At 37.6% G+C, this 144,179-nt stretch overlaps 1 protein-coding gene across 1 annotated transcript; it reads right to left on the bottom strand.

The window, feature by feature from the left end:
* Window positions 1–3,745: 3,745 nt before the first annotated feature.
* Window positions 3,746–72,131, bottom strand: LOC150076563 (eukaryotic translation initiation factor 4E type 3-like). Its single transcript, XM_090387436.1, has 6 exons — window positions 71,909–72,131; window positions 41,708–41,780; window positions 37,121–37,276; window positions 28,565–28,631; window positions 17,186–17,341; window positions 3,746–4,423 (listed from the first exon to the last, which is right to left on the bottom strand). The coding sequence occupies exons 1-6, from the start codon at window positions 72,061–72,063 to the stop codon at window positions 4,374–4,376; spliced, it is 657 nt and encodes a 218-aa protein (XP_090243562.1). The 5' UTR covers window positions 72,064–72,131; the 3' UTR covers window positions 3,746–4,373.
* Between the last annotated feature and the right edge of the window lie 72,048 nt (window positions 72,132–144,179).

Raw genomic sequence — 144,179 nt, forward strand, 5'->3', positions numbered from 1 at the left:
CATACGAAAAAAAAAGTTGATGAATTAATTACTTCAGAAACCTTCAAAAATATAAAATTTGTAGAAAATCTTCGATTTGTCTCGGGCTTCCTCGGGAAAGACTTTTAGAAAACATTGTAACGAATTTGAAAAAAAAAAAAAAAAGACTAATGGATTGTGAACATTTAAAAGCAAGTTGTAGCTAATTTCAAGATAGGAATAAATTATAATTTCTCAATTTTTTGGAGCCAGATTACTGGAATACTGAAGAAGTACTAGTTCCATGGAAAGCAGCTGAAGAACAATTGCTCGTATTTAATGACATTTTTAATTACCAAATTGATATTAATGATTATCAAGATTTCTTGGAAAACGTTTTAAAAAATTCCAAGAATTATGCAATTTCAGAATTATCCTGAAAGTGTTCAAAGAGCTAAAAATATTGTCAGAACAATTGCTGTAAGTTCAGCAGAAGCGGAAAGGGGTTTTTCAAAGATGAACATAATATGGTCAGAGAAGAGAAGTCGCCTAACTGTTTCTAATATATCAAACACAATGACTATTAGTCTAATCGGCCTACCTCTGAAGGAATGGGATCCTACTCCTACAGTGGTTAAGGATAAATCACTCAGCCAATGATGCTCGGATAAAAGCGAAGAAAATTTCAAGCGAGGACACCAATCAAGAAACAATATGGAAATATCTTAAATAACAGTTTTGTTTTTTGTCAGGTATTATTTAATATTTTAAATCTTTCTTATAACATAATCTAGTTTTGTGGACCTCTTTTATTGTTCTTATTTAAGTATTAACTGCATGAAATAATAAACTACCTTTTGGTATATAGTTTTTTTTATACTTAGAACAGTCATTAGGGCAGTGAACCGGTTGTTAAATTATTTGAATCCCATCTCCCATCACTGCCTCCAGGTCTTTTTCACTCTCTACCAGTCAGTGTAGTACCACACAGTTGATACATTACTCCGAGGTTACTGCTTCCCATACGCAGTACTTTACATTTGTCAACGTTAAAGTTCAGTTGCCACCTCTCAGCCCATCTGGTCAACTTTTCTAGATCCTGTTGCAGCAGCGTACTCTCTCACCCTGCCAACCTTCGTATCATCTGCAAACTTGGACATTAAGCCTGATACACCATTGTCAATATCATTAATGAATACAGAAAACAACCATAGACCTAACACTGAACCTTGGGGGACTGCACTAATAACATTAGCCCACAAAGAGCAGTGTCCATCAATTACCACTGTCTTCTCCCCCCTTAACCATCCCTTTATCCATAGCAGCAATTTGCCTCCAATGCCACACTGCTCCAATTTGTGCAGCAGTCTTCAATGTGCAACAGTATCAAAAGCATTTCTAAGATCCAAATATATGATATCAAAATTATTCTTTGTATGCAGTTCCTTTGTGACTACATCATAGTATCCAATCAAATTGGTCAGACAAGACTTCGACTTAACAAACCCATGGTGTGTCCGAGCTATAACTGAAGTTATGTCTAGATAATCCTGCAATGCTTCTTTAACCAGTGCCTCCAATCATTTTCCTGGAACAGAAGTTAAACTAACAGGTCTGTAATTACCTGTCTCCCTTTGATACTCCTTTGTGGATTGGGCTCACATTTCTGCATCTCCAGTCCATGGATAACCTCCCCTGAGTCTGAGTCCAAGGAAGCTCTCATAATTATGGCTAAGGGTTTGCTTACTTCCTTTGCTGCCTTCTTTTAATATAACTGGATAGATTCCATCCACCCCCAGGTGCCTTTACGTTTATCTTCAACAATTTCTCCTCCACTTGTACTCTCAGTTATTACAAGATTATCTCGCATACTGACAGAGTTTAATACACCTCTAGCATTCCCCTCCCAGAATAACTCATGTATGAATGTAGATGCAAAATATTCATTTAGTTTGTTAGCTACCTGAGCAAGATCATCAACAGTTGAACCATCAATATCAAGTGGACCAATCTGATTCATCACATTCCTTCTAGAGTTTAATTTGTGTTTAGCCAGCGGGTGATTAATTGCTGGAACAAACTTCCATCTGTTGTTGTGGAAGCTGATAGGTTAAATAAATTTAAGGAGGAACTGAAAAAGCATTTGGAGGAAATGGTGTGGGTTTTTTTTTTTTTTTGGCTGATGCTGCATAAGATCATAACACTTGCATCACATGCCACTACTACCTCCTTTGCAACTTGGTTACAGAACAGCTTATATCTATCATAGGCATCTGTGTGACCCATTAATTTATATATATCCCATGTATTTTTATTCTCTGCCACATGTCTAATTAGTTCATCTGACATCCATTTAGGCCTAAGTCTTAAACAATATTTCTTATTTGGTATGAAAAGACTAGTAGCTTCCAAGATAAATTTTTCGAATGCTTTCCATTTTGAATTTGCTGTTGGTAACATCATGAGTTGGTCCCACCGTATCGAATTTGAATACTGTCTCAGACCACCGTAGTCACCTTTAAGAAAGCAAAAGCCCTTCCCTTTACCCTTGATGGTAGTTACCTCTTTGAGTAAATCCCACTTCAGCAGAATGTGATTGCTGCCACCTAGTGGTTCCTTTATCTGCAGATTATTAATGAATGAATGAATGAATGATTACTACTGATAATCAGATCAAGAGAATTACTCCCTCTAGTTGCCTCCCGAACATGCTGCTGTAGAAAACAATCATTCAATAAATCCACAAATGCCTTCTAGTGTGAGTGACTAACCCACAAATTCCAGTCAATCTCTGGGAAATTAAAATCCCCCATTATAAGACACTGATTTAAGACACTGGGCCACTCTTTCTGTGCACAATTGCTCATTATACTCATCAGATTCATTAGGCCTATAACACACACCTATCATTTTTCCTTTCCCAGTGTTTATGTCAACACCAAACAGACTCAACATTGCACTGTCCACCAACGTCAATTGGATGCACTTCCTTAGATTGTTTCTTAAATAACAGCATAATCCGTCCTCCCGTCCTGTGGACTTTTTACCACAATGCCATTTTTAATAGTGCTTTCAACATGAGATATAAGTCTCGTTAAAGTAGCATTGTTATAATTTCAGCACCCAAACTCTGCAAAAATTATTAAAAATTTGGGGAAAATCAATTTCTTTCGTGATTTTTGAAGAAACCTGATGTGATGAAAACAAATGGAAGTCATTTTTGAAATCGGCATTAGAAAATTATTCAGAAACACCTTTTCTGAGAAAACATCAACGAATGTTTTTTAAAATGCAGAATAATGTAATTTGTTTATTTCTTTTAATTTATTCAAACAATCCACTTCCACATCAGATAGCAGTTTGTTCCAACAAACTTCCATCTGATGTTGGGTCACAGGCTGAAAGCCAATTTTACACATCTATCCCACCACAACAAATCCTTCAATTTAAATTTATGCCTCATGAAGGGTGTTATCCAAGCAACAAGAAAGATGCCACTAACTCAATTTATTCAAAGCCTCAAGACATCAATCAGAAATCCTCACAGGTACATAGTCTCTCTCTCTCTCTCTCTCTCTCTCAACATATGGAGAGTGTTCTATAGAATACTAAATAAGTGAAATTTGTTCACTTTTATTATAAATGAAAATTCTGTATGATGGTATACACTTAAAATTTTATTTTTAAAAAGTCTATATATATACATACACTACAATACTTTTCAAAGCATGTTTTCTTAATTGGTATATATAATATATCAGTCCATCATAACCAATTGAAATAACTTTTTCTTTTGGTGCTGAAAAGCAATTTAACAGAATGTTGCTTTATGGTAAACAAAATCAACCAATGTTTGATTACATTATTTAATAAGCAAACATTACTTCACAATGATGCGCAATACACTTAAATAAGACAATGAAAGTACTTAGCACTCTTTAAGTGAAATAAAATGAGATGAATTAATACAGATGGATTCAAAAATATGAAGACTACAGACCATATCTAGAATTAGAGTTTAAGTCAACAACTTTGATGTGAGACAGATACTGCTATACACTAATGAATAAGAATGAAATGGTATGATTTGATAAATTTAGATGAATATTTTACATCAAAACTTACAGCCTAACCAGTGTTTACTTTCTTTTAGTGCATATGTTACTCAGAAAATAATTAACCTTTTTGATATCATAAATAACAAATATGCAGGAATAACAGAAACAGTTTCTTTAGAAACTTTTAAAAACTACAAAAATTCAGACTAACATATATTCAAATTCTAAAATAATAAGAAAACATGATCTATAGCTTTCAGAACTACAATACCAGTGTAAAAGTTGTAGTGAGAGATGGCTATAGAAAAATAGGTTTTTCCCCCTAATTTAACTAGATTTACACAATATCCAAAAGATTTACGTAGACAGCTTCCTTTCTCCTTCATATGCCTGATGAGTATAATGAGCTATAATAAAAAGATCAACAAAAGTATTAATACAATGTGCACTTGAGTGAGAAAAATGAATGGAATATGCATTTAATTAACAGCTTTTAAAGTTTCTTAGGAGTGAGTTTGTTTTATTAGAGAACTACAGTATAGTCCTAGAAATCTGCAATTTACTAAACAAAACTGAAATGATTTATTTTATTATTCTGTATTAATACTAGATGTATTTGTGTGCAAATATTTTTCCACTGCCTAAACAAACTAAAGACTGTAGAAGAGAAAAATTAAAGTATCAACATTTTTGGAAATGTGTACTCTTAAAAGACAGTTAATTCCACTAACATGACAGTCTGTAAAACTATTTCTAGCTCTTCATAGCACATGGAGACAAAACACTATGAATCTGCAACTAGGGTACAGTAGGAGTGACTTTACCTATGAGTCAAACTGTTGGGGGGGTTGAGCACAATGTTTTTGCCTGTCTGAGTTTCCACTTGGGGACTGGGTAAACTGATGCATTTATGCAGCTACAATCCATGCAGATAAAGTTCTCTATGCAGCAAAGTGGGTCCCACCTATTGTGACATAACTGAACATAACTGATGTGGACTACAAAAGCATGGTAATAACAGGTAATCTCACTGAGGTCTATAAAGCTGTAAGAGGAGACAAGGTAAAATGAAGATAAAGTTCTGGTTATAAATGATACTAGAACTAAGGACCATAAATTTAAATTATAGGGGAAGGGATACAAGTATTTTTTTTTTTTTTGCCACATGGGCAACTTAGGCCATGAGTGCACCAAACCCAATAATGAAATACAGGCAACCCTCGTATAACACAGTACTTCAATGCTGTTTTGCTCTAACATGGTTAGAGATTTTGGAAAACCTCACATAACGGTATTTTTGAGCTTTTGTGCAGGGAAAAATCCTGCTATTATTTTGGGTGTAATTCTTTTTGAATCCCCACTGTTCACTTGCTAGTCAAAACAAATTGAGAAATCCCTGTATTTTATTGTGTTGGGAAACCCCCATGTTACATTCTGTGCTATTGAACTTGTGCTTGCTGAAAAATCTAGATTTCAAAGTTTTATTACTATTGGATAGAACACCAGGCCATCCAAAAGATTAAAGTCATCCAAATGTTATGTTCCTACCACCACAGTTTTACTAGGTTAATATAACTTGTTTCATTCATGCCATTAGATCAAGGCATTATATCCACCTTTAAAACTCATTCCATCAGAAAATCATTACAACAGATTTTGGAAAAAAAGGATTCTGAATCTATTGAAGTAATGGAGGCATGGAAACATTTCTCAATTGTTGATTGTATCAGAATCAAAGCTTTATCGCTGAAAGAAGTAAAACCATCAACAATAAATGTGTGTGGAAAAATATATGGCCAGAGTCAGTTCATTCAGGAAATATGATCAAAAGAGCAGAAAACTGAATCGGTGCAATAGAACTTGTTACGTTGGTAGGAGGGGAAGGTTTTGATTTGATTTTCCCTCCAGCAAAACAGAAAATAGACCTCAGGACACATGCAATTTGTAGACAATATACACAGAGTAACATGGCCTTAGTTGCTAAATGCTCCTAAAAAAATAAAAAAGATACGATTACTGAAGACATTCAAGAAATACTGATAGAAAAAGAAGCTGGCGTAGCAGATTTAGTGGAAATCACATTGGAGGTAAACTCAAATCAATTCAGATGATGATATCACAGATGAAAATTCTAATCTTACAAATTTTACACTAAAAAGCATAGGGGAAGCAGAGCAATTAGAATCTTATTTTTTGAATAAAGATTTGAATGAAAAGAACCCCAAGTTCAAAGGGAGCTTCAAAAATGATTAGTTCCATACGATGAAATTCAAAGATTTATCAAGCAAAAGCAAACAAACCCAGATTACTGATTTTTTTAAAGAGAGCAGAAGATACGCAAAATCTAGAATATATTTTTTTTGTTCGCTTTTGGAATGTAACCCCCCCCCCTTGTACTTTTTCTTAGTACCATATAACATGGTTTCACACAACATGACATTTTACAGGAACCTAATAAGTGTTATATACAGTTAACAGGATTAACTGTATTTGAAAAACCAACAGAAACCAACAAATGGGTTACCACATCAAAATGTATGAGAACTAAAGACAAGAAAATCTCAAGAGAAATGAAAGTGTATACAATATCTAGTAAAAATTCAATTTCATATATACACAGCAGAATCTCATTAATATAAAGTTTAAAGGACCTAAATTTTCATGGATTGTAATAACAAGGTTCAGCAGATGTGCCAGTTTTTTTTTTTTTTTTTGGGTACTACTGTCTATCTAATAAGAATAAGAAATAAAATAATAAAATATTAAAAATAAATTAAAATAAAACAAAACAAAAAAATAAATAAAAAATATCAAAAGCCTTGTCCAACAACAATAAGAATACTTGTAATAAATATTTTATTTTATTATTTATAAGATAAACTAAGCAAAAAGAAACAAATGAAATAAAAATTATAGTATATATTTAATTTATTAATTATTTTAATCTAATTCTTCAGTACATAATTATTCTGTATATAGAGTAAACCCCCGCTATTTGTGGTATCTATAGTTGCAGTTTCGCATTTGCCGATTTAAAATAAAATGAAACCTAAAACAAAATGTGAATTTTAAAGCACTGAATATTTTCTGCCATAAAAAACATGGGCGTGGCTAAAATTATCTTTCCCGGTCAAAACAGCGTTCAGTGGGTGGGGAAAGAGGGGTGACAAAATCACGAGCATGGATGTTTCTCGCTAATCCTTGTTCAGTATGTGTTATGCGCTTGTCATGGAACGTTTCTTTGTTTGCTTTTAATTTATATGCTTATAAATTGAATAAATTTATAAATTGATATGCATACAAAAGTGATAAATCTACCGTTTTGCAGTGTAAAACAGACTTTTTCAAGTGTGTTAACGGAAGAAAGTGATTTTATTGTGGACAAGTTCTTTCTAACCCGTACAAAAAATATGGCTACGAATAACAAGGGAAATGTGAAAAGATCGAAGAAGGTGATGACATTAGCGAATAAAATTGAGTTATTAGATAAAATTTCTAATGGTGAAAATGTGTCCTCAGTGGCAAAACATAAAATCAATGAGTCAACGGTACAATCAATCAAAAAATCGGAAGAAAAAATCCGCCGTAGTGTCCGTGAAAACGCGCTAATTGCTTAAAAAATTTGCTCTGTAACTATGTTAAATTAGAAAAAATGGAAAAAGCTTTAAATCTGTGGATAGAAGACCGAACTCAAAATAAAATTCCGTTAAGTTCACTCATCATTCGTGAAAAGACAAAACTCCTTTATCAACACTTTAGCGAAACTGGTGATAGCACTGGCAGGATAAGTTTTTTTGCTAGCAAAGGCGCTGGTTTGAAATTTCTAATAAATATTACATTTAATATTAAATTGTTTCTTATTTTCATTTCGATGCCATATGCTTGCATTTCACTATGTACTGTCTATGTACATAGTCATTATGAAGGTATATCTAATACATACATAGACAAAATTTTAGACTAGTTTTTCTTATATATTTCATACTTTGGAACGGAATCCCTTTATTACTACAGGAGCCATAGCTCAGTATTCGCGACATTTCTCAGGAACGTAACCCCCGCGAATAGCGGGGTTTACTGTATAATATATACAGAAGAATTAAATTAATCTAATGTAAAGAGAATAATTTTGTTTGAACAGTTTTTTTGGCTTTTATGTATTCTTAACTACAGCACAGCCATTATCTAGTGCAATAGTTATTTCTTTATCAATGCTACTGCACACTAACATTGTCCATTATGTTCAATAAATTTAGGCACTTTTTTAGAAGGCAGAGTGCTTTTTCACTTTCATCACTGGTAACAAAAACTTCTTTCTTGGTACTCAGCAGCTCTTCTGGTGTTGGTGTAGCAGCAACTTGCTCATTTACTCACCTTAAATACCTTAGAAAATTCACAAAAGGAATCCACATGTTTCTTCAGAGCCATCCCATTCCTTAATGTTGATAATGCATTCGTTTTCTGGATCATATTTTTTGATGATGTTCTCTTTAAAGCCACTCTTCTCTATTATTATACTTGATATGCTGTCTTAAGCATCTTAAAGAAACAGAATATTTTTCCCACACAATGAAACGCTTTCATCTTTTACCTCTAGATCACCTGTTCACAACAGCTTTGAATTGCTGCATACAGACACCCTTTCCTAAAATGCACTAAATGTCGCATCCTCAAGTAGAGGTGTAAGAGGTTGTTTGTTTGTTATTTGGTTTTTAGGAGCATTAGCAACTAAAGCCATATTGCTCCGGGAATATGTGGTGGTCATTCCCTGACCTTTCTGCATCTGGTGGTGATGGAGTCAAACCCCAGTCTAATTAAGAAGACTGTGTTACACCCTGCTGCTCATTCCCACCTGGCTACGGAGGCGCCACGTAATAGAGGGATTAAACTATTGTTCAGAAGCTTTTAATTTTAACCCTTCCACACCATTGTTCACCATATTCCTTAATTGCCCTACCAGCCAGTTGGTGGTTGATTGCTAGAACAAACTTCCACCTGTTGTGGATAGCTTAAATAAATTCAAGGAAGAATAAGACAAACTACTGGAAGGGATGAATTGGTGAAATTAAGTATTTTTTCTTTCTTTCTGATGCTGTGTGCGTGTGTATGTGAGAGAGATCCATTTTTTAAAAGGATCTGAGCTGATAGCTTTTTGGAGCTTGTCTTTGGTTATATTAAGTCTCTTCTAGCAGTTAGTTGTTGGTTTTTTTGGCACAAGGGCTACTATGATCGAATTGCACCTATTCCTGTGGAGAGACTGTACAGATTAGTAAAACAAGTTTACAAGAGCATATATAATTTCTGGTTCAGAAAGCGAAAAAAAATTCAGATAAATTAAGAGTTGTCTCCAATAATGTCTTAGTTGAAGAGACTCATTCAAGTTATGGAGGGATCGGAATGTTGTGGATCTGGCAGACTGATAACGATCACACTCTATAAGAATACGTTTTACAGTTAGTGGTGAATCACAATGCAAGCATAATGGTGGGTTATTTCCTTGCAATAAACAGAGATGCATAAGGTGGGTATGTCCAATATGTACTCTGGTAAGAACAACCTCTTCATGTCTGTTTGAGTGGAAACTAGATTTCCATACCTGCAAATTCTGTTTTATATTTCGTAACTTGTTATTTAACTGATTATACCAAATTTCTCTCCATTTTTCATTGCATGTTCAGTGTATGATTAATTTATATCTGTGTAAGGAATCTGGATATTGTCATTGTCAGTGGGATTTCTTGCTGCTTTATCTGCATGCTCATTTCCTGGTATTCCAGTGTGCCCTGGGATCCAACAAAAAGTGACATTCTGCCTATTTTTATGAAGATCCGATATTTGAGTTATTTGATTTATCAATAGATGTGGAGAGCAAGAATTGACATGGAAGGCTGTCGCTGCACTCAGTCTGTATAGATATAGTCTTCAGAGTGGAGTTATTAGCAATCAAAGTCAAACCCATCTTAATAGCATAGAGTTCTGCACGAAAACATTGCATTTCTGAGGTAACGAGACAGATTGTTGATGTTGGTAGAACCACAGCAGCTCCCACAGCTGTGTCACTTTTGGAGCTGTCAGTATAAATTTGCAGAGTTTGTGCTTTTGCACAGGAGTGGGCTGCATGTAGTTTCTGAAAAGTTTCATTGTTCAGGGATTATTTCCCCAACAGTGGAAGTAATCATCACATGAATGTATGCATGCTTTTGATGGAGGGTGCATGATTTCTGTCTTGTTGAAAATTGGTCAAATGCATAATTGCTGAATTAGGCAGATTCCTGTAGGTTTGTTTTTATGAGGTTTATTTCGGATCATGGTGGTGTGACCAGACAGGATGAGATGGAAAACTATTTATTTTAACTGCATAGTTCAGGAGTAGCATCTTTCTCCAAAAGTGGAGTGGAGGTTCATTGGCTTCTATATATAGGCTTTGGACTGGCAAAGTCCTGAATGCCCCAAGAGCAATCCTGAGCACACTGTTGTACTGTGTTAAGACATGTCAACAGAGTCTTTCGAGCAGAATCATAAACTGCAGCACAATAATCTAATCGAGATCTTATTAAAGCTTGGTATAGATGGAGCAGAGTATAGCAATCAGCTCCCCATGTCATGGATGAGACAACTTAAGTATATTCAGCTTTTTCATACAGAGAGTTTGTGTTTGTAGTATATGCTTCTGGAATGTCAGTTTGGTGTCAAATGTCATGCACAAGAATCAGATATTGCTAGTGATTGGTATTAGTTTATTTCCCAATGTTAATTCGGGTTCTGGATGTAACTGACATTTTTTTACAAAAGTGAATGGCTGCAGTTTTAGTTGCTGATAGACTATAACCATTATGTGAAGTCCATGACACTATTTTGTTTATTGCAAGTTGCAGTTGTCATTCAAGGGAACACATTCTGTGAATGGCAAGATATTGCAAGGTCATCAGCATAAAGATAGATGTCTATTACCTAAGATGTGCACTAAATTGTTTATCCTATGAGCAAAGAGTGTAGCAACCGAGTACTGATCCCTGTGGTACCTTTTTTTGGACAAAAGATTGTGAAAGAGCATTACGGTAGCTCACTTGAAAAAAGTTCTATTTTTAAGGTAACTCTATGATCATTGGGAGTGGACCTCCAAGTCCCATGGCATAGAGGTCTTGTAGAATGCCACAGCACCAGGTGGTGTCAAATGCTTTTGCAATATCTAGGCACACCATGACAAGATGTTCCTTTCGGATAAAGGCATTTCATATGTTACACTTGGCTTTCACCATTAGGTCTAATGTGGATCAGTTTTTGCGGAAGTCGTATGATTACAATTGATGACTGAGTGGGATTCCACGTACCCATGCAACTTTATTGGGTATCATCTTTTCTAATGTCTTGCCCAAGCAGCTGGTAAGGGATTGGTCTATAATTGCATGGATTCGTCGGATCTTTTCCAGGTGTAAGAAAATCTAGCACTGTTGAATGACACCATGAGCGAGGATAGTGGCTTTCAGAGACAGAAATAGGGAATTTAATCCATTTTTGTCTAGGTGTTGCATCACGAGGTAATAAATCCCATCCAGACCTGATGCCCCATTTGAATTTTTTTTTTAGAGCGTCCTGTAGCTCCAAAATTGTAACGGGCTGATTATATGGGAGTGTTAGTCTTGTGCTGAAATTTAATTTGCATTTCTCAGCCCTTGTTTTATGTTGCTGAAAGGATGATTCATATGCAGCAATATCTGAGATTTTGGCAAAATTTTCTGCAAGAGCATTAGCTATTTCAACTGGAGATGAAAAGCCTTGTCCATTCCATCTCAGTATTGTATAGGGTGCTGGTAGGAATGTATCATTCAGTTTTTATTTTATTCCAGATTATTCTGCTATTGGTATCTTTCATTATAGTAGAGGCAAACTGGATCCAAGAATCTTTTTGTTAGCCCTTTTTCTTACAAATCGTGCTTTTGTTTCAAGTTTTAAATTTAAAAAGGTTCTCCATTGTTGGGTGATTTTGAAACAGGTTCCATGCCCTGTTTTTCTCTTTTTTGGCAAGCCGGCATGCATCACTCCACCAAAAATTGCTGTGTTTAGGATTATGGGTATGGCCTTGGTTGCGGCATTTAGAATCTCAGTTGTGATGTGTTGTGTGGCATTATCGATGGATTGATGTCTGATTTCATCGTTGAATGAGATATTAGAAGCAAACAACTTCCAATCTGCCTTGGAAAATTTCCATTTTAAGTGAGTATTATTTGACTGAGGGATTCTAGTTGTTTGGATTTCACAAATTATCAGATAATGGTCGCTGTTATGGGATTGTCCAGAGTTGACCAGCAGATGAGTGGATACAATGTTGGAGAGCAGATTGTTAAATCAATAGCTGTAGTTGTTCTAGTAGCGAAATTAATGCAAGTATTTGCACCAGTATTCAACAGCATTAGATTACGTTTGTCAAGCAGCTATTCCAGAATTTTTCCTCATCTGTCTGTATGTGGGGAGCCCACAGAGTGGATGGTGGGCATTAAAATCCCCTAATAAACAAAAGGGAGGAGGGATCTGCAGCAGAAGTTCTTCTAGCTCATTATAAGTATATTCTTTGTTTGGTGATAGGTAGATAAACTATTGGTAACATGATTTCTAAGGAGACATGTATTGCTGCTTCTAAGGGGGTCTTGGTCTGCAGTGGAATATGTTTAGTAGGGATTCTCGAGTTTACAAGATTGGCCCACATTCTATTTGTGTGTGAGATTTTGACCACCTCCAAGCACAGTGTTATTATTATTTCTGTTATGCTGATATATAGAAGTTCTTGATTTTTGGAATTACTTGTGGTGGTGGTAGATTAGTTCCTTGTAAACATATGCTTGCCGGACTGTACCGTTGGATTAGGTCATAGATATCAATGTTGCTACATGGGTCTCTACAGTTTCATTGTATGATGTGATCCATTATTTGTTTTTAGCAGTTGGGTTTGGCTCAGTTTGCCTTTTATGTCCAGTCTGTTTGTCTCTCTCCAATTTTATTCTTTTTTTTTTCAAGAAGATAGGTTGTCCAGTGTCCATGTCATATGTGAACAGATTTAAGATTGCCTCATCCTGGTTGATGTTTTCCTCTGTATCCAAATTTGTTAAACTTGGCTGAGTTTTCTGCATCAGAGCTGCTGTTTTAGTTTTTATGGTTTCTGAGAAAACTGCAGTGCAGTTCGTGGTACTGTAATTGGTGTGTTGTTGGCATGATCTATCGCATGCTGTTCCTTAGTAGATTGCTGCGAGGTTGAAAGTATTTCCGGGGCCCAATCTGCAATAGACATGGTTGGGGGGGGGGGGGGGGGGACTGACAAGGCAGTTTGAGTGGCTGCTGACTGGAATTTTTTTTTGGTGTTGTAAGCATAATTTGCTTCTTTGCCTCCTGGTAAGTCACTTTCTCCTCTACTTTGTATTTTTGGATCTTTTTCCATTTTCCATAGTTCACAGGTCTGTGAATAAGCAGGGTGTTGGCCTTAACAGTTCGGACACTGTGGTGCTTCAGCATCACATTCCGTTTGTGTGCAAGATTTTGAACCACAGTTTGGGCACACTGCATCCCCTTGACAGATGGTCTGAGAGTGCCCAAACTTTTGGCACTTATAAAACCTGACGGGATTAGGAATATAGGGTCTTATGCAGCAATTGAGATAGCTGGCTTTAACATTCAATGGTAAATTTGGTGTGCTAAATGTTAGGATGATGTTTCTTGTGGGAACAATCTGACCATAATCCACTTAGCTTGTGTGACTTTGTTCTTTTAACTCTTGGACCAGTTCTCCTGTGACATTCATCAAATCCCACTCGGCAATTACCACTTTGGAGGCATTTAGTGTTGCATGTGGGGTAGCTTGCACAGGAATACCACCAAAGGTTGAGAGGTTCAGCAGAGTCCGATTGCTTACGACTCATTATCTATTAGCAAATCTCCAGATCTAAGTCTTTTCACAATTTTAGGTGAACCTGATGAGTTTTCCAAGCATTTCTGTATCAGAAATGGGGAGAGCATACTAGTGCATTTGCTTGACAAGAAGTGGAAGAAGATTAGGAAAGATGGGAATTCCTGTTACTCTTTGTCAGTTCGCAGTCTTTTCAACTGTGATGTGTCATGGTCGGTGCCATTGACTTTGACATTATGAATGTAGAGACCCAATTCGAGGGAAATTATCAAATTTCATGTTTGCTCCTTTTAGCCCTGGGAGAGGGACTTTCTTCTCCCAGATTACCAGCCCTGCCACGTGGAGGTAGGGCAGTGTCACCAGTAATTAAGCAATAAGAGGTTAGCGTGATAGAGAAGTTAATTATATATATAATAGAAAGGGTGTCTTTCCTTTCTTGGAAGAAAGCTTACTTCTTTATTTAGGAAGAAGCCAAAAATAAATAACTTTATAGAAGAAAAGGTTTTAAGAATCTCTCTAATCAGTCACTTGTAAATCGCTATGATCATTCACTTGCCACTTGGGGCCCTAGCAGTTAGTTTTAGTAGTGGAAAATGATGCAAGAAAGAAAGTTTATACAGCATCTTACACACTTTAAAGACAAGCTTCAAAAAACTATCAGCTGAGATCATTTAAAAAAAAAAAAGGCAAAATATACCAAAAGACACTTTGAATATAGTGCAATAATTGTAACTAACCCACAATTGATGTTTTTCACAGTGTATTATTACACTGTGAATATTTATACACGTTAACAAATAGCTACCGTATACTGACTTTGTTTCATAAAATAAATCAAGAAGTCAGTGCAGTCGTTTTGGAAATGTGGAACTGGATGATAACTCACACAAGTGTTGTGATAATATGACAACCAACAATGCACTCTGCATCAAAACCATACAAAATATTTTTTTTCTTGGGACACTGACATCTTCTGATGTCAATGTTGTTGTTATTATTAGTAGTAGCAGCAAATAATGCAACAAGGCAAGCTTATACAACATAAGAGGAAGAAAAAAAAAAAAAAAAAAATTCCTAAATAACACTTTTCCATCCCCTCTGATGGACTGTCGAATTCTCCCTCAAATTTACTCAAACTATGTCCACAACACTGGATGGAAGTTTGTTCCATGCAGTGTTGAGGAAGTGAGTGGGGAGTTGGAGTAAATTCAAGTGGGTAGTTCCAATCAACCACCTGCTGGCTGAAGATTTTTTCTGCACAAAATTTTGAAAAAAAAGTTTATATATGCTTGAAGGAATCACCTTGAGAATCCAATGCTTTAAACAAATTGCATAATAAATCCCCACTTTGCATGGAGAGGTGGAAGCAAGTTTTTCTTAAACTAAGGGATTATTGCACTACACTGAAATGCAATTCTGGTAGACAATTCTTCTATAGTGTTGATCTGAACTGCTGTTCCATAAGCAGAAAAATACAACTTGCAAAACTATAAGGAATCAATCATGAAGTCCCCACAAACACCCCATTTATAGTGGTTTCTTGGTTTTCTCTAGCACATCCTTCACATTTTTGTAGTCTTTAATAAGAAGTACACAATGGAATCAATGGGTATATATATTCCTATTTTAAAGCAGCAAATTTTATTGGCATTAGTCACATTGGCATTGTGATTAATGCCAATTTCCTCAAAGAACAATGAAATCAAAAATAAAAACAATAGCACAGGGTTTCTGCAACAGTGTAAAAATTTGCATAACCAAATCCACCACGAAGCTCCTGATATCCCTCTTAAATGAGATATTAGGACCTCTGCAGTGAATTTGGTTAGATGCAAAGTCCCTCAGTAAGTATCCAATTCTTGCTTATTAGGTTAACGGTTTGCTTCCAATAGGTTCTGAAGTATAATCACAATTATCCTCGTCAGATTCGCATCTAATTCTGAAACTTCTCTGGAAGACGAATTCCATAGAAGTACAAACACATTTCAGACACTACAAACCTTCAGTGTATTGTACCAGAGCAACAGAGAACAGTGGGTTGGCATACACCATAGCTTTTAGATCCACAGACTTCTCAAACTTCATATATCCACCATATAAAAGTATTTTTCATGATCGTTTGTGCACCTACCATATTCAATGTATAGCAAAAGACAAACAATACAAAAAAACCCCTCTAATTTTGACCTGCATCTACCACAACTGAAATGAGGTGCCCACAAGTTGCCTTTATCACCTATAGGCATTTCAAAATAGGCTTCAAACACTGTTGGTGGTACCCAGTTTTTCATAGGTCTGAAGCATTTAAATTAATGCATTCTGAAGTTATTCTTCACCTGCTTTGGACCTATGAAATACCAACAAACATAGCAGAAAGAATCTGGAGGTAACTTAGCCCTTCATTTCATAGTCGTAACTACAGAACACACACACACCCCCCTTTTGATTTTTTCAAAATACTGACACTGAAGAAAAACTAATGACACTGTTTCTTATTAGTAAAATAAGAAGAGTTTACCTCAATATAGTGCATAGAACACTTCCGTATGATACCCTCCAGAAATTAAAACGGAAAAACAAAAAAAACGGCAACTTACAGGTACCGGTAAGTTGTTGATTTTTTCGTTTTTCCGTTTTAATTTCTGGAGGGTATCATACGGAAGTGTTCTACACACTATATTGAGGTAAACTCCTCTTATTATTTTACTAATATTATTATCAACGTAGAACATATTGAGTAGTACAGCTCTGATTCATAGTATCTAATCAACTGTTTCTTATGTATTTTATATATGCAAAATACATATAAGAAACAGTTATACATATGGGATTTGGTGAAGAGATCCCTAGAAATGTTTTAAATAACTGCTGAAGTTTTTGGCACTGGAGTGCTATTCCAAATTTATAGCAACATTGCTAATGGGTGAGGGGTATGGAATCACAAATGGGGGGGGGAATGAAAACAAAAAATTAATATCTAAATGGGTAAGTCGGTAAATGGATTAAATATAATTTCAAAATGTGTTAATTAGAGATAAGAGATGTTACTCATGTAAGTATAAATGGACTGATAAGCTTAAGCTGAAAGATGCTTTATACATTGAAAAAAACATAATTCAATATTAACAAAAATTAGCACAGAGGACACACAAGTGCATCTGGTCAAGAAAATCTGAAATTGCATATGTGCATCCTCCACACTCAACATGTTACAAGTTTATTTCTAACTCCAAAATGCATTCACAATTTTTTTTTTTAAATATAGCATCCTTACGCTTATAGAATTCTGCAGAAAATGTTACATTTGGCAATAGCTCATGAATTTTCTGCAATACAGTAGCCTTTTCAGCCATGGACGATTCCTTATTCCAAATCTGCACCAAGTCATCTTTTTCTCGAACAGTAACGGTGACACCACATATGTCATCACCTTCAAAATATAAATTCATTTAATTTTAAATGAAATAAAATAAATTTAATAAAATAAAACAATATGCTTCAAACAAATTATTTGTACTGCTTATGATATAATATCTTCAATTACAATATAACAAATTATTTGTACTGCTTATGATATAATATCTTCAATTACAATATAACATCTCTTTAAATTTATTACCTCTACCAATAAACTTTACTACACCATCTTCATTGTATGAATTACTCAAAACCTTTAAAGCATTTGAAGTTCTAAATTAAAGTCAGTATTACTTACCTGAGGAGACACAAATGCAAATCAAGGAAGGACAGTTGTAGAATAGATGTGCAGAAATTTGCCTTTGTCCAGTGGGTGGTTGACTGCGGAACAAACTTCCATCTGTTGAAGTTGACAGGTTAAATAAATTCAAGGCAGAACTAGACAAACATTTAGAGTGAATGAATGAGTGAAAAGATGTGTACTTTTTTTTTTTTTTTATGGCTGATGCTGTATGAGCTTGCTTTCTTGCATCATTAGCATGGCATATGATGCAAGAAAGCAAGCTTATATAGCATCAGCCAAAAAAAAAAAAAGTACACATCTTTTCACTCATTCATTCACTCCAAATGTTTGTCTAGTCCTGCCTTAAAGTTGCTGACCTCTGCTATGACAGATGGAAGTTTGTTCCAGCTATCCACCTGCTGGCTAAAGGCAAATTTCTACACATCTATTCTACAATTCTTTCCTCAATTTGAATTTATGCCCCCTCAAGTGAGTAATCTGAGCAAGAGGAAGAATCCCATTAGCACTGAGATCACTCAATCCATTCAAGGTCTTATACATCTCAATTATATCACCTCACAGGTGCTTAGTCAAAAGGAGCTGCAATTTGCAGAACTTAATCTTTCTAGGTAAAACCCACCTTTTGTTCCACTCAATCTCATTGCCCTTCTGTGTACTCATTCAAGCAGCTCTACATCTTTCCAAAAATGTAGCCTCCAGACCTGTATACTGTACTCAAGGTGGGGCCTGACCACTGCTTTATACAAGGGGACAATCACCCCTTTATCCCTGCTAGCAAAATGCCTGTTTATTATTGATGAGACACCATGAGGTACAAAAGTGCAAAAAGTAGCCTTTTTGCACTGTTCAGAAGACTTCATATCTGACTGCACAATTACCTCCAGATCCTTTTCACTCTCCACTATCTGAGTGTAGTACCACCCAGTTAGCATTAGCACAGGCAAGAAATCAAGCTTATATAGCATAAGACAAAAAAAAAAACAACCCTTCTAATTTCACCCATCCACTTCCTCCAAATGTTTGTCCAATTCTGTCTTTAATCTATTCAAGCTATCAACAACTACAAATGGAAGTTTGTTCCAACAATCAACCACCCACTGGCTAAAGGCAAACTCCCGTACATCTATCCTATAACTGTCTTTCCTCAATTTGAATTTATGCCTTCTCATGCAATTATTCTCAGCAAGAGGAAGAATCCCATCAGCACCGAGCATTTTCAAACCATTCAGGGCTTTATACACCTCAATCAGATAACTTCTCAGGTGCCTAGTCTCCAGACACCATAATTTGCAAAACTTAAGCCTTTCTTCATAAGAGCAACCATTTTTTCAATTCACTAATCTTGTTGCCCTTCTCTGTACTTGTTCCAGCAGCTCTACATCCTCCTTAAAATGAGGCCTCAGGACCTGTATACAGTACTCAAGGTGTGGCCTGGCCTTATACAAGGAGATAATAACCTCCTTATCCCTGCTAGAAAGATTCCTATATATCACTGACAAGACACCATGAGCTACTCTTGCAGTCCATCTGCACTGCTCAGAAAACTTCATATCTGACTCCACAATTACCCCCAGGTCCTTTTCATTCTCTAGCACTGTCAGTGTAATACCACACAGCTGATATGTTACTCTGGAGTTATTGCTTCCCATATTACAGTACTTTACATTTGTCAATGTTAAAGTTGAGTTGCCACCTCTCAGCCCATCTCCTCAACTTTTCTAGAACCTGATGCAGCAGTGTACTGTCATTAGTAACCCTGCCAACCTTTGTATCATTTGAAAACTTGGATATTAAGCCTGATATGCCATTAATGTGTATCATTAATGGTATTAATTTTTATTATTAATGAATACAGAAGACAACAATGGACCCAACACTGAACCCTGGGGGACTCAACTAATAACATTAGTCCACAAAGAGCAGTGTCCACTGATAACCACTCTGTGTTCTCCCACTCAACCAACCCTTTATCCATAGCAGCAATTTGCCTCCAATGCCACACTGCTCCAATTTGTGCAGCAGTCTTTCACATGCAACAGTATCAAAAGACTTTCTAAGATCAAAATATATATCAAAATTATTCTTTGCATCCAGTTCCTTTGTAACCATATCATAGTATCCAATCAAATTGATCAGGCAAGACGTCATGCTGTGTTCAAGCTATAATTGAAGTCTTGTCTGCTCCTGCAGTGCTTCTTTAACCAGTGCACTCCATTATTTCCCTGGAACAGAAGTTAAACTAACAGATCTGCAATTACTTGTCACCCTTTAATCCTCCTTTGTGAATTGGGGTCACATTTGCACATCTCTCCAATTAATGGGTGCCTACCCTGAGTCCAAGGAAACTCATAATTATGGCTAAGGGTTACTTACTGCCTTTGCTGTCTCCTTTAATATAACTGGATAGATCCAATCCACCCCAGGTGCCTTATGTTTATCTTCAACAATTTCTCCTCCACTTTGCTCTCAGTTATTTATTACAAAATCATCTAGCTCACTGCCAGAGTTTAATTCACTTCTGGCATTCCCCCTCCAACAATAACTCCTCATGTGTGAATGTATATGCAAAATACTCATTTAGTTTGTTAGCTCCCCAAGCAGGACCATCAACAGTTGATCCATCAACATCAAGTGGACCAATGCAATTCATCCCCTTCCTAGTGTTTACGTAAGTAAAGAACTCTGCTGTTTTTCTTTGCATCCTTTACCAAAGATTTCTCATAAATCTCCCTTTACCAGCCTAACCTCCTTTGTGACTTGGTTACAGACCAACTTATATCTATCATAGGCTTCCATGTCATCTATTAATTTATATATATATCCCATGCAATTTTTATTATTCTCTGCCACATGGCTCATTAGTTCATATGACATCCATCTAGGCTTAAACCTTGAACAATATTTCTTTGTTGGTAGATAAGCCTAGTAGTTTCCAAGATTAATTCTTTGAATGCTTCACATTTTGAATTTGCTGTTTGTTTGTTTGGTATTTGCTTTTTAGGAGCATTAGCAACTAAGGCCATATTGCTCCGGGGATATGCGGTGGTCACTTCCAGACCTTCCTGCATCCTCCGTATTTGGTGGTTACGGGCTCGAACCCCCGGTCTAATCAAGAAGTGTGTGCTACGCACTGCTGCTCCTACCCACTGAGGTGCCGAATTTGCTGTTGGTAACATCAGTTGGTCCCACCATAAAGAATTTAAATACTCTCTCAGACTACTGTAGTCACCTTTGCAAAAGAAAAAACCCTTCCCTTTCACCCCATCTGCTCAACTTTTCCAGATCCTGTTGCAATTTTACTATCATTAGAGTCATTAACAACCCTGCCAATTGTCTGCAAACTTAGACATTAACTCTGTCTGATATATCTTCATCAATATCACTGATAAATACAGAAAACAATTGGCCCAATACCAAACCCTGGGGGACTCTACTAATAACATTATATAACCATTATATCGTCGTATGCCTCTACTAATGCTAATGTTTCTATTAAGCATTTATCCTTAGTTCTCATTCAACCTTACTGGAGTGATAAGTGTACACGTAGGTTTTTCTTGCAAAGTCTCTTTTGGAGACCATTTCTATATTTGCATTTTAAGTTTATTTCAAGTACTGTCTGTCAATGTAAGGACTATATTGCAATTTTCTAGTAAGTTCTGCAACCTCTTCTGCATTCAAAGAACTTATCTTGGAAGCTACTAGGCTTTACATACCAACTAAGAAATATTGTTCAAGGTTTAGGCCAAAATGGATGTCAGATGAACTAATGAGGCATATGGCAGAGAAAAAAAAATGCATGGGATACATACAAATTAACACATGACACAGAAGCCTATGATAGATACAAGTTGATATGCAACCAAGTTACAAAGGAGGTTAGGCAGGCGAAGGCAGATTACGAGAAATCCTTGGCAAGGGATGCAAAGAAAAACAGCAAAGAGTTCTTTACTTATGTAAACTCTAGAAGGAAGGGGATGAATCAGATTGGTCCACTTGATATTGATGGGTCAACTGTTGATGATCCTGCTCAGGTAGCTAACAAACTAAATGAATATTTTGCATCGACATTCACACATGAGGAGTTATTCAGCGAGGGGAATGCCAGAGGTGTATTCAACTCTAGCAGTAAGCTACAGAATCTTGAAATAACTGGGAGTAAAGTGGAGGAGAAACTGTTGAAGATAAACACAAGAAAGGCACCCGGGGTGGATGGGATCTATCCAGTTATATTAAAGGAGGCAGCAAACCCTTAGCCATAATTATGAGAGCTTCCTTGGACTCAGGGGAGGTACCCATAGACTGGAAATGTGCAAATGTGACCCCAATTCACAAAGGAAGATCAAAGGCTGACACAAGTAATTATAGACCTGTGAGCTTAACTTCTGTTCCAGGAAAATTAATGGAGGCACTGGTTAAAGAAGCACTGCAGGATCATTTAGACAAGACTTCAGTTATAGCTCAGACACAGCATGGTTTTGTTAAGGGGAAGTCTTGCCTGACCAACTTGATTGGATACTATGATGCAGTCACAAAAGAACTGGATGCAGGGAATAACTTTGATATTATATACTTGGATCTTAGAAAGGCTTTTGATACTGTTGCACATGGAAGACTGCTACACAAATTGGAGCAGTGTGACATTGGAGGCAAATTGCTGCTATGGATAAAGGGGTGGTTGAGGGGGAGAAGACAGAGTGGTAATCAATGGACACTGCTCATCGTGGACTAATGTTATTAGTGGAGTCCCTCAGGGCTCAGTGTTGGGTCCATTATTGTTTTCTGTATTTATAAATGATATTGATGATGGTATATTGGGCTTAATGTCCAAGTTTGCAGACGATACAAAGGTTGGCAGGGTTGTCAAGGACACTACTGACACTATGCTGCTGCAACAGGATCTGGAAAGGTTGAGCAGATGGGCTGAGAGGTAGCAAATGAAGTTTAACATTGATAAATGTAAAGTACTACACATGGGAAACAGCAACCCCAGAGCAACGTATCAACTCTGTGGTACTACACTGACAGTGGTAGAGAATGAAAGGGACTTGGGGGTGGTTGTGCAGGCAGATATGAAGTTCTCTGAGCAGTGCAGACGGGTGCAAGAGTAGCTCATGGAGTATTGTCAATGATATACAGGAATTTTTCCAGCAGGGATAAGGAGGTGATTATTCCATTGTATAAGGCGATGGTCAGGCCACACCTAGAGTACTGTATACAGGTCTGGAGGCCTCATTTCAAGAAGGATGTAGAGCTGCTGGAACGAGTACAGAGAAGGGCAACAAGATTAGTGAATGGAACAAAGGGGTGCTCTTACGAAGAAAGGCTTAAGTTTTGCAAATTACAGTGTCTGGAGACTAGGCACCAGCGAGGTGATCTGATAGAGGTGTATAAAGCCTTGAATGGTTTGAGCATGCTCAATGCTGATGGGATTCTTCCTCTAGCTCAGAAAAATCACCTGAGAGGGCATAAATTCAAATTGAGGAAAGACAGATGTAGGATAGACGTGCGGAAATTTGCCTTTAGCCAGCGGGTGGTTGGTTGGTGGAACAGACTTCCATCCCTTGTGGTGGAGGTTGATAGCCTAAATAAGTTTAAGGCTCAGCTGGACAGGTATTTTGAACGAACAGAGGGGTGAAGTGGAAGTGGGTTTTTTTTTTGGCTGATGCTGCATAAGCTTGCTTTCTTGCATCAAATGCCTCTACTAATGCTAATGCTCTTATCTATACTTATATTTAATAAAAACAGTATCACAAAAATAAAAAAATATATTTTTTTAATGTCACAGTCTGGCAAGTCACTAGATCAGAGTGGCTATAATTAATTATTTTGACAGAAAACACCATTGATAACAGTACTTAACAGTGACACAGGCCTGAACCACTGTCCATTCAAAATGTGCAACTGCACTCTTAATACTTGACCACACTAAGTTATTTTTGATTTGATTTTTGAGAAGTTTCCTAAACTTCAGCTACTTGTGAAAATAAATTATGCACAACTATATAATATATGTTATTACATAATAGAATATTCACAGTTTATTCTCACAAGTTCTCAAATTGTAGAAGTAAACACCTCTTTAAAGTGATTAATTACCAGTCCATGATAACTAAAAATTGATTTTCTGAAAAGAAAAAAATAAATAAATAAAGCACCACTTACTGGAATATTTTGTCCTTGTACAGGCAACCTATTCTGGAAAACTCTTGTTTATACTCTGGCACTACCACCAGATCAGTAGAATTTACAATTAATCATCAATACAAACATTAATCATATTTAGCAGTCATGGGCTTGAAACCCAGCCCACTCCAAGCATGGACCACTGAACTCTCGCTCCCGACCACTCTGCTACTTCAGGCCTTGATACAGTTACCATGGTCAGGACTTTACTCATGACAGAATTCATGTCACAAAATGTATAGCTCAAGAAGCAACAGAAACAGTAGCTACACAGCCATTCTCTACAAAAAACTAACTACTCGGGGCCTAACACATTCTGAAAGATTAAAGAGAACATTTAAAATTAGTAATGGTTTAAAGTATGTCATTGGGGGGGGGGGGTTTAAACTGCTACCTCGTGATTTAAATTACCATTTGATTCTAGTCAATTTAAATAAAATAAAAATCCGGGTATCTGAGAATGGTCAAAGAGGACAGTCCTACATGAGAATTCTCACATTAGCATTAGTAGAGGCATATGATGCAAGAAAGCAAGCTTATGCAGTATCAGCCAAATAAAAAAAAAAAAAAAAAAGCAGCTCCCATTTCACTCCTCCGTTTGTTCCAAATGCCTGTCCAGCTCAGCCTTAAATTTATTTAGGCTATCAACTTCCACAACAAAGGATGAAAGTCTGTTCCACCAACCAACTACCCACTGGCTAAAGGCAAACTTCCACACATTTATCCTACATCCGTAGGATAAATTCCTCAATTTGAATTTATGCCCTCTCAGGTGATTATTCTGAGCAAGGGAGAGAATCCCATCTGCATTGAGCATGCTCAAACCATTCAAGGCTTTATACACCTCAATCAGATCACCTCGCAGGTGCCTAGTCTCCAGACATCGTAATTTGCAAACCTTTCTTCGTAAGAGCAACCCTTTGTTCCATTCATTAATCTTGTTGCCCTTCTCTGTATCGTTCCAACAGCTCTACATCCTTGTTAAAGCGCCTCCACAGCCAGGTGGGCAGGAGCAGCAGTGCGTAGCATATGCTTCTTGATTAGATAGAGTTTCGAGCCCCTGAGCCACCAAATACGGAGGATGCGGAAATGTCAGGGAATGACCACCACATATCCCCGCAGCAATATGGCCTTAGTTGCTCATGCTCCTGAAAAACAACAATAACCCTTCTTAAAATGAGGCCTCCACACACACACAGACCTGTATACAGTACTCAAGGTGTGGCCTGACCATTGCCTTATACAAGGGGATAATCACTTCCTTATCCGTGTTAGAAAAATTCCTGTATATCATTGACAAGACACCATGATCTACTCTTGCAGACCATCTGCACTGCTCAGAAAACTTCATCTTCCTGCACAATTATCCTCGGGTCCTTTTCGTTCTCTACCACTATCAGTGTAGTACCACAGAGTTGATATGTTAATCTGGGGTTACTGCTTCCCATATGTAGTACTTTACATTTGTCAATGCTAAACTTCATGTGCCACCTCTCAGCCCATTTGCTCAACTTTTCTAGATCCTGTTGCAGCAGCCTACTGCCATTAATGTCCTTAACTCTGCCAAACTTCATATTGTCTGAAAACTTAGACATTAAGCTTGATATACCAACATCAATATCATTTATAAATACAGAAAACAATGGACCCAACACTGAACCCTGAGGAACTCCACTAATAACATTAGTTCACGATGAGCTGTGTCCATTGATTACCACTCTGTCATCTCCCACTCAACCATCCCTTTATCCATAGCAGCAATTTGCCTCCAATGCTACACTACTTCAATTTGTTCAGCAGTCTTCCATGTGCAACAGTATTAAAAGCCTTTCTAAAATCCAAATATATGATATCAAAGTTATTCCCTGCATCCAGTTCCTTTGTGACCACATCATAGTATCCAATCAAATTGGTTAGGCAAGACTCTCCCTTAACAAAACCATGCTGTGTCCAAACTATAACTGAAGTCTTGTCTAGATGATCCTTCAGTGCTTCTTTAACCAGTGCCTCCATTAATTTTCCTGGAACAGAAGTTAAACTAACAGGTCTATAATTACTTGTGTCGCCCTTTGATCCTCCTTTGTGAATTGGGATCACATTTGCACATCTCTAGTCCATGGGTACCTCCCCTGAGTCCAAAGAAGCTCTCATAATTATGGCTAAAGGTTTGCTTACTTCCTTTGTTGCCTCCTTTAATATAACTGGATAGATCCCATCACCCTGGGTGCTTTTTTTTTATGTTTATTTTCAATTTCTCCACTTTCCTCTCAGTTATTACAAAATCATCTAGCTCACTGCCAGAGTTTAACTCACCTCTGGCATTCCCCTCCCCGAATAACTCCTCATGTGTGAATGTAGATGCAGAATACCGATTTAGTTTGTTAGCCAGCATTTAGTTTGTGAGCAGGATCATCAACAGTTGAACCATCAATATCCAGTGGACCAATCCGATTCATCCCTTTCCTTCTAGAGTTTACATAGGTAAAGAACTCTTTGCATCCTTTGCCAAAAAAAAAATTCCCATAATCTGCCTTTGCCTGCATACATTTGAACCTTGCCTACATGTGAACCATACATGCAGAATTTCAACAGAGTTTAGTCATTTGAATGTGGAAACTACATAAATTTCCACCTGTTCCTTAATATATTTAGTTTAAGCTCTTAGAACTTTCATTTACAAGTTGACCTGAAAATAACTAATATCATTTTTAATCAGATAACATCAATAAGTGGCTGCCTCATTTAGCAACCACAGTGGGTGGCATGCTTAAGAAAACTGATTCAAAAATATAAAAAAAACTTTCATTATGTGTATAACATAATACCTATTAATGGGTACTGGCCCCAATACAACAATTAAAGAAGCAAAGTAGTACTATTTCAATTCAGGTTCAGATAGTTTGAAAGATCATTACTCTTGCATTAGTTAGTTCTTAATGAATAAACAATTTACCTCCTTGAGCTTATTTTCCCTGTTTAAGCTAATTCATTAACTCATATCAGTTACTCCACTGATATGAATTAATGAAAAAGTAAAACAATGCAGAAAATAATTCCCCCACCCCTTCAATCAGAGATTCTTACACTCTCAGCAGCATTTCTTTTGAACAGCTATTAACCCAATAAAAATCTTGCTTTCTTTATCTCAATTTATACCTAAGATCAGTCATGTAACCAAAATAATTTACCTTACTGAGCAACCACAATGTAACAGGAGCATATCTGAAAATTTGTAGAGGGGATCAAGTCACTTAAATGAAAGTAATCTTTAAACTGCTTATTATTTCATATTAATAGGAAAATAATTAACAATTTCTTCTTGAATGTGTAAAGTTAAAAGGAAAAGTTTTTCACAACCAGGTTTCAAAATACTAGATTATATAAATTTGCACTAGAAAATTAATTTATTTTAAGTAGTATAATTATGAGGGCTGCTCAATAAAGACTGATCACAATTTTTTTTCACAACATACCTTTATTAATCATCCATATTTTTATGATCCTTTCAAAAAAGTCTGTTTGATGAAAAGCACTTACCAACATTTCTACCATTCTATAAAAATATGGTAGAAACCATTTTTTGACATGCATTTGAGAATCATCTCCAATATCTTCAAAACTTCTGATGACCGGAAACGTTTTCCCTCAGAGCTCCTTTAACTTTGGAAATAAATAAAATAAAAAAAATTAAAAAAAAAAATTACAATGTGCAAAGGTTAAGGCAGTAGAGGAGATGAGGAACATATTTAACATTAATGTTGGCTAAGTACTCAATGACAATAGGAGAAATGAGGTCTCACATTGTCGTTATGCAGCATCTCCTGCCTGCATGTAGTTGTCATTTGGGATGAATGTGATCCTGCAAAGTTTGCAGTACAGCCAGCTCTGTAGTAAGGTCCCATAACAGACATATGTGCCACATGTTGGTAAACCATTCCTTGAATGTCAAAGAAAGAGGTGACCATAGCCTTTCCTGCAGAAGCCACAACTTTTTTTTGTGTTCGCAATCATGTAGACTTTCAAACAGTTTTGTTGCTGTTACTTACTCTCTGGTCAAAATGATGAAGCCATGTCTCATCCACCATTATCTCCTTATGCAGAACCTTGCCATCTTCAGTAACAATCTACTGCAGCTCCTGACAAACCTTTGTGTGAACTTTTTATTACTCAGGTGTGAGCAGTCTTGAAACCCAGCATGCACAAACATGTGTCACATGCAAATGATCATGGTAAATACTGTGTGCTTATTACCAATATTCTCAACATCTCCAGTTGCTTACTGTTATATGATGATCTTTTCTCATTATTACAGAAGCATTGTTTATGGTTTTTTATGGTGACAGCAGTGGATAGAGTTCCAGGACCACCGATTTTTGTGACTGAATCATGTTCATCTTTAAACATTCTAAACCATCCACAAGTGGAAGTGCAGATTCACCATAAGCCTCAATGTTTCATATGCTTCAGCTGATGTTACCTTGAGATGGAAAAAAATTTGAGGGCATCAACACCATTCCTCACATGTCACATCCATTGTTGGGTGAAACTGAATAGGCATAAACTTGACTGATCGCCAAGGTCACACCATGCACACAAGTCAACTATGCAGATGCTAAGTGATACAGCTTGGTTTCGTCTTAAATTCAGTAGCTCAGCTAGAAACAGCAAGTAGTACAGTTTTCATGAAAAATTATGATCATTCTTTACAACAGCCCTTGTACAAAGTTCTAATTAATAATTTTGTACCTTTTGCTATGTGGCCATTGAACTGCTCTCCAATGGCTGCCAATAACAGTTCTTTCCAGACTGCTGACTGAAAAAAAAATAAATAAATAATATTAATAACTAATCAAATAAGATTATATAATGTTCCTCCAGAAAATATACATTTTTCTTTATTAGAGTAAAATAAAACTTAAGTAAATCAAGCAGAATATAAAATTAAATCCAAAATTTAACTTTGGAGTGAAATTTCTGTATTGTGTTATTGGACACAATACAACTACCATAAAATTAAACTTGTTCAATATTGTCAATAAATTGCCTGAAAATGATGCTTCAATGTTCAAAATCTTGCATTATTACAATTTTAAGTTACAGTTGTTGTAAATCTTACATTAACAACTCAAAACAAAAAAAAAAAAAAAAAAACCTGCCATGAAGTAACTTAAAATGCAAAAACATTAACTAGTTATCACAGAAATTAAATTATGAATGACAGAGGACAGTAAGTTCTGAAGACATCTCTATTTGCATCATCTTTAGCTGTCTGAGATCTTGTCTGAAATCAAATAAACATGCAGCAGAAATGCCTAAGATTAGGTTTCACAGCAATGTGATATGCAAATTTTTTACAAAAATAACTGCTGCCACGGAAACATTTTCATATCACATTACACAAAAAAAGATGCGACATATGCTGGATTGAAGAGCTATGTTTGGATTTTCAAATGTTATAACATTTAAAATAAAAAATGTGAATTTCTTGATTCAAATTACAAGAGAAGAATGTGAAGAGACTTCTTGCATCAATAATATACCTAGAGTTAACAGTCTGCTTAGCATTTTTTGAATTTCTTTTGCCGAAGATTGCAATTCAGTTATTTCTTCTTCGGTTTCATTAATTTATCTTCTTTCAACGAGTCAGTGCCACTAACTCTCGCTGTACTTCTCAATGTGGTAACTTCCAAAAGTTTATTCACCACTTGTAACCTCTTTTATTAAAGAAAAATGTCAGAGGTCACTACCAGTCTTGTTAAACATTTAGTCAAAGACTTTTTTTTTCACTTTAGTGGTGTGCATTAATTGAATCTCTTTTTAACTCTTTTCTTTTAGCACTTTTTTTTTTTTATTGAAGAAATTAGCATCATTGGAAAGGATCTTGGCTTTGAAGATGTTGATTCTCCTAATGTCAGAGAATGCCTGGATTCACATTCACAGATATTATACAATTCAAGCAACAGCATGGCTACGAGAAAGAAGAAATTGCGACTGAAGGAGAGGAGTGTGTCTCTAAGGCAGTGGTTTTCAAACAGGTACTGCAACAACATTCCAGAGGTGCCACGTAATTTGGGTTTAAGTTACTTAAATTTATGTTTATTTCATTATAAAAAGGAGTACAGTATCTTTTTAATTTTGTGTTGATCTATAATTGATGTTTACTTAGTACCTCTATAAAAAAAGAATAACATTATTATACAGGGTGTCTCAAAAATATTGGTACAAACGTTTAGGGTAGGTAGGTAACATCTAAAAGGAATTTAATCGCATAGGAACCCATAACGTCACCATAAGTCGGTACACGGCGCTGTTCATCAGTTCGCGAGAGGGAAAATTTCTGGTTTACTCATTTAAGCAGTAGTCGCCGCACGAAGAGCATGCATCGATATACGAACTGTGAGCTGGTAGACATGCACCTAGTGTATGGATTAGCAGAGGGCCCACACACAGTGGGCACCTCCATGCGGCACAACATTGCTTTGCAATAAATGCGTGGGCAGGTATGGTCGGTGACTGCTTAGTCGGCCCATACCTGTTACCATCCCGCATGACCTCCGCTAAATATCAGATCTTTCTTGAACAAGTTCTACCAGAGTTGCTTGACGATGTTCCAGCAAATGTGAGATGCAACATTTGGTTTCAACATGACGGGACACTTGCCCATTATGGAAGGTGTGTTCATGACCATTTGAACAGGAATTTTAGGCGTCAATGGATTGGCAGTGGTGGACCTGTTGCCTGGTCCCCCATGCTCACCTGATTTATCAAGCCTTGATTTCTTTCTGTGGGGGGGCCCTCAAATCTATCGTGTATGAATCTCCTGTGGAGATGGAAATGAATCTTGTGGCAAGACTCTTGCGCTGCTGCTACTGTCAAAGAAACTCCAGGTGTGTTCGACCGTGCCCGCCAATCCATGCTGTGTCAGTGTCATGCACGCATCGCGTCTCATGGTGGAACCTTCGAGCATCTGTTGTAACATCATGAAATGCATCCATCTCATACTCCATTGTTAATATTATGTCAAATAAGTGTTTGCCACTAATTACTGTTTTGTGTCATTTCTGCTTCTTGGGCCTCTGCTACTACTTTCTCATGACGTTTCTGTTCCTATGCGATTCACATTTCTTTCGATATTACCTCCCCTAAACGTTTGTACCTATATTTTTGAGGCACCCTGTATACATATATATAAAAAAAAAAAAAAAAAAAAAATTGTATTATGCAATACAATTTTTATAATTATATTATTGTAATAACTATCATATAACATTTTTTAATATTACATATATATAACCAATAATTAATATAAAAATAAGACCGGTCCAAATTTATGTGAAATATCACCAACAGAGATGTAAACCACTACAATAAAACAAAACAAAAATAGACTGACCATTATGCCCCATCTCAACAGAGGACCACAAGCCCAATAATGGTCAGGGAATTGCTGCATTTTTGAATGCTAGACAAATAACCGCAAAGGAGAATCAATCGAAAGATCAGTCTGCCACCCGATCCCCAGATTGAACCGCCAATGCAGAGGACTTGAACTCTGCTGACAAAAGTAACCTGGTTACTTTTGTCAGCAGTGTGGCTTTGCACTGGAGTGCTCGTATCTGTTCTATTTTTAATTTTCGCTGCATCAGAACCACCACTGTTCAAGTCCTCTGCATTGGCGGTTCAATCTGGGGATCGGGCGGCAGACTGATCTTTCGATCGATTCTCCTTTGCGGCAATTTGTCTAGCATTTGAAAATGCAGCAATTCCCTGACCATTATTGGTCTTGTGGTCCTCTGTTGAGATGGGGCATAATGGTCAGTCTATTTTTGTTTTGTTTTATTGTAGTGGTTTACATCTCTGTTGGTGATATTTCACATAAATTTGGACCTGGTGCACGTCAGAGGTGGCACCGTTAAATCTCTATTTAATTGGCTTTTAAAATTCAGTATTATTATTCTTACATTTAGATTTTCTAAATTATTTTAGAGTTACTGCTGCAATATTTTTACCCTTGTTACCCCTCTCTTCCCTCCCTGTTCGGTTTGATTTAATTTCGATTATTTTTGCTCTTGTCTTGCCATACTGCTGGCATTATTTTATTTTAAATCTCATTTAATTTATTTGCATGATTATATTTCAAGCATCACGTAGAGGAATGCTTTTTGCCACCTCTGAGATGTATGCTGTATCTTTTATTTTTATTATGAAATATTCCGTTTCCAACTATTTTAAACATTCAAATATATATATAGAGAGAACAAACGGATTTATGGTTCAAGGTTTAGGCCTAAATGGATGTCAGATGAACTAATGAGACACATGGCAGAGAAGAAAAATGCATGGGATATATTAAATTAACACGTGACACAGAAGCCTATGATAGATATAAGCTGGTCTGTAACCAAGTCACAAAGGAGGTTAGGCAGGCAAAGGCAGATTATGAGAAATCTTTGGAAAAGGATGCAAAGAAAAACAGCAAAGAGTTCTTTACTTATGTAAACTCCAGAAGGAAGGGAATGAATCATATTGGTCCATTTGATATCGATGGTTCAACTGTTGATGATCCTGTTCAGGTAGCTAACAAACTAAATGAATATTTTGCATCGACATTCACACATGGAGTTATTCAGCGAGGGGAATGCCAGAGGTGTATTCAATTCTGATAATCTTGTAAAACTGAGAGTAAAGTGGAGGAGAAATTATTGAAGATAATTTCTCCTCGAAATTAAAATCCCCTCTTGGGGGATTTTAATTTCCCAGATATTGACTGGAATTTGGAGGCTGGTCACTCACACACTAGCAAGGCTTTTGTAGATTTATTGGATGATTGTTTTCTACATCAGCATGTTCGGGAGGCAACTAGAGGGAGTAATACTCTTGATTTGATTATCAGAAGTGATTCTTCATGCATTAAGAATCTGCAGGTAAATGAACCACTAGGTGGCAGTGATCACAGTGTGCTGACGTGGGATTGACTCAAAGAGGTAACTACCATTAGGGGTAAAGGGAAGGGTTATTGCTTTCGTAAAGGTGACTACGATGGACTGAGACAGTATTTAAATTCTATACAGTGGGACCAACTGATGATGTTACCAACATCAAATTCAAAAATGGAAAGAATTCAAAGAACTTATCTTGGAAGCTACTAGGCTTTACATACCAACTAAGAAATATTGTTCAAGGTTTAGGCCTAAGTACTTGTGTATCTTATACAAGATATTGTAAAAGATTATACAATATCTTGTATTGATATCTTGTACAAGATATTTGCAGATACATAAGTATCTGTACAATATCTTCACATAATTGGAGAGGGTGCTGTGGTCATGGAAGAGAAGTCAATGGATTTTTGGCTGCTGTAAACAGATAAGTATTTTTAATTTTTACAGTATTCTTCGTTAATTAACATACTACATTGTGCTTTATAGAGATATTAAATAGATTTAGTAGTGTCATTAGCTTCTTATTTTAATTTAATTAGAAATTTTTGGAAGTTACAACTCCTAGTGTTGGCACCAATATTGTTGAACTAGCCACCATATTGTAGTTGATAAGAAAGTGTTTCTTATATATATATAACTGATAGTGTAAGGTATAACGTAAAACTATATAGCATAATGCGTAACACTGTATTAGGAATATGTTAGATTATAGCATTATCAATTAATAAAAAATATTAATCTCATTAAATTTCATTGTTAATTAAATTATTTAAATAGAAATCACGACTCAGACTACAGCTGCAAAGCAAAGATCAGACTAGCAAGAGTACTGTGACTCAGAGTACTGGCAATTCTCCAACGCATCAGTCTCAAAAAATGTGCAATGTTTACTGACCTTTCTAAAACAGGACATGATCTACCAAGGAGGATGCCTTTGTGTGTACAAGGTGTCTAGAAATTAGGTGCCAACTCGGCATTCTGATGGGGGCTATCTATGAAAACTTGAGGTGTAGGGTAAATGCCCTTGAAGAAATTAATGAGGGGGCCGGCCCATCAAGCTCTCAGTCAATGACAGAGCTCACTCCTGTGCATCAGGCAACACAGAAAATCTCCAAGGCAGAATGCACTGGTCCCACAGGAACTAATAATTGTTGGTGACTACTGTCAGGGAGATGGGGAATATACTATGAAAGGATAGGCAGAACAGGACCATTGTATGTCTGCCAGTGGCAAAAGTTGTTGTAGAACAGATATCTTTTAAGTGCACAAAAGGTGATATTGTTGTACATGTTGAAACTAAAGAGATCTGCAGATTTATTCAACAAGAACAGGTCAACGTTGAAAAAAGTCAAGTTAAGGTTGAATGTGAAAGCGTCTGCAATTCTGCCCAGAAACGACAGGAGGGAGTATATGACGAGAGCCTTGTCGGTCAATTCAGACCTGGAGAGATTGTGCAAGGCACAAGGGGTAGAATTTTTTTCAGCCTGGCCTGTGCTTGTTGACAGTTCTTCCACAGGGATGGGGGTACACAAAAGGGTGCAATAATATTTGCTGATGCTATCGAGGCAGTGTTAGGTGGGTCTGAAAACTGCTAGCTTGGGATGATACACAGACTAAAAAGGTTAACAGCAGCTGCAGGCAGAGGCAAGTGATTCTTGCACTGCTTCTATTAGAATGAGCAGCAGCCTGAAAAGCAAGGCAATGGAGATTTCCAGAACTGTTGGGAGTCATAGTGGAACAAGTAAATACATGGGCTGTGTTAGGGTAACTTGTTATTGTTTGTTATTTGATCATTAGGCAATACGTTGCCTAATGCTTCACATAAAATAAAGAATGAAGGGCCAAACACTTGTTCTTCATTGTGAAATCAGTAACTATAATTCAAGAGTAAATTCACTATTATTTTCTAATTTCTGTAATTTTCTAACCCAGTTCCATAAGTTAATTACAGAGCACAAACATGCCTTAAATTTAAAGCAATTTATATATTATACATTAATATTTCCCTTCAAAATCCATGAATATGGCAAACTGCATTCAGGCACATCAATATTCAAAAGATGAAGTGTGTTTCAAGAATTTTATTGGTATAAAACTGTGTTCATCTGCCTTTACTAAACACTGTTTCTTCATTCGTAGACCTCAAACTAAATTCTGACAATAGAATGGCAGTATTTTAGTCCTTTCCTCCTCCAAAAGAGTCAGTTCAGTTACTGATTGCAGGTGTGTTGGCCTGACCTGAAGATGACATTGCAGTTCATCCCAAAAGTGTTCAATGAGCTAAGGTAAAGGCTCTGAATAGACCAATGAAGCTTTCGAAGATCAGTCCTGAAATCAAGCAGAAGCACATAAAGGTGGCATTACCTTACACATATTAGCTCGTTTAAGAGCTAATGTGTAAGGTAATGCATTTAGGTGGCATTAATCCCTGAATAACATACCATATAAATTCAACAGTTGGTTAATGAGGAAGAACTAAGGATAACTGCATAGTGTGAAATGAAATTTTCAGAGTAGGAAAAAAGGCCGCTAGAACATCTCATGAGGTTCTGTCAATGATATACAACTGCTAGAAAGGAAAAAGAGGTGATCCTCCCATTATATAATACAGTAGTTATATAATACAATAGTTACACATGTTTGAAACCTCATTTTATGAAGGATATATCAGTTCTGCTGGAAAGGGTGAAGAGAAGAGCAACAAGATCTGTATTAATACTTTTACAGCCAAGATATTAGCAAAATATTTTAGCTGTAAAAGTATTAATACTGATCTCCCCACAAGTAATGACACTATGTTATGCTGACGATATGAAGCTCCTCACGCTGCTGTACCACATGGTCTTGCTATGATAAATGCATCAATTAATAAAACCCACCCAGAATTTGCAAGAAACCTTAACCACTCTGGGCTAAGAATAAATCCTAAATTCCCAATTTATGATAATTCTTAAAAATTTACCAAGAACTAGGATGATATTCTCCCCACTTTTATGTGCTACAGAGGTATGGGCATCTGCTGCACCTAGTGCAATTATACTACTTTTTGCTGCTGAGTTTTGGCTCTTAAAACTGACTATAAAAAAAAAAAAAAAACACCCCTTCCACAGTTAAGGACAATTGCAATGGCCAGTTTGCTATAAATTCAACTCCTTGGGGCTGTGCCGACAGTGAACACATTCTATATGAATGTATAATTTATGTCATCACCAGAACCCTGGGAAGGGGACCAATCTGTGCAAACAGATTGGCCCCCTTCTGTGTAATCTGTGTAAACAGAAGGGGACCAATCTGTGTAAACAGATTGGCCCCTACCCAGGGGAGAACATTTATTCATAATGGAAGAGAAATATAATGCAGTCACAAACTTAAACCAGAAAATATTCAAAATACACAGAACAATCCAAAGAAGAGAAATTCAGCTCCCAGCAGTTAAACAATACTCAATAGCCAAAACTGCCCATGTCTCACAGATAATGACTTAAAAAAAAAAAAAAAAGTGTCTGGAAAGTTGTATTCAGCATCTTGATATGACAAAACTGGAATGATTGGGACCCCCAGGATTACCCTACCATGTTTAGGTAGCTGTAAGAGTCCCACAAATAAAAAGAAAACATGTAGGGGAGGGAGAAGTGCAAGTAGCCAGGGAAGCAGCTAAGCTGAAAAATATTAGTAAGCTAGTCGCAAGGGAATGCAATATAGAATGAAAGAAAAAGAGTATGAAACACTGAATGGATGGGCTGGATGATAGTGAAAAAGGCATTATGGTAAAAGGCTAAAGGAAACAGCAAAATTCCTTAGTCTCTTAATATTTCAGAGGATTTTTAATGTTTTTATGTCTTAATAATATTAGTTTTAAAGTATTAAAGCATACATTCACTATGTATCTATTTGGTCCCATAGCAGTTAAATTGTTTTAAAAATATGGATGTTTTGTATTCTCTCGCTCAAGGTTGGGGTGGTGGTTTGATGTATTTTGGGGGTCAGGCTTGGGATCCATGGGTTCCCTATTCCGTGATGCATTAGATCACTGACCTTGTCTACGAGAGAGAGAGTGGAATACAATTAATTGATTTGTATAGTTATCCAACTATGGAGAGTATCAGCACCGAAGGGTTCTGCATGACACCATAGAGGTAATTCTTCCATTTTTAAACTAATTTACTTATAAAGTAGAACTTATTGAACCATTGCTGCTCTGTTATCCATTAACTATATAATAATAAAATAACACTAATATACCATGTGAAAATTCTTAAAACAGGGTTTATTAAATACTTGCAGGTATTTTGTATCAGCTATATTTTCATCATGCTGCCAGTACTAATATATTTCTTTTTAAGCAAATAGTATAACATACCGATTCCCATTTTGAGACCTTCATGCGCCAAGTGCCCCCGCTAGAATTATATTTGTCTTCCCATAATGGCCTGTGATCTTCTCTCATTAAATGATATGAGAAGCGTTCACTTAAATCTTTAACATCTGGTATGTGATCATATACGCTCCAAAATCCCTAAAATTTGAAAAATATATTTTTATTATAAAACTGTAAAAGCTAAATTAAAGAGAGAGGTTTACTCAAAAATATCAACATTAATGATCTATATATAGAATATATCAATTTGTGGATTACCAAAAAAAATTTTCCAAGATAATCTCTAAATTAAAAGAGTGTGTGTGTGTGTGTGTGTGTGTGTGTGTGTGTGTGTGTGTGTGTGTGTGTGTGTGTGTGTGGAGGGGGGGGGGGGGTATTAAATGTCATAAAACAATTAGGATTCCACATTAGTCTCTTACTGTTTATCAATGATACTGATGTGAGCATATCAAATTTAATGCCCAAGTTTGTTGATGACACAAAGGTGGTCAGTGGTTAATGATTGTAATCAAAATATGCTATTCCAACAAGGAATGGCATATATATATATATATATATATATATATATATATATGGATAAGTTCAACAATAGGCTGAGAAGTAGTAATGGAGGTTTAACTGTGATAAATACAAGGCATTAACTGATTTTAGGTAGCAATAATCCCTGAATAATATAACAATTGGGTGGTAACAAACTCTGGGTAGTGGAGAAGGAAAAAAAAAAAAACCCAAGATCCACATGTCCAATATTCCAACATATCCATTGTTCTCTGAACAATGCAGACAGGCAGCTACTTGAAGGTTTTTGTCAATGATATACAAGGATTTTGGCTGCAAGAACAAATAGGATGCACAAAAAACAGAATCTGAATTGCAATGACTGAAAAATGGGCATCTAAAAAGAAACCTCAGTGATGCATCAAGTTAACTAAATGCTGAGGATATCCTTACTTTTTTTTTTATGGATACAGATGCACTGCACTCAAATTAATAATAAAAAAAAAAGTGGGTGTAGGATAGATGTGCAGAAATATGCTTTCAGCACAAGGGTAATTCATTTGGAAACTCCACATGGTTTTGTGAAAGTGGTAGTTTGAATACTTTTTTGGCATCTTCAACCTTGTTTTGCTTAAACATATTAGCTAATGATTTTTTCAATTTATATTTTCTTAAATTAAAATTTCCTTTTCAGTAATTAATAGCAATGAAAAGTAAACATAATTCTCAATTACTAAGATTATAACCTCATAGAACAGTTTACATTCTCTAAACTCAGCAATTTAATTTGATTACCTGTACAATAATAACTTTTTTAAATCTCCTTTCTCTCTATCTCACTTCAGAAGCAACATACCATTCAAAGTCTTACATAATACATGGATTAAAACTTTTGTCTTCTCATACAATTTGTATGGAAAAAGAATCTCTCTCTTTCTCTCTCTGTGTGTGTGTGTCAAAAACCTCAGGCTTCCTTGCACCATATGGCTAATGACAAATAAATTCAATTACAAAATTTCATGAAAATCCACCCACCCACTGGGAGTCATCTGTTACATGCAGACAAACGGCCATCATTTGTCTGCATGTAACAAAGTGTGTATGTGTGTGTGTGTGTGTGTGTCAATGATGGGATTCAAATAATTTAACAACCGGTTCGCTGCCCTAATGACCGTTCTAAGTATAAAAAACTATATACCAAAAGGTAGTTTATTATTTCATGCAGTTAATACTTAAATAAGAACAATAAAAGGAGGTCCACAAAACTAGATTATGTTATAAGAAAGTTTTAAAATATTAATGAAAAAATATTAAATAATACCTGACAAAAAAAACAATAAAACTGTTATTTAAGATATTTCCATATTGTTTCTTGATTGGCATCCTCACTTGCAATTTTCTTCACTTTTATCCGAGCATCATCGGCTGAGTGATTTATCCTTAACCACTGTAGGAGTAGGATCACATTCCTTTAGAGGTAGACAGATTAGACTAATAGTCATTGTGTTTGATATATTAGAAACAGTTAAGCGACTTCTCTTCTCTGAACATATTATGTTCATCTTTGAAAAACCCCTTTCCACTTCTGCTGAACTTACAGCAATTGTTCTGACAATATTTTTAGCTCTTTGAGCACTTTCAGGATAATTCTGAAATTGCATAATTCTGGGAATTTTTTAAAACATTTTCCAAGAAATCGCGATAATCATTAATATCAATTTGATAATTAAAAATGTCATTAAATACGAGCAATTGTTCTTCAGCTGCTTTCCATGGAACTAGTACTTCTTCAATATTCCAATAATCTGGCTCCAAAAAATTGAGAAATTGTAATTTATTCCTATTTTGAAATTAGCTACAACTTGCTTTTAAATGTTCACAATCCATTAGTCTTTTTTTTTTTCAAATTCGTTACAATGTTTTCTAAAAGTCTTTCCTGAGGAAGCCCGAGACAAATCGATGATTTTCTACAAGTTTTATATTTTTGAAGGTTTCTGAAGTAATTAATTCGTCAATTTTTTTTTCGTATGGACCCTTTTCCTTTCCAGGCATTTGAAATGCTTTAATAGATCTTATCACGAGTTTTTCAGCCTTTATTATGTCTATATTTCTTGCTTGCAGTGCATTTGAAAGAAGAGAAATTCCGTTTAAAATATCAATCATCAATGCCAAATCAGTTATAAAATATATATTTTCAAGACGGGCAGCCATACCTAAGTACTTTTTATTTGAATAAAAATAGTGATGTAGAGCTGGATAAGTGGGCCACACAGCTAGGGTTGACCTTAAACCACAGGCAGCCCATCTTGGTCCCAAAACTCTACTAATCTTTATAATTTCAATTCCAAGTTGTTCGGATATTTTGGAAAGTTCAATTTGGTTCTTATTGGATTGATGAAAAATAGTATATATCTTATCAATAAATATTTTAAAATTATTTACTTGCTTTGTTTCCTTTATCGAATCATCTAAAACAAGATGGATACGATGATTTAAACAGTGCCATATTATTATGTTTGGAAACTCTTGCAATCCTAGTGCTCACTCAAGATTTTCTTCCAAGCATAACGCTGGCACCATCTGAGCAAAATCCTATTAAATTTTTTTCTAGGTAATTCTTAGTGAGCCCAACATTATTTAAACTTTCCATAACTGAAGAAAGTATTGTCTCTGCATCTTGTTTTTCCAATTCAACTAGTTCAACGAAAATTGTTGGTGATGTAACTGAATCCAAGGCCAATTCTAATACAACAAATTCTGATTTTGGTTTCTTATTGAAAAAAATCTGTCAAACTCTGCTTTTTCATCCTTTTAAGGGCTACTGCAAAAAAAAAAAAAAAAAATTTAAAAATGTTTTATTTTAATATATTATAGAGCAGGAGCGGATATGTGCCAATATATTTGAATATTTTTACTGGTTCTGTCCACGTGTGTCATATCAAACTTTTATAAACAAAGCACTATGCTTATACCATTGAGAAACATCAGTCAGAACATACATTTTCTTCATTTTATCGATATTAAACGAGAATTTCTTGCTGAATTAATAAATGGCATAGAATACCAGGCTTCCACCTTAGAGAGAACCCTGATCACAAGTGCCATTTTAACAACCGGTTCGCCGAACTCAACAAAAAATTAGGTATTGGTTCTGCTGAACCGGCTGAATCCCACCACTGGTGGGTGTGTGTGTGTGTGTGTGTGTGTGTGTGTGTGTGTGTGTGTGTGTGTGTGTGTGCGCGCGCACACACACACACACACACACACACTGCCTCTTGTCATCTAAGAGAAATCATTAGAACTTAAAAAACATGGCACACTTCATAGGACTGTCCATGGGATCAGAAGAAAGAGCAAACACTGGAATAGTACTAAGTGGGAGCATTATAACAGGAGTTTAACATTATATATACATATTCTTAGAGAATACACACACACTGCAATAACAACAAATCAAATTATATAAACACTGGTGCGATGATATTACACATCACAAATAAAACAACCACCTATCCTTGATAAATGGGAGACATTTGCACATCTTCAATCAATAGTGGCCTCCTCTGAATCCAAGTGTGCTCTTACAATTATCACCAAAGGTTTGCTTGCCACTTCTGCTGCTTCTTTTAATATAATTGGATAAATCCCATTAGCCTCATGTGCATTATTTACTTTAGTTTCGACAGTTTCTTACATTTTATTCTCAGTTATCGCAATTGGTAGCCAAACGATTGGGAATCATTTGGCTCCCAATTATAAAACTTGGACGTAACTTTAGTTAACTTTTAAATTATACCAGCATATCCACTTTAAAAAAGGACATATTTAGCACATATTACCCAATACATTAATTTTGAAAAATATCAAACTGATTTTTTTTAAAGTGATTGAAAAATTAATTTATATCCCAATAATTTAAAGCATACTGAAGGAAAACAATTTGGAATTTTTTCCATAAAACAAAGTATGTACTAGTGTGTATAAAAAAAGCACATAGCTGAAACTTATCAATAAAAATATCTTTAATGGAAAGAAAAACACTTTTGTTAAAGACATAGGATTTAAACTTACCTGAACTGTATCAACTGTGTATATCTTACGAAGACCAGCTTCATATTGTGCAGCAGTGACTAGCCTTTCAGACCTACATATAATAAATAAAACTGAAGTTTTAATACGAAAATGCATATATAAAATAAGGTATTAATTGATTAAGTGAATATTTAATGATAACTGAAAACTGTTTTGAAAAAGAATAAAACAAATACAATGGGAAGGGAAGCATCCAACTTATTAATTAGTTCGTGAATTTTGATACACAAGGCAAATGAAGTACACAGATGGCAATTTTGTACGTGTAACACTATGGGATTATGCATTTACGGGCTAGCAGTAGCAGGTTTATTTATTTATTTTTATTCATTCTCCCTTAGAATGCCTCCACAAGTGTGAAGATTTCATTCAGAGCCATAAAATTTTTTACAATACTCCAAGCACTTGAACCCTGAGGTTGCATTGCTTGTGTAACTGACATTGCAGGGAAAATAGTTACTGCTAGCAACACACACACACTGGTTGGAAATTGTTACTTTTTTTTTTATTGGTATCTTTCATCATGTATGACTGCTGTTTGGATTAATTTATTGGCCTAAGGCCTAATGCTACGTAGAAGTTTACTGACATAGGTTAGAGCAAATGCATCATTTTAGTACGTAGCAAACTACTAAAGTAGCTAAATTGGCATAGTTTTAGTATATAGCATTGTTGCCATGGTATTGCATTACCTCGAATAAGTAACTCTTCACCAATGGAGAAGACTAGTGCTACTTATTCTCAGTAGATACCACCACCCAGATGAGACAGTTTCAAGCCTGTTTGGCTTCTCTTTAGTGGGTGTGCAGGTACCCCTGGTGTTGCAATGATGGCAACCCAGTTACGAAATAAAACCCCATAATATCAGAGATGCTTGATGGTGTACAAATATACATCAGACTAAAGCATTTTAGGGCTATGGCTTCATACTGCATAGAAGTTTACTGACATACAGGTTAGTGCAAGTGCATCATTTTAGTATGCATGAAACTACTAATAGTATTCACAATATGAGATATACTAAAACATTGCTACTTTAGCTACTTTAGTAGTTTGCTGCATAATAAAATGAAATGATGCACTTGCACTAACCTGTATCAGTTAATTTATATTGTTATTCACTTTGTATAAACTTTGAAAGTCTGAGAGACCTTGCAATATTGTTTACATTACACCATTTAGTCATACAGCAGAATATTTTAATTTGCAAGTTTATATTTCTGTTATTTTCATTTACTTTACTTTTCTTATATTTTCAATAAACAATCATTTTTTTGTCCAAAAATTTGTGGAGTATAGCATTTCTTAATCTGTAATTAGAATTAGTTATCCAACAGAGCCAGAACTAGGCAATCCTGTGCCTGGAGCTAAAGTAATATAAGTGCACCCCCATTATATGCAGGTAGTCAATCTTTATGAATTTATAAAAATTACTATTGTAACGATCTGCATATATTTATTAATAAAATAAATTAAACAATACAATGAACATAACAAAACAAAAATATCAAAGAAAAAAAAAATTTACAAATATTCATTTATATCTATAGAGAATTTAATTCTATATAAATTAAAAGGAATTAAAACTTCAGATATTACAGGTAGCTTATGTTTATATATCTAGTAAAAAATCATAGAAACAATATTGCAAAATATAGTACTTTTAATATTAACATAAAAATATACAATTAAGATGTATTATTTTAATTGAATTTTTCTTGCTTTTTAACCAAAGCAAAATCAATTTTATCATAATTTGTTTTGTGCAACATGATTTTCAATAGATATAATTGATATGTTGGTTAGTCATTCTTGTCTAGTTGTTGACCTAAGGTAATTTTTAATCAATTTAAGTTTACTGAAGGACTTTCACAAGAAGCTACTGTTACAAGGCAGAGTAAGAAAAATTCGTAATGCTATATTTGGATAAAATTCTATTAGACAATAGTCGTGAATGAATTGGAGAAATTGTAAAGGGATAATAGATCTGATATCCTGTAGAATTGGTAAAACATGATTTTTGAAACTTTCAATTTCTGTTGAAATATCTGATGCATTTAAATCTGTTGTATTTTAATGCAAGGTCAAAAGCAAGCCTTCTGCAAGTAAGATTTATTAATTAATGTGAGTGAAGTTCCAAAGAGAAAATCAACATCTGAAGAAATGGTATTCAGTTTTTCAAATCTAGTGCTCAAGTCATTCATAAGAACATCCAAGACTTATTTAATTTCAATACAAAATTGTTGTTCAGTAGATATACTGAAATCGTCCAAAGATTTGTAAAAAGTGTCATTCTTTTTTTCTTTCTTCTGGAAATGTAGCTGGTATATCAATTTTTTCTGCTGTGGTAGCAGCATATCCAAAAACATCTTTAAATTCCCTTTCCCATATTTCTTGGAGATTTTTTTATCAATCCATTTATTAATTGGGAAGAGTTGCATATACAAAGCTTTTTAGCTTGCAATGCTTTATTTACACAGTCAATATTATGAAGAATTTTATTCCATATAACCAATCTGCATAGTCTATTTGTAAAAGCAGACTGAGCAGTACTGATAGTTTCTGCATTATTTGTATTGTAAGAACAAAGATTTTATAGCTCGTTCTTTGGACGAGCATCTTGTGTCTGTCCTTTAAGTGAAATCTTCAAAGTATTCATTAAAATTTCCCAGTGACTAGTGGAACCAGAAAAAAGTAAATATTCTTTGAACATCGCCAAATAAACTTATCGCCCCAGACGTTATTAATGTTACATGTACACCAGCTAAATTAAGACTATGCCGAACATGGTAAATTAATTTTTTTTTTAATTATTGCCTGTATGCCATTATATTTCCCTGCCACAATGGCCCAGTTATCATATCCCTGCCCCCTTACATTTTTAATGTAAAGTCCATCCTTTTTCTAATTTCATAAGAAATTCTGTCGCCAATCCAATCGCAGTCTTTTCTTTACTTTCTATAAAAATCAAATGAAACTTTCTTCAATTGATATTTTTTTGTCAATTTTCACATATCTAATTACTTGGGACTTTTGTTCATGATGTGATAAATCGGGTATGCAATCAATTAACAAGGAGAATTACTTAGCTTTTTTAATTTTTGAAATACTGACCTGAATTTGCTTTCCAATTAAACAAATTAGTCTTGAATTTTATGCGATAAATAATTCAATGATTTGAAATTTGTTCTGCTAGTTCTTTATTATGACTTAAGTTCAGTAATATTGAGGAATATTCCCACTTTTGGATTCCCAATCATCTCATTTGAACCTCTTAATGCAAGATTAGTTTTTGCACAAAATAATATTACATCCAGAATAATTTTTAAAATAGTCTCAATTTTTCTTTCTCTGTTAAAGTTGCTTTTTGTAGAGCATCATCAATAAGTCCAGAATTTTTTATGCTCTTTTCAATTGATTTCTATTTTAGGAAGTGTTCACTGTGTTCTAATGAATTTGTGATTTGGAATACAGCGAGATAACTGTTTCCAAGAGGAAAAACCTTTCTTTGAATTGACTAGGGAAGGCACACTGCCAGTATTTTTGTTAGTTCCAAATAAAAATACATGGAAACAATAAGATTTAGTTTCTTTGAAGTAAATCAGCCAATTTCTGTCTACAAATTCACCATTAGCAATTTTTTTTTTTTTTTTTTTTTGAAACCACTATAGAGAGAAAAAAAAAAAGTCTGTCCTTGGATAAAGAATAACTAAAATCTGCATCTTTGCCTTGATCCAGTCCATTTTCTGTTAAAAAGCATCTTATTTTATCAGAAATATTCACTGGCCAAGATGCGGGATTATTAAGTTTCTCGAAATTTGTCTGTTATATGGAAATTTATCTTTCTGCAGAAACAATTTTAAATGTAATCACCGAAGGGAATTTAAAAAAAAATTTGCTATAAAGAAGTTCTTTACACAGATCCAACTGTAATTAAATAAATAATGAAGCAATATTAAAATGCATAACTAGTCGAGTGCACCCTTAAAATGCTGTACCTCGGGCTGGTGCCCTGCTTTCCCCAGCCTAGTTCTGATTACCAATGTTTCCCAAGAAATCAGAACTCTGTAAAAAAAATTGTCCCAATTCCATTAGTCTGATATAATGCATTCCCTAAACATCAAACTGTACTTGCACAACCATTTCATGACCACATTTCTCACTTATTTGTGGGACCCTGTGATCATTTGCTGGTTGGGATGGACTTTGGAGCAAGGGGGGGCTGAAGACTATGGTAGATATAAACTAGTCTAATCAAGTCACAAAGGAGGTCAGGCAAGAAAATGTAAACTATAAGAAATCTTTGGCAAAGGATGCAAAGAAAAATAGCCAAGATTTTTAATAATTATGTAAACACTAGAAGGAAGGGGATGAATCAAATTAGTCACTTCATATTGACTATTGATGATCCTGCTCAGGTTGCTGACAAACTGAATGAGTATTCTGCATCTACATTAACACAATGAGGAATTCCTCAGGGAACAGGATGCCAGAAATAGGGAGCTAAACGATTTTGCAATAGCCGCAAGGGAGGTGGAAGAGATTGTTGAAGCTAAACGCATAAAAAAAATGACCTGCAGTAGTTTGGATCTATCCAATTATATTAAAGGAGACAGCAAAAAAAAAAATAATAAATAAATAAATAAATAAATAAACCCTTAGCCATAATTATAAGAGCATTCTTGGATTCAAGGGACTGGAGATGCATGAAAGTATCCCTAATTTGCAGAGGATCAAAGAGTGACATGAGTAATTAGTAGAGCTTTTAGTTTAACTTCTGTTCCTAGGAAAATAATGGAGCCACTGGTTAAAGAAGTAATACAAGCCAATCTAGACAGGATGGGCAGTTATACTACTGTCACAGCATGGATTTGCTAAGAAGAATCTTATCTGACCAATCTGAATGAATACTATGATGCAGTAATAAAAGAACCTGATGCATACAATATTTTTGATATCATATACATGCACTTGGATTTCAGGAAAGCTTTTAATAGTGTTGCACATAGACTGCTGTACAAAAAGACTGCAGTAGTGTGGCATTAGGGGCAAGTTACTACTATAAATAAAGGGATGGCTGAGTGCAGTGGCACATTATACCTTCATGGGACCCAAGGGAAAAAATGGAATTTGGGGGCTGTATCTAAAGAAAAAACTAATAAAGACCATTTATTGTGACAACAAAAACAAATTATATGACATAAGGAATAAATATAAAATTTCATCAAAATAGGTAAAACTATTTTTGTAAAAAAAATAATTTTTTTTTCAAATTAATCTTCAAGTTCATTGACTTTGGCAGGTGGAAAGTTCAGTTTCCAATAAAAATCACTTAAAATATTAGTAAAAAACAGTAATGAGTTCTGGAAACAGTCATTTTGGGGGCCCTCTGATTGGGGGCCTAAGCAGATGTCTTTTTTGCCTATAGGATAACACACTACTGGCTGAGTGGGAAAAGACTGTGGTTATCAATGGACATTGCTCTTTGTAGAGTAATGTTATTAGTGGAGTCCTTAGAGTTCAATGCAGGACCCACTATTTTCTACATTTATTAATGAAGGTATATCAGCCTTAATATCTACGTTTGCAAATGATACAAAGGTTGGCAGAGTGATTAATAACAGTAATTAAGGTATACAACTGCAACATGAACTACAAAAATTAGGCAGATGGGTTGAGAAATGGCAATTGAAGTTTAACATTGACAAATGTAAGATACTGCATATGGGTAACAGTAATCCCAGACTAATGTACCAACTGTGTGGTAATTACTAAGGATAGCTGAAAATGAAAGACCTACAGATAATTGTGCAATCAGATATGAAGTGCCAGCCTCAGCCCTCATCATAGAGGGAGCCCTCACATGGCTTCTGTAATCGCAAATTTTTAAGGCAATTTTTTTTTTTTTTTTTTAACATCCTAATCTAAACTAGGGTCCACTTGAACCAACCATGTAAACAGAGACGGGTAAAATTTACTGAAAGTGTGGAGGACTCATTTCTGCAAAAAACAAAATTTCCAGAATAAAGGAAAATCACTCTCTCCTAATTCTCTAGGAAGGTGTAATAGTAGAACACAGGTTAACCACAGCATATTATCCATGTTGAGAATATGCCTTAATCTTTTCCACTGGCCAGGAACACAAGAAAGCAAGCAGTTTTCCAGCCCGACTTCTCGGTACAATATGAGAGAGTCTGTTGCAAATATGTTACGGATGCCACTAAATTGTGGAATGTCCCTTTAGTTGCCAGAGGTGCAAACAATGCATGGCAGTTTGGTTCAGTACTGTTTTTTATATTTTGCAGTATTACAAAAATTTGTGTTTAAACAGATCAGTAAAAATAATTGGGGTTTTTTCTGATTTATATATAAAAGGTTTTTTTTTTTTTTTTTTTTTTACTCTAGTATCTTTAAAGGGGGGTGCGCACTGCAAGACCTTAGCAACTCGTACTAAGGTCTTGCAGTACAGTATTGGCTGCCAGGAGAGCTCACGGGGTTTTGTTAATAAGGAATTTTGTTAGCATGGCTAAGGAGGTGATTATCCCATTATACAAGGCCACACCTTCAGTACAGCATACAGTTCTAGAAGACTATGAATGATGTGAATCTGCTGGAATGAGTGCAGAGAAGGGCAATGATAACAAAAGAGGATAACAAAAGGTGGTCAAGAAAGGCTTCAGTTCTGAAAATTGCAGCATCTGAAGACTAGTAAGCAATTGTAAGGTGCCTATTCTCCATTTTCCATTACTAATACAATATTCAGTCCACTTATTGATAAATTAATATTTACAGAGTATAAATACAAACTGTCTATATAATTGGTTGGATACCAATTATATAGACAGGTTAACCATGGCGTATTATCCATGATATGCAGTTTGAATTCAGTTTGAGTTCCCACTGACGTGAAATTAACACTTACAGCTTAATCAGTATACATTAGTATTGTTACTTCTTATGCCTTGAAAATGGTGGCAAGTGGTTCCAAAATACCAACTATGTGTATTGAGGCTTGACCGATTTTGTTCAGGTGTGATTTATTTCATGTTAACATTCAAATTCAATAATATTCTTTAGCCAAAATTTACAAATTAATGTACTTCATATATCTATTTAATGAAACAACCAGATTTAGTTTAAGTATCTAACCACTTAAACTTTTATTTTGCTACATTATATTATATAACAAATATTATTTAGTTACACTGTATGCACATGGTTAAAAAATATAATAAATAAAAACGAACTGTTGAACTCTTTATGACTGATCTATTACAAACTAAAGGTGACTGCAAAAATTATGCTTTTAATGCTTGTAAGTTACTTTCCTTGTTCAAAAGATATTCTTTAAATCTACTATATTATCTAAATTCTACAGGAATACATTTATTATTATTAGCCATATGGTGCAAGGAAGCCCGAGGCTTATGCTGCACCAGCCAAAAAAAAAAAAAAAATCCCGAGTTACCCTGAGAGTGAGAAAGAGAGACAGAAGTAGAAAGGAATCACCAAGAAAGAAGAATGATGATATCCAGCTCAGGACCCTGGGTGTGCCAAGCCCATACTCACCAGATGTGAGCCCCTGGGGTTATAAGTCAGAACTAGTTTAAGGGGAACACTGAAAGAATTACTTCAGTACTAAATTATATAATTAGTTCATCAAATACTAAGGAGGTGATTAGGAAATTAACTTATTTAATTTCTATCTGACAAATATAATGCTATTCTACACTGAATTAAGGTGAGATTAAACAACAACAAAAAAAAAGGCCTGATCTTACTAATGCTTTAATCATAAGTAGCAAATTTAATTGTCCTTGAACAAACATTTCTTAAACAACTACTACATGTAATGTTTTAATCTAAAGCATGTTTACAAAATGCTTATCAAGGCCATCTGTGAAAGTGACCAACTTCAAAATTTTAGATGAGCTTATCTATTATGGATTACATGATTTCTTACTCTTTCTGTTTCTATCTAAAAACTGAAAAGAAAATATATTTAATGAAATACTACTATTTAACATTAAAAATGAAGGGTTGATTCAAATAAGGAATATAACTGAGACCTTTATATTCACAGAATCACTCTTTTCAAATATTATTTACATTAACAATAATATACCAAAAATAGTAAAAAAAAAAAGTCCATTTCACTGAAATCAGATTTTTGATATTGCTGAAAGTGAAGTAGTTAGTAAAATAAGACAAATGAAAGTGATTATAATCTATAAACTATACTTAAAAAACTAAAAAAAAACTAAAAATTATGCATAAAAACACTTTCACATGGTGTAAAGTGAATAAATATACATGAAAAAGGGATAAAATAGACTACAGTAAATAGATAAAAATTGGATGATGCAGTACAGAAGTTTAATATTGGCAACAAAGCAAGGAGTAAAGCTAATATACAGAACCAGCAAAAAAAAAAAATAATTTTTCCAATTTCTTATAATTACTCTTTGGATAAATGAAAGAGTGTGCAAATCTATTCTGAAACCATCTTTTCAAATTTAATTCCTTTGAATCACTGCTTCAGCCCAACTTCCCATTAGGAAATCCTGGGACTGCCCCTGACAGAACTCCCATGGGCTGTTTACAGCAGGTTGTTTGTACTGCTCAGAGAATTTCATACTGGACTAAACAATTAACCCTACACTTTAAATATCCCACTATCTTCAGTTTAGTTACACATAGAAGGTATATTATTCTGGGATTACTGCACAAATACAATACTGTGCAATAAATCATCACTGTTAGCCCTCAAATGCCATTTTACAGCCCATCTGCTGAGTATATATAGATTCACTTGATCTAAATAAAGTCATTAGATTGGCTGAGTTTATCAACTCAGCCCACCACTGTATCATCAGCAAACTCAGGAATTAAATTTGAAAAGCATCAACATCATTAATAAATATTAAAAATAGTAAGGGGCCAAAACACTAAGCCCTGTCTCATACTACCATTTGCTGCTGCAACAGGATCTGGAAGAGTTGAGCAGGTGGGCTGAGAAGTGGCAACTGAAGTTTGACAAATGCAAAGTACTGAATATGGGTAGCAATAACCCCAGAGAAATGTACCAACTGGGTGGTGTTACACTCAGATAGTGGAGAATGGAAGAGACCTGGAGGTAATTATGCAGTCAGATATGAAGTTTTCTGAGCAGTACAGACAGGTTGCCAGAGTAGGTCATGGGGTCTTTGTCAATGATATACAGGAATTTTGCTAGCAAGGATAAGGAGGTGATTATCCCTTGTAAGGCAATGGACAGGCCAAACCTTGAGTACAGGTCTGGAAGTCTCATTTTAGGAAGGATGTAGAGTTGCTAGAACAAGTACAGAGAAGGGCAGCAAGAGTAGTGAGGGGAACAAAGTGTGCTCTTATGAAGAAAGGCTTAAGTTCTGAAAATGGAAGTGTTTGGAGACTAGGCACCTGAGAGGTGATCTGATTGATGTGTATAAGGTCAATCCTTGAATGGATTGAGCAGGCTCAATGCTGATGGGATTCTTCCTCTTGGTCAAATTACAAACCTGAGAGGGCATAAAATGAAATCGAAGAAAGAACTGTTGAATAGATGTACAGAAATTTGCCTTTAGTCAGTGGATTGCTGGAAAGTTGATAGCTTAAATAAATTCAAGGCAGAACTAGACAAACATTTGGAACGAATGGATGGGTGAAATGGGAAGGGTTTTTTTTTGGCTTTTTTTTTTTTATGAAAACCCCAAACACGAAAGGTATCAAAACCTATAGTATTTAGTACCGTGCATGGGTTGAAGGAGAAGTATGGGGGAAGAGAGAGATGCCGGAAACTTTGCTCTAAAGACTAAACATGGGTTTCACCACTTCAAGCCTCCAATAAGCAAAGTGGTGGTATTTCACTGGTTGATGAAAGATTGCTGTATAAGCATGCCTCTACTAATGCTTACATACCATTATCCATAATAAGAACTTGCTCATAATGCCACATTTCTGGTTCATACAAAACACACAGTATCAAAGAGTTCACTGAAATCAGAAAAAAATATATCAAAAAGTATATAATTTCAAAATTATTCTTTGCATGCAGTTACAGTTGTAACAACCTACCTCATGGTAGCCTATCAGATTGTTGCAGCATCATCTCCCTTTAACAAATCCATGCCATGATACTTATGATTCCACTACTAACAAGTAGATCTTCTATTGCTTTAACTTTTGATTCCATTATTTTTTTTTGACAAACAGAAGCTCCTAGTCTTTCAAAGCTTCCCTTAATATAATTAGAAGAGTCCATCAGCCCCAGCTTTGTTCAATTTTAGTTGCTGAAATTTCTCTTGAACCTTACTTTCTGCCTCTTATAAAATCAGTTAATTCCCAGTCAGTATTAGACAGACTTCTCTTAACCCAATTTTTAAAAACTATATGCAAAATATTTATGGTTATCAGCAATATGCACAGTATCAAAAAGTTTCTCACTGCATTTCTTCACCTCCTTAGCTAAAGACCTCTCATAATTTGTCTATCTTATTTCCTCCCCTCACCAAATAACTTGATTACACACTAGTTTGTACTTATTGCAGGACTGTTCCCCTCATTTATAATCATACCACACTTTTTTCTTCTCTACCACTGAGCTCAGACCATTTTAATCCAAGTCTTGAACAACATTTCTTAGTTAATACATAAAAAAATAAAAACTTCATGGTCTCTATGATTGCTTCCCCAAATACTTCCCACTTGGCATTTACATTTTTCAATAATATAGTTTGTCCCACTATAAAGTTCAAAAAAATGCCCACATCCATTATAACCACTTTTTCAAAAACAAGATTTATTACCTTTCCCTCTTTCAAGGGAGAAAGACATTCTTGGAGGGTAAGTATGTGAGAAATACATTTAATTTTTTTTTTTTTTTAAACTGATACTATATAAACTTGCTTTCTTGCATCATTTGCCACTACTACTACTAACAGCAATTATGTCTTTGAATAAATCCCACATTCTGTGATCACTGCCACCTAAAGATTCCTTTACATGAATATTATTAATACATGATAAATCCCTGCTCATAATAATATTTCTCTCTCTTGTTGCCTCCCTATCATATCAGTATAGAAAGCAGTCATCCAGTAAATCAAGAAGTTGTTGCTACTAAGTGAACTGCCAACCCATGCATTCCAAATGATATCTGGAAAGTTACAATCCCAAATGATAAGCCAATCAAATTTGCTGGCCATTTTGTTCATCTGTATAGTCGTTCATTATATTCATTACAGTCATTTGGCCTATAACAGACTGCAACTCTCACTTTGGCTTTTCCAAAGTTCATTTCAAACCTAACTAGCTCAATCACTGGAAACCCAAATATACTGGTTATATATGAAACTCATGGCAGAAAAGAAGTGCATGGGATGCATATAAATTATATGGCAACACAGAAGCCTATAGTAGATATAAACTAGTCTACAGTCAAGTTGCAAAGGAGGTGAGGCAAGTGAAGGCAGATTATGAGAAATCTTTGGCAAAGGATGCAAAGAATTCTTTCCTTATATAAACACTAGAAGGAATGGAATGAATCAAATTAGTCCATTTGATATTGATGGTATGACTACGATGATTATCTGCTTAGTATGCTGAAAATGGAATGAGTATTTTGCATCTACATTCAACACATGAATTCTTTATGGAAGGGGATGCCAGAAGTTTATCAAGCTCTAACAGGAAGCTATATGATTTTGTAATAACTAAAAGGAAAGTGAAATTGTTGAAGTTAAACACAAAGCATCTGGGGTGGATGGGATCTATCCAGTTATATTAAGGGAGGCAGAGAAAGAAGTAAGCAAACCTATAGCCATTATTATGAGAGCATACTTGGATTCAAGGGAGTTCCCTACAGATTAGAGATGAGCAAATGTATCACCAATTCATAAAGGGGGACAAGAATAAGTACAGACCTGTTACGTTAACTTCTGTCCCAAGGAAAACAGAGTCCCAGGTAAAAGTAGTAATGCACCATCATCTAGACAAGAGAGCAATTATACTTCAAACACAGCACTGATTTGTTATGGAGAAATCTTGTTTTATCAATTTGATTGGATTCTACAATACAGTCAATGGACCTGGATACAAAAATTAATTTGTGTATCACATACTTGGATATCAAAAAACCCTTTTAATACTGTCGCACATAACAGACTGCTGTACAAATTGGAACAGTATGGCATTAAGGCAGATAGTAGTAATCAGCTGACACTGCTCTTCGTGGACTAATGTTATTAGTGGAGTCCCCCAGGGTTTGGTGTTGGGCCCATTGTTGTTTTCTGTATTTATCAATGATATTGATGAAGGTATATCTGACTTAATGCCCAAGTTTACAGATGATACAAAGATTGGTAGGTTGCTAATGACAATAATAACGGTACACTAGTGCACCAGGGTCTAGAAAAGTTGGGCAGATGGGCTGAGAAGTGGCAACTGAAGTTTAACATAGACAAATGCAAAGTACTGAACATATAAGTAGCAGTAACCCAAGAGTAATGTACCAACTATGCAGTACTACACTCAGGGCAGTGGAGAATGAAAAAAAAAAAAAAAAAGACCTCAGGGTAACTGTGCAGTCAGATATGAAGTTTTCTGAGCAGTACAAACAAGATACCAGAGCAGCTCATGGAGTCTTCTCAATGATATATAGGAAGTATGGTAGCAGGGATAAGGAGATGATTATCCCTTTGTATAATGCAATGGTCAGACCACACCTTGAGAACTGCATACAGGTCTGGAGGCCTCATTTTAGGAAGGATATAGAGCTGTTGGATCGGGTACAGAGAAGGGCAATGCAATTGGTAAGAGGAACAAAGGGGTGCTCTTACCAAGAAAGGCTTAAGTTGTGTAAATTGTAGCATCTGGTGACTAGGCACCAGTGAGGTGATCCAATTGAGGTGTATAGGGCTTTGAACGGTTTTGAGCAATCTCAATGCTGTGAGATTCTTCCTCAAATCACACACTTTAAGGGGCATAAATTCAAACTGAGGAAAGACAGTTGCAGAATATATGTACAGAAATTTGCCTTTAGCCAGCAAGTGGTTGATTGCTGGAACAAACTTCCATCTGTCGTGGAATTTGATAGCTTTAATAGATTCCCAGAAGAATTGGATAAACTCATGGAGTGAATGGATAGGTGAAATGAGAATTTTTTTTGCTGATGCTGTATAAGCTTGCTCTCTTGGGTCATATGCCACTACTAACACTAACATAAAGCACCATCAATGGATTTTTGATATATGTTTCAGTTAGTTTATTTTATTATTACAGTAGTTGCAAAATAAGCAAGAGAGTAAGGTTATGCAGCTTCAGCAATAAGAAAAACCAACACTTCAATTTCACCTGGCCATCCTTTCTAACAGTTTATCAAGGTTTTTCTTGAATTTATTCAAACTAACAAAATCAAAAATCACCAGATGGGAGTTTGTTCCAACAATCAACCATCCTTTTCTGAAGAGAAACTTTTGCACATCAGACCAACAGCCATCTTCTCTCAATTTGAATTTATGCCCCTTGTGCATAGTCTGGGCAAGAAGGATTCCATCAGCATTGTGTTTACTCAATCCATTCAGGGCCTTAAATACCTCAATCATATCTCCACAAAGATGTCCAGTTTCGCTGGAATTTACAAAACCTTTCCTGGATTTGTTCCTCTCAATCATATTGCTCTTCTCTGCACCCATTTCAACAGATTCACATCCTTCTAAAATTAGGCTTGCAAACCTCTATGCAGAATGAGGTACCTTGCATTTATAAACATTAAGGTTTCAACTTACACTTCTCAGCCCATCTTTCTAAAATTTGTCTACATCTTGTAGTATACCCTGATACTGTGATTAACTACTCTGCCAACCTTCATATCAAATGAAAACTTAGTTATTAAACCTAATATGCCTTCATCAATATCATTAATAAATACAGAAAACAGCAATGGGCTCAGCACAGAACCCCCTGGGGATTCCACTAATAATATTAATTCAAACAGAGCAGTGTCCATTGATAACTACTGTCCTCTTCCACTCAACCACCCTTTATCCATAGCAGCAATTTGCCTTTAATGCCACACTGCTCCAATCTGTATACCTTGTTTCGGGATTTATTACGCGCATCGGCAACTATGGCCATAGTGTGCCACCAATCTGTATAACAGTCTTTCATTTGTGACAGTATCAAAAGATTTTTATCTGAAACCTAAGTATTTGACATCAAAAATATTTTTTGCATTTTTTTTAATAAAAAAAATCTGAGATACATATATAATGAGATTTGTATCTCAATGAATAGTATCTAATGAGATTTGTCAGATAACACTGTCCCTTAAATCCATGCTGTGACTGCAGTATAACTGCATTCCTGTCGATGTCAACATTATTTTCCCTGGAATGGAAGTCAAGCTAACAGGTGGACTAACTATTCATGTCTTCCTTTGATTGCCCTTTGTGAATTAGGGGACATTATCTGCACATTTCCAGTCCATTGAAATCACCAGTAAATCTTGTTCGATGTTCATAGCTAAAAGTTTGCTTAGCTCTTCTGCTGCCTCCTTTAATATAATTGGATGGATCCCATCCAACAAGTGTACCTTTTTACATTTAGGTTCATAACTTTCTCCTCCACTTTCCTCGCAGTTATTGCAAAATCATTTAGCTCCGCACCAGAATGTCTGACTTCTGGCATCCTCATTCCTAAAAATTTCATGTGTGAATGTAGATACAAAATACCCAAAATAGGATCATCGACAATTAATACATTCATATCTAGTTGACCAATATGATTCAAACCCCCTTCTACTATTTACTTATGTAAACAATAGGATATTTACATAATTTGATAGCAAAAAAGGTAATGCTAAGCACCAATTCCTGTGACTAATCTTCTTGTGTGAAGATTTTGAAAAGGGCAGTCTGCAGTCAAACTTGAAATGCACTGCCTTCTAAAAAATTATGGATACTGAGGAAGATGTCCATATAATTCAAGGTTTTGGAGAATTCCATGTCATGCCACAGTGTACTTCTCTATATCAGACCACAACACATGTTCTCTTTGGAGGAAAGAATTACTTGGATTATTTTATAATTTGTCAAGAAATCAGTGATTGTACTAATTTTCCCAAAGGCATGCCATACTGGACTGAAATTTATTACTATCCAAAAACCACATTAGATGAGCATTGATAATTTCTTCCATGACTGATCCTAGACAGCCTGTTAAAGCTATTGGACAGTAGTTGCATGGGTCAGAGATCCTTTCCTGGTTTCAGAAACTCCAACTATTACATGACACCTATACTTGGAAGTATATTTTCTAGAAAGATTTTGTGATGTAGTTCTAGAAAAGTTATTTAAGATCAATCATAAAGTTGTTTTAACATCATAGTGAATTTGGTCTGGTTCACTTTGCTTTGTCTGTAACAGTGCACTTTAATTCATGGAATTTTAAGACAGTTGTACTATTCATAATTTCTTGTGAAAAAAAATTTGTCCTTCTAACCTTGCCTTATATATCTGAAAACTAGAAGTATAAGAAGTAAGCATAGATGTTTTGGCAAAGATTACACCCAGTGCACTGGCTACTTCTGAAGGTGCTACAGTGACTCATTCATTCCAATTTAAGATCAGAGATTGATTGATCTGGTATCTACCATTCATTGTGCTGATTTTATTCCAGACAGTTTGATGTGATTGGAACCAGTTAATGCAAATGGAAATTTTTATCCAAGGTACCTTTCTGTTGGCTCCTCTAACACACTTGGCTTTTGCTTAGTTTCTTTCTTGTTTAGCCCATAAACACTCTTCATTCCACTAAAATTTTGGGATGTGTTGATGTTTTTAGCATGTGCTCTGCATCTAACAGTTTGCCTTATATTTGCATTTAACTTTCCAATTTGTTTGGCTTATTTTCCATCTTGGATTTCTACATGACTGATCTCTCATTCCTAATACCATGGTAATGATTAACAGATAGTAATCACTATTGAGAGGGCCATTGTGTACTGACCAATCAAGAATTGGAAATAACACTGGAGAATAAAGAGCAGAGCAGTCAACTGATGTGAGAAATGGCAACTGAAATTTAACATTGACTAATGCAAAGTACTGCATATGGATAGCAGAAATCCAAGAGAAACATACCAACTGTGTGGTATTGCACTCAGGGAAGTGGAAAAGACTTGGGGGTAATTATGCAGTCGGATATGAAGTTCTGATCAGTGCAGGTCATGAAGTTTTGTCAATGATATATGGGAATTTTGCTACCAGAGACAAGGAGGCAATTAGCCACTTGTATAAGGCAATGGTCAGGCCACACCTTGAGTACTGCATACATGTCTGGAGGCCTCATTTTAGGAAGGATGTAGAGTTGCTAGAACCAGAATAGAGAAGGGCAACAAGATTGGTGAGAGGAACAATGGGGAGCTCTTACCAAGAGAGGCTTAAGTTCTGCAAGTTGCAGCATCTGGAGACTAGGCACCTGCAAGGTGATCTGATTGAGGTGTATAAGGCCTTGAATGGTTTAAGCAGGCTCAATGCTGGTGGGATATTTCTGCAGAGACAGATTCAAATTGAGGAAAGACAGTTGTAGAATAGATGTGTGGAAGGTTGCCTTTAGTCAGCAGGTAGTTGATTGCTGGAACAGACTTCCATCTGTTGTGGAAACTGATAGCTTAAATAAATTTAAGACTGAACTAGACAAACATTGAGTGACTGGATGGCTGAAATGGGAAGGTTTTTTTTTAGCAGATGCTATATAAGCTTGCTTTCTTGCTAATATGCCTCAACTAATGTGCTATTTCCTGATGGAAGATGTGTATATACATGCATGCCTTCATTCAACAAAGTTAAATCATTCACATCTACCCATTTTCAACCTATGGCTGAAAATCCTCTTCAGTCTATGGCTGTGTTATCCCCTGAAGTGCACTTCCCATTAAAGTCTCCCAGTATACAGAAAGGGAGCAGTATATGGATTACTTGGTCTTTTAAATCTTGTTATATTAATTCTTGGTTTGGTAGAATGGCAAGTTGTTAAGAGACTTGGTGGCTAAGCATATTGAAACTGCTCCAATGGTCATGTTTAGCAGAAAAAGCTGAGAATAAATATGAAAATTCTGCTTCTTGAAGTTTGTTATAAGTAGTCTGTGAGAAAAGACAGAGGAGTATATTGTGTAGAGAGATCATGTGTCATTATGTTAGTGCTGACTCTTTAGTTCCAGTTTGCATTTTTTGATTTTGGAGCTCACGTACATTTTACATTTTCCCCTTTGTAGAAATTATGTCCTGTCATTTCTGGATGATGAAACATATGACATTGCTATTGCTGCAAATTTAGCAATGTCACGTCCTTTTATTTGTCTTTTGGTGACAGAATTATTACCCTCAGTTTTCCGATGATCTTTGGGATTTGTAGTAATGTTTGGATCACTTGTTTATTTCTCAGAGCCAATGGAGTAAATTCTTTTCTACCCATGTTTATAGATTGATATGGTTCACTCATATCAATATCTTCTTCTGCTTGGTTTGTAGCTTGTCTTCATTTGTTCAGTTGCCTGCTGGTTATAATGTAGGTTTTCTCTTTTGAGTGTTGTCTCAAGAGGAATGGATAGTAGCATATTACTAAGCTGCTCAAAAATTAGAGGTGGGATATTAAGCAATTTTCTTGTGCCCAGTCTGAAATGGACTTCTCTGGAGGGATTGTGAAATCTGTTTGGGTTTCTACAGTATACCAATTTCTTATTATTTGTGCATAGGAGGGTAGTTGTGTTGTGCTTTACACCATTGTATCTGTTTTTCTCTATTTCAATATTCATAGTTTGAGTAGATAGAATCATACCCATAGAACATCTTGGTTTCTCAACTAAACAGTTCTAATTGGTGCATTCTAAGGTCCACACCTGGAACAACAGCAGCTTCTGGGCATGCCAATTGTGAATGACCATTTTTTAGAATTTGAAGAAACAGGATTCTGAATGTATGGTTTGATATTACAATTTAAATATCCAGTATTTTGGGAGTATTATTGTTATTTGATTTTTTTTGGAGCATTAGCAATTAAGGCCATATTGCTCCGAGGATGTGCGGTGGTCATTCCCTGACCTTTCCACATCCTCCGTATTTGGTAGTCACGGGCTCGAACCCCGGTCTCATCAAGAAGCGCGTGCTACGCACTGCTGCCCCTGCCCACCTGGCTACGGAGGCACCTTTGGGAGTATTAAAGGTCAGGATGAGATTTCTGTTGGTGTTACTGCCCCAACTCTAATTCTCCTCATAACTATGACACATGTTCTTTCAATTCATTTTGGATTTCTTCTTTGAAGACATCAATAAGATCCTATTCAGAAATTGCTCATTCATATGGAAAAAGTCCTAGTGGAATCACCAAAAGTTTACATGTTCTGTATTTCACATTTTAACCAGAATGTTACATGATTTAAGTTGTTTGACATCAAGTGTTCCAGCCATACTTTTAGGCTTTTCTGGCTGACATGAAACAGCTTCTAGTGTCAACAAATGAAGCAATGTCACATTTTTTTGTCATTTGGTGACAGAGCATCATCATTAACCTTATTTTTTTCTGATCGTTGGGATTTGTGGTTATTATGTTTGGATCACTCATTTGCTTCTTTTAGCCTCTCTTGCATAACTAGGTGACACTGCTCCTGCCACAGGGAGGCAGGAGCAGTGCCATCTAGTGACCAAGTAGAAATAGATTAGTCAGGTTAATGTATAAATAAGAGAAAGGTCCCTTTTTCTTCTCTTACAATATTTTGCACTCATACATTGCACTTATATACAGTAACAAATTTGCTTTAAATTCTCATAATATATGTACTCTTCATTAGAGAAATTGCCTTTTAACTGCACAGAAGTTTTCTCATTGCTAAAAATCTATGGGGCAAAATTATTCCCAGCATGGTCTGTGCTTATTAACAGGAGAGACTACTTCTACAGGGATGGGATACACTTAAACAGAAAGGATGCAAGATATCTGTTGATGCTATCAAGGCAGCATTAGGCAGATCAGAAAACTGCCAGCTTGGGGGGGGGGGAGATACAGACTAACAGATTATTACTATCCATAGGCAGAGGCAAAAGTGATTCTTGTACTGTTTCTATTGGAATGTGCAGCAGCCTTGAAAGCAAGGTTCTGAGAATTTCAAGGCCTGCTGTGAGTCATCATGGAAAAGGTAAATACATGGGCTGTGTTAGGGTAACTAAGAGTAAGACCAGGTGCATGTATACTTGATCAATGCAAGGAGCATAGTAAATACATTTAATGAATTTGAATGTGCTGATCAAGTCAAACAGTGCAGGATATCAGACATGGTGTCACACACATTAGGTATGTAGAATTTGAATATGGGAGTACAAGGTGTACAGTAAGGTCAGGAGAGGGTTATACACTTAGTTAAGAAGCATATAAAATCTAAGGCAGTATATCGAGTTGACAGGGATGGCCAGTGAAATGTTGACTCACTTTGGTGGGACAAAAGCACTAAAAAAGAAAATGAGCAGAAGTCTGTTACAGGTCTAATGACTGAGTAATACAATCAACTATACAAAGAAATAGTGGTCCAGTAAATCATAATGTCTTATGAGGTATTTTAACTTTCCAGATATTGACTGAAACTTATGGGTGCGTCAAACACACCAGCAAGACTTTGGATTTATTGGATGGTTGTTTTCTACAACAGCACTTTAGCGAAGCAACAGGACAGAGTAATATTCTTCATAAAAGAACCATTACGTGGCAGTGATCAGTGTATTGTTATGGGATTTACTTAAAAGATCTGCAATCAACGGTAAAGGGAAGGGTTTTTGCTTTTGTAAAAGTGACTACAGTAGTCTCCATGTGTTTAAATTACAGTGGGACAAACTGATGACATTACCAATAGCAAATCCCAAATTGGGCAGCATTCAAGGAAATAATTAGAAGCTACTAGGCTTTTCATACCAACTAAGAAATGCAATCAAGGATTAGACCTAAATGGAAGTTATATGAACCAATGAGACTCATTACAGAGAATGTAAAATACATGGTATCCATATAAATCATGAGGTGATACAGAAGCCTATGGTAAACACAAATTGGTATACAATCAAGCCTTAACTTGCCTAACCTCCCTTGTGGGGAGGTTATTCAAGTTAAGGCAGATTATCAGAATTCTCTTTTTTATTATTAGCTACATGGTGCAAGGAAGCCCTAGGCTTATGCCACACCAGCCAAAAAAAAAATATATATATATATATATTCAAGTTACCTTGAGAGAGCGACAAAAGTAGAAGGGAATCACTAAGAAAAAGAAGAATGATGATATCCAGCTCAGGACCCTGGGTGTGCCAAGCCCATACCCACCAGAAACAGCAAAGACTTCCTTTATTATGTAAACACTAGAAGGAAAGGAATGAATCACATACGCTCATTTGATATTGATAGTTCAATTGTTGATGATCAGGCTCAGGTTGCTGACAAGCTGAATAAGTATTTTGCATTTACATTTGAGGAACTCTTTATGGGAATGGATGTCAGAAATTTATTAAAAATTCTACCAGCACACTAACTGATTTTGTAATAACTGACAGGAGAGCGGAAGAGAAATTGCTGAACTTAAATGTAAGAAAGACACTTGGGTTGGATGGGATATATCCAATTATATTAAGAGAGGCAGCAAAGGAGGTAAGCAAACATTACCATAACTTTGAGAACATCCTTGGTTTCAGGGAAAGTCCCCATGGACTGGAGATGGTGAAATGTATGCAGTTCACAAAGTATGAACTAAGTAATTATAGACCCATTAGCTCAGCTTCTGTTCCAGAGAAGCTAATGGAGTCACTGGTTAAAGATGTACTGCAGAACCATATAGACAGGAGTGCAATTATACTTCAGTCAAATCAAGCATGGTTTGACTATGGGTGATCTTGTCTGACCAATTTTACTGGACACTATGATGCAATAACAAAGGAACTGGATGAAAAATTAAATTTGGTATCATACTTTTATTTCAGGAAAGTTTTTGATACTGTTGCATATAATAGACTGCTGTACAAATTGGAGCTGTGTGACATTTAGGGCAATGTTACTGCTACAGATAAAAAAGGTATGGTTGAGTGGGAGAAGATAATTGCTATCAATGGGCCCAGCACACAGGTTCCATGCTGGGCCCATTGTTTTCTACATTTATTAAAGATATTGATGAATGTATAAAATGTTTAAGCTTGCAAATGATACAAAAGGTTGGCAAGGCAGCTAATGATAGCATACTATTGCAACAGTTTCTCAATCAAATTAAACAATTTGATTGAGAAACTGACAAATTCAAAGGGATTAATATGCCAACTGTGTATGGCATATTAATTCCAGACTGGGGTAGTGAAAAATGAAAAAGCCCCAGGGATAATTGTTCAGTCAATTTCCTTAAGTTTTTTGAGCAGTCCAGACATGCTGCCAGGACAGCACAGGGGGTTTTGTCAATAAATTGGGGGTTTTTCCAGTAGAGATAATTATTCCATTTTTCAGGCCACATCTTGAGTACTATATACAGGTCTGTAAGCCTCATTTCAGGAAGGATGTGGAACTGCTGGATTGGGTACAGAGAAGGGCAACAAGATTGGCAAGAGGAACAAAGGGGTGCTCTTACCAAGAAAAGAGTTCAGCTCTGCAAATTGCAGCATCTGAAGCCTAGAAATCTGCAAGACAATCTGATTGAGATGTTTAAGGCTTTGAATGGACTGAACAAGCTCAATGCTGACAGGATTCTTCCTCAGGCTACAGAGGGGATACAAATTCAAAATGAAGGATGGTTGCAGAACAGGTGTATTGAAGTTTGCCTTTAGCCAATAGGTGATTGATTTCCAGATAAAACTTTCATGTGATGTTGTGGAAGTGGATAGCTTGAATAAATTCAAGGAATAAGATTAACTGTTGGAGGGGGATGGATAGTTGAAATGGGAAGGGCATTTTTCTTTTGGCAGATGCTATAATAATCTTGCTTATATAGCATCATTTGCCACACTAATACTAACCCTTGGTATACAGGGTCCTTCATTAGACAGACTATTTTTTCTCTAAAATTGCTACTTCAAGATACTAAAGGAAGCATCTCATCAGTATTTTGGTCTTTCACTTGTGAAAGTTTCTGATCATTCTTTATACATGGACAGACTATTTCCTTAAAATAAACAAACATTGTCAAACTCAGTTAATTTGTTTTCCCTCCCTATACACAAAAATGAATTCAAACCTGTAGTATACTGAGAAGACATTGTTGATCTTATGCTCCAATCTCAGCTAATGGATGCCGAGTGGTCGCAGTACATGCTCACACTGGTTTGAAAGCTATGGTAATTACAGATGCTGTCAGAAGAAAAAAGTCAACGAAAGTCTGTAGAAAAGGCAAGTAGTAAAAACAGAACATATATAGGACCCAGTGCAACACGGACATTCCTAAGGTATGTGGCATCCAGGTGCTAATTGAAATTTGGCAAACCCCTTAATTTTCTTCATATGTGTATGTAGTTTTAGGTATCCCTTGAATGTTGCCACCCGGGTGCAGTGCACCCTTGGAACACCAGCCCCTGTGGTTTGTGTTATTTGGTTTTTAGGAGCATTAGCAACTAAGGCAATATTGCTCCGGGGATATGCAGTGGTTATTCCCTGACCTTTCCGCATCTTCCATATTTGGTGGTCACGGGCTCGAACCTCGGTCTAATCAAGAAGTGTGTGCTACGTACGGCTGCTCCTGCCCACCTGGCTATGGAGGCGCCAGCCCCTGTGGTGCAAAGACTTCAATCATTAATTACTCTGACTATCCTCTTTTTAATAATCCAAAAGACAGAAGGGATTTTTGTGTGAGTAGCATCAACCCAGACATAACAGTATTCCATTGTAGTGTGAATTTAAAATCTGTATAACTAGAGACTGCCTTGGTGAAGTCCAAATTTCACTCTTATTTTGTCAGTGTCAGCAAGATATTCATTTATAATCTATACTTAATTTTTGGAGCAGAAGAGCTAAATGCACCTGGGGTGGATGGGATCTATTCAGTTATACCAAAGGAAGCAAGCAATGATTATGAAAGTACTCTTAGATTGAGGGGAAATTCTTATGGACTGAAGACATGCAAATGTATTCCCAGTTCACAAATGGGATACAAAGGATGACATGAGTAATTACAAATGTGTTCTCTTGGCTTCTCTTTTAGGGGAAATAATGCAGTTCCAGGTTAGAAAAGTAATGCAAAACTATTCAGGAATGCAGTTATACTGAAGTCACAACATGGATTTGTTTAGGGGCAACCTTGTGTGGCCAATTCAATTGGATATTATAAAACAACAAAGAAACTGGATGCAAAAAATAATTCTGACAATTTATATTTCTGAAAGCTTTTAAGAATGTTGCACATAGAAAATAGTTGTACCAACTGGAGCAGTGTAGCATTAAGGGCAAGTTACTGCTATGGATAAAGGAATGATTGAGTAGGAGAAAACAGTGGTTATCAATGGGTACTGCTCTGCATAGACTAATAGTAGTAGTAGTGGCACATGATGCAAGAAAGCAAGTGTAGGAGCTTATGCAGCATCAGCCAAAAAAAAAAAAAAAAAAAAAAAAAAACACACCATTCCCTCCAAATGCCTGTCCAGTTCCTCCTTAAATTTATTTAACCTATCAACTTCTACAACGACAGATGGAAGTTTGTTCCAGCAATTAATCACCCGCTGGCTAAAGGCAAATTTCCGCACATCTATTCTACATCTGTCCTTTCTTAATTTGAACTTATGTCCCCGTAGGTTGGTAATCTGAACAAGTGGAAGGATCCCATCAGAATTCAGCGTGCTCAACCCATTCAAGGCCTTATAGACCTCAATCAGATCACCGCACAGGTGCCTAGTCTCCAGCCACTGCAATTTGCAGAACTTAAGCCTCTCTTGGTAAGAGAATCCCTTCATTCCCCTCACCAATCGTGTTGCTCTTCTCTGTACACGCTCAAGCAAATCTACATCCTTCCTAAAATGAGGCCTCCAGACCTGTACGCAGTACTCAAGGCGTGGCCTGACCATTGCCTTATACAGAGGGACAATCACCTCCTTTTCCCTGCTAGCAAAATTCCTATATATCATTGACAAAACCCCATGACCCGCCCTAGCAGCCTGTCTGCACTGCTCAGAAAACTTCATATCTGACTGCACAATTACTCCCAGGTCTTTTTCATTTTCTACCACCTTAAGTGTAGTACCACACAGTTGGTACATTTCTCTGGGGTTACTTCTACCCATATGCAGTACTTTGCATTTGTCAAGGTTGAACTTCATTTGCCACTTCTTAGCCCATCTGCCCAAATTATCTAGATCCTGTTGCAGTAGCACACTGCCATTAACAACCCTGCCAACCTTTGTGTCATCTGCAAACTTCGACATTAAGCCTGATATACCTTCATCAATATCATTGATAAATACACAAAACAACAGTGGACCCAACACCGAACCCTGTGGGACTCCACTAATAACATTAGTCCACGAAGAGCAGCACCCATTGATTACCACCCTCTGTCTTCTCCCACTTAACCATCCTTTTATCCATTGTAGCAACTTACCCTTAATACCATTCTGCTCCAATTTGTACAGTAGTCTTCCATGCGCAACAGTGTCAAAAGCTTTCCTGAAATCCAAGTATATGATATCAAAATTATTTTTTGCATCCAGTTCCTTTGTGACCACATAATAACCAATCAAATTTGTCAGACAAGACTTTCCCTTAACAAACCCATGCTGTGTTTGAATTATTGCTGCAGTCTTGTCTAGATGATCCTGCAATGCATCTTTAACCAGTGACTCCATTATTTTACCCGGAACAGAAGTTAAACTAACTGGTCTGTAATTACTCGTGTCACCCTTCGATCCACCTTTGTGAATTGGGGACACATTTGCACATCTCCAGTCCGTGGGAAGGTTCCCAAGGATGCTCTCATAATTATGGCTAAGGGTTTGCTTAGTTGCTTTGCCGCCTCCTTTAAAATAACTGGATAGATCCCATCCACCCCAGTTAGTATTAGTAATGTTAGTATTAGTAATGGCCGTATGGTGCAAGAAAGCCTATGGCTTATGCTGCACCAGCCAAAAAAAAAAAAAATCCAAACAAAACAATGATAAAAACAAAAATTAAATAAATAAATAATAATAATTAATAAATAAAAATAATAAAATGAAATAAAAAATAAATAAAGGAAATTAATCCTATCATCCTATGCGCTTCCCTTACCCAAAAGTACTATCCAGATGACCTTTGAATTTCCCCAAACTGTCGGCCTCTACCACCCATGAAGGCAACTTATTCCAGTAATTTATAACTCGCTGGCTAAAATAAAACTTCCTGCAGTCCAATCTAAACATTTCCCCCTGTAACTTGAATTTATGTCCCCTAGTTCTAGCATCATTTATAATCTTGAAAATTTCGTCCTCATTCATTTTACTGATGCCTCTCAGAGCCTTAAATACCTCAATCAAATCTCCTCTAAGGTGTCTAGTTTCCAAACTCTGCAACCCACATATTCGAAATCTTTCTTCATAAGGACACCCTTTTGCCGATCTCACCAGGCGAGTTACCCTTCTTTGCACCCTTTCAAGAAGCTCGATGTCTTTCTTTAGGTGCGGTCTCCATACCTGAACACAGTATTCCAAGTGTGGTCTAACATAAGCTTTATATAATGGGATTATCACGTCCCTATCTCTACTTGCAAAAGTTCGATAGATCATCGATAGGACACCATGGGCCTTCCTTGCAACCTGTTTACAATGCTCAGAGAATTTCATGTCTGACCATATCGTAACACCCAAGTCGCTTTCCTCCAGTACTGGGTTTAGTTGAACTCCACCAAGTGAATAAGTTATTTTGGGATTACTGTTTCCCAGGTGTAATACCTTACACTTTGTTGGATTAAAGCATAGCTGCCATTTTTCTGACCATTCCTGAAGTCTATCTAGGTCTCTCTGAAGACGCTCAGCTTGACAGTGATCATTAACTACTCTACCAATTTTAACATCATCTGCAAATTTAGACATCACGCCCTTTATCCCTTCAATGTCGTTTATGAAAATTAAAAACAAGAGTGGTCCGAATACTGATCCTTGGGGACCCCCACTTCTTACATCAACCCAATCTGATGAATAGCCATTAATCACAACCCTCTGCCTCCTGCCCTGAAGCCATCCTTCTATCCATCTAAGGATTTTCCCAGTGATTTCAACCTGTTCAAGCTTATAAAGCAACTGCTCATGTGGGACTGAGTCAAAAGCTTTGCTGAAATCTAAATAAACAATGTCGAAATTATTCCCTAAATCCAGCTTGTGAGTGACCCTTTCGAAATAGCGAACCAGGTTTGTTAAACATGATTTTCCCTTTACAAAACCATGCTGAGTATCCTTCAGAATTAATTCGGATCCAAATGATCCTGAATTCCACCCTTAATCATTGCCTCCATGATTTTCCCTACTACTGAAGTCAGACTGACAGGTCGATAATTTCCAACTTTACTTTGAGCCACCCTTATGTATGGGAGATACATTTGCACTTTTCCAATCCAAGGGTATCTCCCCAGATGTAATTTATGAACGATGCTCACATAATTAGCCTCAATGGTTCAATGCACTCGCTTGCCCCCCCCCCCTTAAGATTATAGGGTATATTCCATCAACTCCAGGAGCCTTACTGGTCTGTAGGCTCGAAAGTTTTTTTCATTAAATAATCTTGCGAAATTTCAATATCATTAATTACATATTTTTTAACTTTGCTCCCACAATTTCCCATTGCCACAAAAGGCTTTTCATTTGTAAATATCGATGCAAAATAACTGTTGAGTTCATCTGCAACGGCAGCTGGTGTATTTAATACTAACCCCTTATGTAAAGGTCCGATCTGGTTTGTCCTGCTCTTCTTGGCATTTATATATGTGAAGAATTGTACATGTGATCCTCAATTTCTCGGCCGTGGTCTGTCTACAGATGAATTATGTTTTACAAAAATGGAATCCTTAGCTCTCAAAACGTTCTTAAACCCACACAAGGTTGTCAGTACTTCTCCGGCGCATTCTCATTACACAGATTCGTTACCTTTCTCAGGATCAAGAAAACCATCTTCTGGAACACTAGCAACAGTACTGCGCCTTTTCCAAGTTTACCCAAGACCTTTTTGCCAGGCAACAAGCTTTTAGCTCAACCGTAAACCTCGGCGGGTATTAGGGAAGTCCCAAGGTTCAGTGCTGGGCCCACTATTTTTTATATTTATTAATGATACTGATAAAAAATGTATCAGGATTGATATCTAAGTGTGCAGATGATATGAAGGTTGGCTAATCACAGTGATCAGGGTAGGTTACTATAACAAGCTCTAGAAAAATTTAAACAGATGAGCTGAAAAACAACTGAAGTTAAGCATTAACAAATGCTATGTATTACATGTGGGTAGCTAAACCCCAGAATAACATATCAACAATATAGTACCACACTCGGGGTAGTAGAGAATGAAAAAGCCCTGGAAGATAATTATGCAGTCATGAAATTCTAAGCAGCACCACTTCAGCTTTTGTCAATGATACAAAAGAATTTTGCCAGCAGGGATAAGGAGGTCATTACCCCACTGTATAAAGCACTGGTTAAGCCACATCTTGACTACTACTACATACAGGTCTGGAAGCATCATTTCAGGAATGACATGGATCTGTTTGAATAGGCAACATGATTAACAAAGGAAGCAAATGTATGCTCTTACCAAGAAAGAGCATCAGTTCTACAAGTTGTGGCATCTGACTCTTAGGGAAATCAGATTCCACAACAGTTGAAGGGTTTGAATGGATTTATTAGGCTCAACCCTGATGGAATCATCATTCAGACTACAAACATGAGGGGGGGCCAAATTCAAATTGAATAAGAACAGTTGTAGGTTAGATGTGCATAATCCACCTTCAGCCAGCAGGTGATTGATTGTTGGAATGAACTCCAATCTGCTCTTTTAGAGGTGGGTAGTTTGAACAAATTCAAGGAATAACTAGATAAGTTGTTGGAGGGGATGGACAGGTGATATGAGAATTTTTTCCTGGCTGATACTGTATAAGCTTGCTTTCTTACATCATTAGCCACAATACTAAATCTTATTATATAGTAGATGAGAGCAGTAAAACTAACTAAAATTTATTCAAAGGCTGAAATGCTCTTAAGTACCACCCTTAGTTTTAGGTGACTACTGATGTTTGACATACTTGGTAGGCTATTACAAAGTAACAGTGAAAAAAAATCTGAAACTCTGACACTTGCTTTTACTATGGGAATATTTTGACTGACAGTAAATGCCAACAGACTGAGGCACTTACATCAATTCCTGTAAGGATGAAAGCTCCAATTCAATGGATTATGTCCAAAACTAGAATTTACTGTAGTAGTAAATGACATTACTTACCTTGGGCTATAACTTGTCAGTTAGAGGTTATAACCTCTAACTAACAAGTTTTATTTGTGCAGTCTTGAATTGTTATGTATGGGTGGAGAGGGGGAGGGATTTACTCTTGTAAAATAAATATTATTATGAGTTTCTTATATAGTTTTCTAGGAAGAAGCTGCAAAGACAGAGTCAGATTGAATGATTTAATCTTTTAAGCCATTTACATTCAATGTTATATACAATCATGCAATGTTACACTTCTTATTGCATATGGTAATTTCTGGATCCAAATTCCCATGGATGTCTGTTGAAATCATAGAAAGAAAAAAAAATAAGTTTTACTCTTGTGTATTTGTTTTATACAAATAAACCAATTTATTAAATAAAAATTTCTTCAACATTTGTTCCTCGGCAATATAGTAGCAGCTGTGGTAAAACTACAAGTTTGCTTTACCTACCCTGAGACTCATTACACCATTGTGCTCTTCAACAATGCCAACCATCTCCCCATAAGTGTTATACCTAGCAGTGCTCCTCACTACTTTTATGTTTGTTTGTTATTAGGAGCATTAGCAACTAAGGCCATATTGCTTTGGGATATGCGGTAGCCATTCCCTGACCTTTCCGCATCCTCCGTATTTGGTGGTGATGGGCTCTAGCCCCGGTCTAATCAAGCAACTAAGGCCATATTGCTTTGGGATATGCGGTAGCCATTCCCTGACCTTTCCGCATCCTCCGTATTTGGTGGTGATGGGCTCTAGCCCCGGTCTAATCAAGAAGCGTGTGCTACGCACTGCTGCCCCTTCCCGCCTGGCTACGGAGGTGCCGACTACTTTTATAGAATGTATTAGATTCTTAGTAGTGATTGTAGGAACTTCTGACTTTTTCACTTGAATTTATACTAGAAAAAGTGCAGGCCTCTCATTGAACAAACTAGCTATACATGAAAGCAGAAACAATACACAATCCTATTCCTAGAGTAAAGAGAAAAATAGGTGGTTCAAGGTCATTCAATAAGTCTACTCCTGTATACTATGAGCATACTGAAATGGCCTATTATTTTTCTCCTTGCTATAGTCAGTAGACATTTCACATTGTCACTAGAATGCAATACAAATCCAAGAACAGCAATTTTTTTTTTTACACTAATGCAGGACTGGTGCTATGATTTTCTAACTGGGAGGAAAATCAAGCAGCATTTTGGGAGCATCACTAAACTTAAATCGTGTTGTAATAGTATGAAAAAAAAAAAAAAAAAAAACTTTGATCAGAAGAAATCATACCCTTTTGCCCCTATCTCAAAACAACCCTGCACGATATAGCATAAAACTGTGCAAGTAATATCAAAATACAGTATAGATAAGTCGAGATGTCATAAATCATAGTATTCAACAAAATACAATGATTTTGGCGCATTTTTTTTTTTTTTTTATAACGATGGCTGAAATTAGTCGAACGTATTACAGGTTGAGAAACATGCAATGCTTTCTAAATACTGAAGTCAGAAACCAACTCTTCCTCCACAGACGTTATTTTATTGTTGTCACATGACAAATGGTTTTCAAATTCGAAATATCGAATAAAGTAGTACATTCTCTGAAGATTACGTCATTCTTTATTGGTAACTGTTCGCCTAAAAAGTGTAAACAAGTGCGCCTCCGTTGGTAACTGTTCGCCTAAAAAGTGTAAACAAGTGCGCTGTAAAGTAAACAGCGCACTTCGTTCAATACTTACTTGTCAAGCCAGAATGTCCAACGTGTATTTAATGGGACACCCTCATCGTCACCGTTAACTATCTGATCTTCAGAATTCGTCATCTCTTGCTGAAACTTTTCGGACTTTTCATTATCGAAATGAATGTCACCATCCAAGACTCCCGGAGCATCCATAACAGCAACAGAAATCAGCACATCTCATAGCGTCATGCGACAAATAAATATAACTGCCGCTACCTCATAGTCAGCTGATTTATGCGCGAGTGTCATGCACATGATTGTTAAATTTGTTGACTGACATTTAGCTAAATTAAAGTAATTAATATTATGAAAACTTGAAGCACAATTAGAAATCATTTATTATATTAATTATTAAAAGAGCAGGTGTTTTTTTTTTTCTAATCAGCAACGCTTATAAATATCAGTAACGCGCCCATACTATCACGTGAGTTACCAAGATGGCTGTTAAGTTTTGCGTGTTGATTTTGGTTTTGTGCATGTCATTGCTTTTCGAAGTAGTGTCGGCTTCAGGTTTTGATGCAGGTGATGCTATTGCATTAATTTTAGGTCTTGTTATAGGAACCTTGAGTATATGCGCATGTATTGGTTGTTACGCCAGGAGACAGGCCGGAATGCAGTACTAAAATATAACACATTGTCCTACAAGAATGGAAAGGCCAAGGAATGCTACTTTTCGCCCTACCAGGATGGAAAGGTTTTTGAATGATTTGTACAGTGGAAGTATTAACGCCATGTATACACTTTGACTCAGAGATCAGTATTTTTCTCTAACACGTCTTGGTGATATCTTCTCCTAATAGGAGATTTTGTATCATGTATTGTCATGAAGTCTGAAGCCACACCCCCCTCCTCCATTTCCACATGTCATGAATCATTTCTGGATAAATGTTTTGTCTTGTCAGCAAACATTTAGGTGGGATTGGTGTTTTTCTTTTAATAATTAGCAATTGTACTGCACACTGGAAATTTAAAAAAAAAAAAAATTGTAAATCATCAAATGCTTTAATTTTCTTTGTTTTAAGCCATTAATTTCTAATTTTGTAATGCAGTTCACTTTAAGCTCTGTAAAATGGTATATATGACCCCATATTATGAACAGTTATAAAGGTAAATAATGAAATTAACTGCATATTTTTCATTGTAATGATTTATTAAAAACTAATTTTTCATGTCATGAGTAAATGTTTAATAATTTTGTAAAATAATTCTAATTTGGAGGGGAAACTTCATATCTGCCATGAATGGTTTGAGCAAGCTCAATGCTGATGGGATTTTTCCTCTTGCCCAGATTACAAATCTGAGTGGGCATAAATTCAAATTGAGGAAAGACAGTTGTAGAATAGATACGTGGAAATTTGCCTTTAGCGAACAGATGGTTGATTGCTGGAACAAACTTCCAATTGTCGTGGAAGTTTGACAGCTTAAATAAATTCAAGGCTGAACTAGGCAAACATCTAGAGTGAATGAATGGGTGGAATGGAAAGGGGTTTTTTTTTTTTTTGTTTGCTGGCTTTCTTGCTTCTTATGCCTCTACTAGTGCTAACCCCATCAGCATTGAGCTTTCTCAAACCATTCAACACCTTATACACTTCAATCAGATCACTTTGCAGGTGCCTAGTCTCCATACGCTTCAATTTACAGAATTTAAGCCATTCTTGGTCAGAGCACCCCTTTGTTTCCCTCACCAATCTCATTGCTCTTCTTGGTACTCATTTCAGCAGCTCTACATCTTTCCTAAAATGAGGCCTCCAAATGTGTATGCAGTATTCAAGGTGTTGCCTGACCACTGCTTTATACAAAGGGATAATCACATAATCACCTCCTTATCCCTGCTACCAAAATTCCTGTATATCATTGACAATACCCCATTAGTTGCTCTAGCAGCTTGTCTGCACTGCTCAGAAAACTTTTTAACTGCACAATTGCCCCAAGTCTTTTTCATTCTCCCCTACCCTGAGTTTAGTATGGCACAGTTGGTATGTTACTCTGGGGTTACTGCTACCCATTTACAGTACTTTGAATTTGTCTATGTTAAACTTCAGCTGCCACTTCTCAACCCATCTGCCCAACTTTTCTAGATCCTGTTGCAGTAGCATACCATTATTACTATCATTAAAAACCCTGCCAACCTGTGTATCATCTGCAAACTTGGACATTAAGCCTGATGTACGTTCATCAAAATCATTGATAAATAAAGAATATTTATCTTAGAATACTGTATATAATTAATAGTTGATAAATGAATATTTATCTTTATTTATCAATGTTGTTGATAAATAAAGAAAACAACAAACAACCCATGTTGTGTCTTAACTATAACTGCAGTCTTGTCTACATGATCCTGCAGTGCTTCTTTAACTAGCAACTCCATTTTTTCCCCCAGAACAGAAGTTAAACTAACAGGTTTGTAATTACTTGTCACTTTATAATTCCACTTTGTGAATTGGGGATTCATTTGCACATCTGCAGTCCATGGGGACCTTCCCCTGAGTCCAAGAATGCTCTCATAATCATGGCTAAGTGCCTGCTTACTTCCTTTAATCTAACCGGACAGATCCCCTCCACCTCAAGTGCCTTGCGGTGGAGATTTGTCTTTATTGGGGGAAAAACTAACAGGTCTGTAATTATGCATGTCTCCCTTTGAACATGTTTTGTGAATTGGGGATGCATTTGCATATCTCCAGGGACCTCACCTGAATCTGAGGATACTCTCATAATTATGATTAAGGGCAGGCCTGGTTCACAACTTCAGTTCCAGCTGTTAGATTTTAAAACAGTTCTGATTTTTGGCATATATATTTTCACATAAAGCATCTTTCATGTGTACAGGGGTACACTTTTTTTTTTGTTTTTATTAACTACTGCCATTGTTTATGTGATATTTAACTTTTATAGTGGAAATAATGTTTACCAGGAAAATAAATTAATGAAAAATTCAGAAATGGCCAAGTTAATAGGGTACCTTAGAAACATGAGTGGGAATGTAGATGGGTTATAGTGACAGTCAAATCTGTACTCTCATGTGAAATTTTTCTGTTATCAGTACTCTTTTTGAACCATATACAGTACTTCCCAACCTTTGAAATATTCAATTAGCATTAGCAAAGGCACAATGATACAAGAAAGCAAGCTTATATAGCATCAGCCAAAAAAAAAAAAAACACCCTTATTTCACCCATCCACTCGCTCCAAATGTTTGTCAAGTTCTGCCTTGAATCTATTTAAGCTATCAACTTCTACAACGACAGATAGAAGTTTGTTCCAGCAATCAACCACCCCCCTGGCTAAAGACAAACTTCCGCACATCTATTCTACAACCGTCTTTCCTCAATTTGAATTTATGCCCTCTCAGGTGATTATTCTGAGCAAAAGAAATAATCCCATCAGCATTGAGCATGCTCAAACCATTCAAGGCTTTATACACCTCAATCAGATCACCTCGCAAGTGCCTAGTCTCCAGACACTGTAATTTGCAAAACTTAAGCCTTCATAAGAGCAACCCTTTATTCCATTCAATAATCTTATTGCCCTTCTCTATATGCGTTCCAACAGCAACGTTTTGTCTGCACTTAAAATGAGGCCTCCAGACCTGTATACAGTACTTAAGATGTAGTCTGACCATTGCCTTATACAAGTGGATAATCACCTCCCTATCCCTGCTAGAATATTCCTGTATATCATTGAAAAGACACCATGAGCTACTCTTGCAGACTGTCTGCACTGCTCAAAAAACTTCATATCTGCCTGCACAATTACCCCCAGGTCCTTTTCATTCTCTACCACTGTCAGTGTGGTACCACAGAGTTGATATGTTACTCTGGGATTACTGCTTCCCATATATAGTACTTTACTTTTGTCAATGTCAAACTTAATTTGCCACCTCTCAGCCCATCTGCTCACCTTTTCCAGATCCTGTTGCAGCAGTGTATTGTCATTAGTGTCATTAACAACCTTACCAACCTTCGTATCATCTGCAAACTTGGACATTAAGCCTGATGCACTACCATCAATATCATTTATAAATACAGAAAACAACAATGGACCCAACACTGAACCCCGAGGAACTCCACTAATAACATTAGTCCACGAAGAGCAGTGTCCATTGATTACCACTTGCTGTCTTCTCCCACTCAACCATCCCTTTATCCATAGCAGCAATTTGCCTCCAATGCCACAATGCTCCAGTTTGTGCAGTGTTCTTCCATGTGCAACAGTATCAAAGGCCTTTCTAAGATCCAAATATATGATATCAAAGTTATTCTTTGCATCCAGTTCCTTTGTGACTACATCATAGTATCCAATCAAATTAGTCAGACAAGACTGCCCCTTAACAAACCCATGCTGTGTCTGAGCTATAACTGAAGTCGGCGAAGGTAAAGAAAGCCTGCACGAGAACGACGAGAAACGTCGGATAACTTACGCTGAAAATTAGTTTGCCGATACGGCACTCTAGCGCTGCTCACTCGGTAAACAGACGGTAGGTGTTAACGGTCTGGAGCAAAGTCGAGAACGATATACTGATTGACAGGTAGGCGTGGCAAACGACGTGCTGATTGGTGCGCGAACACAACACACGATAACATCGGTTTAGTATCACTGTAGCAGCACTAATGGTAACTTGTCCTAATCGTACATGCCCTAACATTTACTGTAACGGTGAAAAAAGATCAGGTTACCTCGACTTGAATCCCATGGGAGCTTGAACCCCTCCCGAAGTGGAGGGGGTAACCTAACCTTTTTTCTTTAGAATCAGTCATATTTAGAAATACATTCATAAAAAAATAAATTTTTTTATGACCGTATTTTTATTTTCTTGTTCAATAATATGCCCTAATGGTGAAAATAGGTCAGGTTACCTCCACTTGAATCCCATGGGAGCTTGAACCTCTCCCGAAATGGAGGGGGTAACCTAACCTTTTTTCTTTAGAATCATGAGTGGACTAGCACATAAATTGTTTATTAATAAAATATTAATTTTTTTATTAATGTACTTTTATTTTTAAAGACACTCATGCGGATACACACGTATCATAACGTCAATCAGCACCTTAATAGCTATTCAGTATACTGTATATATAAAGAATCTTTCTTTCTTTTTCTATTATTTCCCAACCTAAAGTTTAAGTTTAGGTCGCGAAATACAAGGAAACCTCTTTTATTTCCTAACCTACCATTTAAGCTCAGGTTATGAAATACAACGAAAAACAAAGAAACCTTTTCCTTTTTTCGTAACCAAACCTAAATCAATAATACAGTAAAAGCACTCATCAACTCCAAAAATCTGCTTTTAATATGAGAGAAAAAAAAAAAAAAAAAACACAATGAAGAACATAAAATGAACGGAACGAAACTTTCTCAGAAAAAAAATTCATGAGTACAAATCATACAGTTGGACCTGAATAGCTATTCGCAATTTGAGTAACAATATTGTGAAAAGTATCTTCATGATTTTTCCCATACATTTGACGCCACATATATTCATTAATGTGACCCATCAACATATGTTTACAGCTGCCATTTACTCCTTTAGTTACACTTTTTAGTTTCTTCCACTGGGCTTCGATATTATTCGTATGTGCTCCTGTATGTGGATCTACAAAATGTTCCTTGTGCCTCGTCTGTCGCGCCCACCACCAATCATTTCATTGTTTGCCACGCCTACCTGTCAATCAGTATATCGTTCTCGACTTTGCTCCAGTCCGATAACACCTACCGTCTGTTTACCGAGTGAGCAGCGCTAGAGTGCCGTATCGGCAAACTAATTTACCGCGTAAGTTATCCGACGTTTGTCGTCGTTCTCGTGCAGGCTTTCTTTACCCAAGCCCTGAAGTCTTATCTAGATAATCCTGCAATGCTTCTTTAACCAGTGCCTCCATTAATTTCCCTGGAACAGAAGTTAAACTAAAAGGTCTGTAATTACCTGTCTCCCTTTGATCCTCCTTTGTGGATTGGGGTCACATTTGGACATCTCCAGTCCATGGGTACCTCCCCTGAGTCCAGGGAAGCTCTCATAATTATGGCTAAGGGTTTGCTTACTTCCTTTGCCACTTCCTTTAATATAACTGGATAGATTCCATCCATCCCAGGTGCCTTTCTTGTGTTTATCTTCAACAATTTCTCCTCCACTTTACTCTCAGTTATTACAAGATTATCTAGCCTATTGCCAGAGTTGAATACACTTCTGGCATTCACCTCCCTGAATAACTCCTTATGTGTGAATGTTGATGCAAAATATTCATTTAGTTTATAGCTACCTGTGCAGGATCATCAACTGTTGAACCATCGATATCAAGTGGACCAATCTGATTCCTTCCTTCTAGAGTTTACATATGTAAACAGCTCTTTGCTGTTTTTCTTTGCATCCTTTAGCAAATTTATAAATATCCCATGCATTTTTCTTCTCTGTTACATGTCTAATTAGTTCATCTGACATCCATTTAGGCCTAAATTGTGAACAATATTTCTTTGTTGGTATGAAATGCATAGTATCTTCCAAGATTAATTCTTTGAATGCTTCCAATTTTGAATTTGCTGTTGGTAACATCAGCTGGTTCCACCATATAGAATTTAAATACTGTCTCAGATCACCATAGTCACCTTTACGAAAGCAAAAACTCTTCCCTTTACCCTTGATGGTAGTTACCTCTGAGTAAATCCCACTTCAGCGCTCTGTAATCACTGCCACCTAGTGGTTCCTTTATCTGCAGATTCTTGATGCATGAAGAATCATTACTGATAATCAGATCAAGAGTATTACTCCCTCTAGTTGTCTCCCGAACATGCTGCTGTAGAAAACAATCATACATTAAATCCACAAAAGCCTTGCTAGTGTGTGAGTGACCAACCCACACATTCCAGTCAATATCCGGGAAATTAAAATCCCCCATTATAAGACACTAATTTACTGGCCCACTCTATTTCTCTGCACAATTGCTCATTATACTCCTCAGATTCAATACCTATAACACATGCCTACTCTCATTTTTCCTTTCCCAGTGCTTATGTCACACCAAACAGACTCAACATTGCATTGTCCACCAACATCAATTGGATGCACTCCCTTAGATTTTGTGTTTCTTAACTAACAACATAAGCCCTCCTCCCTTCCCATCCTGTGTATCCTTTCTGTACACATTGTACTCCCCAAATTTCAGTTCTGCACTTCTGTCTGTGTGACACCATGTCTTTGATATCCCAACAATATCTGCCTTTGATGTCTTGACTAGCACTTCAAGCTCATCGAATTTATTAACTATACTCCTAGCGTTGGTGTACATGTAAGTATACATGCAGCTGTTTCTACTCTTAGTTACCCTAACACAGCCCACGTATTTACTTGTTCCACTATGCTTCCCAGCAGTCTTGGAAATTCCCATTGCCTTGCTTTCCAGACTGCTGCTCAATTGCATTTCAATAGAAGTATTGCAAGAATCACTTTTACTTCTGCCAGCGGCTACTGTTAATCTATTAGTCCGTGTATCCCCTCAAGCTAGCAGTTTTCCGACGCACCTAACTCTGCCTCGATAGCATCAGCAAAAATTCTTGCACCCTTTCTATTTAAGTGTATCCCATCCCTGTAGAAGCAGTCTTTCCTGTTAACAAGCATAGACCAGGCTGAGAAAAATTCTTCCCCCTTGAGCCTTGCACAATCTCTCCAGCACCGAATTGATCAAAAAGGCTCTCATCATATACTCCTTCCTATCGTGTCTAGGCAGAATTGCAGACACTTTCAAATTCAACCCTAACTCACGGCTTTTTTATGTACATGAAATAAAAACCCATAATAAGCAGGAGATGCATCTTTCGACAATTTTTTGCTATTTAATTCTTTTCTACGGGGAACTTTTTTTCTATTTGTTGAAATTTAGAGAAGACTGACTTTAGTCAATTATCACAAAGGGAATAAACAATTTATACTTTTCTGTTATTATTTTTTTTATTTTCAGTAATGAAGAACTGAAATAGTGAATACAACAAAAACCTGTGGTTGTGCATGAATCAAATTCATTCTAGCAAATATTGTCTGAAATTATTCAGACAATATTTGTTAGAAATGAAATTGTTCAGATAAATTCTAGTGCATTTTTTTAACATATAGAAATAATAATTTCCATTTTATTTTACTCGTATTCATTTTAAAATAAATAAAATGAAAAGAAAAATATTTTGTTCAGAGAGCATCATTTTGAATTCACATTTTATAAGAAATACAGTATGGTAGATACCACTTCGTTACATGTTAATGCATAAATTTTTGTTTTTACTATTTAACTTTTCCCTCATATTAATATGAAAATTAAATTTAAGTGCAGTTGAAGATGTATGGGCTCATATTGTACTCTAAATGCAAATACCGATTCTGACAATATATAACCACCTTTATAGCAGAAACAATTCTGTGTAAATAATTCTGAAGTAAAAAAGACGAATCATGAAAACAGGCCTTTTAACCTCTTTAAACAGGATACTTATCTGCTTTTCATATGCTTTCTTTGATTTGAATGCTTTTCTTTTACAGCAGGTACCTAAATTCATTAACACACATTGTGACGTTGGGTTTTTTTTTTGTTCTTCTTTCTTATGAAATGGTGCTCGCATGCCATACACATTGATGAGAGACAGAGAAAGAATGGGAAAATCACAGTAAAGAACATGATACCAAAGGCCGACCGGGCTAGCCGGGTGGGTAAAGTGCCTGCCTGGCAACCCAAAGGTCGCGGGTTCGATTCCCGCCTCGGGCTTGGATGAAAGTACTGCAAAAACCTTGGGAGGTGCATTATGGCCACAGAAGCCTATGCGCCAACAACTACCAAAAAAAAAAAAAAATTATACCAAATTCTTTTCATGTATCCTCTAAAATGTTCATTTTCTCTTTAAGCAAATTCTCTTATAGTCATTTACAATATGGACTGTGGAGTCCTTTCTTCAAATAGGCTTCTAGGGTTGGGAATGTTCATACTACACCAACCATTATAAACCTTTTATTGAAATAAAATAGATTAAATTTGTTAATAATAATAAAATAAGTAAGATGAATAGTATAATTAAGCTGGATAAAATAAGATACTGTCTCTACGATAAAATAAAATGTAGATCATGGGATAAAAGCAATAAAACACCGAAGCTTTCAAAGACTTCCTTAATCAACAGTCTTATAAATTGTTGATAAAGGAGGCGGAAGCCTCTGATTAGTATAAGTAAGCCTCCAGCTTAATTACACTATTCATTTTAGACTATGTATAAATATAGTGCAAATGCATCAGGAATACATAGCTGTATCTGAATAAATCAGATTATTAATAAAACGGCATCGTTTTAAGTTATATCTCATATTGTGAATACCTTCACAACGAGTTGCCATGATATTGCACTACTTCGAATAAGTAACGCTTCACCTAAGGAGAAGACTAATGTTACTTATTCTCAGATGGATACCACCACCCAGACGGCACCGTTTCAGGGCTATTTGGCCCTTCTTCGGTGGGTGGGTAGGTACCCGAGTGATGCAATGATGGCAAAACAGTTATGAAGTATAACTCCACAATATGAGAGATGCCTGATGGTGTATCATGTATTTAGACTCAAGCGTTTAGGGCATAACCCTCAAGCTATGAAGGAGTCTAGACTATGTATAAATATAGTGCAAATGCATCAGGAATACATAGCTGTATCTGAATAAATCAGATTATTAATAAAACGGCATCGTTTTAAGTTATATCTCATATTGTGAATACCTTCACAACGAGTTGCCATGATATTGCACTACTTCGAATAAGTAACGCTTCACCTAAGGAGAAGACTAATGTTACTTATTCTCAGATGGATACCACCACCCAGACGGCACCGTTTCAGGGCTATTTGGCCCTTCTTTGGTGGGTGGGTAGGTACCCGAGTGATGCAATGATGGCAAAACAGTTATGAAGTATAACTCCACAATATGAGAGATGCCTGATGGTGTATCATGTATTTAGACTCAAGCGTTTAGGGCATAAGCCTCAAGCTATGAAGGAGTCTAGACTATGTATAAATATAGTGCAAATGCATCAGGAATACATAGCTGTATCTGAATAAATCAGATTATTAATAAAACGGCATCGTTTTAAGTTATATCTCATCATTGCATAATACATGATACACCATCAGGCATCTCTCATATTGTGGAGTTATACTTCATAACTGTTTTGCCATCATTGCATCACTCGGGTACCTACCCACCCACCGAAGAAGGGCCAAATAGCCCTGAAACGGTGCCGTCTGGGTGGTGGTATCCATCTGAGAATAAGTAACATTAGTCTTCTCCTTAGGTGAAGCGTTACTTATTCGAAGTAGTGCAATATCATGGCAACTCGTTGTGAAGGTATTCACAATATGAGATATAACTTAAAACGATGCCGTTTTATTAATAATCTGATTTATTCAGATACAGCTATGTATTCCTGATGCATTTGCACTATATTTATACATAGTCTAGACTCCTTCATAGCTTGAGGCTTATGCCCTAAACGCTTGAGTCTAAATACATGATACATCATCAGGCATCTCTCATATTGTGGAGTTATACTTCATAACTGTTTTGCCATCATTGCATCACTCGGGTACCTACCCACCCACCGAAGAAGGGCCAAATAGCCCTGAAACGGTGCCGTCTGGGTGGTGGTATCCATCTGAGAATAAGTAACATTAGTCTTCTCCTTAGGTGAAGCGTTACTTATTCGAAGTAGTGCAATATCATGGCAACTCGTTGTGAAGGTATTCACAATATGAGATATAACTTAAAACGATGCCGTTTTATTAATAATCTGATTTATTCAGATACAGCTATGTATTCCTGATGCATTTGCACTATATTTATACATAGTCTAGACTCCTTCATAGCTTGAGGCTTATGCCCTAAACGCTTGAGACTATTCATTTTATTATTATTAACAATTTTAATCAATTTTATTTTTTATTTCAATAACAGTTCATAATAATTGGTGTAGTATCATTGCAGTCATTATGAACATGAACTGCAGAGTGCCATCCATAAATTTCCATTTAAATTGTTCTTTTGTTGTAAACAGTGAATACAGTATAAAAATGTTTTTTCTATTGTTAAAAAAGAAAGGGAAAAAAATATTTTTTTTTTGTTGTAAAATCATTTTAAGCATTGATAAGACTGAAAAAAATTTGTTGTACTGAACTTTTTGTCAAGCCTATTTTATTACTGAAATGAGACTGACAAAGTCTAATTATAGGTTGCCTATAAGGTAGGTGTCCTGGGTATTTTCATTATAGTGAATTTCATTAAAACTGTATTCATTACAAGGGAATTTTCCTTCAGCACTGTACCCATTTTCCTGTTGTTTTATAATAATAATTCATCATTCTTTCCTTCCTCCTACTTATGACCTCATGTGCATTTCATATCACTACTAAAATGATAGTCACACTGCTCAAACTACCCTTTTTTATCTATATGAACTTGAAACATTATAAAATAAAATACCCAAGTACATGTTTTCCATCCAGTGGTAATACTAATAACAATTTATCAGTCAATTACAAAAGACACTTGTAGAAACAGCAAACATCCTGACAGCAGAATTTTCCTGTAAACGTACCCTTGGTTCCTCCATGAAACCAACTGTAATGCATTACAAAATTTAATACACAGTTTATTTCATTGTTTGAAGAGACCTGAACAAGACTGATGATTTTAAGGAATTGATATCAACAGTCCATACTGCTAATGCAACAAAGTATTCAAAGTATTTTTGTTTACTGCAGCCTCCAGGGTTTCCCCTATTGCCGCAATGATTCTTGTAGGTTTTTTTAAGCCGGCGAGTGTGTGTATGGGGAGGTTTTTGTTTGAGTGTTTGTTTTGTTGAGTGTTGTATGCCGGCACCTGGAGACTTTGCAGCCAGGAGGCAAGAACAGATATATCTTGCGTCCTGACTCCCGTCCCTAGCCACGTGGAGGCGCTCCAGGGAGTCTGGTTTTCACAAAAGGAGGTTCTTGAACCTCTATATGTTTATACAATAATATTAAAATAGAGATAAATATAGCAATAAAAGAGTAAATCATCAAGTGTGGATAGAGTTGGTTTAGTTGAGTGGGGATCAATTAATGGAGTGAATGTTTCTAGTGTGTTTTACATACAATATGGTAATAATTTAAAATAAGTTAAGTTTCGTCAGGAGATTAAAACATAGCGTGTGGATGAATTTAGATTTAGTTAAGGGGAGCAGTAAAGTAGTGGGTGTTTCTAGTGAGTTTAGCATGTTCAATGTTTAGGTTGTCCAATGATCTATACCAAATATTGGCCCTTGTAGGGGCCCATCCTGCCAGAAGAGGGTACGGCGTAACAATCAATTCCATGCACCTGCGGCAGCCACGACGGAGCCGCGGCGACAGACACAAACCAGTGCACCACAACCGCGGCACCCCCGGAGCCACAGCAAACCTGAACAAAAGTGAACACTTCTAAGTTAGTAATTACTACAATTTTACAGTTGACAATATTAATACTTGGCAAAACAGCCACTGTCGCAACAACACTACGGCCGAAGACACAACCAGTGTCCTTAACCACAGCGCTACCGCAACAGCAACTTAACAGTTCTAAGGTAGTTAAGAATATCTTATAATTATCATAGCTATACAGTTCACAGTTATCTTTGCTCGTCCTACAGGGTTTAATTTCATCTTGAGGGGAAGCACCGCATTCAAGACACATTCTTGCAGGGCTCAATCCTGTCCTAGAGTGTGTGGAGATGAGTTCATTGTGTGTTTTGCGAGTAGAAGGACGGACAAGCCAGTGTGGCAGGGTAGTTAACGGGAAACATGATTATTGCCAGTGGCTTCGACCCAGTCCTGTAGGGCTATAACCAAGTGAAATTCTCGATTGCTCAGCTTCTCGTAGATCTCGGCCCTGTCCTATGAAGGTAGGGTCCTCACTAATAAATAAAAAAAAAAAAAAAACGCACATACTGAAGACACTATGTGGCCTATGACATCGACCCAGTTCTTTAGGGCATGTTCAGTGTTAGTCACTAATTTCAAGGAAGCTACATCACAGTTATGTGTGCTCCGCTGCTCCTAAGCTGTGGGATGTCTTGTTCTTGAGTCCTTACTTTTGCTTCTTATTCAGTTCAGTATAATTGTGCTTCCGTTCTGCGTTACTTCCTATTTTCTTGTTCTGTTGAGTCCCTTCCACTTCATTCCTTCTTTTCATTTTCCCATTTACCTACTGTCTCTCTGTGCTTCCTGCTGAAGGGCTGCCCTTCGCCTGAATAATTTTCCTGCAAAAGCTGAAAGAAGTTTGAGCGATTCTGCCCCAGCTATCAGTTGTGGGAATTCTCCAGCGTTAGTTACGTTAGTCCCCAATAGCAGGGGATGTCTCAGATCTGTGTAGAGGTAACAGTCAAGTATGAGGTGTTTCACTGTTTCTTCTTCGCCGCATTGACAAAGGGGGGAGAGAGTTAGGCCTAATTTGTGGAGTTTGGAGTTGAGACTACCATGTCCTGTGATTAGAAAAGTAGTATGCATGCTTGGTGTCCACCAGTTCCTGGATTTGTCTCGCAGATATATTTGTGGGAAGAGGTGAAGGTGTCTCTTCCCTTAGTTGTTGTTTGCCAGATATCCTGCCATTTTGTGCCTATGTCCCTATAAATTCTTGCTTTGTTTTCTTTTATACTTTGGTTGGTGTCGTTGGCAATTCCTCCCAGCGTAGCCTGTATGCCTAGCCGTTGGTTGTGTGCCAGGTAGTGGTAGATTACATCAAAGTATACGGGTGGTCTCCCGCACAGTACCTGGAGGGCCTGAGTAGAAATTGTCCTGCATGCTCTGCAGGTTGCCAGGAGAAAGACTCTTTGTGACTGCAATAAGTATTTTTTGCAAGCCGAGTTCAGTGCTCTGTAACCCCAGGCCCCGGCTCCATAGCAGACAATGGGAATGTACAAGCAGGAGTAGTATAGGCTTAGTGTGGAGGATTTAATTCCCCATATGGCTTTTGTGATGTTAATGAGCCATCCTGCTATTTTCCTGATTGATTTGACGATATGCCTGATGTGTGGCAGAAAGGATAGCTTGTCATCTATCCAGATGCCCAGGTATTTATGCTGTCGCACTAGTTCAATTCTTTGACCTTCTAATTTAATATTTGGTGGTCTATTGAGGTCGAGGTGGCCTTTGAGAAGGATTTGCTTGGTCTTTGGTATTGATATTATCAACTTATGCGTATTGCTCCATGTGTAAAGTTCCTGCAGGATTGTGTTTGTTTTATCCTCGAGTTCCTTGCGTGAGTTTCCTGGGATTACCAGGGCGAGATCGTCCGCGTATGCGATGGGTATAATCTCTCCATGTGGTAGATTTAGCCACCCGTCCAGCACCATATTCCAGCACAGGGGTCCCAGGACTGAACCCTGCGGGCATCCTCTTGTTATCTTTCGCATAACTGAGCAACAGCCCGAGGAGACTACTGCGCGCCGGTCTTGAAAGTAACTGTCCATAAGCTTGTAGATTGGAGCTGATACCCCAGCCTCTTGGAACCTCGCAAGGGCACTCGGCCACCATAGTGTATCGAATGCCCCTTTGAAGTCCACGAAGAGGCCGAGGACATATTTGTGGTTATAATTTTTAATTGTTGTTAGCATAAGGTTAATTGCATCTGTGGTGCACTTGTGTGGAGTGAAGCCTAGTTGCCCGTTTGAATTTAGTGCCTTTGAGTTATAGTAGTTTCTGAGTCTTTGGGCCAGGAGTTTTTCCAGCACTTTCCCAAGGAAGAGTAACAGTGCTATTGGTCGATATGACGTGGCCTGGTTTGTCGGTTTTTCTGGGGACTTTAATATAATTTTCAGGTTGGCTGTTTTCCAAGCTGTAGGGAAGGTGCCAGCTACAAGACATGAGTTATAAAGGTTTCTCAGCATATCTGGGCAGGTTTTCCATACCCTTTTTATTATGGAGACCTCAATCAGGTCTATTCCAGGGCTTTTACCATCCTTTAAAGATGTGATCGCAGCTTCTATTTCCTGTTCTGAAAACGGTGCCTCTTCTGCCACTGCAGTATATGTCAGGTGCTGAATCCTAATGTTTGTCTGTTCCAGGTTTTCTGGTACAGTTATATCTTGGTATATAATTTCATCTAATATGGTGTCCATAGTTGCACTCCAGGAGAGTGTTTCCGTTGTGTCAGGCTTTACTATTGATGCTAATGGGGTTGTTGGATGTAGCTTATTGATAAGTAGTTTGTACGGTAAGCCCCAAGGATCTTTTCCCAGTGTTCTTTGAATTAGTCTGTCCCATGCTAGTTTTTTCTCCTTTTGAATGTTATTGAAATAATTGTTCCTAGCTGTTTTGTACGTTTCATATAGAGTGGCCAGTTCCGCTTGATTGTGGTTGTTTCTTTTTGCCTTTTGGAATTCCTTCCTAGCCTTTCTTAGTTCCCTCCTTAGTGTTGCAAGTGCTGGGGTCCACCAGGGGACTGTTCTGGGCTTCCTTTGTTTGAGTGGGAAGGTTTTGTTAGCCGCCTCTTTAATAGTATCTGTGATATTCTGCTGGAGCTTGTTCACATCCCCATTTTGTTGTTCCAGTTGCTCCCTGGTAAGATCTATTAGATTCCTGTCAAAGTGTTCCCAGTTTGCGTTTTTAGTTTTGTACCTTGGGGTGTCGTAGTTCCTGCGGAAGGTTGGTGTTGTAGGCAATGTGGCTATCGTGAAGGTAATGGGGTTGTGATCACTGGTTGTCCATGATGGATGTACTGTCCAGTTTGTTAGATTATATGTAAAGAACCTGTTTGTCATGGTGACATCAATATAAGATTGTCCATGTGCACTAACAAATGTTGGTGGATGACCTTTTGTATTGTGTACCTTTATGCTGTTTGCATGGATAAATTCCTCTAGGAGTTCTCCTTTGAGGTTTGTTGTGGGGCTGTTCCACAGGGTAGATGCTGCATTGGAGTCTGTCATTATTAGTATTGCTGATGTAATGCAACAATGGCAATTGATGTTAATATTTTGATCAGATAATATTAATTGATTTATGACCAAATGCAAAGGAAGAAAGCTTGTACAGTATCAGCCAAAAAAATTTTCCACATTTTGCCCAGTCCTTTAAATTTATTCAAACTACCCACTTCTGCAATGCTAGTGCAGTTTTTATTCTAACAGTCAATTCTCTTGAACTGAAGGCAAATTTCTACAATTCTTTTTCAATTTAAGAATGTGTGTGTGTTTTCTGAGATAAAATAAAGATGCCATCAGCCTTTAGTTTGCTCAAATCTCGAAGCCAGTATTATTAGTAATTATTTGAAGCATTAGGGAGCCCAATACAGAATGTGGGACCTCACTCATAACAGTCCACATGAAGAGCATTGATCATTTATAATTACACTCTCTCTCTCCACCCTACTACTAGAATGTTACCACTGGTGTTTAATATTACATTGCTACAACAGGCATTCATGTGGGACAGTTTTAATGATGTCAAAATTATTCTTTGCATCCAATTCCTTTGGTGAATTCATAGTAACTAATCAGATGGGTCAGGCATGATCACTTCTTGACAAGTCTATGCTGGTTATAGTTGTCAAGATGATCTTGTATTCTACATTCCCCTTTGAACCACAATCCTTTTTTTCTTTTTTTTTTGGCTAGGGTCTTGTGCATAAGAGAACGGTTGCAGATTTCTAGGCTAGGGACATTTCCCCTGAATCCTAGGGTGCTCCCATTATTACAACTATAGGTTTGATTAGATTTTTAATATCATTAGATATATTTCATCCACTGAAGGTGCTTTTCACTTTCGGTTGCAACAATTTCATTTTCAGCTTTCATAAAATAACTCCCAATCATATTAGATGTATATCTGCTATCCTCATCTGTAAAACCTTAATGTGTGAATGCAGATGAAAAATATTAATTCAGTTTAATGGCATCCTAGTTATGCCATTCATAACAAGTGGATCAATGTGGTTCATACCTTTAATTCTTCTAGAGATTACAAATGCAAAGAATTCCTTATTACTTTTCTTTCTGTTCTTAGCCAATGACTTTCATAATTTGCTTTAGCATACCTAACCCCCCTGATTAGCTGGATTACAGATTAATATACACTCATAGAATTTATCATCCTGTCCATTTTTAATTCTCTGCCACTAAACTTATCAGTTCATGTGATATCTATTTTGGTCTAAACCAGGGCATTCAAACCCCCCCCCTTTTTTTTTTTTTTTACTAATGCTGAAATTTCACAACTTGCATGTTTTAGCAGGCCACAAGAGCAATTTTTAACACTTAATGTGTGGAAATCCAAAACAATTATTACACAATACTGATAACATTGAAATTCAGTTCATGAATTCTTGTTGCCAACAGCCAATGTTGATAAGATATTCTGAGGGTGACATTTCAAATGAGGGAGAAGAAAAAGCTAGGGAAACAAACCTAAATAACTTCAGAAGTGTGTCAGGGTACTGAATTATAAAATATTACTTAGTCTGAACTGTATCTACAATAATCAAGAGTGGCTGAATTTGAACTGTTGATTAGGACAACTAGTACTGACATATAGGACTAACAAAAACATGCTGCCACCCAGAAATTGAGGATGATAAGTTCACTACAGTATGTATAATGTATTTAGCAAGCTTATGCAGCATCAGCCAAAAAAAATATAAAAAAAAAAAACTCTCATTTCACCCCTCCATTTGTTCCAAATGCCTGTCCAGCTCAGCCTTAAATTTATTTAGGTTATTAACTTCCACAACGAAAGATAGAAGTTTGTTCCACCAATCAATTACCCGCTGGCTAAAGGCAAATTTCCGCACATCTATTCTACAACCGTCTTTCCTCAATTTGATTCTGTGCCCCCTCAGGTTCTTAATCTGAGCAAGAGGAAGAATCCCATCAGCATTCAGCTTGCTTAACCCATTCAAGGCTTTATACACCTCAATCAGATCACCTCACAGGTGCCTATTCTCCGGGAACTGCAATTTGCAGAACTTAAGCCTTTCTTGGTAAGAGCACCCCTTTGTTCCCCTCACCAATCTTGTTGTCTTTCTTTGTACTCGTTCTAGCAACTCTACATCCTTCCTAAAATGAGGCTTCCAGACCTATGGCCTGACCATTGCCTTGTATAACGGGATAATTACTTCCTTGTCCCTGCTAGCAAAATTCCTATATATTATTGACAAGGCTCCATGAGCTGCCCTGGCAGCCCCACTGCACTGCACTGCTCAGCAAACTTCATATTTGACTACACAATTACCCCAGGTCTTTTTCACTTTCCACTTCTCTGAGTGTAGTACCACACAGTGTGTTTTTCTTGGGTTATTGCTACCCATATGCAGCACTTTGCATTTGTCAATGTCAAACTTCAGTTGCCACTTTTCAGCCTATTTGCCCAACTTATCTAGATCCATTTGGAGTAGCATACCAGGGGCTCACATCTGGTGAGTATGGGCTTGGCACACCCAGGGGCCTCAGCTGGATATCATCATTCTTCTCTTTCTTGGTGATTCCCTTCTACCTCTCTCTCTCTCTCTCTCTCTCTCTCTCTCTCTCTCTCTGGGTAACTCGGGAATTTTTTTTTTTTTTTTTTGGCTGAAGCATAAGCCTCAGGCTTCCTTGCACCATGTAGCTAATAATAATAATAATAACAACCCTGCCAAACTTTGTATCATCTGCAAACTTGGACATTAAACCTGATATACCTTCATCAATATCATTGATAAATATACAAAACAACGATGGGCCTAACGCCGAACCCTAAGTAATTCCACTAATAACATTTGTCCACGAAGAGCAGTGTCCATTGATTACCACTCTCTGTTGTCTCCCACTCAACTGTCCCTTTATCTATTGTAGCAACTTACCCTTAATACCATACCTCTCCAATTTGTACAGAAGTCCTCCATGTTTAGAGAAGAGAGAACGGGTGGTGGGATCATGCTTCTTATCAAAAGCAGCCTGAACACGAAAAGAGCTTTCTCTAAGTCTGAAGTTACTTCTGCCAGCATAAAATCTGTGTGGTGTGAGTTAGTTGGAAGCAAAACTATAATGAGAGTGGGAGTAATCTACAGACTGGAAGAGTGTGATCAGAGTCTCTACAAGCAGATGGAATGGGCAAGCCAGAATGTCTTTTTTTTTTTTTTTATTAGGGGTGACTTCAATCTGCCCCAGATTGATTGGAATAAGATTATTTTTTTGTACCAGAATGTTAGTGAAAGTACTAGGGGTGAGAATATTCTTGACATCATCATTACTCACTAATCAAATGACATCACAGCACTTAAAGTACAAAAACCATTGTCAGGTAGTGATCACATACTCGTCATTTGGAAGATGAAAAATGATATTTCAGTAGTTAAAAAGGTACAGGCATTGGTTTTAACTTCAGAAGAGGGAACTTTGATTTAAGGTGCTCTATGGCATCTATTAATTGAGTGGATTGCAGAGTGAGGGTGAATACATTTGAATTATGGAATACCTTTAAAGCAAAAACACAGAAGTTATGAATGCATACGTGTCATTAAGAAAATATTCCAGGATGAAAATAACTGCAGAGCTAGCCAGTCAAATACAGCAGCAGAAAAAGATAGCATGGGAGAGTTACAGAGTGACAAAAAGTACTAAAGCCTACAACAGGTACAAGTTGATCTGTAATAGTACCACAAATAAGGTTAGATAGACCAAGGCTGTGTATGAAAATGCATTGGCTAAGAGAGCAAAGAATGGTGACAAGGAATTGTTCACATATAAGAATATAACAAAGAAGAAGAAAGCCAATCAAATTGGACCCTTGTGCACTGCATGTGCTAAAGTCTTAGATAATCCAGCTGATGTGGATGAATTCAATAGGTACTTTGCATCAGTCTTTACTGCTGAAAGACCCTTCATGCTGAGAAGAGGATGTGTGAGTGAGGGTAAGCCATATGAAATTAGTGATTACATAATTACAGATAGTTGTTTATTAGAAAAATGTTTGAGCAGAAATGCAAGTAAGGCTCCTGGAGTTGATGGCATATACCCAGAAGTTATAGGGTTGTCATTAATGGACATTCTTCAGATTTGTGTAACAGCAGGTGTGTGGTACCCCAAGGATCAGTTCTTGGAGCACAGTTGTTTCTCATTTTCATAAATGACATCGATGAAAGGATAGAAGGCATGATGATGTCAAAATTTGCAGAAAATGTAAAGATTGTTGGAGTTAATGATCAATGTCAAGCAGCACTCCTTCGGGATGACTTGAACAGACTTCAAAAGTCAGAAAATTGGCAGCTATATTTTAATGCGGCAAAATGCAAGGTCTTACTTAAGGAATAGCAATCCCAAATTAAATTACACACTTGGTGGAGATGAATTAATTACAGTGGTGGAGGAAAAGGTATCTGGGAGTTACCTTCTGGAAGTTTTTGAGCAGTGCAAACAGGCAGCCAAGAAAGCTCATGGTGTCCTTGCTGAAGTACCAGAAAACACAACAGGTTTTCTGTTGCGCTTTCTGGTACTTCAGTTAAAAGGTGATCATGCTGCAATAAGGTTATTGATGTGGTGGCTGAGTGACTAAACTTGAGTGATATACAGGAATTAACACCTGAACCTTATCAACAGTATCATGTAAGGATGTCACATCTTGTAATTGTGGGTACTGGATGGGTTTTCTGTGCATCTTGAGAATTTTAAACCCGAGAGAGAGTTGATGGCTTTAGGACAAAGATTCCAATAGATCATTACCTGCCAGATATGCCCTTATAAACTGAGTTAATTAAATAAGGGACTAGTGAAAATTGAAGGATTGATGTATTCTGAGCATCCAGTTTGGTCTAGAAGACAGCTTGGTCAGGTAGCCAGCTCCTAACATCATTTACATTATGAGTTATTGGCTCTTTGCTGTAGAGGAGTGGAATGAGTCTGCCTAATGAGGTGGCACAATGTGACCAACTGATGAGCCACAGTTGTAAAGAGTTGAGCACACCCTCTCTCACTGCAGAAAATCTTTTAATTGCTGTGATTTGATCACTCGAGTCACAGCATAAAGCAGTCGTGTCACAAAAACCCTGTGTTAATGTCATCAGTCAAGACAAGTCTCAAGAAGTATCTAAGAAATGTACAGGATAAAAATGGGTACTGTTAAAGCCCTTGAAAGGGTTATGGTAGTTCAAGGAATAAAAAAGCACACTTTATAATTTATATAACATACTGAATTTAAGTGCAGCCATTCAGTGATATCGTCAGGACACCCGGTTTGTTTGTTATTTGGTTTTTAGGAGCATTAGTAACTAAGGCCATATTGCTTCTGGAATATGCGGTGGTCATTCCCTGATCTTTCCGCATCCTCCGTATTTGGTGGTGACGGGCTCGAACCCCGGGTCTAATCAAGAAGTGTGTGCTATGCACTGCTGCTCCTCACCAGGCTACGGAGGCGCCCAGGACACCCGGGATAGCAGGGTGTAACCAGGCTGATCCACACCTACCTCTTCAAGCAGAGCTAGATAACCTAGTTTGTCAAACCAGCATGTTTCTGGAAAACACAGTCAAGCTTGCCAGCAATTAACTTATCTAAGTTAATTGCTATATTAACTTAGATAATAATAATTTATTCATTGAAAGAGTTAGGTAAACTCAGTTTTTTGTGGACAGATTAGTGAGGACAGCTTACCACAGTTTAGTTTACAAAACTAAACTGAAAAATATCATTGGGAAAATAAAAATGGGTACAGAACTATTATTTGGTCTGGGGTCTCAACCCCGTGGTAGCATAGCTTGGAACTGGGAGCAGCCCTCTCCCAGTGTTAACTCCATCCTTATTGGTTCATGTGCTACATACACGGTATGCTATTTGCACTCTGAATGAGAGGGCCTTTGCCCACAGTCCTACTCAACACAGAGATGCTACTATTAGGGGTCAAGGTCTTGTTCATTCAGAAAATCTGCTTTCATAATGTGAAAGTGCAAAAATTTCAAAATAGATTCTAAGTGTTTAAGTTTTTGGTGTATTAGAGAGAAAAATGCTAGAGGATGGAGGTTTTAGTGCTACACTTATAGTAACCACAATAGAGATGTGGAAGGATAGGTTATATGTGTGGAATGGGAGCTAGGTACAAAAGTCAATAATGTTTACATTTCCCTACTGCTCTAGAACAGGTTAGAATTCAGCAACATGCATCCTTTTACATTGGGTGTCCATTTGATTATCCTTAGCAGAGACTGGAACTCCATCCTTGACCCTGTAAATGATAAACTGCCATGAGTGGCCCCACACACAGCAGTAGCTGTCTTTGTATTAAGTAACATTAATCTTGGACATAATTTAATTGATGTTTGGCAAGATGGAAAACCAACATTCCACAGCAAGAATGGTTGCCCAAGATAATGGTGCAACAGACTCTCATCATCATCATCATCATCAGCCATTTTTAATCCACTGCAGGATGAAGGCCTCTCCAGCAACTTTCCAGTTCCTTCTGTTTTGAGCACTGGCCATCCATTCCCTACTCAAAAACTCATGAATTTCATCTATCCATCTCCACCTTTGTCTTCCAGGTTTTCTTCTAGCTCCTCTTGGGTACCATTCTGTTATTTTCTTAGTCCATCTGTCATCATGTCTTCGAGCTATGTGTCCTGCCCAAGACCATTTTAGTTCTTTAGTTTTGATAAGAATGTCCTTTACTTGAGTTTGCTGCCTAATCCATGTGTTTCTCTTCTTATCTAACAGTCTGATTCCCAATATAATTCGTTCCATTCTTCGCTGTGTAGTTCTTAGCTTCTCTTCCATTCTTTTGGTGAGTGCCCAAGTTTCACTTCCATAAGTCATGGTGGGGAGTATACATTGATTCATTATTTTACGTTTCAGACAAACGGGGAAATTGCTCTTCAGTATGTGACTATATTTCCTGAATGCTATCCATTCAAAATTTATTCTTCTCTTGACTTCCAGCCATTTATCATTATTACAGCTAATAACTTGTCCCAGATAAGTATATGACTCCACCTTTTCAATTACTGCTCCTTTAATCATTATTTCCCTTTCCGTGGCATACTTGTTCATCATTACTTTTGTTTTAGCCATATTCATCTTTAGTCCAAAATCCTTACTAACTGTGCATAACTGATTAAGATTTTCCTCTAATTCTTTGGGATCGTGGCTTATGACCATCATCTGCAAATCGTAAATGGTTTAGGTACTCTCCGTTCACATTGACTCCTTTCTGCGACCAGTCTAATCTTCTGAAAGCTTCCTCAAGGGCAGCAGTAAACAGCTTTCGAGATATTGTGTCTCCTTGTCGAACTCCTTTCTCGATTTTAAATTTGCTACTGTCTTTGTCTAGTCTAATAAAGGATGTAGCACTCTTATATATTTTCTTCAAAATCATAATATATGGAGTATCTATGCCTTGTCTTTCCAGTGCCCGAAACATTGCCTTATGCTGTATGGAGTCAAATGCCTTTTCATAATCCACAAATGCCAGGCATAATGGTGTTTTATATTCATTTGCTTTCTCCATTAGCTGTGATATTACGTGAAGGTGATCCATAGTTGAGAATCCTCTCCTAAAGCCAGCTTGCTCTTCCGGTTGATTTTCATCAAGTATCCTTTCTAATCTATTAGTAATGACCCTTGTGAACAACTTGTAGATGTGGGATAACAAGCTAATTGGTCTATAATTTCCAATTTCTGATTTATCTCCTTTCTTATGCAAACTATGACTGCATTATTCTGCTCCTTAGTATCACACCTTTTATAATACATTTTGTGAAGAGTCTTGCCAGTTTTTGTGCTATGTCTCTTCCTCCCAATTTTAACAACTCTACAGTAACTTCATCTTCCCCCGGGGCTTTCTGATTCTTCATTTTCTTCAATGCATGTTCTACCTCATCAGGAAGAATATCGGGTATGTCGTATGTGTTGCTACTTTGCAATCCATCTTCCCCACTGCTGGCATCATTCCCTCGCTCCTTGTATAATTCTCTATAGTAGTCTTCTGCTATTTGAATTATGCCTTCTCTGCTGTTTATAAGTACACCATCGCTATTCTTCAGTTTCAGTATCATTTGTCTTTCTGTATTACTGCTCATGGCTGCTGATTTAAATCCTTTCTTTTCCCTTAATGCTTGTTCTACTTTTCTTGTGTTAAATCTTCTTATGTCCTCTCTGAGTCTCTTTCTAATGGCTTTGCATAACTCAGTATACTCAATTTTCTCCCTGTCAGTGTTTTTCTTGCTCTTCATTTGTCGTCTTTGGTTCATCATGACAAGTGTTTCTTGACTAATTTTTTTCTTCTTTGGATTTCTGTTTCCCTATAGGTTTCTTGGGCTTTATCACTTTCAGAAAGTTGTAATATTCCTCGTCGATATCTTGGTCCTGAGCAGTCTGCAGAAGTTCAAACTTGTTCTTAAGTTCCAGTACATACTGCTTTTTCTCCTCCTCTGTTATTTCAAAGACCTTTGTATTATTTACTCGAGTCAGTTTTTTCCTTTCCTTTCCTACATCTATATCAAGTGTACATCTTACCATTCTGTGATCACTTCCAACATTTACCTTATTCAGGACGGTAACATCATTCACAATATATCTTCTGTTAGTGAGGATGAAGTCAATTTCATTAGTTGTTAATCCATTTGGACTCTTCCATGTTCACTTTCTGTTCACCCTTTTCTTGAAAAAAGTGTTCATTACTGACAGTCCTTGAGATTCTGCAAATTCCACAAGTCTTTCACCTCTTATTTCTTTCACCAATTCCAAAATTTCCTATAGTTCCTCTTTCTGCACTGTTTTGCCTTTTTCCAACCTTAGCATTGAAGTCCCCCATAATAATAGTGTAGTTGGTTTTCTGCTCATCTAGAAGACTCTCAATTTCATTGTACATTTCTTCAACCTCTTCATCATCATGGCTCGATGTTGGTGCATAAATCATTATAATCTTTAGCTTGTACCTCTTAGAAATCTTGAATATTAGTCTTGACACCCTTGGTGATGTACTTTTGAATTCCAAAATGTTGTCTTTAAAATCTTTATGGACCAGAAACCCAACTCCACCTTCACTCCTTTCACTGTTTCCATTGGTGTACAGCAGGTGCAATAGACTCTACTGATTTGTAAATCAGTGAAAAACTCATGTATCTGGATGTCTAAGGGTCGATTAACTGTATGACGAGTATTATAATATTTACCCACCATACAGCTGTCCATATAGGGTGCCCAATTAAAGACTTTAGCTTGAGGGCATAGTAACAGTGGCTATAGTCACCATTCTCCCCAGACTAGGTGGGAAAGAACTGGGTTTTGAATCCTGTACGTAAAGTGAAATTTTAATGGGCATTTTCATCATTTGGTTGAGTTTTTTGTCAAAAAACTCAGGATATCAAGGCCCTTGGCCCTAACATGAGGTTTTTTGTTGTTAAAGGCAAATGCATAAGACGTTCAACATATAAACTGTGAACCTGACACGTGCGAAAAGCACTAGTTGCTATGCAGATATCCTGAGAGATCCAGCAATCACAGAGCGCTTGATTATTAGATTATGGATCTATTTAAGATCAAACTAAGACTCGATATAAGTGGAGAACACTTACTTATCTGCACATGAAGTGGCAGAAAGAATATGAAGGATGATGCCTCTCGCACATTTAGTCCAAAACCGACGAATATGTTTTAAAACAGTCAATTTCTTTTCGAATAAAGGCCTTAAATATTTCATGACATGTCACTTCTATCATACCCTCAATTTCAGTTCAGGGTCCGAATGAAGGTAACACCTACAAAAGAAGTGTATGCAAACTGATTTCTGTGTAGGATACCTGAAACTAATTACGAACGACCACTGGCAAAGATGGTTAATCGCCTGCTACAGCACTCCCTCAATTACGCATATTGCATTACTGAACGTAGATAATGAAGTCACCCACATAAAGAGCACTGAACCAGAGAAGAAATCGCTTTATGATACAATTAAAATTAATTCCAAAGAGAGTAACCTTAAAACAGAGCCTTGCGGCACATCTTCCTTCTAAAAAAAAATTGTGAAGGAGAGAAGAAGTCCGTACCCGCTCCTGAAATACATAATTAAAGACGTTTCAAACAAAAACGGGGAGACGATCCTTATGCCAAATCTCCGACTTTGTCTTCGGAAACTATACTGCACTTTTCATGAAAGTGGCTAGTTTCTAGATTCCACAAGCATTTGCCATCCTCTCTAATACCTTACATGAACAACTTGTGAGTGCTATGGGACGATATTCGTTGTAACTTTGAGATATTTACCTATGTTAAGAAAAGCTAATACGACTGCTTTATGTCAAGTATCCAGGAATTGTTCATTTAAAGACATCCTGATATACAAGTAGATCAAATATTCCAGTGATTTGAAAGATGCTAGATCATATCATGGTGAATATAATTTGGTCTAACAGCACTTGTTGAGAGAGCATTATGCAGTTCTTCAAACTAAAAGGTCTGTTATAATGTTCTCGAATCTTGGAAAGATAGATAATTCTCCGTTTTGTAATTTTCTCTTTGAAAGATAAACCTTTAAGGAACATAGACGTCTACCGAAATACGATTTCTTCAAAACTATCTGCAATTGTAGTTGAATCAGCATTGGCCATTCTGTTTTGCTCCAGGATCAACGAGAGATACAAAATATACTCTCTCTTCATTTTACGCATTTTGTTTCACACCACCTTTGGGCTAGTTCATTTTGTTACGGATGATGAAACACAGTTCTATGAGGCCCTCTGGCTTTGATGTCTGACTAACCGCACCGTAGCACGAATGAACACGTTTGAAGGCTTAAAAATTTCTCTTGATGGGTAGCATTGAAGTAACTCCATTTTGCCTCTTTCGAGTTACAGTGAAAGTTGAAGTCCACCATGATTTGCAATAACTGTGGAAGTGCGTTGATGTTTTCAGAATATGTTTCTTGCATGCATAATAGACTCCGTAACGTACGCTACCGCAAAGTTAAGGGGTTTCTAACTGATTTTAAGTGCATTTGCATGTAATGAATGAGTAATGTTAGTCCATTTCAGCTTAATCGAACTTCTACCGTGCTGCCCTGGTTGGCTGGCGCAAATTGGCCTTTATTGATGCACCTAAAAGCCTACAACTAACAAACAACTTTGGAAGCGCGTTGTTGTTTTCCGAATATGTTTCTGCATGAATAATAGACTCCATAACGTACGCTACCGCAAAGTTAAGGGGTTTCTAACTGAAACCCCTTAACTTTAAGTGCATGTAATGAATGAATGATGTTAGTCCTTTTCAGCTTAATCGAACTTCTACCGTGCTGCTCTGGTTGGCTGGCGCAAAATGGCCTTTGTTGCTGATACACCTAAAAAAAAAAGCCTACAATCAACAGACAAGCCAAATTGCGCCACATATATTATCTGCAAAGGGTGCGTGTTCTGTGATCGATTTTCTGTTTGCTGTATGAAAAACCAGAGTTTCGGGAAGAAAAACCATGTTACCCTCTCCTACCGACTAACTCAGCCACGTTGTTAAAAAGGTCCATAGAAATCCCGTTGTTAAAAAGGTCCATAGAAATTTATTCAAACTCAGGCCTTTTCCACCAGGTGTGAGGAGGACGGCGATTCTACCAACTGTGCTATGCAGAGGGTGGTTGGCTGGCAATGGTACCACTGTAAACTAAAGTGGTCATTACTGGGGTGTGGTCACTCCCAAAAGATTATTAGTAACCTCTCGAGGAACTCATGGGGGAACAAATAGACGGATATATTGCAGAAAAGTAAATGGCTGCATGAAACCAAGTTTTAATTTCTGTATTGCGAATATATGTCATTATGGTCAATCAACGGAAGTCACTCTATAATGTGACTTCCGTTATTATTAGTATCAGTACTTTAAGAGTATAGAACATAAGTAAATATGTTTGCGAAAAATTAAAATAAATCGGTTTTCAATAACTGTTTCGCGATTTTCGGCAATTGGCAATCCTGTACAGTACCATATCAAAAGAGTTACAATAAGATTTTTTTTTTTTAAACTGCTATTTTCAATAATATAAAATAGTAATTTATTATTTTTTATGAGCAAGCACGTACTGTACCTAGTAAATCGTTTATTTGTACACCAGATCTTCTATGTAGTACGAATGAACTTGCTTTTATTTGGTTTATTTTATTGTCATTCAAAGCTCAGCTGCTATTTTATTTTAATTCGAACAGCCATAGTTAGTATCACGGCCCTTTTTTTTTTTTTTTTTTTTTCCCCTCAGAGATAAGTAAAATACAAATAATATTCTTGTCGATAACGACCAAACAGGAAATGTAACTTGAAAATTTTAAAGTCCGCTTATATAAAAAATGAATAACGGGAAAAGAAGGAGAATGACAAATAATATGACGGTCTTTCTAGTCTATTGCAGCTATATATTAACGAATGATAAACGCGCCGTCACTGTTTCATACTTCATTATTCTTGCACTTTTGCTTGTTTTAAATTACTTTGCTGTTTTTATTTCATCTACCCTTGTGGGTAGCACAACGGGTGAAAAAGACCTGAGTTCAAGTCCCGTCGACGATTTGAGAAATTTTTATGGACCTTTTTCACAACTCTGCGGAGTCAGTCGGTCTCAGGCGAGGGTAGCGTGTAGCGTGTAGGTTACCAAAACAAACACTACGTTCGTCCTTTGCCCATTTCTGAGCCTTTTATCTTCCCCTTGTAAAGACGAAGCATCTCCGGTCAAATTCTTTCTTCTGTTCTTTCTCGGGTGTTTTCATTTATTCTGCAATTCAGTTTGTGACAGCTTTAGCCAGACAAGGAGACATGTCATCTCACTGGCGTTCTGGAATTTCACTTCAAGAGAAAGAAAAAAAAAAAAACCATACATTCACTTTAGTTTTTCAGTTTTGGAAACCTGCAGAGACGTTCTGTTAGTTGTTTTTTCACTGGTTTTAGGTTTTCCTTCTTTTATTCTATATAAGCGGACTTCATTTTACTACTTTAAAATTCAAGTCACACTTCCTGTACGGTCGGTATTGACAAATTTCAGCCATAGTTTTGTAACCATTCAGAATCTAACACACCTTTATGCGACTTTTTTTTTTTTTTCTCGGTTTAGATCCTAGAATACATCCCATTTTTTTTTTTTTTTTTTTCACATAATTTTTGAAATATATTGTATTAACTGCGACTCTGAATTTGGCAGTCTTGCGAGATCGGAATGTGCTGCCCCTGTCGGTGAATTCATGAAACAACAAGGAGTAGCTTTTAATTCACTCGTTCGTTCCTTTGCAGACGGAAAAATTTAATAATTATTCCATCGTTTTCATTTGGCTTGTGGAACGAATGAATACAACTCATATCAACCGTTGTTTTAAGGGGCTACTAAGATGTTCAGAGTAGAAAGCGACGGGAAAAGTTATTGCCTACTACAGTAGTCAAAGCGGCCTGAGGATGTAGGTGGCATTCGGTTATCATGCTGGCCCATGACCTTCGTTACAGTAGCCAAGCGGTGGGAAACTTTTATGGCGTCTGTAAGGTACACGCCGGGCATTTTTTTTTTTTTTTTTTTAATCTTTACACGATTTTTAGGATTATTAAAATGGTGTATAATTAAAAAATTGTCAAAACAGTTTTATGTCATTTATCGTAATATTTATATATACGTAAAAATTAATTTTAAAACGAAATTTGTAATTTTCTCTTGAATAGATAAATTCAGCATTAAATTACAAAAATACAATTGCAGTAACAGAAATTGCAATTATTTTATCTTTATAATATTTAATGAGAGATTTGATACTGTTTATTTCTATCAGTGAATTGATATTTGTCGTAGCAATGCGCCGTTATCAGCGCCTATGTTTAGTAGTAATAGTGGCATGTGATGCAAGAAAGCAAGTGTATGAGCTTATGCAGCATCAGCCAAAAAAAAAAAAAAAAAAAATCACACCATTCCCTCCAAATGCCTGTCCAGTTCCTCCTTAAATTTATTCAACCTATCAACTTCCACAACGACAGATGGAAGTTCGTTCCATCTGTTCGTTCCATGTGTAAGACTAACAGTACTAAGGGTAAGCTTAAGTAGATTTTAAATTCAATCTTAAACTTTTAACTTTAGAAATTTTAACCATTAAGTCGGTCCGGATAATGTGAAAACACACAGACACACGCGTTCGTGCGTTGCAGAACAGTGGAATCTTACATGAAAATGTTTTCAATCACACATTCTAAATTTAAAGTTTTTAACCCTGCAAAAACTGGTAGTGTCCGTTTTACACCATATAGGATCAACAAAATGACGTTATTCACAGCTCTATTTGTATATATATCAATGATATAGTAGTAGTAGTGGCATGTGATGCAAGAAAGCAAATGTATGAGCTTATGCAGCATCAGCCAAAAAAAAAAAAAAAAAAAAAAATCACACCATTCCCTCCAAATGCCTGTCCAGTTCCTCCTTAAATTTATTCAACCTATCAACTTCCACAACGGCAGATAGAAGTTTATTCCAGCAATTAACCACCCGCTGGCTAAAGGCAAATTTCCGCACATCTATTCTACATCTGTCTTTTCTTAATTTGAATTTATGCCCCCTTAGGTACGTAATCTGAACAAGTGGAAGGATCCCATCAGAATTCAGCGTGCTCAACCCATTCAAGGCCTTATATACCTCAATCAGATCACCGCGCAGGTGCCTAGTCTCCAGCCACTGCAATTTGCAGAACTTAAGCCTCTCTTGGTAAGAGGATCCCTTCATTCCCCTCACCAATCATGTTGCCCTTCTCTGTACACGCTCAAGTAAATCTACATCCTTCCTAAAATGAGGCCTCCAGACCAGTACTCAAGGCGTGGCCTGACCATTGCCTTATACAGAGGGATAATCACCTCCTTTTCCCTGCTAGCAAAATTCCTATATATCATTGACAAAACCCCATGACCTGCCCTGGCAGCCTGTCTGCATTGCTCAGAGAACTTCATATCTGACTGCACAATTACTCCCAGGTCTTTTTCATTTTCTACCACCTTAAGTGTAGTAGCACACAGTTGGTACGTTTCTCTGGGGTTACTTCTACCCATATGCAGTACTTTGCATTTGTCAAGGTTAAACTTCAGTTGCCACTTCTTAGCCCATCTGCCCAAATTATCTAGATCCTGTTGCAGTAGCACACTGCCATTACTGTCATTAACAACCCTGCCCACCTTTGTATCATCTGCAAACTTCGACATTAAGCCTGATATACCTTCATCAATATCATTGATAAATATACAAAACAACAGTGGACCTAACAACGAACCCTGTGGGACACCACTAATAACATTAGTCCAAGAAGAGCAGCACCCATTGATTACCACCCTCTGTCTTCTCGCACTTAACCATCCTTTTATCCATTGTAGCAACTTACCCTTAATACCATTCTGCTCCAATTTGTACAATAGTCTTCCATGCGCAACAGTGTCAAAAGCTTTCCTGAAATCCAAATATATGATATCAAAATTATTTTTTGCATCCAGTTCCTTTGTAACCACATCATAATATCCTATCAAATTTGTCAGACAAGACTTTCCCTTAACAAACCCATGCTGTGTCTGAATTATTGCTGCAGTCTTGTCTAGATGATCCTGCAATGCATCTTTAACCAGCGACTCCATTATTTTACCCGGAACAGAAGTTAAACTAAGTGGTCTGTAATTACTCCTGTCACCCTTCGATCCCCCTTTGTGAATTGGGGACACATTTGCACATCTCCAGTCCGTGGGAACCTCTCCTGAGTCCAAGGATGCTCTCATAATTATGGCTAAGGTTTGCTTAGTTGCTTTGCCGCCTCCTTTAATATAACTGGATAGATCCCATCCACCCCAGGTGCTTTTCTTACGTTTAACTTCAACAATTTCTCTTCCACTTTGCTCTCAGTTATTACAAGATCATTAAGCACCCTGCTACAATTTGATAACCTTCTGCCATTTTCAAACCTTAATAATTCCTCACGTGTGAATGTAGATGCAAAATACTCATTCAGTTTGTTTGCTATCTGAGCAGGATCATCAACAGTCGAATCATCGATGTCAAGGGGACTAATCAGATTCATCCCCTTCCTTTTAGAGTTTATATAAGTAAAGAAATCCTTGCTGTTTTTCTTAGCATCTTTTGCCAAGGATTTCTCGTAATCTGCCTTCGCCTGCCGAACCTCCTTTGTGACCTGATTACAGATTAACTTATATCTGCCATAGGCTTCTGAGTGGCTTGATAATTTATATGCATCCCATGCATTTTTCTTCTCTGTTACGAGTCTCATTAGTTCATTTGACAACCATTTAGGCCTAACAATATTGAACAATATTGTTAGGCCTAAACCTTGAACAATATTTCTTAATAGGTATGAAACTTTTAGTAGCTTCCACGATTAATTCCTTGAATGCTTCCCATCCCACTTAGAATTTACTGTTGGTAACATCGTCAGTTGATCCCACTGTACAGAATTTAAAAACTGTCGGAGACCACTGTAATCGCCTTTACGGAAGCAAAAACCCTTTCCTTTACCCATGGTAATTAAATCTTTAAGTAAATCCCACGTCAGTACACTGTGATCACTGCCACCTAGTGGTTCTTTTATCTGCAAATTCCTAATACATGAATGATCATTGCTGATAACCAGATCAAGAGTATTACTTTCTCTGGTTGCCTCTCGTTATTGATCTATATTGATGAAGGTATATCAGGCTTAATGTCGAAGTTTGCAGATGATACAAAGGTCGACAGGGTTGTTAATGACAGTAATGGCAGTATGCTACTGCAACAGGATCTAGATAATTTGGGCAGATGGGCTAAAAAGTGGCAACTGAAGTTTAACCTTGACAAATGCAAAGTACTGCATATGGGTAGAAGTAACCCCAGAGAAACGTACCAACTGTGTGGTACTACACTTAAGGTGGTAGAAAATGAGAAAGACCTGGGAGTAATTGTGCAGGCAGATATGAAGTTTTCTGAGCAATGCAGACAGGCTGCCAGGTCAGGTCATAGAGTTTTGTCAATTATATATAGGAATTTTGCTAGCAGGGAAAAGGAGGTGATTATCCCTCTGTATAAGGCAATGGCAGGCCACGCCTTGAGTACAGGTCTGGAAGCCTCATTTTAGGAAGGATGAAGATTTACTTGAGCGTGTACAGAGAAGGGAAACAAGATTGGTGAGGGGAATGAAGGGATCCTCTTACCAAGAGAGGCTTAAGTTCTGCAAATTGCAGTGGCTGGAGACTAGGCACCTGCGCGGTGAACTGATTGAGGTGTATAAGGCCTTGAATGGGTTGAGCACGCTGAATTCTGATGGGATCCTTCCACTTGTTCAGATTACGTACCTAAGGGGGCATAACTTCAAATTAAGAAAAGACAGATGTAGAATAGATGTGCGGAAATTTGCCTTTAGCCAGCGGGTGGTCAATTGCTGGAACAAACTTCCATTTGCCGTTGTGGAAGTTGATAGGTTGAATAAATTTGAGGAGGAACTAGACACGCATTTGGAGGGAATGGTGTGATTTTTTTTTTTTTTTTTTTTTTGCTGATGCCGCATAAGCTCATACACATGCTTTCTTGCATCGCATGCCACTACTACTATCAACAGAGAAATACTAAGTTTAAGGCTTTTTCACCCACTTACATACGTGGCGTCTGCTTCGTGGGGCCCCTTATTAAGCTTGTAAATAGTATGTGTGTTTTTGTTAACTTTTTTTTTTTTAAATTCTAAAAGCACCTGTGATTAGTAAGCCTAAGTTACTAGAGAGCGAAAAATTAACTGTTGACAATAAAAACTATCACCTTAATGCTTTCAGAATGCTTAAGTAGGTTTTAAGAAAACGCATTTGAAAAATGCGAGCGCACACACACAAACACACGTATACACATGACCACAATAATTTTTTTTAATTGCTAAACTATTGATGTTATTTGCTGGCCTGTTAAGAAGCAGATGTCACCGTTAAGTTTTTGAGAAAAAAATCATTGTTATTTGGTGGTCACTTAAAGAAACACAGGTCAACTTTGCATACACTCTTCAATTGCTTGACAAAACTAAATGGTTAATCTTAACGTGTGTTTTGGTTTGTTTTTGGCAATTTAAGTTGAGTCAAAAACGACACTTGATAATGCTAAAATATACAGTTTTATTCTTGATGTAACATCGAAAATAACCTAAAAACAACCTTCTTAACGTTGGTAATTTTCACTTAAACTCATTTAAACAAGTAAACTTGATGTCGCTTAATATACACTTTTATTGTCGTTGTGAGAGCTAAAACGTCGAACTTAAAGTGCAGAATTTCCATTCTTGTGCTAACAACTAAAACGGCAAAATTACAGTCTTAAGGGGAAACTACCTGCAGTCACTGAGAAATAGTTTTGCAAAAATGAACACAAACGGACGTCAGAACCACTAGGGCTCCAGAAGAAATGATTTTGTACGTGTCATCTACCAACATTTTTAATAGTTTGGTTTAAGTTTGAAAGATACAAACAGACAGTTTCACAAAATTTTACACATCAAGAGGTTTCAGAAAAACTTCATAAGACTTCAAACAAAAGTTTTAATTTTCAGCTTTTCAAAAATAGGTGGAACTTTGTACAGGTTTTCAAGGAGGGAAATATCCATTTTAATTCCCGAAGAACAATATAACTAGAATAAAAGCGAATTCTCAAGTTCTCGATATTCACGAATTACAGCTTTTGAGAAAATAACATACTCATTGCAGATAAAACTGACAAAACTTCAAGGAAACACACAGGTTTAATTTTCAGCTTTTCAAGAACAGATGGATACAAACGTGAGAAGGAAAAACTTTAAGAATATAGATTTTATTTTCAAGTCTCAACAACAAGGAATTTATTTTCAGATCTCAGCAACAGTTGGAAACAACAAGAAATTTATCTTTCAGAAAAAAAAAAAAAAAAAGTTTTTCATCCAGCACACAAGGTGCAGCGGGATAGGGCAGCGGCCCTCCCCCACAGCATAAGCATCCCCAAAATACACAGTCCCTGTTAACACCACAAATGCAACACCACAAAAACCCAGGTTCAAGCCCCTGACCAAAGGCAAAAAAATTAATAAATTCTGAAATTATCTCTGTCGCCATCTATCGAGAGAAAAACAAACCAATGCCAGAAAATATAAACCGATTTTTTCCCACCCCATGTGTTCCCCCAATCCCCTTCGCAAAGGATTCTGGGTCAATTTCGTTCATACCGACTTCCAATACTACTTACCTGTTGTCCAAATTTCTCTTCAGTACGAGCCTTAGAACTCGCTCCAGAGCCCTCTACATAGGGATACTTTAATTTTAACAACCCTGTATATATATTTTTTCTTTTCTATTAAAAAAAAAAAAAAAAAAAAAAAAAAGATTTCACAGATCAAATGTAGCTTTAATACAATATTGTTAGCTTTGGACAGTCCGTGCACGCTTCACGTGTATTGTTATATAAGACTCGTGGCTTCTCTTGTGAAGAGATATAAATACTGTACAGAGAAAAGATCATTAAAAAGTATATGGGAAAAGAGTAATAAATATTATACAATTATAAACTGAATGGCCAAGTTAGAGAATGTAATGTATAGACAGAAATCATAATTTCTGTCTATACATTTTTCGAACAAGACATACGTATACTTTAGCGCCATCTGATGAATGAATTTTTTTATTAATGGTTATGGAAGAACTATTAATAAAAAATTCCAGGTGAACGTGAACTTAGAATGGATTTGAGGAAGCTCAGTGCTGATGGCATTCTTCCTCTTGCTCCGACTACACACATGAGGAGCATCAATTCAAATTGAGGAAGGAAGTTGCAGGATAGATGTGCGGTTGTTTGCCTTCAACCAGAGGATGGTTGATCTGAATCTGATCTACTTGTTACGAAAAATTACACATCAAACGCATTTCACAGATGTTTTGTACTTTCCTCTTTTCTTCGGTGACTGGAAATAATAAAAATTAAATGCTTCCAGGCTCAATTTTATGAATAATTTAGTGTTACCATTTAGACTTATTTTATTATCCATCATGTTAATTTGTATGAAAATAAACAGAGCTGTATAAACATTAAATTTAAGGAATAGCGAAAGCTTAAAAAGCGGTACTCACCTTGAAATTAATCTGCGATGGTTTACTTAGGAAGCGTGGTTAATGTTTAAGTTGAATTGTTGAATTGAAAATTAAAAGGGAGGGAAGTAGATAAAAGTTGACTGAGTTAAATAGGCGCAAGGAAATAGAAGTGTACACATCCAATCCTTGGTTGTCATCGAAATAAAGAGAAGAAGGAATGATTAAAAACTATGTAAGTGAATCCGATGAAGCCAATAGTCTTTACGAGGACTTTCGTTAGTTAGAGAACGTCTTCAGTTGGCAATGTGTGGGGAGAGAACGCGCGTGATATTTTAAGAATAAAAAATTATACTCTCGTGATGCCTTTTTTGACATGTGGGAACTTTAATCTCGAGAGGTTCCAAATTGGGGAAAGATTGAAGGGGAGTTTAGAATTTAGAATTTTGAGGTTAGAGTGGTGCTTGTACCATTCAATAACTAGGGCTTCATATTGGAGTATTCTGTAACTGGATTTTAGTTTAATGATTGAAATGGCAGAGTCGATGAGCGGGTTGTGGTTGTGAGTCTGGGCATGAGTTGTAAGTTCTGTGACAGATTGGTTGGACATGAGACTATGAAAATGGTAGTATGCACGGGTATTGGATGTTTTTGATGAGCCAAATTTAGTAGTGGTACTTCCGATATAACATGTGTTGCAGTTTGGTTGACAATTGATGAGGTATATAATATTATTAAGGTCGTTTGTAGGATATTTGTATGAGTCTTTATAGGTGCTGAAGAAGGATCCTAATTTGTTGTAGGTGGAAAAAACAAGGGAGATATCAGTGTTGTTAAATAGGCGTCGGAACTGTCCTGCTAGTTCATTGTGGTAAGGGAGGACTATGCGGATGTTTGTTTTATTTTTGTCTTTGGTTGGGGTGTTAGATTTAATTTTATTTTTAGCGTTAAGGATTGTATTTAAAATAAGTTGGTGGGGGTAACCTCTGGATATAAATTTGTCGGTGATATACTGTATTTCATTGTGAAGGTCAGTGGGTAAGGAACTGTACTTTAGTGCATTGTGAATTTGGTTATATAAAACTGCCTTTTTAGTGTTTAGAGGGTGATGAGAAGCAAAATGTAAGTATTTACCGGTGTTTGTATTTTTCCTGAAAATTTTCGTATTTAATTTTGTGCCTGTTATATAGATAGTAAGATTAAGGAAATTAATCTGATTATTTTGTCCAATTTCAAGGGTGAATTTAAGTCTATCGTGTACAGAGTTAAGTTTTATGAAGAGGTTATCAATAATGGATCTGTTGCCTATTACAAGAATGTCGTCGGCATAGCGCATGTATAGTTTTAGTTCAGGGGGAAAGGGGTGTAGAATTTGGCTTTCAATGGCGGCTAGGTAGATTTCAGATAATGGGGCTGAAATCCCTAGTCCTATTGGTAAGCCAAATATTTGTTGAAAGATTTTTTTTTGTTGAATCTAAAAAATCTTGCTTCTAATAGAAGGGTGGTGAGTTCAAGGATATGGTCTATAGAAAGGGAGGTACGTTTTGTTAAGGTATCGTCTGTTTCTAAGAATTTGCGTAGGGCTTGTAAAGTAAATGGGATATGGACATTCGTGTAAAGAGAAGTAACGTCATAGGAAGCTAGGATGTCTGTATCGGATATTGTGATATTATTAATTTTTTGAAAAGCTTGATTGGTGTTATTGATCTTGAATGTGGAAAATTTAGTAAGGGGGGTTATGATTTTAACCAGGAAGGAGGATAAATTAGCGAAAGCTGAATTGCTGTATGATACAATTGGTCTTAAAGGGTGGTCAGCTTTGTGTAACTTGATAATCCCAAACATGTGGGGGAGGATGTTATTGCGAATTCCAATTTGCTGTAGTGTGGAAAGGTTGATTTCCTTATTTTGCCTGAGTTTCCTGAGAATTATATCGAGTTTATTTTTGAGTCTTGTGATGTTATGGTTATTAACATTTATGTATGTGTTTGGGTCTGCTAAGATGGATTCTAATTTTTCGGTGTAGATGTCTTTATCTATTATAACGATCGTATCACCTTTATCAGCTTTTTGAATAATAACGTTAGAATTTTTACTGAGTTTGTGTAAATCCATAAGCTGTTGTTTTTTTATATTAGAGCATACATAATATATTTTTTTATATTAGAGCATACACATACATAAATGTTAATAACCATAACATCACAAGACTCAAAAATAAACTCGATATAATTCTCAGGAAACTCAGGCAAAATAAGGAAATCAACCTTTCCACACTACAGCAAATTGGAATTCGCAATAACATCCTCCCCCACATGTTTGGGATTATCAAGTTACACAAAGCTGACCACCCTTTAAGACCAATTGTATCATACAGCAATTCAGCTTTCGCTAATTTATCCTCCTTCCTGGTTAAAATCATAACCCCCCTTACTAAATTTTCCACATTCAAGATCAATAACACCAATCAAGCTTTTCAAAAAATTAATAATATCACAATATCCGATACAGACATCCTAGCTTCCTATGACGTTACTTCTCTTTACACGAATGTCCATATCCCATTTACTTTACAAGCCCTACGCAAATTCTTAGAAACAGACGATACCTTAACAAAACGTACCTCCCTTTCTATAGACCATATCCTTGAACTCACCACCCTTCTATTAGAAGCAAGATTTTTTAGATTCAACAAAAAAAATCTTTCAACAAATATTTGGCTTACCAATAGGACTAGGATTTCAGCCCCATTATCTGAAATCTACCTAGCCGCCATTGAAAGCCAAATTCTACACCCCTTTCCCCCTGAACTAAAACTATACATGCGCTATGCCGACGACATTCTTGTAATAGGCAACAGATCCATTATTGATAACCTCTTCATAAAACTTAACTCTGTACACGATAGACTTAAATTCACCCTTGAAATTGGACAAAATAATCAGATTAATTTCCTTAATCTTACTATCTATATAACAGGCACAAAATTAAATACGAAAATTTTCAGGAAAAATACAAACACCGGTAAATACTTACATTTTGCTTCTCATCACCCTCTAAACACTAAAAAGGCAGTTTTATATAACCAAATTCACAATGCACTAAAGTACAGTTCCTTACCCACTGACCTTCACAATGAAATACAGTATATCACCGACAAATTTATATCCAGAGGTTACCCCCACCAACTTATTTTAAATACAATCCTTAACGCTAAAAATAAAATTAAATCTAACACCCCAACCAAAGACAAAAATAAAAACAAACATCCGCATAGTCCTCCCTTACCACAATGAACTAGCAGGGACAGTTCCGACGCCTATTTAACAACACGATATCTCCCTTGTTTTTTCCACCTACAACAAATTAGGATCCTTCTTCAGCACCTATAAAGACTCATACAAATATCCTACAAACGACCTTAATAATATTATATACCTCATCAATTGTCAACCAAACTGCAACACATGTTATATCGGAAGTACCACTACTAAATTTGGCTCATCAAAAACATCCAATACCCGTGCATACTACCATTTTCATAGTCTCATGTCCAACCAATCTGTCACAGAACTTACAACTCATGCCCAGACTCACAACCACAACCCGCTCATCGACTCTGCCATTTCAATCATTAAACTAAAATCCAGTTACAGAATACTCCAATATGAAGCCCTAGTTATTGAATGGTACAAGCACCACTCTAACCTCAAAATTCTAAATTCTAAACTCCCCTTCAATCTTTCCCCAATTTGGAACCTCTCGAGATTAAAGTTCCCACATGTCAAAAAAGGCATCACGAGAGTATAATTTTTTATTCTTAAAATATCACGCGCGTTCTCTCCCCACACATTGCCAACTGAAGACGTTCTCTAACTAACGAAAGTCCTCGTAAAGACTATTGGCTTCATCGGATTCACTTACATAGTTTTTAATCATTCCTTCTTCTCTTTATTTCGATGACAACCAAGGATTGGATGTGTACACTTCTATTTCCTTGCGCCTATTTAACTCAGTCAACTTTTATCTACTTCCCTCCCTTTTAATTTTCAATTCAACAATTCAACTTAAACATTAACCACGCTTCCTAAGTAAACCATCGCAGATTAATTTCAAGGTGAGTACCGCTTTTTAGCTTTCGCTATTCCTTTCTAGTCCATTAACACGGTACTTGAAGATTTCTAAAAATTTCGTATTGTCACATTAAATTTAATTAACGAACTTCTCTTTAAGGGGACGTGCTATTTGTTAAAGGTTTTGCTTGAAGACGTCATTATAATCAGCATCCTCGCATCCTGGCAGAAAAGGCGTTAGTCCAAATCCTGGCAATGACGCGGGGAATTTCTATGGGCTCTTTTCACAATGTGGTTGAGTTAGTCGGCAAGGGTTACCTGACTATCGCCCAGAAACTCAGGTTGTTCGTCCATTACACCGACCGAAAATACACACAATGATGATGCCTCATATCGTCAGTTGCTTTGGCGCTTAACACACATAATCTAACCTATTTATTCGATAGGCAACAGTGAGGCAATTCGTTATGATTTCTTCACAACGGGAGATATAATTTTATATTAATTATTATATGATTATATAATAAATATAAATACAGTATATAAAAATAATTTACAAAAACGATTTGCAATGAACAAAACTTAACTGAACTCTGTAAAATCCGGAATTCTTTAAAATCAAGCACATTATACAGGAAAAATAAAAAACGACATTTTAAATTTCCGTTAAGTTAAGAAAACAATTCGGCACTAGTATCAAAGACTGATTTCTCTTTATGAATTCACACTAAAAAGGATGACATTTCAGTCATCATAAGATGCTTGCATTTTGTACTTTAAATCTTGCTGGCCGCGAAAGAAAAACTGCATAGAATTAAGACCATTGCTTTGTCTACAATGTAATGGTCTTAATTCACCCAACAAAACAAACTTGCCTTTGTAAAGTGTTTCCCTGGTATTGCATTACTTTCTAAAAGAAGGCCTCGCCAAAAGTTAATCGGCCATTTGTTTAAAAGATGAGATTGCTAAGACAGCCTTTTTGAGAAACATATGGTTCCCTAACACATAATAGGCGAGCGTAGTGACAACAAAACAGTTGTAAAGAAGTTCTTCGATGTGAGCTGCAATGCGGTACCGTAAAAAAGGGTATTCAAAGTTGTAATATATAAATAAATAAATAAGATCTTTATTGTCAAGTTCACCGGTACATGCATGAGGTACCACGACTCTACAGTACCCTTCACGGCACCATGCCAGGGGTTAACAAGCGGCAGAGATAACTTCGCCGGAAGTATAAAGATTAAATTATACAAACTAAAATAATACAAATTGCGATAACAAAAGATAGTTTCCGTGAGTCCAGTTTTCTGTGAGATTCTTGCCCAGCTGTAACTATCTGAAATCAGTTAGTAGTTGTGGAGACCACCTGCACATCTAGGATGAGCCGTCTATACTTTTTATCATCCATGATTTTAAACACGTTAGCATCCAGGAATTGAACTAGATGGAGCTTCTGATAAGGGAGGAACCGATCTTTAAAATGTAGCCTCGAAGGAAGAGCAAGAAGCTTGGGAGTGGAGCGGAGAGCTGGTTGGGGGTTCCGCCAGCACATGGTGTCCCAAATGTTGGGCGCTGATACTCTCCCTGCTATCATTTTTACGGTAGTTAGTAGTAGTAGTAGTGGTGGTGGTATGTGATGCAAGAAAGTTGCATCACATACCACCACTATCACATATCAGCCAAAAAAAAAAAAAAAAACACCATTCCCTCCAAATGCCTGTCCAGTTCCTCCTTAAAATTATTTCGGAAAATTAGTTCGTAATGGCGCCCCCGTAGCCAGGTGGGCAGGAGCAGCAGTGCGTAGCACACACGCTTCTTGATTAGACCGGGGTTCGAGCCGGTGACCACCAAATACGGAGGATGCGGAAAGATCAGGGAATGACCACCGCATATCCATGGAGCAATATGGCCTTAGTTGCTAATGCTCCTAAAACCCAAATAACAAACAAACAACCAGGTTCGTAATCTGAACGTGGAAGGATCCCATCAGAATTCAGCATGCTCAAGCCATTCAAGGCTTTATACACTTCAATCAGATCACCGCGCAGGTGCCCAGTCTCCAGCCACTGCAATTTGCAGAACTTAAACCTCTCTTGGTAAGAGGATCCCTTCATTCCCCTCACCAATCTTGTTGCCCTTCTCTGTACACGCTCAAGCAAATCTACATCCTTCCTAAAATGAGGCCTCCAGACCTGTATGCAGTACTCAAGGCGTGGCCTGACCATTGCCTTATACAGAGGGACAATCACGTCCTTTTTCCTGCTAGCAAAATTCCTGCATATCATTGACAAAACCCCATGACCTGCCCTGGCAGCCTGTCTGCATTGCTCAGAAAACTTCATATCTGACTGCACAATTACTCCCAGGTCTTTTTCATTTTCTACCACCTTAAGTGTAGTACCACACAGTTGTTACGTTTCTCTGGGGTTACTTCTACCCGTATGCAGTACTTTGCATTTGTCAAGGTTAAACTTCAGTTGCCACTTCTTAGCCCATCTGCCCAAATTATCTAGATCCTGTTGTAGTAGCACACTGCAAAAGGATGAAGATGAGTCTTCCCTCATGCATTAATGCTGAAAACGTGGTTAACTTCAGCGCTTTGGCCATCGGTGTTGTGTACTGCTGTGGTGGGAGATGACACTTCCAGGTTGCCCTGACTCTTCAGGAGCCAATATTCGGCGGCTCTTAATGGTTTAGTTGTGGTGTTTGCATCCGAGCCCCACAACTCTACGCCATACAGTACACCTCCGAATATCATCGTCCTGATATACATTTTTAATAGGTTTGTGTTCTGAATGTGTAGAAAGTGTTGCTGGGCAACCCACCGTTTCCTGTTGAATTTAGCACAGAGTTCTTCTATATGATAATGGAATTTTAATTTTCTGTCGAAGATCACACCCGGATCTTTCTGCTTTTCTACGCAGGGGATCAGGACTCGGTCAATCGCAGGCCGAATTATGGCTGTTGTGGGTTTAAGTGAGAATACCATGATCATAGATTTCTCAGGGTTAATTTGGAGGTCAAATTTCGTGAGGTACTGCTGTACTTCTGATAAGGTCTTGTTGATGGTTACTGTGGTGTCTTTTGCTTCATCGGTCGAATTTATTTTTGTTAAGATCTTTAAATCAGCCGCATATGATATCAAATCTATTCTATTGTGTGTTAGTGGGTAGATGATAGCTGTGAAAAGAATTCTAGATAGGACTCCGCCTTCTTATAGGCACGCCTACTTGTATTTGTCTAGTATACCTTTGCTTTCCTATGGACATTTGGATGGTTCTATTCTGAAGAAGAGATGTCAGAAACTTCAATACTTAGCCTGTTATGTGATAGTAATTTCGAATGGAGTTTAAGCAAGGCTGGGATGTGGACGCTATCGAACGCAGCTTGTAGATCAATATATGTGATTGCCATTTCTTCTTTCTCCACAAACGATCCAAGGATGACATTGGTAGTCATAATCAGGTTACTAACTGTTGACTTGTTTTGCAAAGCATAATGAATTTGCTGAGGCCTGTGAGGGAGAGAATGTGCATGGTAAGAGTTTTCAGTACTGTATTTTTCAAGCAACTTCAATAAACACGAGATAAATGGGTCTAAAGTGGTTGGCTTCAGTTTGGCTGAGAAACTTTTGGGAGTGGCCTAACAGAATAGATATTCCATAGTGGAGGGAAAAATTCTCCTTTTAATATGGTATTAAAAATTACTAGGAGGGGATCACTTAGATATGGGCTCAAACATTTAATGATAAATTGTAGTACTTTATCTATTTCCGCTGTACCAGTTGCAGGTAACTTATTAATCGCAGATAAAAGGGCTTGTCTTGTTAATTCGATGGTTTCAAGTGTCCTGGGCACATCATCATCACACATGAGAATATTACTGGGCTCATGGTGATTTTGCTGAACTCGTGCAATAAAGTCCATCCACACTTCAGGATCAAACTGTGGAGGGAGTTCACAGTATCTCTGTGGGTATGATGGACCGCCCTTATAAAGTGTGATTTCAATGTGATGTTTTATGGCTTGAGACGAGGCGGTTGAAGCTTGCTCGTCAATTCGGTCCGGAATTAGTCCTGTCATTTCCATTGTTTGTAAAGTTTCTGTTTAAGTTTAAAGCTCAACTCGGGAGTCCACCATCCTCTCGTACGTTCAGAGATCCTTATTTTCTTTGAGGCTGCATAATTAGAAATTGTGACGAGCCAGCAAGTTAAAAGATCTAAGGCAAGTTGATTATCATATTGCTCAAGTGCATTCCAAGGAATTGCAGTGGCTGCTTCTAGACATTTACTAACGTTGAGTAATTTTGGGCTCGTTATTACCTTGGTGAGAACCCGAGTCGAGACGTTGTAGTTTGCAGTCGGATAATATAAGTTAATTAAAATTGGAATGTGATCAGATTAAAAGGCTATTTCTGCTGTAGAATCAAGTTCACAGTTGCTTAATGACAGCACAAGATCAAGATGGTGGTCACTTCTGGTTGGGAGATTATTAATTAGATAGATTCCTAATGGGTGAAGGTTATTTAGCATTCTGGATTGAAGATGAACAAGGTGAGAAAAAAAAAGTTGAAGTCTCCACAGATAACATGCCTTGCTGAGTGGCGAAGCCCATGAATGAGACAATTAGTTATCTCATTGATGGTTTCAGCATCGGGGCCTGGGGGTTGTATATAACTGCAATATCAATGCGAGCAGATTTAAATTGGCATAACGCAATTAGCCCTTCGAACTTAGTGGAATGGCTTTTGTAATTCTTAGTAACAAGTATGTGTGGTGTTTTATAGAAGAGTCCCACTCCAACTCCCCTTTTGTCCTGTCGGGAGCAGAGAATCGCGTTATAGCCAGCCGACACTGCATATGGAAAATCCCCCTCATTTCGGTCAAGCCAGATTTCTGTTATGCAGAGCACATCAAAATTGTGTGAGAGTAAAAGCTCTTCTACAGTTTCAAGCTTGTTACGGATGCTACGGGCATTTTGATAAAATATAGAGAGGCTATTATGTCTGGGGATCTTCCTTAATACCCCTGTGCGGTCTTTTTCTGTCTGTTCTGGAGACGTTTCTTTGAGATATCCTAATAGATATCCCAGTATACCCAATGTGTCATCCCACCACCCTGTTTGACTGGTGTTAGTGTTGGGCTGCCGCTGTAGCTGAGTGGTAAGTTTTTGTTCATTTCATTGGTGGGCATAGAAAAGGTGAACGGAAGTCCTACACATTGGCCAGGCTTCGAAGTGATACAATTCATAGCCATGCTCTTAAGTTCTTCAAGTTGGCTCTTTAAGATGGGATACTTCTTGCAGGATCTCTATGTTTGTAGGAATTGGTTTTCAGTGAAGAGGTCAACGACACATTCAAAAATCCTTTCCATCTTGCCTAACATAATCCTTGCATTATCTGTTTGTAGGGCTGTGATAGTTCTCGTGTATTCAGTGATGATGTCTGTAAGGTTTCTTCTACTTATTAACTCGCTGTTGATTACTTGGTCAGTATTGACCATTACGGGAAGCGGTAATGACGTCAGTGATGTGGATTTATCGAGGTCAGTGGCTAGGACGCTGCCGTCTACTTTCCATGGTTTTACAGTTTCATTCTCTCTGTTGATTTCGCTCTTTGTGTTACAAAAATCACATGTCCACGCCTTCCCATAACGCTGTGGGGGTGCACGGCTTACAAAATCCCCTCTTGTACAAAAGACAGCTCAGAAATGCAGCTGATTTCACTACCTTACAAATAGCGCAGATGATTTGATTATTTGTCATTTTTACGTTGAGTGTTCCCTTTCCAGAGTTTAAGTTCAGTTTCCAGGAACAGCATGATCGAAAATGTTCAACCAAGGGAATGTTCCGTAAAGTGAGCTGGAGGCAAGGATTAACTTTACTACCTTTTCGCAGTTTAATCTTGGGAATTTGTGTATTAGGCACATCTTTGAATTTGTCCTTCCAGCATTCAGAAACGGGGTTAGATAGACCTTGTGCTTTAGGCCAACACAATAGAGCAGCTTCTATACAGTATACTGTATAGAAGCTGCTCTATTAGCGATAGTCTTAAATAAAATTAATATAGAAGATTACCTGATAACAATCATATTTGGAAGACGTGACCATCGGATCTGTGACGATGAGACGAACCATCTGATATAAATTGCATACTTGCGGAAACAAGAAACACTATTATTGCATATTATACGAAGAACCCTTTCAGGGCGCCCGTACACTACTCGCGCACGCGCCCTTCTTATAGCTAAAGCTATCTGTTTTATCTGAACCAATTAGTCCCGAAACAGACTGTCATAGAACCTTCATCTTTTAAACAAATAGTGAATTAAACTTTCTGCGAGGCCATCTGTTAGAATGTAATACCAGGCGAACTCAACTTGTTACAAAGGTAAGTTTGTTCTGCTGTGAGAATTAAAACCATTGCACAATCAATGCAGTTTAAATTCTGCTGCCAGCAAAAACGGATGTAAGAACAGGGCAGTCCTGCAAACATCTTATAATTTTTCAGAAGCCATATATCTTTAGCTATGACTTTTAATTTCTCTCTTTTAGTCGGCTGGTCATACAGCGCTTGCATGTCGTGGTGGCTCTGACATTACTTGAGGACAGCTGAGAGTCAAGAGAAAATGAAAATCGCCAATGTGGATACAGCTAGAAATATGTGTGCTTCATTAGCAAGAAGAGCGGGCAAATTTAAGGTTACTACATGAGATTGGCCATGGCAAGTATGAAATAATCACGAATATATTAGGAGATGAATATAACTATACACAGTGAACAAAAGCAAACTATAAGAGAAAAGTCTAGAATAATAAAATCAATTATAAAAGTAAAAAACGAGATCTTTCTCGTATTTTACTTTTTTGATACTTTTGGTTCCGAAGCCATAAGATATCATAGTACCCGATATACACTACCTTCCGAAAAACACGTGAACATTATTGTTTTCGTTTGCCATTAGACTTCCTGGATGAACTGACTCAGACCGGTTTATAAGGCGTATGATCCACAAGTCAGCTGTTTTCGTAATGACACGTAGAGTCAAGCTGTCGTTATTGTCGGATGTGACATTGCTAGATTTGTAAATTCGACACTTACCCTTCTAATAAATTTATTTATCTTTTTAACTGGCACTTTTCTTCGATTATATAATTCGGTAGATCCTGCCGGTAGACCCAGGAAATCTAGTATCCCAGTTGCTCAGTCCACCTCTGCTTCTATGTAATTAATTTATTTAAATGCGATGGTAGGCGAGTCACTTTCTTGCTGGCCTTGGCCGTTCTAATTCCACAAATAACAACACGATAAATGAGTTAGGTTCCAATATTTTTTCTTATATACTCTCTGCCGTACCAAAAGTTTCAATTTTGCCTTTTTTTTTTTTGTTTTGTTTTTTGTATCTTTGCTCTTTCTTTTATTGTTATCAGATGAGGTGATAAATTCTTTAAATATTTTTTTTCAGTCCATTTATTCTTAGCCCTATCGTAACCTTTGTTATGAGTTTGTAGCTGTCTGCTGTTTATTTAAAACATAAATTAAACTTACAACTAAAACATGAAATATAATTTCAGTGATTCTTCATTTCAGAAACTTTTGTTGGCTTACGTTCCCCTAAATTTAGGTATCTAATCTTCCTACCTATACATAAAATAACTATAAATAAAATGCCGATAATTAATAATTAATAATACTTTCAAAGTTTTTCTTTTTGTCTAGATTACTTAAATTTGAGGTGTCCAGCGTTACCCATTCTAACACTTAACAGAAATTAGTAATTAACGGAATTGTTAAAGTTGTTAAAACAAAACATTCGAAAAAGTGAACATATGTTTCTTAAAATATTTTATCCATCCTGGTAAGGATGGATAATTTCGCTTACCACATTTGACGTACCGAGATGTTGTCTGTGTCTACTAAGCGGGATTGGAAAAAAAAAAAAAAAAAAAAAAAACTGAAAATGAGAGTGCGACAATTTGACGGTTAAAGAACTTCTTTCCAAAATTTTGCAAATGGTACCCCAGAAATAGTGAACTAATTTTAAACGGGATTGAACTGTCTATCTATTATCAAACGCTGGATTTCAATAATCTCCGGGACTAAATAGTTCTCTCTTTAATACAAACACTGAATATTATTATTCGCTTCTGTCCATTTGAGCCATGTTGATGCTATCCATGTGTTAAACAACCAAAACCATGAAGCATCAGTGTGCTGTGTCTGTGATGGAGTGTTTCCTTTGGTCTGTTTTCTGGACGGAAAATCCAAGTCTCCCGGAGAACATTGCTATTCTCAACCATCTCGATCACGGTGTGAGAAAAGCCCATGACAGTTTCTCGTGCCATTGATTTGGATTCGAACCCAAACTGTTTTCACACGGCGTGGGAAGACGGCGATTATTATAAGCACCTTATTACCCACAAGGCCCTGATTTGCAAATAAGCTTATGGAAAATTTGTTGTCGTAAATTAGTTTCATACTTGACTATAAAAATAATTCAAGGGTTGGCAGCCTTGGTAGAGACTATTTGGTTATGGTTACTCAATAGCAGAAGAGATCATCCAACTCAATGTGCAAGCAATAAAAAAAAAAAAAAAAAAATTCTTTTCACTGTTTTAAGAACGGACAAAAAGTAAGTAAATGAAGCACTTAAGCTTTCAGTGTTTTATCTATACTGGTTACAGCGGTCTTAAAGTAAAATATTAAAAGACTAAATATTTATAAAAAAAAGATATCTAAATGCATTCCTGCATGATAAGTTTTAATGTCATTTAAAAAGAGTACAGAAGCACGAGCAATGTAAGAGATAACTGCTTGAAATATTAGACCACGAGTTTGGTATTAGAAAGCAAAACGAAGAGATTAAATTTCCAGTGAAAGCGCTGTGTGCGTCCCTTTTCCTCCGCTGACTGGGCCCCCTAATCCAGTGGACAGCGATGGTGACACGTAAGGTCGGAATGTGTTTGTGAATGGTGCCAAGGGTATTTAACGAGAAGAGGCTAACTGCAGAGGCGGATGATTAACGATCCTAGCGGTTTAAAGTCGCTTTACGAATTTGGTCGTGCACATATGACGTTGGACGGACCGAACGCTCACAGCCAATGCAACACGACCCAACTACCTCCTCAGACAACGTTATACCAGACAGTGATTATGTAGGCGTGAAAATCTATTCATGTGTCATGCACTAAAAACAACGTGGGGGCGGGGAAAGTACTCAGGAAGCCGTTGTCTGTATTTGGCAACTATATAGAGTCGTGATAGCAGGGTATCATCATGAGCTCGGGCGCTGGTACAATGATTTTTTTTTTTTTTATATATATTATATAACTTTCATTTATTTTATTTATTTTTTTTTTTTACTCTTTTCCTTTTTTAAGTCCCATCCCCTCCTGAACTTAGGGTCCTAGTGCGGCTGCACAACATGCGCGACTGAATGATATGCCATCAATGGCGTATAAATTTGATAATTCACGCTCTAATATGGATCTTGAAAAACACTGTAGGAGGAAGGGATACCTGTCAGATACTACGTCGCAGGTGACGAAGTTTTATAAATTAGATGAACAATGTTCAATTAATAAAGCATACCGTTTTGGTTCCTTCAAACCTTCGTTTATCTATCTTAGTATGTCCTCGCTGGTAGCACAGTGTTACAATTATCGCCTCCTCTCCACACAGGGTGGAAAAGACCAGATTTGAAACCCATAAACAGCGCGAGGGACTTTTAGGGTTTTTCATTCCGTGGATGAGTTAGTCGGTCTCGGGTGAGGACACCAAGGTTTTCCCCCTCCCTGAAACTCGGTCAGAAAAACAGGCAAACCAGAGAAAACACGAAATTTAAGGGTGCAATACACACGAGTGGGTACAGTTGCTTTCGGGTAACCCTAAAATGACACAATTAGTTTTAGGGCCATAAATGGTTTATATCCATTTATATGGTTTATATCCAGTCGCCAATCCATTTACATCACTAATTAGTAGCTCATGGTTATTCGGCATCCTCTCACATGCTGTAAATGACTACCTCACGATCCCGCGGCGTATGCAACCTTTGACAAACAGCGAACAGTATTACACTGCTTATACCTGCACAGCAGAGACTGCGAACATGTCTTGTGATGCTGGTCAAACAGCGCGCGCGAAGCGTAGTATCGATTCCAATCCGGCAATCCTTCCCAGACAGTAGGTGCCTCCTCTGTCATCCCCAAACTGTATTCTTCAGCAGCATCAAATGCAATTTCTGACCCAGATATATTTCATTCCATGTCCTTCCTTTCGCATTGCATGTTATATATTTTTCTTTTCTCAGGTATGCCAACTGCCCTCTTCTTCCTTCTGATCCTTTTACTCTTGACTCTTCCTTTCCTTTACTGTGCTCTCCCACTGCAACCCCAGAGATGTAGTCAGAGGCTCAAAAACCGTGTTTTTAATTTTCTACAAAATGTGGCCCATCCCTCCTCCTCGTAGCAAGGACGGGAGCCAGACAGATTTACAGGTGGCTTCTTATGACTGGTAGTAGATCGTCCCTATAACACAAAACATCACTAACCACAAAAGTTAACAAAACATAAATAATATGCGCTTTGCAGGGATGCTCAACAAAAACATAAGGCAGGTTTGAGGAAATCCTTCGGTAAAGCGGATGATTAACAATCCTAGCTTTTTAAAGACTTCTGAGGAAGTCCCAGAGGGTCGCCCCGTGTTGATTGGCAGTGGCTTGAATTGGTTGGCACAAGCAGATTGGCAGTGGCTTGAAATGCCTATCCCTTTCCGCTGGTTGTCCCAAAGTCCAGATCTGTCATCGTATAACAGTGCATTATGGAAATTCATTTAAGTACAAGTGACTGACACAAATTAAGCGCTGAAACAAGCTGTCCGTGATGTATTTTGTGTTAGGTGATACCAAACGTTTCAAGAGTCGCAAAACATTCCCATAAGATGTTGAGTAAAGATGTTTGGTTGAAGAACCCTCAAAGCATTACGGACCGAACACGTGTTTGGCAGACACTGTAGCCCATATAATGCGTGTTGGGCATGTTCCAGTTTCTCAAAGAAGTACGAGTCCTCCTTGAACCCGAAATAAACATCTCGCTTTTGTATTAAAGTGAACTTCAAACTCATTAGACAATATTCCAGGAACCGTTGGAAAATCTGACAGAACAAGTTGGCCAGCTTCGTATCACTTCTGTATCTCAATTCATTATCCGAAGGAATTGAGACATGCGGTATTTAATTTTAACAGATATAAGCAAATAGCAATAAAATTAGTCTAACCAATTTCATGTCGAGATCTTCTTAAATACGTCCTGCTTACTAACTTCTAGTTTCGTTACGAGCATTTCATAACAAAAAAGATTAAATATATTTTTCCAAACGTTACACACCACTTTTCGTTGATTTCGACATTCTAACTCCACGCTTCCTTACTACTGTGCCCGAACTTGTAATCGGAAAAGACAAGAAATGACTAGACAAAACACATAAATAACATCTGTATTTATTACAAACAATAATATGTAAGTGCGGACTTAGATTAATGGCACTTTATGAACGCCCAGCATAGCATCACGGTCATGTTGAAGCAGTGTACAGTATTTTGTATTCAGTGGCACAACGGTACAGCAACGAAACTGGACACGTTACCACCACAGTTGCCAAAGAAGACCAAGCAACACTCGCTGGCATATTATATAAATAAACTTGAGCCCTTTACTAAATAAACGTTCATCTACAAGTTTCTTTACTTTCCCAATTAGTCCACATGCAACGTAGTTTAAAAATTGGTTGTTGTTTTTTTCCTCCCCAAGGACGTTCACTACCAAAATACAAACAAAAACCTACCCCATTATCGAGTTACAACCGTGATCTTTCGTGACGTCATTTACACTCAGTAGGCCCCAATAACTGTAAACCTGCCCCTTCATTTATTTTCAGGCTTAATTTTGTTTGTTCCATTCTTATCAAATATCTCAAATATATATCAAATATATTATATAATGCATCATCACGTTATCATAATTAAAATGAAGTAACTGCAGCTTTGACCTAAAGTTAATGTTATTCAAATGTTTGTGTGTTTTATAACTAGGTATTTTATTTGAAGAGATATATGAGGATTATCAAAAAAGTAATGAACAAAGCGGTTAATTTAAAATGAATTTATTTTATAACATAATTTATATCAAAAATCTTCAATGCAACCCGTAATCAGGTAATTTTTGAAACCGTTTAACTGTCTGCTGAAGTTAAGCTATCTGATGCGTTGGATTACGACTGCACTGAATACACACTTCTAAAGACAGAAATCTTTGTGCAAGCAACAGTTCCTTGAGCTTGGAGAATAGATCTTAATCGCAAAGACTCATATTAGAACTATAAGGGGCATGAATAGTGCTTCCCACTTGTAATCAGTGTGATATGAGTTCAGTTTGAAATTCGCATGTCCGTGTCTCTTGAATTGCAACAATCTTGCAATTCACTCCTCTTGCTCCTCTAACTCACAACAAATGTGGGATCCATCGGGCGGCGACCTTTCAGTTTTGTAACACCTCAATAAAAATTGGGTTCATTCTGTATTTTACAGATGATTTCGGTATTCCAGATTCGTTGGCTAAAAAAAAAAAAAAAATCTTCACAGCAACGGTACAAAACATTACACAACAATATCCATACACTTTTAACCCTCTGGCCTCTAGTGTTCTGTATCACACCACGATGTATACTATGCGGAGATGGGGAAACTCCTGGTGCCTAAATACACTATACTATTTCTTCACAGTCCTCACAGAAATACAGAGCAATCAACGAAACAATGAGTTCTCTCTCCTACTAGAAGAAAGTTCCTACAAAGCGCCTACAACCTATGCGCAGGAAGTTTCTGCCCTAAGAAGAGCCAAAATAACAGAACTCAGCACGATGTTGAACAACACGCTCTTCGGACAAAATCAAACCTGAATAGACAAATTCCAAACCTCTGACATAATACTGAACTCAAGCAAACCCATTTAGGATAGGATATACTGCTGGCATCCTAGGTGCAAGATTTGCAAAGCTCACGCTAATCCATTATGGGTAGGATTTTCTTCTGGCACTATCCTTGGTGCGGGACTACTGGAAACTCTTCAGAGTGCGGGATTCGCAAAGTTCAGACTAACCCAACATAAGTAGGATCACTGCTGCCACTCCTCGGAGTGCGGGATTTGCATGGCACTCAAACAAGAAAATCTGCACCTGTGACTTTTCACTTCTTCAGGGTTTCCTATTATTATTATTATTTTTTTTTTTTTTTTAACTTAGTCTCCGTCAGGAAGCTCGGGCGACCCTGGCGAAGGCCAGCCAGAGTATGATGAGCAGCCTGGCTCAACTCCTGGAAGTGGTGGTGAGCAACGCGGGGTCCCACTAGGGGCCTGCGGCCAAGAAGCCAGAGACACAACAACAAAACATAACACTACTCTGACAGAAACCAGACATTACACTTTTTCTGGCTTTTACAGAGATTCTGTACTTCTTCACAAAGTACCATGGTACTTAGCGTGAGCTTCCACAAAACACTATGCCACTATTTCTTCACAGTCAGTACCCAAAACAATTCACACTCATCTGGTTTTACATCTTCACAGCGTCATCAAGTACGGTTTTCTTGGAAACCACTGGCACCGCCTGACAAACACACCATGTCCACAATTTTTCACAGGTCATATAATCACCGTCCTCCCCACACCAGGTAGAAGTTACTCGAGTTCGAATCCCGTCACTGACGCGAGTAATTTTTATGAGTCTAGTCTTTGTAACAGAAAATGGCTGAGTTAGTCGATCTCAGGCAAGGGTAGCATGATTTCCTCTCAGAAACTCAGGTTTTTCGTCCAGCAAACAGCAGATCGTCCACAGAACACACACAATTCACATAGATTATATACAGCACAATACGACGTAAGTTTCTGATGCGCTTAAAAACCCTACAACAATCAACCAACAGGTCACACGTCTTTCCCAAAAATGGTGGTAATGATGACTGCCGATGTCCGTAGATGTTCTCGGTCTATCTGAGCGATGCTTATCTTCAGCCCTGGCCGGACCTTGACGAAACCTTCGAGACCAAAGTGAAATTGTGCTACGATCTTCTGTTTATTCACCACACACCTCACGTAATAGTTCATAAATTTGTGTTCGACCACAAAAGTTTCAATTTGGATAAAAGCTCTTTGATCTGAAACCGCAAATCACAAGCCATTTTTAAAAGCCTCTACAGAAACATTCAGTGCAGCAACTCTGTTCTAAGTACACTAATGCTGAGGTTAAACTAAATCTCCTCTTTCAGAGTAGCAGCTTGGCCAAAAGAGTTGGTAGTTTTTCCATCAGCGTCCGTATACCGGTGAGTGCTATGACTTGAATCGAAAGATCTGCAAACATTTGCCTAGTAAGCCATGACTGGACTCCTCCCTGTCAAACTGTTCTGAGAGTGGGCTTTCTTCTCTCTCAAAAAAGTAAAGGCGAAGCTTCTGCCCGAAGTTCAATCAAGCGCTTCAAGAATCATATGGGAAGATTCCTCTGGGAAGCTAGTGGCCTTCTGTATAGCATATAAAAGAACCTCATGGCCTGCTCCCAATTCTTTAAAACGCCGCTATTCGCGGCCCTGGCTCTATGAAGTTGACAACCTTTACGAGAGTAGACGAGATTTCTTTCAAGACTGTATGTGGAGTTTTTGACCGTAACGATGGAGAAAGTAATGAGTTGCGATGATGTGCAGAGCTTCTTTCTTCGTGAAACCTGCAAACCAGATGTGCTACCAAGCATCACAAGTGCTCCATCCGTGAAATAAATACAAAGATTTCAATTCCAGTCGAAGTTTTCTTGGCAGTGCAAAAGTGGGAGGGGAGGAGTGGATGTGACGCATCCAGGCCCAGACTCAGAGAGAAAGGCCCAAAGCTTTTCCTAAATGGTATAATATAGCTATAACAAAAGAAAGGGGAAGGCCCTCAAGCCAACATACACCCAGTTAGATACAAATGCAGAGTCCCGCTTAGCAAAGAAACTTTTTACCCCATTTCGAAGAGTTACGGCCTTTATAGTTTCCGAAATGAATTTCTCTTCCTTGATGGCGCCAGCGTGCATAAAACGGATGAAACCAGGGGCTGGCTGTACTGAGAGATGTCAGTGGTTTCATCCAGTTTTACAACTGGATGAAACCAGTTTTACAACTGGATAAAAATGTTAACGATTCTTGAATGAATGATGTAATTTGACAAAGAATTGTCAAAGACTTCTTTTCTACAAGCCACAAACCAAACTGACTATTTCCAGACATATGGCTTCACCAAAGTCTCTCTAGTGGTGTGGGGCTTCTTTTGCTTAGCAATGCGATAAGCAAACTTGCAGGATGCGTCAAGACAAGGATTTTGTGTTGCGGCAAATCTAAGTTTCGGTAAAGTTCCTTTCCAAATCGCGTCATTTAAAAAAAAAAAAGATTCACACTGTCCACTGTATTATCAGGATGGACACACGTAAGGCGCTCCTTCAATATTGTTGGCGCCATTCACCCATCACGTTCAGCGATGAAAGTAAAAACAAATGATATGTAAGATTTGTAGTAATGTACTGTACTGTGTTTTCTTTTGTTTGACATTTTTCAACTTAAGCTCTCACTTGCAAGAGAGAGAGATTACAAAAAATAAAAATAAATTTAAGATCGGTGCAATTTAATCGGCAAACAATTAATTACAAGGTCTTAAATTTATTTTTATTTAATTTAACAACGAAATTTTGAAATTTATATTTCTCATCGTTTCAAATTATAATGCATTAAATGTAATGTATTGGTGTAATTTAATTGGCAGACAATTAAATCCATCGATCATTAATTATACATATATTACAAAACAATCATTTCGTACTGCTTTCTAAGTTGTGGTTGGATTCTAAAATGCCGTTGTTGAGCACGTATCCTTGGCACAATTTGCAGCCACGGTAGCTCCCGTGTGAAAGAACGGACGCTGCTCTGCTCACGAACTGTGGACAAAAATGTTGCTACTTTCCATCATGTCTGTGATCTACAGTATATCAGACCTTCACGCTTTGCTGAGTTTGAACAATGGACAATTTCCTTCCAGTGAATCCCAGGTAATGGGCAATCTAAACGAATCTCTATCGTGAAATGAATAAAAAATGATATCGAGAGGCTAATTCTTTCCCCATATTTCATTAATATTATGCTATTTATGCAATAAATTATCTCCAAAGGTATGCATATCCGATATCTTTCTAATTTTTTAGCTTGCTTTCAACGTATGAATCTAACGCACACCTAATATTCTTAATGGTTAGGCGATTGTCAAATTATTCCGTAATAGTGTGTGATTTGGGGGGGGGGGGTGCAGTTCGAGGTCACGGAAGCGTACTGCTAGAAAGCTCGTTCCAAACACCACTTAATAATCCTCTCATAAAATAAGTACAATCGTAGCTCTTATTCGAGGAAGGTACTCCTTAAGGTGGTAGTAGTAGTGGGATGTGATGCAAGAAAGCAAGTGTATGAGCTTATGCAGCATCAGCCAAAAAAAAAAAAAAAAAAAAAAAAATACAAAACAATTCCTTCTAAATATTTGTCGAGTTCCTCCTTAAATTTATTTAACCTATCAACTTCGACAACGACAGATGGAAGTTTGTCCCAGCAATTAGCCACCCGCTGGCTAAAGGCAAATTTCCGCACATCTATTCTACGCCTGTCTTTCCTCAGTTTGAGTTTATGACCCCTTAAGGTTCATAATCTGAACAAGTAGAAAATCCCATCAGAATTCAGCGTGCTCAACCCATTCAAGGCCTTATACATCTCAATCAGATCACCTGGCAGGTGCCTAGTCTCCAGCCGCTGCATTTTGCAGCACTTAAACCTCTCTTGGTAAGAGGATCCCTTCATTCCCCTCACTAATCTTGTCCTTCTCTGTACACGCTCAAGCAAATCTACATCCTTCCTAAAATGAGGCCTCCAGACCTGTACGCAGTACTCAAGGCGTGGCCTGACCATTGTCTTATACAGAGGGACAGTCACCTCCTTCTTCCTGCTAGCAAAATTCCTATATATCATTGACAAAACCCCATGACCTGCCCTGGCAGCCTGTCTGCATTGCTCAGAAAACTTCATATCAGACTGCACAATTACTCCCAGATCTTTTTCATTTTCTACCACCTTAAGTGTAGTATCACACAGTTGGTACGTTTCTCTGGGGTTACTTCTACCCATATGCAGTACTTTGCATTTGTCACGAACTGTGTTAAATTCAGTTGCCACTTTTCAGCCCATCTGCCCAAATTTTCTAGATCCTATTACAATAGCACACTGCCATTACTGTCATTAACAACCCTGCCAACATTTGTATCATCTGCAAACTGCCAACATTTGTATCATCTGCAAACTTCGACACTAAGCCTGATATACCTTTATCAATATCATTGATAAATATACAAAACAGTGGACCCAACACCGAACCCTGTGGGACTCCACCAATAACATTAGTACACGAACAGCAGTACCCATTGATTACCACCCTCTGTCTTCTCCCACTCAACCATCCTTTTATCCATTGTAGCAACTTACCATTAATACCATTCTGCTCAAATTTGTACAGTAGTCTTCCATGCGCAACAGTATCAAAAGCTTTCCTGAAATCCAAGTATATGATATCAAAATTATTTTTTGCATCCAGTTCCTTTGTAACCACATCATAATATCCTATCAAATTTGTCAGACAAGACTTTCCCTTAACAAACTCATGATGTGTCTGAATTATTGCTGCAGTCTTGTCTAGATGATCCTGCAATGCATCTTAACCAGTGACTCCATTATTTTACCAGGAACAGAAGTTGAACTAACTGGTCTGTAATTACTCGTGTCACCCTTCGTGAATTGGGGATACATTTGCACACCTCTAGTCTGTGGGGACCTCCCCTGAGTCCAAGGATGCTCCCATAATTATGGTTAAGGGTTCGCTTACTTCCTTTGCCGCCTCCTTTAATATAACTAGATAGATCCCATCCACCCCAAGTGTCTTTCTGATGTTTAACTTCAACAATTTCTCCTCCACTTTGTTCTCGGTTATTACAAAATCATTAAGAATCCTCAAGAAAGGTAATTCACATTACCTTTCTTGAGTACTGAAATACAGAAATTTCATTTAAGGTTTTGTATCATTTACCTGTTATGCATCTTGGAGTGAAATTTGATGAATGCTGAAACATACAGTATAAGCCTGTGACATTTTCTCAAATTAATCCTCGTGGAAGGATAATGGTAATATCATCGAGCACGGCCATTTAGAATCTTTCTAAATACATCTAGTCAATACACAGTAATGACGCGAGGATGATTCTTTATTGATTCTTTTCATGCTTTTTATATATTAGATGAAAATCTGAGGAAACCCACAGGAGAAAACCTGACACTTCGTTCACTAGCGGGACTAGATTAACTAGTTGGTCTAGTCCAGCTAATGAATGAAGTGTCAGAGTTTCATCCCGTACACATATAATCCGACCAATCACAGATTTTATTGACGAATATCCTGGTAAACGCAACTTCAATTTTGGTCTCCTCCCCCCACCTCAAATATGGATAATTTCTCCACGACTCCTGATATTCTTCACGATGACAGCTTAACATCAGGAGTATATTACCACAGGCTCTTTTACCAATTTAGTCCCCAGTCAACTTTAAACTTGGTGTTTCTCATTCTTCTTTCCGAGTAAATGAAAATATACAGAGACGCCTGGGGAAGCTAGAAACACTGGTTTTAAGTAAATTATTCGGGTGAAAAACCTAATTTTTTTTAAAAAGAGACCTTACTTTTCATGTAAAACAATGGCGTAGAATATGCACATGTAGTTTGCTGATATTAAACCATGCATCAGTTACTTCGAAAAAGAGAGAGAGCAAAGAAGAGAAAGTATTAAATTACGTTAAGTACTGCGGCATACTGGATATCCTGTCCCTTCCTGCGTTCCGTCCTTTTAATGACTTTACCCAACATCTTTCTGCATTAGCAAAACAAATTACTGCCCTTTCACGGAGGGTAGTTTCTTGCCTGTCTCTTGAAGTTTCTTTAAATCGAGCTGAAGGTCTTGACCCTAATGAAGAATTTCCATCTCGGTTGTTGACGCTCGCTGCTTGATATCCTGACGCAAATAAGGGAGGGTAAAAAAAAAAGCTCGTTCTTTTTTTTCCCTCTCATTAAAAACGCATTTTTAATAACCACACTTGTTGTTATATTGGGATTTGCTGAAATACTACGGTAAGGCTGTCGGATGGTTTAAAACGGCAAAACGTATATGCCGCGTCGGGGCCGGTCGTAGAGTTTAGGGGACCCTGCTGCAGAATTAATATTATGGAAGGGGAAGGAAAGCAAGAAGGAGTCTCTTGGCCTGGACCAAGAGGCAATTTGTTAGGATTTGAGGGCCTTTTCCGTCCGGTGTCCTTCATTGCTGGCTACTTTTCTCCCTGAGGACCAACCATGTATTATTAAAATTAACGCAATCGACCAAAATATAATCCAGATAAATAAAACGACATCCTGGAACTAACGTAGGAGGGTCGTCAGACCTCAGAAAAACAGGATTACGTAAGTTCACTGTTTGTTCCCATGTGTGTGCAGCTTTGCACGCTATAAAAATTATATTTGGAAATGGTTATGTAGGAAATGACTAATAATTGGACTTGGTTTCAACTTTCTGTCGCTGGCAGCCCAGGATAAATAAGGATGAGAGGAGAAGTCAGAAATGTGACCAATATTTTAAATTAAAAATTTCGAGTGCTACACGGCATTTCTCTTAAAGCCAGTCGTGTTAAACTGTTTTACCAGTTTATGGTTTCTGATGAGACGGTATCACGTAGACACTTTATTTTAAAGAAATATGTCTGCTTCTTTGGAAATGATTTTTGAAAGTGGTACTAAACTAGTAAATCTGGTTTAAAAGGTGAAATCACTTTAACTATATTTATTTGTTAATTAATTAATTAGGTAATTAAATTTATAAGGAAATGTTATAATTAGACTACATTGTATTGTAAATAATCCAATATCATTATCAAACTGAAAACTAGTACCACTCCTCAAACAATGTTCTATCACCCATAGGCCTGAAGCGGGGGAGCATAGTGAGTGCCCGAAACGTAGTCATAAATAGTTTAAGTTCTTTACATTCGGGTGGTTCAATTCCTTTTTCTTATCATTTAGATAAGAAATTACTTAATCTACGTGATATGATAGTGTAGTACAAATCAATTCAATTTCGTTTCTACTTGGTATCAGAGCCGAAAGTACAATAACACCAGGTCAGTCACTATGGGAGCGCCCAAAGGCTGATTTGGTATGGTTGTTAAATAACTCTCGTGTTTGACCACTTGGCTAAGGCAGTTAATAATGCAATGCTGAGCAAATGTGTTATTCAGAATACTTTTAATGCTTAAATCAACAATTATTTAAGCTATCTCTAAAAGATGCCAATGCCAATACAATGCTTTGGCGAACAAAGACTGGAGAGAGCAAAGAAGGAATAACAGCGAATCTGCCCGAACAAAGTCCATCTGATGCGCACGAAGTTTATTTATAGAAGTTTTTTCCTCAGAAAAAGTAAGAACTTAGACGGTGGCAGAAGCGACTGAAATAGATAGACACGTATTTTTAATTCTGTCAGTCGTGTAAGGTTTCCTCTTCTTTTCGAAAATGAAGTTAATCCAAATAAGTTTGCATCATCGGTGTATATAGAGACAAAGCTGCCTGCGATAAGAAATTAACAGCCGGTTTATGTCCGAAGTAAAAATATGCTTAAGAAATGGGGGCATTTTATCTGGTTCATGTTGAAACAGCCATTCAGAATGATTAATAACTTTCCTTTCCTAAAATTCCGACCGAGGTATCTCTGCATATAAATCGAAGTATGTGTCAGATGTTCAGGCATCTTACAACGAAAACTTAGCTTGACACAAAGTTTTCAGAATATGCTCTTTTAATCCTTTCAGGAAAGTTTCAGGATAAATTTCAATTCCACATCTCCAGCCTTATTGAACTAGAGAAAATCAAATAAAACTTAACAGAAGTGGCTGACGAGTGGAATACACATTGATGGAGAGTGCGTTGGGAAGCTGCCAGAGTTTACCAATGATTTAAAAGGTAGGAAGAGTAGTCAACCACCACAACTGGTGGTTGACTACTCTTCGGTTAGTCTGAAAAATGCATTGGACTTGAATGCATCTAAATGTAAGGTCTTGCATGTAGGGAACAGAAATCCAAGGGTTACAGCTAGGGGAAAGAGAATTTCAAAGAGGGTCACGATGAAAAAACATGGAGATTACAATTCTGTCAAAATTTCCCAAGCAGTGTACACAGACGGCTAGGAAGGTACATCGTACCCTGTTTGTGATATATATAGGACCTTGCAAGTAGGATAAAGGATGTCATTGTCCTTTCATATAAGTTTGTCCAGCTGTTTTACTCCTCTTCTTGTGGCAACGTCTGGTGGGTGGCATTCTCGTGATTGGAGTTATGGTGAGTTATGGTCAATAACCGAAATGAAACAAAGAAACGGTTACTGACCATAATTTGCCACCATAACTCCAATCATGAGAATGCCACCCACCAGACATTACCAATCAGAGTAAAACAGCAGAACAACGTCGGCATCAAGAGGATGTAACGCTCTCCACGTATTATTTCCGCTTTTAGATCACTCTCGCGGCCGAACCCCATACTCTCATAGCCTAGGACCAGCACAACAGTCGTCTTACAGCCTTTGCCCTCAGGGTATTCCGTATCCATTAGGTAGCCGCGCACCGTCATCTTACTTTGTTATCCTTTAAAGCCCCTACACTAGATGGTTTTGTTGCAATTTGTTGCAATTGAATTGCAATGCACAGAGTAAGAGGGCCGTATACATAGAGCCGAGACAAGTACAGTTTTCATGGTTACCGTTTTATCTTGGTTATATTTTCTAAGTTCCTGAACAGCCATCAAATTGTCTTATAACATAATCTAAAAATTAAAGATTTTTAGTTGTGATTACCTCGGATTAAATAGCTATCAATTTATTGTTAAATGTTCTTCGATGCTTGCCATAGCATTTAATCTGATGATAGGGATCAGTAAGAATCCTGGAACGTCATCTGCTAACAATTTAGTATAGAAACTGAGCTAGTATTCGATATGAATTTAATAAAACCTACAGTGGCGAACTAAAAAAAAAAAAAACTGCATCACTTGTGAATTTTGCAAATAATTTGTTTTGCGCTGCATTGTGGGTTGCAGAAATGTTCGAAATGCATTAAATGGGATATATATCTCTATGAATGAAATCCAATAAAAAGACTCCACCTGATGATATACCTAATTGCCATAAATATCTTTCCAAAGGATAAAATGTACCCCCGGGAACACTGGCCGGGTGAGTTGGCTATAGGGTGTAGATACTGAGATCCTTCGGTCCGAAAGATAGGTTTTAATGCATTGCTATAAGTTGCTGGGAATGTCTGCCTACCGGAGTCTGCCGAGGACACTTGGCCACCAAAGTGAGTCAAATGCCCCGGCAGAGTCGATGGAGATAATAAGTATTTACTATTGCTGTTTGTGGCTGCATTTATTATACGTTCCAGAGTATCCAAGGTGGAACATCCTCGTCGAAAGCAAAATTGCTTGGGAGAGGGGAGGCCTGCTTCTTGGTAGTGAGCTTGTATCCTCCTGTGTAGGTGTTCATACAATTTACTTAGTACTGGCAGTAGGGCTATGGGTCTGTACGACTCCAGTTTCTTCGGGTTCTTCAGTATGAGTCTAATCCGTGCGGCTCTCCAATCATGGGGGAAATATCCTGCAGATAGGTTTAAGATAGTTGGGATATATTCCACGGCTTTTTTTTACAATTTTTGGCTCCAGGTAGTCTTCGCCGGTGTTCTCTTATTTCTTATTTTTGCCGTCGCCAGATGGAGATCTTCAAGTGTGAACGGGTCTTCCCGATGTGCTGGCCAGTTTTTTTTTTTTTTTTTTTTGGTAGTTGTTGGCGCATCGGCTTCTGTGGCCATATTGCACCTCCCAAGGTTTTTTTGCAGTACTTTGATCCAAGCCCGAGGCGGGAATCGAACCCGCGACCTTTGGGTTGCCGGGCAGGTACTTTACCCACTCGGCTAGCCTGGTCGGCTGCTGGCCAGTAATCAGTGTTTTCTCTCACAGAGCTGAAGGTGGTCTGAGGGGAGTTTCTGGAAGGTGGTATTCAGGATATTGTCTATGGATTGGTGCCAGGATGTGGTATAGTGGCCATCGGGTGTTTTCGTTGAAGATATTACTTCTCCTTTGGGTCATTTATTAGTTGCCACTTTGTATACAACCCCCCAGAGTTTTCATTTCCTGTTGTTGTTGAGACTAGTATCTCCCATTAACATTTCTTACGGGTTTTTATCAGGGCTGTGTATTTGTTTCTGATCTCATGGTATTGTTGTCTAAGGACTTCTACCTCTGTCACTGGCCAGGATCTTCTCGCTCGGTGGAAGCTTTTATGGCGTGTATTTACTTCATTCCGCAGTCTCTGAAGCTCAGGGCACCACCACGGGACTGCACTTGCGGATGGTTTCTTTCTTTTTATAGCTATGTTTGAAGCCTCTGTGATTAGACTTACTATAGCGCACTGGTGCTGGTCCGGGGTGAGGTTTGTGCTGTCGAATGCTTCAACAGAGCATGTCAGTGCCTCCTCCTGAAATTGAGGATTGTTCTGGGTGTGGGTGGTCAATTGAGGGAACTGTGCATCTGGAAAGTTATTACTCCATGGTCAGAAGCTGTCCAGTCCTCTCTGACCTTCCATGAGGATATGTATCCTGCTGTAGAGCGAGTGGCTAGGTTTATGTTTATTGTCGCCTCCCAAAGGGTACTTGAGAAGGTCGGTAGATTATCTGGCTGATTCAATACTGTGAAGCTGCTGTTGGTCAGGAATTCTTCCAGGCGCTGTCCATTGGCAATTCGTAGGTCGGGAGTTGTACTGTGCCAGGCTGGTGACCTGCAGTTTGCATCTGCACAGATGAGTATTTTAGCATTAGGGAGCTCGCGGAGGACATTTTGCAGGTATTGGGTTGCGGTGAGGATATCTTCGCCGGGTCGGCAGTATAGCGATATAGCATAGAATTCTCCCAATGGGAAGATGATCTGGGCACAGGCAGCCCTTTCGTTGCAAAAGTGCGTTATTTTAGTAACCGTGGGGTCAGGGTTGCAGACGACCAGGGCCGCCCAGGGGGTGTTGTCGTTATGTTGTACAATTTTGTACGTGGGTGGGTATCCTCCCACCTCTTTCTTGGGCGTGTAGGGTTTCTGGAGGGAGAGGATGTCAAGGTTGTTCTTGTCTACCTTTTTCTTTAGCTGCGCAGTGACTGCAATTGCCCGTTGTGCATTATGCTGTGCAAATTTCACTGTGTTAGTATCTTTATATTTACATAGAGTTCCCATAATCTGTTCTTTATTGTTGAGTGCTTTTGGCTTTTAAGTACACGGGGCAGTTACTGTCTCTGACAGAGTGGTCTGCTGGTAACTTTAGGGCTTTGCAGTTTGAGCACACTGGTGGAGGGTTTTGTTGGGGCAGGAGTTGTAATTATGGCCTACTTCTGCGTAGTGCCCAAGGTTGGAGAGGTTTGCGGTTGGGTATACGTGTGTGTGTGTGGTTTGGCCAAATCGGCAGCACCTAAAACCCTTTGGAACAGAAACGTGCTCTCTGAAGCGAAGACTTCCCCAATTGATGTAGATTCTTGCCTGCTGCATTAGTACTTTCCAGGCCCTGAGGATTAGTTCTACTACCCAGTTAGTTGAGTTATTATTTCTGAGTTTTGTCTGATATCTGGCTGTTATCAGATTCGATGGGTCCGTATCCGGGAATACTTGCTGCAGGTTTCTGTGATAGATTTCAGCTTGCAATTGTGTTGGGGATAAGTCATTTCCTGTGTTAAAGATTACAATGCTCAGTCCTTTGTTCTTTGTAGTTTCTGCTTGTAGGCCCAGGGACGGCACTTTCGGGTTTGTAATAATTTTGTTGGCCTCCTCCTGTCTTTTTGTCTCGATGGTGATGCCGACGTTGCGGGGTTTTCCTTATCGATTTTATTCTGGGGTGTTTGAATTCATCGCTAAGGTTAGTAATTACAGTCTTTACTTGTGTGAATAGTTTCAGTGTTTGTTGGCTTCAGTAAGACTAGGATGGGTTTTGGTAGTAGGGGTATTTTCTTTGCTTGGGGACGGCGAGGGTTAGTGGTCGCTCCGTTGTCGTTGTGGTCCTCAGTGCTTGGGCATATGTGGGCGCGCACTGGGGCATTTGGTTTGCCCCACATTCCATTCCACCACCTGGGGGAGGAACAGACTGTCTTCTCCCCTCCCCCTATTTTCTTCCTCCTGGTGGGGCATGGGTCTGCCCCACTGTTCTTCCCAGGGGTAATCTTTCCTATCGAACTCCTACTCTGACTTTCCCCCCCAGTCTTCAGTCTTCCCTCCCTACTCTGTCTAAGTCAACAGTGAATGTCCCACACAACCAAAATTTAAAGCATCCAAATTAATGCGCAAACTCTCTCGGCCTCGCAACCCTAACAGCGGCTCATCTCTTTTTTTTTTTTACAAATAGGTCCTGGCCACTGAAATCTCAGGAAATTAGGTGGCAGGACCAGCCAGAGTAAATATCTAAATACTGGTGTACCTGGTCTGCCTCTACGAGGCATAGTGTGCACAACGTTGGGCCCCAGCAGAGGTCTAGCGGCTAAATGGCCAGAAGAACAACATTACACATCTCAAGATCCATATACTTTTAAATCTCTGGCCTTTGCAGTGAACTGTTACACCCACAATGAAAGCAACGCGGAGATGGGGGAAACACCTGGTGCCGTTAGACACGAACACACTATACACATTCCATGTATGCCTGGAATTTTGCATTGGCTCTCTCACTCTCGAGATAGGTTTCCGTCGAGTGTCCAGCTTGTTCCACAGGTTCACGATTTGTGCCCTTAGTCCTGTGGTTACTCTGTTAGATTGCTCCTTAAATAAGGTTTCCAAGGCAGCTTTAAGGAACAGAGACTTCTCGTGAACTGTACCCCCTGGCAGAGTGGGATCCAAGGGAGGCTTGTCCCCGCTGGCGTCCTTTCGGTTTGTTTGGTTTTCTGTTATGGCTTTTGATTCAGTTTGGGAGTGCATCTCCCGCTCAGGATTAGGTGTTGGCTTTCTATGCTTGCGTTTTCCTGTTAGGGCGCCCCCCCCCCGAACGGGGTTCTAAAGTCTCCTGTTGTTGGTCTATGACGACGGGGTCGTCATTTTGCTGCGCGGCATTCAAAACCCACAGATGCCAGAGGTCCCACGTGAAAGAGTTCGTGGAGGTGAGCAAGAGGCCACCTTCATCAAGTCTCTGTGTGAATTTGGAGTTGAATAGTCCTTCAGCGAAGAATTTGGGCTATCCCCCTCTGTCACTTGAGGGGGGGGGGACAGAAAGATGTGGAAATGTCCCTAGAAGAACGGGGTTGATTTCCTATGGGGTATTTTATATCAGCGAAGACCTTGGTAGTGTTATTTTGTTGAAAAGATCTTCGGAACGCAAGTAGCTTCTCTCCATGGTGAGTTTATGGTAGAGGAGGGGGAAACAAAAAAATCATTGTTTCCGGTTGGAATTTCACTCAGTTTGATAGAAATTAGTTGGGACACGATCACTGTCCAAAGTTACATTCACTAAACACTTCCGCAGTCAAGAGCCAGATAGGTACGTGGCGCCCACGTTATATCGGTGCCTCTCTATTTCCTTGTTGTGTGCCTGGTGACCAGTGCAGTCTCACAACAAAGGAAATAGATACTAACGTAAATATCTGGCGATAAACCCAGCAAAGTACCAAAAGCACCTCACCGAAGGATTCCACTGATGTTACTCTTCAGTTGAAAGCACTTTTCTGGAGATAAAATACACTTAAACCACATACTGAAAAGCGAAGTTCACGGAGCGATGAATAACACGTGGGAACAGTATTGGCGATCCTCACCTTTTCGTTGTGTAAAGTGTATTTAGGGTTAGAGAGCACCAGGGGATTCCCCCATCTCCGCGTAGTTTACATTGTGATAGGTGTGCCAGTTTGCAGGAAATGCCAGAGATTTAAAAGTGTATGGATATTGTATATGTGTAGTGTCGTGTACCGTTGTTCATCTGGTCATTTAGCCGCTGGACCCCTACTGAAGCCCAACGTTGCTCCACCTTCGCCCCGTGGAGGCAGACCAAGTACACCAGTATTATAATTATTTACTCTGGCAGGTCCTGCCACTTAATTTCCTGAGATTTCAGTGGCTAGGACCTATAAAAAAAAAAAAAATTTGATGGCGTACGCGTCGCGGGAAGCTCTAGGAGAAGTCCAAAATGTTCGGCGAAATTAATTTAGATTGGTGACTTTCGATTATGTGGGGCGTATTTACGTTGCTGTCAGATAGAGTGGGGAGAAGGCTGAAGACTTAGGGGGGGGAGATAGATAGAAATATGGAGCCAAAAGGGGAGGCAACTCCAGTTTACAGTGGGGCATGCCCATGCTCCACCAGAGGAAAGAAATAGGGTGGCAGGGAGGGAAGGAGGGGGCCAGAACTGTTCTATCCTGTTTCACAGGAAGATGTGAAACAATGAGTCAGACAAGGGAGCTGACTCAGGTCGCTAATGTGGCCTGTGTGCAGGGGTGGGAGCAGACTAGACCGCGGGGTCAGGTCCGCACCATCCAGAAAAACTTGAGACCCAGCAGAGACAATCCAGTGTTGGTTTGGCTGAGTAGGTTGGGGAAAATGTCATAGTTGGGAGTCACTCATGGGACTGTTGTCTCGTCCGGAGGTCAATGTTCTGGGAAGTGGAGTTTTGTCACTTCTCGGAAGAGTTCCAATTTTGTCCTGCATGATCGATCAAGCAGTCAAACCTGACGTCTGGTTGGGGGTCTCTGTGAAGCTTTGTTTGACACGTCTATTCGAGGTTTGCAGGCAGAGGAATGGTCAATCGTCTGGCATACAAGTTCTAGGCAAACTTGGTGAATGCTATATATGAGGCTTCGTCTTCCAGTAAGTAGTGTTCCCGGTTTTCGGGATTAAGGCTCACTTGGGTGATTAACTGAACACGAAGATCTTCATAAAGTTCGCAGTCATGCATCTGGTGTCCCCAGGTCTTCACAGAGACACATGCACACATTGGGTTGTCTTCGAATCCCAGAAGGTGTAATTTGTGGCGGATCGCTCCGTGTCCTGTTAGGAGATACGTGCTGTACAATCCAGAGCAAAGCCATGCTGGATACTATGGGTGTATTTGCTGTAGATCGGGGAGGAACTTCCGCGTGACTTCCCCTTTTGTGGAGGTCGTTCAGCGGTGCTGCCATATTGATCGCAAATAGATCTGGAGTCTTTTCTTCTCCACTGTCCGATTTGCAGTTGGGTCTGTGGTGTGATCCCGGAAGGTAGTTGGATTTCCGCGTCCAAACTGCTGTAACGTGTCTAGGCGAACCACTTCAAGATCAAGGGGGAGGGTCCCAGTGAGTACTTGCAGGCTATGAGTAGATACGGTGCTGCACGTTCTGGTGAGGGTTAATAAAATCGGTCGGTGAATGATGTTGAGTAGCCGAAGATTTACCGCCGTAGAGGCCTTATCCCCTTTTCGTTAAGAGAAATCTTTACGTAGGTTGAGGCTACAACTCAACCAAACCCTTTCAGTCAACACCAGGAACTAAAGTAAATACTCGTACATCGCCAAAGACCTCAGAGTGACAGATGACATATGTTAACGATGCAATCTGTTCCAAGAAACAATCGAGCACATCACCACGGGATGCAGGGTAATCACCCAGGCGGAGTACCCCTCAGCGACACGACCAGGTCGCTAGGATAATACACATCAGAAGATCGCGCAAAAATACCAATTGATCAAAGAAAGTGTACGTATTACAAGTACGAACTTCAGGACGTACTAAGACTTCTATATTGGGATCATGCCATAACGGGTAAGATTATTCAGCACAACAGACCAAAAATAACCCTCCTCGACAAGAAGGAAATGGCTACGCACCTGATCGAAGCGGTGCCCAACACCAGCAAATTTAAGAAAATCTAAGATGAAAAGATCAGGAAGTACACAGACCCAAGACTGGAAGTCAAATAGATGTGGCATATGAAACAAGTAACGATCATCCCGATCACCGTGTCAACCACCGGAATGGTGCCAAAGAGCCTCCTTAAGAACCTAGCAACAATAACCCTCCCACGGAACATTTAACATGGAACTCCAGAAGGCCGCGATCCTGAACATCTGCAGGATAGTCAGACAGCAGTTGGACACAACCAACCATCCCATGCACTTGGTACCAATACCCGTCACTGGGTGGAAAGATCTCATAAAGAGAAAAAGTAAAAAGGTAAGGAGAAATCTCAATATCAATAATAATATTGTGGAGGGAAGCTTCCAGTTGCTTTGGTATCGCAGTATTATAATAAAACGCACTGCTCCACCGGAGAAGTATACTGCTCTTTTATTTTACGTTGGTACCACTATCCAGGCTAAGGTTTCGATCTTCATTGGGATTATCGGTGGGCAGGTAGGTACAAACTTAGTTTCTTAACACTACGTACGAGGCTATGACCTTCATGTATAACCCATGTAGCGTAAGGCTTTTGATATAAAAAACCTATTTAACTTCAGATATATTCAGATACATCTCGGACTCAAATCATTAATCAAATCTCCTTAAGCTGGGTATCAATTCGCGGAACAACTTTTGTATACACAAATATTGTTATTAATATTATTATGCAATTTGAAAAATACTAATGAGGAACTTTTCTACACATTGAGTAGTTGCATTGGGAACTCCCAGTAGCTCCTGTATTTCGGGGACACCGTACCTAAGGGGGGGGGGAAGATGCAAGAATAGTTTATAAGTATTCCACTTAGGGGTAAGAATACATATGATTTCTAAGGAGAGTCCCCCGATCAGTTGTTTTGTGGAGGCTCCTCCAGGGCACATTTTTCCGCCACTGATTCTATTTAACAGAATAATCTGCAATCTCTCCCACAACTCCTACGTTCTTTAAATCTAAAAACGTTATCAAAAAGAAAAATATTATTAACTAAACAACTTTTGTCACTAAAATAATAGTTTTATTAAACGAAAATTAAAATATTTAAAAAAAAAATTGAGAGGACAGAGATGTGTCATAACATCGAAGTCATTTTAAAAAAACAAAACAAAAAAACATTAACATTCTCATATTCATTACAATATTTAACGCACAGATGATGCAACAAAAATATGCAGAACTGATAAATAGCCGGAGAAAATTATTTAAAACCTTTATTTAAAAAGTAGGCCTCAGTTTCCATTTCAATGGAATAAAGATGGCAGTCGCGGAGAATTACCAGACTCGTACTTTGTTTTTCCAGATAAAGTTTTGTTCAAAATTCTATATTTGATGTAAATAATGCTTGAATTAACACAGTATTAAATTCTGCATATTATCGCATATATTTGTACCCAGTGGGTTCATTATTAATATGTCAAGAACTTAGAGATTAATGATTCCGTTGTTTGTATCAGATCGACATTTTTGACAGTGAAATAATTGCAATCCTGCTTACCTTTTCACTACTGCTTTGCCCACTTCCAGTGGCTGGTGTACTACAACGCTGTAATATTACCACTTCAGATGGCTACAGAAACAAAAAATATATAAAAAAGTAAATTCCGCACTGACTTACTTCTTATACTTTCAATTATCACGCGTCATACCTAATGGATCAAAAAAAAAAAAAAAAAAAAAGCAACTGAACTGTACTCAAGAATGCTTGCCGAAACTTCATCACATGATATTCACGTGATGGGTAGAGGGAAAATGAGATTTAAGTAGCATTTCTTTTTAGAAATGGAAATGGGGTGAAACAATTGTACAGGGGTTGGCACAGTGATTTTTGGTGGGGAAATTATTGCAATATCGCTTACCTTTTCGCTGCTACTTCCCCTGTTCCAATGACTTCTGTATTAATAATACCCTAACTAACTAGTGTGGCCTAAGTTGCCACTATGGAGCAGGGTCAGCTTAGGCCACGATGCCACAAGTCAAAATAAAATGAATATCGTGGATACAATAATATTATGAAAATGTAAAAGGAACTCAATTAATGGTGTAAATACATCGTAAAATTAAAAACAATTAATTAAAATGCGGTATATGAAAGTAAATTAATGGATTATAAAAAAGCTAAAAACGTCAGACGTATTACCACCTAAAATGTGAATTAGTGTAAATGGCTCAGCCAAGACTATTAAAAGCGACCGATCACCGATGTGAACTAATAAAACTAGAAAATTCAGTTTAAATGGTTGGCAGTTCTTACGCACAGGAAGATCATTTGCCTCAACAAAAAGAAATGTGTAAGGTGACAAAATAGATAGATGTTATAATCACTGGTCTTACACACCTTGACAAATGCAAAGTACTGCATATGGGTAGAAGTAACCCCAGAGAAACGTACCAACTGTGTGGTACTACACTTAAGGTGGTAGAAAATGAAAAAGACCTGGGAGTAATTGTGCAGTCAGATATGAAGTTTTCTGAGCAATGCAGACAGGCTGCTAGGGCAGGTCATGGGGTTTTGTCAATGATATATAGGAATTTTGCTAGCAGGGAAAAGGAGGTGATTGTCCCTCTGTATAAGGCAATGGTCAGGCCACGCCTTGAGTACTGCGTACAGGTCTGGAGGCCTCATTTTAGGAAGGATGTAGATTTGCTTGAGCGTGTACAGAGAAGAGCAACACGATTGGTGAGGGGAATGAAGGGATTCTCTTACCAAGAGAGGCTTAAGTTCTGCAAATTGCAGTGGCTGGAGACTAGGCACCTGCGCGGTGATCTGATTGAGGTCTATAAGGCCTTGAATGGGTTGAGCACGCTGAATTCTGATGGGATCCTTCCACTTGTTCAGATTACGAACCTACGGGGACATAAGTTCAAATTAAGAAAGGACAGATGTAGAATAGATGTGCGGAAATTTGCCTTTAGCCAGCGGGTGGTTAATTGCTGGAACAAACTTCCATCTGTCGTTGTGGAAGTTGATAGGTTAAATAAATTTAAGGAGGAACTGGACAGGCATTTGGAGGGAATGGCGTGATGATTTTTTTTTTTTTTTGGCTGAT

This window comes from Mastigoproctus giganteus, chromosome 13 (assembly GCF_048544385.1).
Source record: "Mastigoproctus giganteus isolate SK-2022 chromosome 13, ASM4854438v1, whole genome shotgun sequence".
In the NCBI taxonomy this organism is placed as follows: domain Eukaryota; kingdom Metazoa; phylum Arthropoda; class Arachnida; order Uropygi; family Thelyphonidae; genus Mastigoproctus; species Mastigoproctus giganteus.

Excerpts from the sequence above, each read along its gene's own strand:
- LOC150076563 (XM_090387436.1), bottom strand. The coding sequence starts at position 72,063 with ATGGATGCTCCGGGAGTCTTGGATGGTGACATTCATTTCGATAATGAA. Across the intron at positions 41,781-71,908 it reads TGGACATTCTGGCTTGACAA|GTCTGAAAGGCTAGTCACTG; the intron begins GTAAGTATTGAA and ends TATTATATGTAG. Across the intron at positions 37,277-41,707 it reads ACACAGTTGATACAGTTCAG|GGATTTTGGAGCGTATATGA; the intron begins GTAAGTTTAAAT and ends TTCAAATTTTAG.